The sequence below is a fragment of the Mercenaria mercenaria genome, chromosome 17, assembly GCF_021730395.1.
Source record: "Mercenaria mercenaria strain notata chromosome 17, MADL_Memer_1, whole genome shotgun sequence".
NCBI lineage: Eukaryota > Metazoa > Mollusca > Bivalvia > Venerida > Veneridae > Mercenaria > Mercenaria mercenaria.
The window spans coordinates 46956404-47088911 of NC_069377.1; the positions used below are offsets into that span (position 1 = coordinate 46956404).

General features: G+C 34.6%; 6 protein-coding genes and 1 long non-coding RNA gene across 9 annotated transcripts in view; 5 read left to right on the forward strand and 2 right to left on the reverse strand.

Annotated features, from left to right (window-relative positions):
* The window catches only part of LOC128545885 (neuronal acetylcholine receptor subunit alpha-10-like), a 5865-nt gene extending 4574 nt beyond the window's left edge, over nt 1-1291 (forward strand). Inside the window, exon 4 of the mRNA XM_053528070.1 lies at nt 336-1291. Within this exon, the coding sequence (XP_053384045.1) occupies nt 336-687 (352 nt within the window). The 3' untranslated portion in view covers nt 688-1291. The remainder of the gene's footprint in view (nt 1-335) is intronic.
* Nucleotides 1292-10345: 9054 nt separating this feature from the next.
* LOC128549999 (nuclear apoptosis-inducing factor 1-like) lies at nt 10346-21609 on the forward strand. The gene is made up of 7 exons (XM_053527819.1): nt 10346-10545; nt 12991-13057; nt 13769-13867; nt 14152-14230; nt 14825-14875; nt 19218-19286; nt 21530-21609. Exons 1-7 carry the CDS (start codon nt 10388-10390, stop codon nt 21607-21609), a joined length of 603 nt encoding a protein of 200 aa, XP_053383794.1. The 5' UTR covers nt 10346-10387.
* A 5691-nt stretch (nt 21610-27300) lies between these two features.
* Nucleotides 27301-33692, reverse strand: LOC128550000 (GA-binding protein subunit beta-1-like). The gene is made up of 6 exons (XM_053527820.1): nt 33536-33692; nt 31785-31921; nt 30950-31147; nt 30137-30310; nt 27883-28046; nt 27301-27523 (listed from the first exon to the last, which is right to left on the reverse strand). Exons 2-6 carry the CDS (start codon nt 31890-31892, stop codon nt 27301-27303), a joined length of 867 nt encoding a protein of 288 aa, XP_053383795.1. The 5' UTR covers nt 31893-31921; nt 33536-33692.
* Nucleotides 33693-39720: 6028 nt separating this feature from the next.
* LOC123536924 (BET1 homolog) lies at nt 39721-53644 on the forward strand. The gene is made up of 4 exons (XM_045320431.2): nt 39721-39878; nt 41437-41555; nt 42187-42243; nt 42872-53644. The coding sequence occupies exons 1-4, from the start codon at nt 39860-39862 to the stop codon at nt 43025-43027; spliced, it is 351 nt and encodes a 116-aa protein (XP_045176366.1). The 5' UTR covers nt 39721-39859; the 3' UTR covers nt 43028-53644.
* Nucleotides 53645-61437: 7793 nt separating this feature from the next.
* On the reverse strand, nt 61438-69682 carry LOC123535614 (neuronal acetylcholine receptor subunit alpha-10-like). The gene is made up of 4 exons (XM_045318330.2): nt 69526-69682; nt 65938-66092; nt 63566-63711; nt 61438-62199 (listed from the first exon to the last, which is right to left on the reverse strand). The coding sequence occupies exons 1-4, from the start codon at nt 69656-69658 to the stop codon at nt 61848-61850; spliced, it is 786 nt and encodes a 261-aa protein (XP_045174265.2). The 5' UTR covers nt 69659-69682; the 3' UTR covers nt 61438-61847.
* An 18495-nt stretch (nt 69683-88177) lies between these two features.
* LOC123556741 (nuclear apoptosis-inducing factor 1-like) lies at nt 88178-98706 on the forward strand. Of its 3 annotated transcripts, none has more exons than XM_053528073.1 (8): nt 88178-88390; nt 90835-90901; nt 91612-91710; nt 91995-92064; nt 92668-92718; nt 94749-94817; nt 97049-97126; nt 97535-98706. In XM_053528073.1, the coding sequence occupies exons 1-8, from the start codon at nt 88233-88235 to the stop codon at nt 97705-97707; spliced, it is 765 nt and encodes a 254-aa protein (XP_053384048.1). In that variant the 5' UTR covers nt 88178-88232; the 3' UTR covers nt 97708-98706. The 3 variants fall into 3 exon arrangements, with proteins under 3 accessions (XP_053384048.1, XP_053384049.1, XP_053384046.1); XM_053528071.1 differs by having other exon boundaries at nt 88186-88390; nt 91995-92073; XM_053528074.1 differs by lacking the exon at nt 94749-94817 and having other exon boundaries at nt 91995-92073.
* Nucleotides 98707-102048: 3342 nt separating this feature from the next.
* LOC123536934 (uncharacterized) lies at nt 102049-109784 on the forward strand. Its single transcript, XR_008368029.1, has 2 exons — nt 102049-102121; nt 108187-109784. It is a non-coding gene; the product is annotated as an uncharacterized LOC123536934 (long non-coding RNA).
* The last annotated feature ends 22724 nt before the right edge of the window (nt 109785-132508 follow it).

Here is a 132508-nt window from a genome sequence, read left to right on the forward strand (position 1 = left end):
CACGGCGTTTATCTTTTTGTGCTGTTAATAGTTAAGAATTTGACGTGTGTTTACTGGTAAAATTCAAAGAACATGAATATGTAATTGTAAATGTAAATCGTTGTAAATAAGGATTCATCGTTGAGATGTCGTCAATGATAAGTCGCAGAGATTTCATCGTTGAGATGTCGTTGTTAATGATGTCGCAGAGATTTTATCGTTGAGATGTCGTTGTTAATGATAAGTCGCAGAATCTCAAAGTGACATTTTGATAAAATTGACATTTTGACATGTAATTATGCGCTGTCACACTGGCCTAGAATAGATATGAAAAAAGCATTATTTTAAAATTTCAGTGCAGACCGATATACCGGCCACACTTTTGGAGATATGCTCGCTATCGTCAAGTCCGATGGGAACGTGCTAACCATACCGCCAAAAGTCACAAAGGCATTCTGTCAGTTTGATGAGAGTTCTGTGTTTGAGAAGAACGAAGTCATCTGTACCCTGACATACATGTCTTGGACGCATCACCTTCGAGACTTGGACATCCGTGTAGATAGGGAGCCCGAAGTGCTCCTCAATACAAACCCGTACTGGAAAGTTACAAAAATCAGCACAGCACGGAAAGTACACAAGTATTCCTTTGATCCGGACGAGAAATTTGTAGACATACACTATGTGATCCGGCTGAAGCGATTGAAATAAATATGGAGTCTGACAACATTTCTACCCTTTTGCTTTAAAGAATAAACTATGTACGTGTAAATATTATGTCTGTGTAAATGAAGTCATACTGCATGTGTTTGCTAAATGAAATTTAAAAATAGAATATAAAACTGAAAGAAACAGGATATGCCAGGACAATAACTACCTAAAATACCGAATGCATACAACGTTCATATAAACTTTATGAGTAAGGGGAGAGGGCAACTGAAAAAAAGATTTCTCATGGAAAAATGAAACAACATTATTTGTCGGTGCAAACATATTTCAGACATAGATCAAATCTGATGAAGAAATAAATCTGAACTAGTCAAAGCAAAAAAAAAAAAAAAAAAAAAATATATATATATAATATAAATAATAATTAAAAAACACTGAAAATAATAATAATATCACTAAGAAATTATCTTTTACTTTTAAGCATGTTATACAGTATCAGATGATGTGTGTAAAGACTAACTGCATTTCGCACTATACACTCGTGCATTTATATTTATGTTATAGCCATAAACCACTGTGTTTTTGTTATCTTTGTTAAAAAGATTATATCCTTTTCTGTTCTTTTCAATAAATATTCTAAAAAATGCGCCTTCATTTATATTTATGAGATAGTTATTATTTATTAGCGCCCCTCATCCCATATTAAACATAGCCTTACATAGGTAGTACAGCACAACCGTTATCTAATTGTGAGGTAACATGGTAACTAACAAACATTCTAATCAATAGTCCTGTCATGTGACCTAGTAGACTTCGGGTATGCGAGAATGCTAACAAGGGACCTGGTGGCACCAAAGGTTAAGTACCGTCTGATGTAGTGTAGGCTTCGCGGCTGTACATGTACTGCCCAACACAAAGAGTAGTCTAACACTGCCCCGTGATTCCTCACACTGTTGCTGTTACCTTCGTCAGTACATCAGCAAAGTGTTTGCTAAATTTGTATAATGAACTTGTCCTTCGTTCAGTTTGGACAGTGTTGGACAGTACCATTAACTGTTAAAAGGGGTGCTTACCAAAAAACAAAAAAAAAAAAAAAAGATACTGACTGAATGACAAATAGTGCAGACCATGATCAGACTGCACGGATGTGCAGGCTGGTCATGATCTACACTGGTCATAAAGGCAGATTCAATCGTGTCCAGAATGATAAGGGTTAATGCTAGCACCACTATTACAAAACATATCAATCCTATAACAAAGTGTATAAATTCAGATACTAAGTCGGGTTAGCGAGAAGTTTGTACAGGGTTACTTAAACCTTTAATATGGCTTTGTGCGTTTTCTGGCGTGAGAAAAAGTATGTCATGTTAAAGTATACTTTATTTACTGGACTAAACAGATTTTCATTCATATATTACATTAGGTCCTGAAGTTTCTTGCTTCTTGTTGCAAGGTGGCTCTTGTATATAAAACTTTATAGCAATATGCAATGAAAATCACACGCGCATTACATTAATTGAGGACTTTGTCTTGGGGCATTAATCGATAAATTTCGTAAAATATGTTTAGGATTTTCCTGTCGAAGACAGCATTAGTTGATGGCTGTTTTGTTCTGCATTTTACAATTTTCACGTTCTGTTATTGCCGGTATGTAAACATATTTAGTCTGGCAATAACTACAGGTGAAAAAAGTAAAATGCAGAACAAAGCGGTCATAGTGATAATTAGTTTAATTCATAATTGTATACTCGTATTTGCCTTTGCTGATATTCTCTTGTACAAGTGGTGACAATTCTGCGAGCCCTCTTTTAGGCATAGTGGCAGAAACCCAGATAGCAGACATGCGTTGGCCCAACGTTGGGCCAACGGCAGACTCTTCGTTGGGCCAACGAAGATTTCTAATGTTGGCCCAACGCCATTTTGCTAATTGGCGCAACGTTGGCCCAACGGTTGGTACACCGTTGGTCCAACGACTTGAATCCTTCACTTATCGTTTGGTATTCTGCACTTATCGTTGGCCCTCCATTTGGCCAACAGCATTTTTTCGACTACCATGGTTGGTTCAGCGTTGGGCCAACGCTATTCCAACGATTACAAAACTAAAAAAAGGACTAAAACTAGCATTATTTGGAACGTATTTTATTTTATAGTTGAGATTTTGTTAAAATTTGTTTGCAATTTTCCTGAAGAATTATAACAGAACATTTCATCACTACAACATATCAAATATTGATTCCAGCCTTTTACAAATCTAAATATTTTTCTTTTTTTTAGTCACTGATTAAATCCTACTAAAGTGAATTACTGTCTGTATATTAACTCATTATATATCTAAGTTTTGTTTGATTGTTTTCTTTTTCTCACTGAAGCTGCTGCTTTCTTTTTTCTTCTTGTTTTTTCTTGTGCACCACAGTGCTATGCACTCCATTATTACTCTCTTGAACAGCAACCTGTAAAAACAAAAATCATAATGTTGATTAAACCATCTACGTCAAATTGATAAAAATAACTAAAGAAATGCACATAAACCTCTGGACATGAACTTGCGTGAAATGTATGAAATTTGTTTTTGTCTGTATTTAACCGAGAAAAATATGTCAGAATTAACGAGATTTAATGAGACAGAATTCATACTTCAACATTGAAAAAATAGGGTCGAATGCTGTGTTTCTGTTTTGAATTTTGCTTACTCCATTTAAAAATAACCTTAGGGCAGACGTAAAACATACCTAAATTTCTTCCACAATATATAATCTAAGAGTGAAAGCAAAATAGAGAACTTTCACCGCATGTAACTCAATATTTTTAAAGATGTGTAACTCTACCCCTTCTGTTTAAGTAGTAAATTCACTTTGAACACCAAGAAATCGCTTATAAGATTCATCTTTTTCCACTTTTGTACAAGAAATCAATAATAAGTCTTGAAAGAGTAAAAACGGCTAGAACTTGGTGTAAGACCACACCAAATTTAAGCTTGCCCTATATATGTTTCATCCCCATCCCAACTATACATTTCAATTTATGTAAATATCTATAGTTAGTACATGAGATATTTTACAGTAGATATCCTAATCACTTATAAATAGATCCACTTAGGAGTATTTCTATATACCTTGCAATATAGGGTCCCCATGTCCCCAGGTCCCCAGATCTGATCATCTAAGTTCACTTTTAATTTCTATTTATTTAGTATCTATAGTTAGTATATAATTTACTTTTTGATATATTAGGTATCTTTTAATTCTCTCTATTACAAATATTTCTAGAACAAATTTTCTGTATACCTTGCAAATCAGGGTCCCCAGGTCCCCAGAAGCATGCTATTTATAACTCTGTCTGACTCTTTCTGACAGTTTTTCCTGTATTTCATGTAAATGGGGTCCCCATGTCCCCAGGTCCCCAGCAGCAGAAAACTATGAAGAACTGCAAGACTTTCAATTTTCCTTTAGTTCTCTGTGAAGTAGCATACAATTATATCTCCTGATTTTTGTCAGATGTATATATATATATATATATATATATATATATATATATATATATAAAGAAAAAATAAACAACATTACATGAGTAACATTATATTTGCCTACCGGTTTCGTTTATACTCATCAGGGCAAATAAAACAATAAACAATTTGTTTTATTTGCCCTGATGAGTATAAACGAAACCGGTAGGCAAATATAATGTTACTCATGTAATGTTGTTTATTTTTTCTTTATAATATACTTGATCCGGTACAAACTTTTACATTTTTTATATATATATATATATATATATATATATATATATATATATATATATATATATATATTCAATAAAGTGTACCGGTATTAAATTTCATTGAAAACGTATAAGTTCAATAATAAACTATACTGACTTGCATATTAATGTCCTGTCATTATTTTATCAACAATTATTTAATTTAGAATCTTTGAACGTTTTGTCTATATATGCAATAATACAAAGATAATGCACCAATATATTCTCCACAAGTATTGACCTAGCACTCATGAATACTCTGTATATATCGGTAAGTTAGTTTTCGGTGCCTGAACCTATTAAATAGGGATATATCTATCCAAAAACAATGCAAGATATACATTTGTTAATTATGCTGTGAGCTAAATGTAAATAAATAAATAAATCATCACCAAGTCGCATGTGCATAAGCAAAATAAATAAATCAATCATCACCAAGTCGCATGTGCATAGGCAAAAACATTCATCTACCTATCTCTGGGTTGTGGGTTTGAGACCTTTATCTGACAGTGTACTCATCCCTCATCTTATATGTTCTGAATCATGAATTGTATACTTCTTTTATCTCTAGAATACAGTCTCAGTATTTAATATGACAATTAAGGGGATTTAATGCAAGTATGCAATCATAGAGTTTGATTCGTCTAGAAACCATCATATTTCCTTTCTCCAGTACAACTCTGACAAAACACGGAAAAAATAGAAACAGTGGAGAGTATTAGGTCAAAATGTGTTATTATAAATGTCAAAAGAAAATGACAGAACAGAGGACAGAACAGAACATAACGTATATTTTCAAGCTTTCAAGTTCTTGATTTGAACAAATAAAATTGCCAACGGATAACAATTTCAAAGCAGCAAATAGCTGAACATTTGACTCTTATCAAATGATAAAATTATGGTTAATATGATTGTGTAATACCTGTATGTAAAATGTTTATAACTTTCATTACAACACGACTCCTTATATAAATCACTGGTCAAATTGTTTTTATATTACAGTTTGACAGTCACAATGTAAAACAAACTGTATGCGTCAGATTACTTTGACTGCTAACAGTTTTATAGTTTATTTAAGTCTCATTCATTTACAAACATATAAATTTACATACAGCATAAAACAATTGTTTTGTAAATGACCGTTCTTACTAGAACTACAAGAGACAATATACATATTCAAATGTGCTTTAATAAAACCAGTATGAATAAAATCTCTGTTCAAGGTGAAACTAGCTAAAAGCTGAGAGTTGCAAATCAAATGAGTAAGTTAAGAGAGTACATGAATGTATGAATGTGGTGCAACGGACTGAGCAAGTACATATATAACACATGTACTGCTATATTAACTGACCAAGTGAGTACATGAATACATGTATAAATGTTAAGTGAGTACATGAATGCACGAAGTTGAGTAACTGACCGATTAAGTACATGAATGTACGAAAATTGAGTAAGTGACCGAGTGGGAACAGGAGTCTACAGATGTTGAGTAATGAGTAAGTGACCGAGTAAGTACATAATATATGTACGGGTGTTAAGTGAGTACATGAATGCACGAATGTTGAGTAACTGAGCGAGTGAGTACATGGATACATGTACAGGGGTTGCGTGAGTACATGAATGTTGGGTAACTGACCGAGTGACTACGTGCATGTATGGATGTTGAGAAGTGGCCGAGTGAGTGCATGAGTGTGCGGCTGTTGAGTTAGTGACCGAGTAAGTACATAGTAAATGTACAGATGTTGAGTGAGTACATGAATGTATAAATGCTGAGTAACTGGCTAAGTGAGTACATGAATGTACGGCTGCTGAGTAAGTGACCGAATGAATGCATGAATGTATGGTGTTGAGTAAGTGACCTTGTAAGTGCATAACACATGTACAGATGTTGAGTGAGTGCATGATTATGTACGAATGTTGAGTAACTAACTGAGTGAGTACATGAGTGTACAAATGTTGAGTAACTGACCAAGTGAGTGCTTGAAAGTACCTATGTTGAGTAAGTGAATGAGTGAGTTTATGAGTATACAGATGCTGAGTAAGTGACGAAGTGAGTACAAAATACATGTATGGGTGTTAAGTAAGAGACTGTGTGATTACATGAATGTACGTATGTTAAGTAAGTGACCGAGTAAGTACATATGAGCCGTGCCATGAGAAATCCAACACAGTGGCTTTGCAACTAGCATGGATCCAGACCAGCATGCGCATCCCCGCAGTCTGGTCAGGTTCCACGCTGTTTGCTTTCAAAGCCTATTGGAATTAGAGTAACTGTTAGCGAACAACATGGATCCTGACCAGACTGCGGGGATGCGCAGGCTGGTCTGGATCCATGCTGGTCGCATACCCACTATGTTGATTTTCTCATGACACGGCTCATATATATACTCTGTTTACCTCTCATTTTTAAATACAATTCACACTTCCAATTTATAGGAACATAAAATCATATGCAAAACCATTCTATTAGAAAATTATAGGAGACTGAAACAGCTACAATATATACCACACACTATTAACTTATTATTACTATATATTAAGACATATATTTAAAAAATTGTATGTAAAAACATGTAACATGTTGATGGTGGCAACAGTTTAATTGCCATTGTTTTCAAAACACGGGTAATAATTTTCGAGTGATAGATCAGGGTAATGTTTCAAAAACGGGGAAAATGAAACTACTTAGGATATATTTCCGACTCCCGTCTCAATGGATCACCTGCATTCTTAGCTCAATAGGGAAAACACGAGTTGCAGGGTCATAAGTTCAGTCCTCAGGCGCGACATATGTTCTCCGTGATGAAAAAAAACAACAAAAAACATTGTGTCTCATTCATCCTGCACCTCTAATTCATGTGGGGAAGTTGACAGTTTAATACTTACGGAGAACAGATTTGTACTGATACATAATCTAAAAATACTGGTTAGGTTAACTGTCCATCGTTACAAATCTGAAATACGGTCAATATTGCCATCTTCCGGTGAATATCACATCATATCCAATGACTCAAGAGTCAATAATTGTATAATATATGACATAAAACAGTTCTTGTTCTTTTATTGACTATACGTATTCTAGATTTATTTGTAACAAAAGTACCCTTGAACACACATTTTTGTATTGTTTTAGAGCACATAGAGTTAGCATGCATTTTCTCTACCGTCCATGAACAGGCTCAATCAAATCAAGGCCTGCAACATTTTCGTTTTTGCTGTGTTGAGGGACCTGTGGAGTTTCCACTTGTAATAAGCAAAGCTTGTTGTTTATCTTTATTTAGTTCCGGCTATATAGTGGAAGTTGATTCCTGTTAGGAAATACCTGTTTACCACAGCTTTAAAAAATATAAATTAATATATCTTCCATAAAATTTCTATAAATCATCAAAATGAATTAATGATCAAAAGATCAACTTACGAAAAATTCATTTTGCCTACACTATCATGTTTATAGATATTTATAAGTGAAAATATAAAACATCTCAATATTTACCTTCTTTCTGCATGTGACCTAGGTTAATTCAGTATACATTTTCCATTACCATTGATGAATAATGATTATTGATTACAGTCTTACAGATCTGATACAAATATTGTACATATTTAGACATAATTTCATATTACAATTATAACACTAAAATTTGTATATCTCAAACTCTATTAGGCTTGCTACTGATTTGATATTTTGCACAATAATCTTAATAAGTCCTAACCCCGCTTAGACTTTTAATTGCATTTTTAAAAAAGAAAACTTTTTTTTTTTCACTTCTGAAAATGAAACATAAGCGTGCGTTAGTGCGTAGGCCCAGCTATGTGCCTTTTTGTAACCGTTATTTCTAAAAGAGAGAGAATAAATGACATTAATCTTACAAAAAAGTGCTGTTTAGTTTCTTATTCCTGGTATCATACCGCAATTAAGACCCAGACCCTGTTGCCTGTTCACAGGTTCTTTGAAATAATGTAAATTTTTAATTCAGAAAGTACAAGACTATCGATGATAAAGTTCTTGCATCTTTCACCTGTTTCTTACAAAATTTTAATGCGTGAATAAAAATGAACAGTATAAAAAATAGCATTTACATTTGTAATGTCATTTTCATTATTGATTGGTCTAAGTGTTGATCGGTGTTTTAGATTTTGCTTTAACACACTCATTAAAACTGCAGTCCAGAACAAAAGCTGTTTTGATGAAAATGAAAAAAAGAAAAACAACCAAACTTGCTTAGAAGGAAATGGCAGTGTACAAGAAGTAATTTGGGTAAATAGATTGTCCCTTTGGGACATGGGTGATTAAAGGTTTATATCACATCAGTTAGGTGTGATCTCTAATGGGCAGTTAACCATAGTTCTAAATGGCCATTTATCAAATGAGATCGCTAAATGTTTATACAAGAATTCTTAACGGATTCCTGGCAATTTCATACTAGGATGACATTACAACTTTCAATTTTCCAAGACCTGGATTGAATCAGATTTTCAAATTTTATTGCTGCAACATCAGTTTAACTTCTATATTAATTTATACTGTAAAAACACTAATATGTATATCATGTATTTAAAAATGCAATTTTGATTTAATAATATTTTGTTTATAGGTTATGCAGTAATTCGGTCAAAAATGTGCTTCCGTGGTGTATTGAAAGAAGAAGATTCTATTTTTATTCTATTTTTCGCGCATTTGCGCGTAAATCGGGGGCTAAATGGGGATATCTATTTCACTCGTGGAATGAATTGTACATAAAATAGGACACTTTTCATGCTAATATTTGTATGTTTTTGAGTTGTTTACTTGAAAAAGAAAGAAGGGTGTTTATTCTGCAGACCGCTTTCTGAAATGAGGGTACCTGACTTCAGTTTACTTGCATTTCACTGCATTCTATTCAACACTCCATTTTCTTTTCGTTTTCATGAAGCAAATGTATGGATGTCTTGTGGAAAATAGGTCTACGACGGAGTGAAAATCTAGAAACTGTAACAATACTGTGCTGAAGTAGCTGAATTTTATATGAAACAAAGAACAATTTCTTTTATTGGTATATAGCCTATATTGATAATTGGATTAGGCCAAGATTATTGTAACCAACATCAGTAAACAGTTCGCTCCGCACAGAATCGAGTACAGTTACGTACAATTACGAAAAATATGTAAAAAAATAACAGTTCATTCAGGGAATTGAACAAAACTGTACATACATACATATGTAGCTACACACATACATGCATACATACATACGAGATACATACATACATACATACATACATACAAACACACACAACAAAGAACACCATGACTAAAATTGTGCCAGCTTGTTATTCTGTTATAACCAGTTATCACAGTGTGTATTGAGTTTATTATCAGTGTAATACCAGATCTGGTAATATCATACAATAATCTGGCATTAAACTGACAACTAACTAAAAACACACTAATACCCAAAACACTTTTCTAACATGGCTCGATTTGATTTCCAGTTAAACAAAGACGGAAATCAAGCTCGGTATATTCTGTGATAAACAACGGTTGACGCGCGGACTGGTAAGAGAGCATTATGACGTCAATTATGACGTGATATTGCCACATGACGTCTGTTATATTACTCCTAAAGTAAATGAAGTCCAGCATTACATTTATTAAATTATGACAATGAGCATGTCGGAATGAAAACAATCAATGCCTTTTAATTCTTGTGATTTATCATCTAATTTACCACGGTTCATCGTTCAGATGCTTCAGTATGTAACCACTCATGCTAACGCCCTCGTTCAATCTCTACACATCTGGGGGCCGTTTTATCAACGTGTCGCAGGTAACGACAAAAATTGGTCGCAGACGTTATTCTGCGACTTTGTCTTACGACCGTTTTACTAAAGGTGTCGTAGGATCGATGTCGCTACAATGTCGCAGTCTTTGTCGTAGACAATATATCACGCGAGTCACAGTCTGTGTATACATTTCCGGTGACGTCAAATTGTTGTCTACCACAAAATGTCAGACGATAAGGTCACTAAAAAATCGAAGTGGAGCGAAGGGGAGGTTATTTTGTTGGTGGAGGAGGTTACCGGGAATGAGAAATTGGGGAGAAAGTTTAGCCCGGACAACACAGCAGTTGATAGGACCAGGTTTTGGTCTGAAACTACTAAAAAGTGAGTATCGGAAATGGTTGTTTAACCCCGCCCACCCAAGTGTTTATAAACAAACAAACGTGGTTGACCTATTTTGTTGAGGCGCTTTTAACTCCTTGATAATATAATCCTTTCATACGATTAAAAGATTTTTTACTTGAAAACATGGTCCGAATTGTCCCTAGTCAAAATAGTTCGACATTCAGATTGTTTATTCTAGGGCAATCTAAACATCAAAACCGTGAAGGACCAAAATAATGGAAGTTAAATCACAGTGCACAGTCGTGCAAACAGGTAAAGTTATTGGTTTTATATATGTAGTATAGGTAGTTTGTATAACACAACTATTTTGAGGTTTCTTCAATTTATTGGACAGTACCAGTATAGTATGTGTAGAGAAAAACCTACAACATAAAACAGTAAAATCATGAACATAGAAAATACGAATTACAATACAACAATAGCAAAATGTGAAAAATACAGATTTCACAAAATAGATCTCTCGCGGTAAATAAGTTATCATTGCATTTAAAAAGAACAAATACTAAAGAAAATATCTTACCAGAATTGACTAGCAAAGGTACACTTATGACATAGTAAATTGTCCAAAGGTAAGGACATTAAATTACTACAGTATAACAATAGTTCTAGAGTAACTTGCGTTCACTCGGACAATGATTCTCAAGAATGAAGAATAGAGGGCCGTGCAATTGTTAGTTCGCGCCAAAGTTGTTATTTGTGCATGAAGATAACTGACCAATGAAAACGTCTTCTATCTACAAAACAAGTTCAAATGCACGACTGAACATGATAATACAAACACGGAGTACGATACAATATGATACAACGAAACACAGAGTACAAACATGATACAACGGAATACGGAGTACTGATCATCGATATACGACCTGACTATAAATAAATGACTGTGAATCCATTTATCAGTTTAAATAAAGTGAAACTTGACTTTACTACATATATAGGTGTAAACACACAGGAAACGCTGATCGTGTACAGTACACACAAAGTTTAAATCACCAGAAAATGTGTAAGTTTGAATATTATTTGATAATGTTAACATATCAGTAGATTAATGAGGAATTGAATCCCCTGGTAAGCAGTCTAACATGTATATTATTAGTGTATCTATAGTATCAGTAGATCTATTAATTATTATTCAGATCAATATAAAAAATCTAAGCATTGTTCTAAACCTGCAGTATACTTTATACATGATTGAGTATTTTATGGGCTAGCCTAAAACATATAAATATTTTTATCATTGCTGGCTGACCACAAAGGCATCCAAATTTGTTAAGGTTCATGAAAATTGACACCTTTTAGTTTTAATTGGATTGCTTTCTTAACCAAAAAATCACAGTTTGGAGCCTGTATGGCCAAAATCATATCTGGCTATTATAATTCTATGTGAATGCAGCTGCTGCCAAGATGTGAAACTTAGTCTCCGGTGAAAACCTATTAGAAAGTTTTATTTTTTTTTAATTAATTACATTTTAAAGTAATTGACACCAGGTCTGTTAGAAACATGAATTTCTTTATATAATTACAACAATTATTTGTTGTCGTTATATAATTACAACAAGATTGGCAGGTGTATATATTATATTGAAACTAAGCCTTCAGCAGAGTAAAAAATCTAAAGTCCTTAATGACTTTAAAAATAGCTAAAGGAAATAGTCAGCTTACTTCTGAATTCTTGGACAGTTGCTTCTGACTAAGATTCTGACTAAGATTGGAAATTTTTGCAATATGAAAGAAACAAAGAAATACACCAAAGTCAGAAAAAAATGATTATACTGTAAATATGTAATAATTGTTGAATTTAAAAAAACACAGTGTAGTAAAATAATAAGCAGTGAGTGGAAGCTTATTTACTTCAGCTGTGGCAATTCAAGATCCATGCAGCCTGACCATAATCTGCACTGTCTGCATGCTGTTCAGTTTTTAATTATCCCAAAAGCTATAAATGGTACTGTCCTAATTGGAAGATAAAGCAGGCCATTTTATAAATACATAGCAGGGTAGAGAACAAAATAACCATCTCAAAGTTTAATTAATGTTTCTTTTCTTTTCTTTTTTCAATAGCTGTTAATTCTTATTTTAATTCAGAGTTTATATTTTCTAATTAATATGAATTAAAATGTAGTGCCTGAATAGAAGTGTTCATTTTGTATATAAACTTTGACTTTTAAATAAAAGATTTGTCACAAAATTTCAACTTGTGTAATCTTTCCTTTTTTATGTAATAGTGACAAATGCAAGTCTATTTTAGAGATATTCCTAGGGACATGGCTGTAAGATATTGGATGTAGGATATAGGCTGGCTGCATTCACAATCTTTAAGATAAAGAAATGTAATATCATAGTCTGTGAGCTTGTCTGATGACAATAATAATGAAACAATTTCTGTATTACTTTAAACAATAATCTGGTATTAACTTTCAGAATCAATGCTGTTGGAGGAAAGGAGAGGAATGTAAAGCAGGTAGAGAAGAAATGGAGAGATCTTAAGGTCAGTGGATCTGTTAGTATTCTAGTGTTTAGAAAATACACAGATTTTATTGTTGGTGATTATAGAATAAATATAATATTATTCCTGTAACTGAGATAAATCATTTAAAGCACGAGAGTCATCTTACACCCTTACACCTTTTCCAGCACCGTTAAAAATACCAGAAATCCCCGTCTGGTATGCAAGAAAACACTGTTTTATAAGACTGAAATGATTTTTTTTTCGACTGCCTTTATTTTGCCACAGTCTATGTACTGTGAAATGATTTTTTTTCGACTGCCTTTATTTTGCCACAGTCTATGTACTGTTCATTTGGAGAAAAAAATGAAGTGAAATAGATGAAATACTATTATTATGTCTGCCCTGATGATTATAATATGAAACTGGTAGGTAGACAAAAGTATTATATATACAGAGGAAACCCATTGGATGTTTTTTTCTTTTCTGTATACAAATAAATAATTCCAATTGCAATTTTTTCATAAATAATTTTTAAAATGTTTTTAATTTTCAGTTATGTAACAATGTGTCAATACTGGGTAATAGTATTATATATTTCTTTGTTTCAAATAGTATTAAATATTTTTGTTTCAATTAAGACAGTATAAACTTGTTTTAGTTTAAACATTACTCAGCTTGTAATTTAAAATTAACCTAGTTTTACTAAATTGTAATTAATTGTAATTATGTAGCTGTGCAATTTTCTTGTAGAGCCAAACAAAATCAAGGGAAGTGAAGAGGCGGACAGAGGCCAAGAAGACAGGTGGGGGAGTAAGCGAAGCGCCATGTCTGTCATCTTTGGAAGAGAAGGTAATTCATCAAAACAAAAAATTTCCTGAGTCTAAATACTTTTGTCAAGTTTTGCAATATATTGCTATATGTTTGTATTGTCTACAGGTCTGATCTATCAGTTCCATTGGTCAAACACACACACTTTTTATCAATAAACATAATATCTTGCTTCATTTTTTGAACCATTTATTTTCCCCAGTAGGTTTCAGAGTTGCAAAAATTTGTTAATTTCATTTCAATGTACTCCTTAGATATCTTTTTTTTTGTGTCATGATAATACAAATTTTATTATATATTTTCAGATACTTGGTACTCTACCATCTTGTTCTTTGGATGGAATTCCTGGTGGGAAAGATTCGAGTCTTGATTCCAGTATGCATGGTATTTGAATTACTAATAAGATTTTTTTGTACCCCCATAGTGGGCATTTAGAGTTGCTTTCTGTCCATATTGAAAAGTGACATGTGGCATGCATTAGCTACCCTTAACTTAAAACGTTCAAGAGTTGCCAAACCTCATACAAATGTTAAATGAGAATTAAGAGATGTTGTGCACATAGGTACAGAATTGTCCAGTGTGCCAAGTAGACTTGAAGTAGGGTCTACCAGTTTAAGTTTGAAACTCAAAAGAATTGGTCAGAATATTTGTCTTTATGACCTCTAGGTCGGGTATGAATCTAGGTAATGTGGGATCAAAAAGAAGGGTCAGTCATTCAGATCACAAAGGAAAAGCCTGTTTACACTCCAAAGGCCATATTAATTTTTATCTTAATACAGTACTGTTCAAAAGGGATGTATGCATTGTTTGTTAAAAAGGGATGCATGCACAATGTTTTTTCATAAAAAAACGTTTACTGAAAAAAATATGATTAAAGAAATTTGCATAAATCATTGAAGTTTTATTTTTTAAACTTAAAAGTTTTTTACATTGCACAATCATTAATTATGTTAATGCCCCTGTTCATGCCTATTTCAGATGACAGTAATTCCGAGACAAATTTGAATGAGATTTTACAGACAAGATCAGGTCAGTTTATAGGTATACTGTAAATCTAAAGTATTGGCATATGTCTATAAATCTACAGATATTGCAAATAATTAAATAATGTCAGGATTTATTGCAAATTCTATACTGTTCTAAAACTTGCACAAATGTCATAATTAAATTTAGTACAAAGGCCATACCAAATTGGTATGTCGTTCGTCGGAACTACCGCATCAATAATTTCATTCCCGAGAAAAAAAAAATAAAAATCACCCGCCCGCACGTACATAAAAATCTCCGAATTTTTTTTTTTCCCGATTACGCGGTCCGGAATAATAACGGCAAAGCAGGTTTTATCGCTGTTTTAATGCGTCAAAGTGATATTGATCGGATTTCATGCATCCGTAATACATGTTACTGATGACCAAAACTCAAAAAGTCAGGAATTATGGTGTTGTTCATCATTTGTTTTAAATCTGGAGTGTCTGTGCTAGTGCCACACATGGCCTTCGATGTGTCGGTAGGTAATGAAGTAGGCACGTTCTACTTTTGTTCAATACAGTGAAAGGAACGAAGCACGACTTGTAAGACGTGCACGGGGATGCAGTTAAACAGGCTGGTAACTTTGTCCGATCGGGCTTACGACATAAAAAGTAATATTTCTTGAAAACTAATGAAGTTATTTTTTTCAAACTTAGTCCATTTATTAAGCATAACAAATTATACAAATTAGAATAAAAATAACTTGGTTGCCTTCAGTTTTGGTAGAATTATTTCCCCTTTTCAGATTTTTATGACGCATAATCTTTGAAGTCCAAAAAAATATGTTCTAATGCTAAGTTTAAAACAAAAAAAAGGTTCAATGGCTTTCTAATGCTCTAAATTATTTCGCTAGTACATGAATGTTTACATTTTACTCTGCTTTCACTTACAACATCATAGAGAAATGTTAGTTTTAAAAAAAAATGCTCATACATCTGCACTAGAAACGAAGTATTAACCCTAATATTATAGAATAAGGTATTGGCGCACAAGTTTGGAGCAATAGAAAGCCATTGAACCTTTTCTGTTTTAAACATTGCATTAAAACATAACTATTTTGGACTTCAAAAATTATGCATCATAAAAATCTGAAAAAGGGAAGTAATTCTAACAAAACTGAAGGCAACAAAGTGACTTCTATCTTGATAAGCATCATATGTTATGCTTAATAAATGGACCAAGTTTGAAAGAAATATCTTTATTTTTTATTCAAGAAATATCACTTTTTATGCCTTAAGCCCGATCGGGCAATGTTACCAGCCTGTTAAAAATATTTGGAAATATTGTTCAGATATAGTTTTCAAACCATTTGTTATCAGTTGCTTAGTTCAGTATGTTATATCTAGAGCCCAAAGCTTAGGCCGACTACTATCTTAAAAAAATGTTTGTTCACAGATCCTGACCGACCTATCACATTGTCTAGGCCAAATCTTTTTGAACGTAACTTCTTTAGTACAGCAGTCAGATATTCTATCGAAACGCATTTAGTCAATTTAAAAATTGTTTAGCTTTTCAAATAAGTAGTGTAGATATAAAATCTGTCCTTTTGTAACCCCAATTTTGCCTGTTTGTCTATTACTTGGCTGTGAATTGATAGAACAAAAAAAAAAAAAAACTGGAAAAAAAACAGACCTCCCCAACTCTAAATTTCTAGTTCAGTCAAAGCAAAACAAACAACACTTTAAGGGTGGCCATATAACACTTTAAGGGTGGCCATATTGGGATCATTCTTTGTCAGGCTTGTTATCATTTTTGCCTGAAATGAATCTCCACCACAAAAACATAAGCTAGCCTGATCTGTTAAGAAATTATTCCAAAGGGATTCGAGCAATATCGAAGAATCTGTATGACCAACTCTGTTTGGTCTCACTGGTCAAGTGGTTTGTTACTTCCCTTCACCTCTATGGGTTGGAGTTCCACTAGGGGCACAAAGTTGTTCATGTGCCGAAGCCATCTAACTGTGCTTCAGAAGAAATATTATTCCACACATGTGCCTGTTTTGTCTTAAATATTCCTCATGCTGTGCCGTTAAATAGGCAGGCCTTCAGATTAATGTAGAAAAATCAAAATTAAAAATAAGACACTCATCCCTTAGAAATTATAACTAAAAAAAAACAAAGTGATTCAGTGAGGTTTGGCAAGAATTTATTTGCAAAATCATTCATGTAGTCTTTAAAACATAATAGAAAAGCTATATACTGTGTTACCCACACTGTAAATGTTTGATTTCTGTGTTATTTCTAAAGAAATGTTAACTTCATGTATAATCATAACCGCCTCCTCAAGGGTCCAAGCTGGGAAAAAAAATTAAAAAAAGCCCGCTCGCTCCATGTAAAATCTACCCGCCTCTGAAAAAATCAAAATTGAAAAAAAAAAAATAAAATAAAAATTTCGCTCGCCCGCTCCATTTTTTTTTGAAAATTTTCCGAAGAACTATTAATCAATTTGGTATGGCCAAAACAGTTCTACAGCTGACAGTACATGTAAGCAGTATTCTTAGGCATAAAAATATTTTGTTTCCCAGAGTATCCAGACCCTAAATGAATTTATGACACTGGAGATTTTGCTTTCAACTGTGTAATTATTTCCAAAAAAGTCAGATAGTCATGCACCTGATAAAAAAGTCAAATCTAACTTCCCTGTTTGTTTAGCATGTAAACAGAAACAAAGGATTTTTAGACCTTCAAAGTGGTTATATACAACAAGCATTTATAATTGCAGACAAGAGTATAAATTACTTTTAGCTCATTTGTCATATCTTGACAAGGTGAGGTTTGTGAAAGCTAGATGTTCGTCATCCATTGTGTGTCAACAATTTGTAAAGAAAATCTTCTTATTCTTCAGAACCTCTTGGCAGATTTACACCAAACTGCATAGGAATGATACTTGGATGGTTCCTTTTCAAAATTGCCTAACAAATTTAATTACATACAACACTTTAGTTGCCATGGCAACCAGAAGGAAATCTTCTAAAATCTTTTCAAAAGCTGTAAGCTGGATTTCAAAAACATTTTGTAGAAATAATTTCTGAATGACCCTCTACCAAACTTGCTAAAGCCATTCTGTCTCAGTGGAAAAAAAAGCTGGCTAAACCTATATAGTACATTTCAAAAATTTTCTCCAAAACCACTGGGCCGATTTACACTAAACTTCACAGAAATGATCCTTGGTTGCCCCCTATCAAAATTGCCAGAATAATTGATGGAAAAACTTTAAACACTGTTCTCGTCCAAAACCACAATAGCTAAGTGATTTGATATTTGGTTTGTTGTATCATCTAATGGTCATCTACCAAGCTAGTTCAGGTTATCACCCTAGGGTCAAATATGCTCCAGTCCTTGGGGGTTATATGGTTTAAATGGACTTATATACACTTGGAAAATCGTATTGTCCAAAACCACAGGGCTTAGGGGTTTGATCTTTTTTATGTAACATCATCCAGTGGTCCTCTACTGAGATTTTTCAGATTATCCCCTAGGGTTAGATAATGGCCCACCCCAGCGGTCACATAGTTTATTATAGACTTATACAGGGAAAATTTTTTAAGATGTTCCTGGCCAAAATTATAGGTCATTGGGCTTTGATATTTGGTATGTAGCACCATCAAATAGTCCTCTACCAAGTATGTTCAAAGTATCACCTAGGGTCTCAAGGGGTCATATGGTTAATATAGACTTATTATAGGGGAAAACTTGGAACATCTTGTCCAAAACCACAGGGTATTGAGCTTTGATAATTGGTATGTAGCATCAACTATTGGTCCTTTAGCAAGTTTTTCTTCAATTTATCCCCTAGGGTTAAATATTGCCAGGTTGGGTACCTTTGGTTTAATTAGAGTTGTTTAGAAAAAAATTTTCTTGCCTGAAACCACAAGACTTAGGCCTTAGATGTTTTGTATGTAGCATTGCTTAGTGGTCCTTCAACACTGAAATTATACAAATTATGCCCCTTAGTTGAAAAGAGGGCACCAACCAGGGAAACTCAAGTTTTACATAGACTTATAAAGAAAAAATAGAATAAAAAATATCGTGTCTGAAAGTTCAAGACCTAGACCTTTGGTTTTTGGGTATATATTATTGCAAAGTTGTTTTCTAGTAAGATTGTTTGAATTATCCCCATGGGTGAAAAGAAAGCCTAAACCCTAACCTTCTTCCTTTTTTTCTAAACACAGCCTTGAAATTTTGGTGACATGTACAGTTTTGCACACTGATTTAATGTGACTTTCAGTGACCATTTATTCAATGTATTGAACCTACTTTCTTACATTTGGTACATGTAGCTCATATTACCAAAGTGAGCGATTCATTATGACCCTCTTGTATTGTGTTAATGTATTTTGTAGATGGAGAAAGAATGTTCCACCAAAAGGTACAGGAAACTATTTCAGTGAAAGCTGCTGAAAAAGCTAAAGGTATGTTTATAAAAAATGCAGTGTTTAACTTTTTTCTTATGGTTATTTTTGGTTGACTCAAACTTGGAATGAAGCTAGTATCACTTGTGAGAACCTGATTCTACTGCTCAGTTATTTTGGTTTATCCTGCTCAGTAGTAACACACACTCAAATTGGGCTGAATTTATTTTTGTTTCGTCACTCTTGTTCAGCTTGAAATTAAATGTGTTCAATTTTTTGCATTTTTAATTTTTAGCTCACCTGTCACATAGTGACAAGGTGAGCTTTTTGTGATCACCCTTCGTCAGCCCGCCGTGTGTCCGTCCGTCAACAATTTCTTGTCTGCATGTTTAGTGGTTTAAATTTTTTTTGATTTTTTTTTAACCAAACTTGCACACAAACTTGTATCACCAAAGATCTCGGTTCCTTTGTTGAACTGGCCAGTTCCCATTTGGGTTCCAGAGTTATGGCCCCTGAAAGGGCAAAAATTAGCTATTTTGACCTTGTCTGCATAATAGCGGGCTTCTTTTTATGATTTGATTTTTCCCAAACTGGAAACACAACTTGTATCACCATAAGATCTTGGTTCCTTTCTTGAACTGGCCAGATTCCATTATGGGTTCCAGAGTTATGGCCCTGAAAGGGCCAGAATTAGCTATTTTGACCTTGTTGCACAATAGCAGCTTCATTTATGATTTGTTTTTTAACCAAACTTGAAACACAACTTGTTCACCACAAGATCTTGGTTCCTTTCTTGAACTGGCGAGATTCCATTACGGGTTCCAGAGTTAGGGCCCCCTGAAAGGGCCAAATTAGCAATTTTGACATTGTCTGCACAATAGCAGCTTATTTATGATTTAAATTTTTAATCAAACTTGCACAAAACTTGTGTCACCATAAGATCTGGATTCCTTAGTTAAAACCGGCCAGATCCCATAAGGGTTCCAGAGTATGGCCCCTAAAAGGGCCAAAATTAGCTATTTGACCTTGTCTGCACAATACAGTTTCTTTGATTCGATTTTAACCAAACTTGCACCAACTTGTATCACCACAAGATTTTGGGTTTCCCTTTATTGAACTGGCCAGATTTCTTCAGGGGTTCCAGAGTTATGGCCCCTTAAAGGTCCAAAATTGGCTATTTTGGCTTTTGCAGCCATATAGAGACTTCATTTATGGTTTTATTTGATACAAACTTCCAAAACAACTTCAACAACAATAATTTTTGGATTTCATGACAAATAATACCAAGCGTAGGTTCAGAGTTATTTTATATCTGATTACCTCCCCTGTTTTGTAATAAAAATGGATTTATATCAGTAAGTACTTATAAGGACTTATTTGAAATTTCATTATTGTCATTAGTTGGACTGAGCCAATCAGGGTTAGATAACTATGGACTGATTTTATGTCAAATTACCTCCCTTTATTTCAAATTAAAATGGGTATATCTCCTTAACTAATGAAGATACTGATCTGAAATTTCATTTATGTCAACAGTTTTATTTGGCAGATCCTTCTTTTGTTCACTTACAATAATTTTTTTTTGTTTTTAATTACTTTCCTTTTAGTTACTAAAAATAGCTTATATTTAGTAACTTTTTTTTTACCGGTATTGGGCCCGTAGGGAAAAACCGAGCCCACTTTTCTGTGGTACAGCATGGATGGTAGCTCCAATTTTTAGGTGATTTTGACATATCTGTACCTTGTAAGAATTTTTTTTTTTGGGTTTAAATTTCTTCCCTTTGTTGTTCCGGTCCTTTTTCTGAGGACCTTTTTGCCCTCAAGTGCAATGATAACAGGTGGGGCGATTTAGGGCCATCATGGCCCTCTTGTTTATGCTTTAATACAGGGATATCTAGATTATTTAAAAGTGCAATTGCTCTGAAACTTCATTACAGTCTTCAGGGACATGAAACAGTCATGTTGGATAATTAAGAAAAGAAATGCATAAAAGTCAATAGCTCAATGTAAACCCTTACCCAGCTAAATTCTTACAATGAACTTGTCCATATATCAATTTGGACAGTTTCCATTTGATGTTAGAAGGTGTGATTTTAAAGCCAAACTACACAGTTGTGCAGGTATGCTGATCGCAAAGGAGAATCATTTAACCCCAATTTGATACAGTTTATGGGATAAATGGTGTTGGGCCGTTTTATGTAGATTTATATGCCTGATACAGAATTACATAGCAGTTTATTTTGTTCGTAAACTGAAATTGAACTGGATACATACATCATGTTCCGGGTTTATATGCATTTCAGATTCATCACGTCAACCTGATTTAGCATTTTCGAAGAGTACGGCTACAGTAACTGGGAAAGTTTACAGAAGAGAGCAATAAGTAAATTCTCTTTTAAATAATATTGATATTTTGAGCTTAAACTTGAGCGTTTAATGCTAAAAACAATAGACTATCAACTCTAACTTTAACATCGATCAAGTAATTTTAAGTTACCAGTCATTAGACATGAAGATACTTTTTGCATTCTTTTTACAAGTCTATCGTAATTTTTCACGTCAGTTCTGTAACTAGTGTGTAAGCTGTAAGAACAGTGTAATCTATACCCTTGAAATGTATCTTGCTCAGCATTCTGGTCACTGCCACCGAGGTGGCATTTCGGGACTGCAGAACATTTTGTTATAGTGCTGAAGTATTCACAAAGAATTACTTATCAACACCAGTGACATGCCCATGGTCCTGTGTAATTGTTCTTTGCATTTCTTTTATTGCTTTTTAGGTGGAACTGAGGAATTTATTTACAAGATGGAGGAGAAGAAAGTGGCGGAGTTGCGTTAATTAACAAAACGCTCTCCAGCATTGACAGCAGTTTGAAAGAACTTGTTGCAATAAAAAAAAGAAATTAGAAACTGAGATTGAAGCAACTTTTTGCCCCAGTTTGAATTTTAAACATTGATAAATCTTTAAAAACTTTCAAATCAAAGGAAAAGCTGTTAACAAAAGGGTATCACAATTTTGGCCCAATCTTAATGAAACTTGCTTAGAATTTTACCCTTAATAACATTTTGGACGAGTATTATATTGGGTTATCTTGACTCAGAAACTAGGTCACCAGGTCAAATCAAAATGAAAGCTTGTTAACAATCAGAGGTCACACTTTTGGCCCAATCTTAATGAACTTGGTCAGAATGTTCCCCCAATAAATCTTGGATGGGTTCGATATTGGTTATTTGGGTCAAAACTAGGTCACCAGGTCAAATCAAAGGAAAAGCATCTTAAACACTGTAGAGGTCACTTTTTATGACGGGTATCTTCATGAAACTAAGTCAGAATGTTAATTTTGTGATTCTTTAGGTAAAGTTTGAATCTGAGTCATGTTGGGTAAAAAATTTTAGGTCATTGGGTCAAATCAAAGGAAGTAGTTAACACTTAGAGGCCACATTTATGACCATATCTTAATGAAACTTGGTCAGAATGTTAATCTTGATCTTTAGGTCAATAGGCCAGTTGAGCAATACAGGGCTGTAAACATTTAGCTTCTGTATTTTGATAGAGGCTGTATTTTTAACTTGATCTTCCTGAATTTAGGTCAGAATGATTGCCCTGATGCTATGTAGGTATATTTAATAAATATGGTAGTCTGGATCAAAAGCTAGGTCAAATCAAACAGGAACCTTTGTATGTGATAGAGGCTGTATTTTTAGCTCCTGTCACATAGTGACAAGGTGAGCTTTTGTGATCACGCAGCGTCGTCCGTCCATCCCTCCGTGCGTAAACTTTTGCTTGTGACCACTCTAAGGTCACATTTTTTGTGGATCTTTATGAAAGTTTGTCAGAATGTTCATCTTGATGATATCTAGGTCAAGTTCAAAAGTGGGTCATGTGCCTTCAAAAGTAGGTTAGTAGGTCAAAAAATGAAAAACGTTGTGCCCTCTCTAGAGGCCCTATTTTTCATGGGATCGTATGAACTTTGGTTGAATGTTTATCTTGATATATAGGTCAATTTTTTAACTGGGTCGACTGAGATCAAAAACTAGGTCAGTAGGTCTTGAAATAGAAAAACCTGTGACCTCTCTAGAGGCCATACCCTTGAATGGATCTTCATGAAAAATTTGGGCAGAATGTTTAACTTGATGATATCTAGTTCAGTTTGAAACGGGGCAAAATGGGGACAAAAACTAGGTCAGTAGGTCTAAAATTATTAAAATCTTTTGACCTCTCTAGAGGCCATATTTTTCAATGGATCTTCATGAAAACTGATCTGAATGTTCACCTTGATGATATCTAAATCAGTTTTGAAACTGGACCACGTGCGGTCAAAAAAGGCCAGTAATAAAAAAATAGAAAAACCTTGTTTACCTCTCTAGAGGCCATATTTTTCATGAGATCTTCATGAAAATTAGTGAGAATGTTCACCTTGATGAATATCTAGGTAAAGTTCAAAACAGGGTCACGTCCTTCGAAAACTAGGTCAACCAGGTAAAATAATAGAAAAAAACCTTGTGACCTCTGTAGAGACCATATTTTTCAATGGATCTTCATGAAAATTTGGGCAGAATTTTTATCTTGATAATATCTAGGTCAAGTTCAAAACTGGGGCACATGAGCTCAAAAACTAGGTCACTATGTCAAATATTAGAAAAAACGACGTCATACTCAAAACGGGTCATGGGAAGGGGGTGAGCAATTCAGGACCATCATGGTCCTCTTGTTAAATTTATTTTCATGTAATTTAGTCAGAATGATGGCCTTAAAATTCTAAGTCAAGTTCGATTATGGGTCAACTGGGGTCAAAAACTAGGTCATTAGGTCAATTTAAAGAAAATATTGTCTATACTCAGATTTTTGTTCGAACTGTAATGATAATTGCCAGAATATTTTACATGAAATCACTAGGTCAAACATGTTACACTGTTATGGTGGGTTTCCCAGATGAGCCATCTAGAGCCATCTTGGCCCTCTTATTACCCATTTCATTCCCATCCTGGGGTCAGTGTCACGATAAAGGGGAGTTTTTGCATGCAAGTTCAGTTGGCATCATTGGCATATAGCTTTTAAACTTTCTTTTATTTTCTAGGTCTATTATAAAACTGACTGGGTCAAGTTCCATAACTCTGACATGTATTTTGAGCAAATGTGGGCCCTTTTTGATTTTTTTACTTGCAAATTACTGTCCCAGAACTAATGCAGATACTGAAACTTTGCATGTGTTTTCAGGATCATAAAACTAGTCGGCAGCATGAAGTTCAATAGCTTTGTCAAGCATTTTGTATAAATCATGCCCTTTTTGGAATAGAAAATCCCGTTAAAGTTTTTGCAGCAAGTGCATACAGCTATAACCTTGAGGCATGCAGATTAGAAATTCATTTTTTCTTGCCAACCTCACTGGGTCGAGCCCCTTAGTCTAACATGTATTTTGGGGATATTATGTCCCCATTTTGGACTTAGAAAATTCTGGTTTTTGATTTTACATGCCAGTTACTACCCGCAAACAAATTTGGGGATATTATATTGAAACTTCACATGTTTTAAAAGTATTTGCCAGCATCAAATACCATAAATCTTTACATGCATCTTCATCAAATTGTGTCCCCTTTTAAATTTGGAAATTTGTGGTTAAAGTTTTGAAAATAAAGTTTAACATGCAGGTCACTACTACAAAAATAATGCAGATACTGTAGTGAAAAATCTAGAGATATTTTAACATTTAGAGTAATATTTTCCTGCTTCTTGGACAGTAATTCAAACAGTCAAGCATTCGCTGTCTAACAGACAGCTCTTGTTTATAAAAATTGTTAGTGTAGACCTTTTTCATTTTTTAGTCACCTGAGCACAAAGTGCTTTAAGATGAGCTTTGTAATGTGATCACCTGTGTCCCGTTGTCTGTCGTCATCAACAATTGGACTGTTAACACCTAGAGGTCACAGTTTTGGCCCAATCTAAATTAAACTTGGATAGAATGTTGCCCTCAAATAATCTTGGACAAATTCGATATTGGGTCATCGGGGTTTAAAAACTAGGTCACCTGGTCAAATCAAAGGAAAGTTTGTTAACACCCCCAAAGGTCACAATTTTGGCCCAAAATTTTTAAAGAAACTTGGTCACATGTTACGCTCATAAAATCTTGGATGAGTTTATATTGGGTTATCTGGACTCAGAAACTAGGTCACTAAATCAAATCAAAGGAAAAAGGGTTGTTTAACACTCTAGATGTCACAATTTGGGCCAAATCTTAATAAAACTTGTCAGAATGTTACCGTCAATAAAGTCTAGGACGAGTTTGATATTGGGTTATCCGGTTTTAAAAAATAGGTCACCAGGGCAGATCAAAGGAAAAACTTGTTTACACTGTAGAGGCCACATTTGCGACTGTATCATTATGAAACTTTTGGGCAGAATGTTAATCTTTCCTTATTATAGGTCAGGTTTTAAATCTGGGTCAGGTGGGGTCAAAAACTAGGTCACTAGGTCATTCAAGGAAAACCCGTTAACACTAGAGGCCACATTTATGATGTATCTTCGTGAAACTTAGTGGAATGTTAATCTTGATGACCTTTGGGGCAGGTTTGAATCTTAGTCATGTGGGGTCTAAAAATAGGTCACAGGGTCAAATAAAGGAAAGCTTTTTTTAAAACTTTAGAGGCCACATTTTTTGACTGTATCTTCTTGAAACTTAGTCAGAATGTTAATCTTGATGATCTTTAGGTCAAGTTAGAATCTTTGTCATGTGGGGTCAAAACTAGGTCTCGGGGTCAAATCAAAGTAAAAGCTTTTTAACACTATAGAGGGCCACATTTATAACTGGAGTGTAATAAAGCCATTAAATAAAAATGATAATACCCTAGTGTAATAAAGCTTTGACGTCGACGTCATTTATAGTATAGGCTATGTCGGTCAAATTGTCTTGTTTATATAGTAAAAGAAAGTCGATTTTTTGATGTTTCGACAAGAAAGGCTTACATGTGATAAAAAGAATATTACATTTGTGACTTTCCACATTTAATATATTAAACTCGTTTAATAAAATTGATAAAATGCTGGCATAGCCCCGCATTTTATCATTTTATTCAACTCGTTTAATTTAAATTCAATAGAAAAGACACTGTGTAATATTCTATATTAATTTTTATATGATTTGTGCATACACAAATCTAATATTAATTTCAGTGGAGTATATTGTCTTACAAGCTTTTTTTTGTCAAATACACCCTTAATGTGTATTATTTACATTTGAAATATCAGGACTTTTACACATTTCACTGTAATTTTCCCCGAGTTTTATTTTCTTTGTTGTTGTAGTAATATGAATAATTTATTGTATAATTTCATAATGAATTGCTTCAATAAATTTGTTAAAATTATCCTAACTGCTGTCAAATGTTAGTTTTATTATCAATAAACCATTATGAAAAGACACTTGTGTTAATATCCTCTATTTGTTCAATTATTCGAATTTTTCCGAGAACAAAACGGTATTTGGTCATATAGGAAACTGAGTCTGTATTGACAATAAGTTCTAACTTGGCTTTTATGAATCATTGTTTTGGGAAATTAAAACGTTTGCTTCATTGATAACTAGGGGGAAATCAAGTCTAGAGATTCTACAGATGACAGGTATAAACCATATACAGTACAAAATGTACCTCTTTTAAGTATGGCTGGCTTTTAAATACAAGAACTCGTCTAACAGGAATGCCCCCCCTTGGAACAGAAATTATTTTGCTCACTGTAAGCAAAACAAAAGCTTTACTGTTCTGGCTCAATGTGACCTTGACCTTTTGGACCTCTGCTGGTCATGATCAACTTCACATCAACTTTCATGATCCTAGGCCCAAGCGTTCTTGAATTTATCATCCGGAAACTGATTGGTCTACATACCAACAGACAGACTGACAGCCATCTGTAAAAAATATACCACTCCTTCGATGGGGGGGCACAAAAGTCAGCTGTTCTTCTTCAGGAAAAAATGTCATAAAAAAGCAACAATAAATTCCTTGGTCTACATTATTATTTCGGTAAATGCCAAAAATGATGTTAAAAAAACACATTTACAGCAAATCCAAATAAATGATTTCATTGAAATAATCGGACCAGCCGTGACCTTTTCTCCGAGCCAGACCTTGATGGTGGCAGCTGGCATACAGAAATGTCATCACTGGTGTCACGTTCTGCCAAATCTTCATTCAGTGGTATCTGTCTATCAATACAGAAGTTGTGAAGCCTCACACAAGCTTCTGCGACTTTGCAGCACTTGCTTGGTTTCAACATCAGACATCCCCCGGACTTGTGTAAACACCTGAAAAAGTTAACAATGATTTATTCATGGAATAGGGAGGTAGAAAATTTTGGAGAAAGTCATTCAAATGTTATACAGTACTAAGCTATAGTTTTACTGATTTTTTTTCAATCTCTGTGGCAAAACAAGTTCTCACCTAGAGATAGCTAACTTACAATGTAAAGTTATCACTCTCAACACTAACTCACAGTAGTGTTAATCAATGGGCTATAGATATATTTGTTTTACTTCTGTGTATTAATGAAACCAACATAGTTGTCAAGTTTGAATATAATCGATTCACAGGTTGTTTCAAAACTACAACATGTGTGAAATTAAAGCACAACCTTTGGAGGAAACATTTTTACAATCAAAACTGCCTTGCCAGTGTGAGTGTGTTGCTATCCTCATTGTCTGAGTGAAGATTAGGATGGCCTTCAATTGTTATTTGGTCCGAGCCATCTATTATAGTATCTGGTCCATCTACTTCTGAGGTTTCCACGGTAACTGTCTCTTGTGGTTCAAGATTTGTAATTGCTGTATGCTGTAATTACAAACAGGAGCTGTAGGAGGACAGCAACACTCAACTATTCAAAAGCCTTGTGACATAAGAAAGTTAAGTATAAAAGGGGCAACAATTTGACTAAAACATAAGGGTCATAGAACTTTCTCCCTTTATGATGCTACAAAAGATATAAGCTCACATACAAATCTTAAAACAAACAAGAGCTGTCACTAATGGTGACAAATGCCCCCAAAGCACCTTGACCTTTGACCTGGTGACCTCTAACCTGGTGACCCCAAAGTAAGTAGGGGTGGTGTACTCAATAAGTACTATCAGCATGTGAAGTTTGAAGGTCCTGGGTGAAGTGGTTCGCGAGTAAAGTGCCTTCATGCAAAAAGTTAACGTTGTGACGAACGAACTAACGAACAGATGGACAGTTGAAAACTAATATGCCTCCCATCGGGGGGCATCAAAACTGCTAAGTCTAAACAAGACCGCCGCCTTGCAGGTGAAGATGCTCGACGACTTTTTTCCTCTGTATAATGAAAGCTTGTTCCTACCCATGATTATCTAAGTCCAAAAGGGACCATAATTCTTGCAAAAAGCAATGTAGACAGTAGAGTTATGGTACTTGCTGTGCAGAGTAAGCTTTTAATGGCGAAAAACTGATCCAAGTTTTAAAGCAATAGCTTTGACCGTATAGGAGAAAAGTTATCCTTAACACAAAACTTAACCAAGAAATCTGATATTTTCTAAGTCCAAAAGGGGCCGTATTCTTGCAAAAAGCAGGATGGAGTTATGTCTCTTGCGTAAATAGTCACTTTTGACTGTGAACAAGTGTTTTAAAAGCATATTTTAGCTTGATAGTTTTTAAGAGAAAAAGATGACCTAAACACAAACCTTCACCAAGAAATCAATTTTCTAAGTTAAAACAAAAGGACCATAATCCGCAAAAAGCAGGATGGAGTTATGAATCTTGCTGTACAGAGTCAACTTATGACGGTGAACAAGTGTTGCAAGTTTCAAAGCAATGGCTTTAATAGTTTAGGAGAAAAGTTGACCTGACAAAAAACTTACCAAGAAATCTGATATTTTCTAAGTCAAAAGGGCCTTGATTGTTACAAAAAAGCAGATGAGTAAATAATGTACTGCTGTAGCAGAGTCACTTTGATGGTGAACAAGTGCTGCAAGTTTTAAATCAATACTGGTGGATAGTTAGGAAAAAGCTGACACGTAAACATAAAACTAAAAGACCAGGCAACACGACGACGTTCAAGTGATGACAAAACTCATCATTTTTTTCAAAAAATCAGATGAGCTAAAAAGGGCATAACATTGTACAAGCATAATCAGGTTTTGAAACATGTATTTGAGATCCTCACAGGGAACAAGTGTGTGACGTTTCAATCCATTATCACTGATGGGTACAAACATACAAAAACTTGAACCACTGGGGCATGGACAATGCCACAGGAAAAAGGGCGAGCACAATAGCTCTACATGTTCTTCGAATAAATCTGAACTTGTTCTGGAAAAGGACAGTCATTAGAGAGGTTGAAATTGCAGAAGTGTACAGGTACCAGTACATGTAGGATTTTAATGTCAAGAAATTTTCAACTATGGCCAAGATGTCAACATTCAGGATTTTTTATCCAAAATTATCTGTTAACATGGATACACCACTTGTAAAACCTAATATTGCAGTTCAAAACCATGTACATTTACATTCATTGAGTTACTCTGTTAAATTAATGTGTAATTTCTACCAGATGCCTATTACTAGGTGTTGTGATTTCCTACCAGTACATATTCTTGTACTGAAGTCTCATCCCTTATACTGTCGTAAAATTATTTGTAGTATTACACCACTTTTTTCCTTTAATTTTTAAATCTCGAAATGGATTATGTGTATAATTAGTAGCTTAGGGATTAAGGAAATTACTGTTTTGTAGTTTTCATTTGCATGTAAAATACAGTGGTATAATTGTTTGGAAGCAGAAGTTATATGAAATATACAGGAATGTTTGAACTACAATGTATATGGAGGCAGAAGTTACGAATGTTTATGACACAGTGAAACCATGATTCATCTGTTAAAAATATTTATGGTTTCTCAAATTTGTATATACCTGTGCCATTTGTATCGTTTGTACAATGTCTGGCCGTCCATTCATTATCGCTATATCCAGAGGGGTTTTCTCAAATTTATTCTCACATGTCATATCTGCCCCTGACTTTAACAGAACTTCTATAACATCAAGGTGTCCCTTTTCTGTAGCCCAGTGCAACGGTGTCATCTTCAGCTGGAAAATAGGAGCTACAATATTAAATGCTACAATGGGTGTTAATTCAATATTCTTCTTTTTTAGCTCACATCAGTTCTGCAGCTTGCTTGAACACTTCAACAGTTTTGGTAAAGGGTCATGCAAGAAAAATAGTTCTGAAATTATTATGAAATAAGGCCATTGTTTTCTAATAAAAACATTTTTAAATTTTCCACTGAATACAGGCAGGTAATGTGTGATCTATATTTGAAGGAATCTGTCTCTAAAAGGTGACCACCTAAGGAACATTCTTGTGAGGTTTAGTTGAAACTGGCTTCACGGTTTATGAAGAGGTGTACTTTAAAGAACCCTGGGGACGACCAACACTGGCGACAGATGACAGACAACCAACAATCCTAAAAGTTTTTGATTTTTGAACCTGTTTCTTTTAACTAAGAAGTTATGTGTTGTAAGTTTCCTATAATCATCCAATATAAACGACAGTTAAGAATCTCAAATGCAAGATGTACACTCACTAAAAGTACCCAACTCTTAAACTATTTTCTGTATAAAATTAGGACACTGACATATTTCAATACACAACAATAACCCTGTAAAAGTACAAACTACTTTTTTTAAAATATACTTTTGAAAAGTTATGTCTTTCAATAAATATACCATGTCTTTTGCATCTATATCTGCTGCATGTTGAAGCAAAATGTTCACTATATCTACATGTCCCTCTTGTGCTGCCACATGTAATGGTGTGCGATCTACCTTGGTTCGGGCATCACGACTTATTCCAGCTCGTAGAAGAACTTCAGCTGTACCTACATGGCCATATTGTGCTGAGAAATGTAAGGGTGATGTTCCCAACTGTAAAACATAATTCCATTAATTCATTCATTAAAATGTTGATATATACCAGTAATTACTAACATAAAATCTTCACAACATAGTTTAAATGTTACAAGTAAATAGCTCTATAAACTACAAAGTCTATATATCAGTCAGTGGGATCGACAGTCATGTTACTGGGTATGAAGGCATGAAGCTACTTTCAAACTTGTCTGTTAGGACCATCCTTGGGAAATGAAGTGGTACTTGTGGACAATGGTCTCTCAACATAGATAAATTTACAATACTTATGGCTTAATAAGAGAAAATATAGTAAAAATATATGACTTCATTGGCACAGCTATTTGGAGTATGGGCCAAAATGACTGTTTTAAATTTTTGTGGATTTCAAATTTTGACGAGAAAATAAATTTGGAAATTTTGTTTGTTAGAATTTTAAATTTTAATTTCTTGGACTGATGCAAGCATGAAATCTACTAAGAATAGTCCCCCCACCAATATTAATGAAGCAACCCACAATTTACAGAGATTAGTCCCCCTATACTATTAACGATTTCACAGCAGTGGTCTTTATGAGCAGGTTTTATAGTTATGACCTGTACTCAAGGGTGATATTAAACACAGGCTATCATCGTCAAATAAAAGAATCTAGTACCCAGTCAGTGGTGAAAGGTGCGCCATTTGACATCAGAGTTCTAACTTCATCTGTTTCACCACGTTTAGCTGCATCAAGAAGGCGTTTCCCTAAGTCTACCAGGGACATTATTCATCTGTTAAGGAGTTATTAACCACCTGAAAATATAGTATACTGAAAAGTTTCAACTAGAAGATCATCCTGCAATTTTAATAAGTATCACAATTTAGTTTTTCAGTTAAAGAAACAATTAATACACTCTTTTGAAATAGATCTACTTGACGAAAATACTTTGAAAATGAGAAAAGTTGAAATCTATTTCAAAATACCATGGCCTGAAAATATGATCTGTGTACAGGGGTTTTTCTAATTAAGTGCAAAAGGGGCTAGCTTCATTCCTTCACGGAAATCATTTACTGCCTATTTTGTCAAACAGGTTCATTCCTACACAAATATGACTCGCTCATGTTCAAGCACAAATACCATTTACTGTGTCTTTTACAGATATATCATATGTCAGGGGCTTTATTTTCCTTCTATAATAGGGGCCGTTAATTAGGCCCCCTTCCCCGCAGAAAATTTCATCTTTTAACTCATGCAGTTTTTCCCCAAAAATTGACTACATCATTATTTTTCCCCTTTGCCCAAATACGAGCGAGCTTTTCCTGACCCATGCCCCAACCCCCAAAATTCACAGGCCTGTGCCCCCTTCCCCTTCTGGTAAAACTAGATGTGTGTCCATGGGACATAGATGCCCCCCTCCTGCCGCTGTAACATAGTTTTATGACTAAGGTTAAATAATTTTTAAGATGTTTGCAACACAAACTTAAGGTTTAGGAGTATATCACCAACACACAGAAGTTTTTGATAAACGAACAACATCGTTTACCAATATTTTAACTGACCATTACATGTCTCCGTACTGTCCCCCATACTTAAAATATTCTGAAAAAGTTGTCCCCCTTAGAAAATGCATTGCCATTTGTATAGAAATAAAAATAAACAATTGCTGAAAACTGTGTTCCACCTAGTTATGTGAAAATTTCAACACTCGCACGCTATTGCACCTGCATCAAAACAAACTTGTGTAATCAGTTCTTTGAAAATGTGAGTTTTTTTTTAAGTTGCCAATCCTGGGACGTACTCGCCCTGTTAGCGGGTTTGAGCCCTGGACTGACTGCACATTTTTCTCACGCTGTGACAAATCCTTTACTTTACCAGGCACCTAGCCATGTGCTTCCAATTCTAGAGTTACAGTTTCGTAACCTAGACACTTCAAAAATCATTCTCTTGGAATAACTGGTAAAATTTTACTATTTGGGCATACTGTTACATTTTTTTCTGATCAATCTTATCTCACTGAGGTACTGTATTTATTGTAAAAATTGGCGCATGTTTACCACTGTTCCAAATTTATGAAAATGTAATACAATTTCGCGATCAAGTTTAATTTCATTCTCACCAATAATCGGACCTGCGACAGCAAAAAGGAAGAAAGCATATTTTCGACACTCTTATATGCTACAGGATTTAAGATGATTTTGTTGGAATAAACAATCGCAACAAATAAAAACAGACATAATCTAATTTGGACACTTTTGTTTACATTTTGGAGGAAGCGGAAGTTAAAAATTCCACCGGAAAACGGATGTTGGACAAGGAAATCCAAATTCAAGATGCAAATATAAAAGAAAGCTACGATTTAAGAAACCTATTTGCCATTCTAAACATATTTCAGTTCTCATTTCTCAGATAAAAATTACAAAATTTACCTAAATCTCATCCAAAATGCACACCGGAAGTTATTTTAAGAACCCGGATCATCACATTCGGCGGACTTCTTTTTCACCCTGTTGGTCATTATATTTCGCAGAATATCAGCTTCAACTATAAAATAACTATATGTATTCACTATTTTTAGTATCAAACGACGATCACGACTATCAATTTTATTGTAATATATTCTGTCTTTGTTTTGCTTATACTAATCGGAGAACTATTTATTTACTGGGCGTAAGAATTTGGTTAAAACCATGGCTAATATCTGCAACATAAACTGGCCGTAACTCGTGCCGCAGATACAAGAAATTTATTTTTCACCAGATTTTGCAAAGCACAAAGCAGAAGTCCAAGAGCTATTTTAAGACAAACAAATGCAAACATGCACCTGTCCTAAACTCCACAATAGTACTTAAGATATATTTCAGCTTTTACAAATAACATTGAAAGAAGATGGACATTTTTTGCTCCAGATAAAATATTTAAAAGATTGTAAAGGAAGTTGTTTAATCGACGGAAAAGGTATATACAAAGATGTTATGAAACAAACTCAGTAGTTTAAAACAGGAATTACAAGTAACCGGGATCCGCAGGTAATACTATGATAAAATATAGACAGTATGGTTTTCATAGTTCTCAAGACTTTCTACAAAAAAAAGTATATGCTCGGATGAGTTTTTTATCGGCTATATAAATCACAAGTGCATGACATCGAATTGTAAGAATTGACCAATTACAGCATAAATTGTTTTAGGAACATGCTGATCCCTAAAGAATTGAAGGTCACGTTGGACCTAGATTATATCTCAAATAGGTAAATAGTTTTGCCATTAAAGGCATGCAAGAAATATTTAACGAATTACTTTCAAAGTTGGCCTGCATATTCCGAGAAGATTTAGAGTCATATAGGTAAAGCTAGCACACCCAGCAACCATTTCGTGCAAGTGGAGTAGACATGAACTGTTTTAGAATTTTTTGTTTTGTTTTGTTTTGTTTTGGTGCATATCGTAATAAGTTGAACAATCCTTCTAAAGGATTACCCTATAGATAACGTATATTTGCGTGAAATATCATAAAATTTGATGGACAGCAGTGCCCTACAAGAAGATTTTTCACGTTTCCAACATAAAAGTAATGTAGAAAAAGTTACCTCCACCCTCTCTCCCCCGGGGCTTCGATTTTTATTGACGAATCCGTTTAATCTGAGGGTCATTGATTGTTTATTTGAACAATCTTGGTGGATGGTAATTTAAGGAGCAAATCTGAGATTTTGTTTTTTGAAATATGGCCAGTTGCTTCTGAAAATAAGATTTTTTTAAAAAAAATTTCCTTTTCATTACGTTGACAACAAGAGCTCTGTGTGAAATGAATTTCTTTAATTTTGTGCTTGTAAGTCAAGTTTCATTGGCTTGCAACGCATGGTATAAGAGGAGACTTTGATTTTTTTTTAAATAACACGTTGACAGGCAGACAGACCGGCGGACTGATTTGTGCTCTGATGAGCTAAAACGACTGTACGATGTGACTAGGAAAATAGAAAAAAGTTGCCACAGCTAAATATCGTAAAAATCAAAATATTACTCAGATCCGATTTGAAATGACAAGATAAGCATATTTAAAGAGGGTAATTAAGGCAATTAGTTGAAAACAATATGTTAAAATTTAACTTTAGGAATAACACATATAAATCACAATTTATACAGGCACTACATAGTACCCAAATAGGCACTTAAAGCAAAATTATAAAGTAGTAAAATTTATTTACATTTAATAAGACCTATAAGCCAACACCACATACATGCAATGTATCATGTTATATCTACTTGTTTAAAACATCACTTCTCCAGAGGTATCAAATAATGAATTTAGCATTAAATGATAACATTTCATATTATACCAGAACATTTCATATTATATCACAATGAACTACATCAATGAACTACATCAAGATTTAACATATAAAAGTAAATTAAATACGGTGTTGAATAGAATCATCATCCAACTATAGTGACTATACAACCAGAAAAATCAAAATACTAGATACAGCAAACTGAACATCATCTCGCGAACTTACATTGCATATTTATCAACAGAATAAAGTCTATACAAGTTTAGAAGTACGCAAATGTCCCAAATAACAATGGTACACGTCACTTACCTTTATTCTGTAGCCGTGGTGTAAATCTCTACCAGGAGCAGGAGGAAGTTTAGAAGAATTAGACTTCAATCCGGAGATAGATGGCACGGACGGTTGCATACATTTCAATCGTATAACGCAACCAAGGAAATTAATAACAGACTTTGTTTTACTGAGTTTGTTCTTGAGAGATAATGAAATATGCAATACTCCTCATGCCACCTAGCACCAGCTCGTGATACCAAAAGGACCAGAAAATACGTACGGGGAGACTTTTTACAGTCGCCACATGGTACATAAAGACTCCTGTTGTGATAGTTAATAAAATCTGTGAAAAGATCCTTTTGAAGCATAGACCAGTGGTTTTTCCGCTATTTCTATTGCCCTGATTCCAAGTTGGAGTGAGCTATGCCTAATGTATCCAGAGAGTCCCAATAATTTAAATATAAACAAAACTGTTTAATATTGCGCGGTAAAGCTCTCGTCTCTGCGTACGACACATTCATATTCGGAAATTTAGTTGCTTGACTGTGTGACAAATACACAGACCGAACTGGTATAAATCTGATCTCAAGAAACGCACGAAGAGTTGTATTCCATTCACATATAATAAAATATGTGAAAATATCCTTTTGAAGAATAGAATGCAATCAAGCAGCATAATAATAGACGTGTATGACTGAGTATGTTCATGAAAGGTTAAAAGTTACTCTTTGGTATAACAAAGAATCAGATGCTAATTATTAAAGCTAGTTAGAGCACAAATCTTCGGCGTTCTGTATTCATATCTTCATAATGACATGGCAACAATGATACGACATATAGATCTATCAAATAGCAATAATGACAAAAAGAAGTCCATGTACGGGTCGACCGAAACACGGCATACGAACAAGTCAGACACTGATAAATTATTAGAGGTTCTTTTAAAGTGGGACTTCTTTCATAGGACGCGGCTATTCCTATATTGCATCCGTGTGCTTGTTTAGTCGTTTAAACTTAGATAGGATCTCTTCAAATATTGATCATAACATTTTATGATCTTCAACAAATCATACTTATAATTGTGGTATAGAAGTATCTTTGATAGAGGCAAAAATACTAGTACTGTTGTAAATATCTTCAAGTACATTTGTAACTTTATGCCGGTGCTAGGGGGGCGTGAGAGGCGTTGTACATTTCATTACCTCTCATGAACAGATTCATTCAAACCGAGTCTGCTATTATTCTTCTTGGTTGCATTCTTTGCTTCCAAAGGATCTTTTTACAGATTTACAGATTTTTTTATAAGCATGAACATATATTACTGAAGTAATCTATTTCATCCACACTTGTTATCAGTGTACATTTAAAGTTGTAGTATTAAGCATGAGTATATTGTGACTTTCTCAAGTAGCTACATTCTGATTTCTTGTTCTTATATTTTGACTTTTTGTTCTTGTGTAAATACCTATTAGTCTAAAATACATTCTCAGATTCTTATCAAATTTAAAAAGAAAAAGAACATTAAACTGCTGGTCCTGATAATACCTTAAAGAACTCTTTTTTTTCAAATAGCTCCTGTCCTGATTGTTTATATAAAAATCTCTTTATACTCTGATATCCTGCCCTCAGATTGGACCAAAGGATACGTTGCCCCTATGTACAAGAAAGGACTTCAGAGTGATCCATCTAACTATCGTCACTACCGTCCTATCACACTAACCTGTATTCTTTGTCAGCTCACTGAACATACTGCATCCAACATTTCCTTTTCATTTTATTAGATACACTATTCTGTATGATCTACCGAGACTAAGAGTGCTAATCTATGAAACATAATTATTCACATGATAGATGACCAAGTAGAACATTTTGTCGCAGGCCAGCATCTGATCTATTCTCCATCGATTTCAGCAAGGCGTTTGGTGATTAAATGCAAAAAACTGGATCAAAGATCGGTTTTTGTGAAGTATGTTCAGTGTTGCTACTAGCACCATTGATTTGCCCAGTGGTAGAAAGGAAAGAAATTTCTGGTTGATACATATTTCCATAAACGACTTTTAAACTGTGTCGCCTTGGGAAAGGTTTTTTTCCTTAATGTAGTAACATGTTTAAATTTTTTGCAAATTAAATTGTCATTTTTATTCTTACATCTATCTATACATGCCACTAGCACAAATGTATTGCTTTATAAGTACACATGTACTTGTACCCCATAATTATTTCAACTCTTTTTTTTTATTTTCTTTGCCAGTGGTTAGTAGCTAGTATATTGTTAATTTTTATTATTTACCACACATGACCTGATTAGTTGTCATTGTTGTAAATTAAATATGTAATTAGTTGCATTAGGAAGACCCGTTACTAATGTTGCGAGAACTTGTGGGTCGACCCCTTTGCCTATTATATGTACAATTGACGTAGTTACCTGTTTATATATGTATATATTGGCAATAAAATATGTTTAAACTACGACTTTTGTCTTAGAAAACGAGTATTGATAATCGTGAATGGTTGAAAAAACAAACTAGAAGGACATTGGATACTAATGGCGTGATTTTCTTGTTATGGTGATGTCATAATCTTCAGTGGGTATTGCAAAAAAGATTATTTGAAATTTTATGCATAAGAGAAAGTCTGGAATTTATACGCTGGAGATATAACCTGTGCTTTAAAAGATTGTGCAGCATTTCAGTGACAACTGATATGTGGCTACAGTCGGACAGTCCAACGCACTATCCGTTTTGGAACCGCTTCTTTTTGTCCATTTGAGTTTGTGCATATGGGACCAAACCAAACTTCATAGCAAATTTCATAGCTATACACCAGCTGTGGTCTGACCAGGGTATTGTATACCATCTCGGTGGAAGTCAACTAAAGTTGTCCCTGTCTGCAAAAAAAGGTGAAAGGTCAAACCCCCGAAAACTACTGGCCTATTTCTCATACATGTATTCTGTGCAAAGTACTGGAACACATTGTTAAATTTCCTCCTCAGTTGTAAAACATTTCACAAGCCACATCATTCTCTACGACCTACAACATGGGTTTCGTAAAAAAAGATTATGTGTCACTCAACTAGTAATGTAAGTAAATGACCTGGTTAATGCAGTCTATAATAAGAAACAAGTAGATCTCATAATACTAGATTTCAGTAAGGCTTTCGATAAAGTCAGCCATGAGAAAGTTTTACTGAAAATGCACAATTATACCTGGTGCGTTATAGTCTGTTACACTGATCTGTCTTATCGAATACAGAATCAGTTACAAACCGATTAAAACGTCAGATTTCTGTACGAATACCATAATCCCCCGCGCAATGCTAATCTGAAATAGCCAGGCCTTTCCCAAAAGAAATGTGTAGCTCGGGTTTAAACCTTGGTATTGAATGCATATAGTACATGAAACATTGTCTTATTAATCTGAAAGATTGTTCAATCACCAAACATAGAACAAATAACCTACAAACTAATGAAGGTTTAAACATACACAACTGATAACGCGTTCCAGTCAGCTATATTGTCCCATGTTGTAGAATAGGTAATAGAAATCTAGATCTACAGTAACTTAACTATAAATCATTCTCTTCTACGCAGGTATCTAGTAATTGATAATAAATTGTAATTAGGTATAACAAAATTGCAATCTTCTGCAAAACTTCATAAATAATGACTTTCCATATACCACTGTATCCAGTGGGTCAAATTACTATGTAACGCCATAATTTATTTTTTCTAACACATTCAAGCTTTTTGGTTAAGGATACTGAATGGCGTGTTTAACTTTCTTTTATTTTATTTTTCTCTCTTTTATTTATTTTTATACAGAATATCTAATGTTTTTTTGTAAATTCCATCTAGCAGCCACAAAAAAAAAAGATCTAAAATAAAGAGGGACCTCTGCGTGACGTATACATATACACTCAGCCAATCAGCGATTGCTATCTTTCACTAATTTTATACCTGGCGCGTCATAGTTCTTGGGTTGTAACAGTCGTTAATATGTAGCATTTAAAGCGTGGAAGAGTCTATATTCGATAAGACAGATCAGTGTAACAGACTGATATCTGAGCTCCGGATCCCAGGCTTTAGCCCTCGCCCTCGACAACTTTTGATGACGTCATTAAAAATTTACGCAGGAAGTGCCAGCTTGCAAGTCTTAATTTGTTGGCTTTTGTTGTAAAACGCTTTATTTTCTAAAAATGAGACGTTCGCATATGGGTAAGCATTAAGATTATTAATTAATAAGTGTTTCTCTTCGCGGAACACCTATTTGAACTGAATGATTCCGATCATGGGAATAATAAACTTAAGAAAATGAGTGAAAAGTTGGCAACGATCAGTCTCGCAAGGACTTGCGCATATAAGGATTCATTTGCAACATTGCTGATCAGTAGTATCAATGAAACATTTGTGTATTAGTGTGTTTGAAACGTCGGTAAGGTTAACATACAGCAGAATGGAAGAAAACGAGAATCAGAGCAGCCAGTTTATTATTGATATAATCAATGGACAATGAAACAGGAGGTCTCAAATGAAGATAGATTTTAAGGCAAACTTTTCAATCACAGCTGTGAAGCCAAACAGAAACAGAATCAAGCGCAAAAGTGCATGACTTGCTTGAAAACAAATTTGACTGCCCTGTGTGTGAAAAACACTTCAATGACCATGGAAGATTTATTAGGCATCTGACTTGCTTCCATAAAGAATATACCTATGATAAAAAAGTTAAGTGTCCAATATGTCATGGAACTTTCCGTGACTATGGTAAATTTAATCGTCATCTTGCTATACATACAGGAAACAAGGATTTTGAGTGTGATATATGTCATAGGAAATTTAGTCGTAAAGACCATCTTACAAAACACAAAACAGTCCATGCACCAAGCAGTGAAAGGAGATATAAGTGCCCTCATTGCAACAAAGGCTTTGTAGAGAACAACATTTTACAGCGTCACCTTAATTCACACACCGGCCATAAGCCTTACAAATGTGGAATATGTGGAAAGGGATTTTTTGCTGATAATACATTAAAGCAGCATTTGGCCACTCATTCAAATGAAAGGCCATTTCTGTGTCCTGAGTGTGGCAGATCATTTCGGAGAAATGGAACACTGAAGCATCATATGAGGACACATACGCAAGAGAAACCATATGAATGTCATGTCTGTCAGACAAAGTTCACTACAAAACAGACTCTTGTATGCCATGCTCGTATACACACAGGCGAAATGCCGTATCAATGTTCAAAGTGCAAACGTGAGTTCATGAGAAGAGATGTGTATAAATATCATATTAATAGGAAAACAGACTGCAGGCTTGATGTTGAAAAGGGAAAAACTAAGAAAATCAAAAGTGAAAGTGAAGATCAGGAAAAGGAAACAACTGTTGACTTAATGGATATTCCATTAATGGATTTAAAAGAAATTCTTAAAAATGAAAACGTGGAATTTTAGTATCAATGTTTTTGACATTCCTTTTTACTTGCTTATTAGTGGATGAATATTACATAATCATGAATTTTCCTAGTGTGAACTTGGCATCTGTGATATCCATGTACAACTTGGATTTTAAATTTTAAGACTGATATACATAGGTTAACAGTGTTCTACCTTTTACACAGAACTTTACATGTTTTTTTCCCCCAAATTTTAAGTCTTTTTGTTAAGTTTATAATTTGAACATCACAAGTAGTATTTTAAGTGTGAACTTGTAAAAATAAAGTTGTCAGAACAACTTGTTGTGTAAAGGACTGAAAGACTATTATGTCTTGTTTCAGCCCAGGATATGGGCTACCCACCACAACCACAGGGTTATCAGCACTCTCAGGACATGGTTGAACACGAAAATGATAGAGCAGAAAATATGTTATCAACAAAAGTGCGGGCACTCAAATCTGTAAGTCAAATTATGTACATTTTAGGGTTTTTTTAAAACAATATTGTATTACTCAAACTTGTTTCTGTTTAAATACATGTACAAAGCACAAATTTATGCAAGAGTTTGATTTTCGCTAAATATGCCAGGTAAGTCACCTCACAAGCATTAATCCTTGTGTAATTCTTCCCATCATCATATTACAAATGTTTATCGTTACAACATACAATGTTCATACTTTCAGGAGATGGAATTTTAAATGGCCATATGACTGCAAATGTTGTACTTACTGAGTTACTCAGTTTAGTTAAGGTTTACAATGTAGTTCATTTTCATGATGCATCAGGGGTTTGACATAGTCCAGTCAGAAACTTCAAACAGGAACCTCAGTAGACCTCTGGTTAAGGCTTTGGCATTCAAACTTCTCCCAACATTTAGGGACCTTTCATTAATGATTTGATACTCATTTTACTAGTTCACAGTCACTAGATTAGTAGATCTAAGTAGATCTTAAACATCAGTTGAATTATCCTGTATTTATTCAAATTTTATTGTAAAATATTCCTTGAGACCTTAACGGATATATATTTTCTTAATTAGTTGCTTTAAAAAATGTTTGGTAATATTCCTGTTTTATTTTTATTTTTTTCAGTTAACAATAGATATTGGAAATGAAGTCAGGGACCAAAATAAAATGCTGAAAGGAATGGTATGTAACTATTTGAATAAATATCTGGCATGTCACATGCTGCAGCTGAAATACTAGACATTTATAGTCAGATTCTAGAACAGTAACAATAGTACGGTAATTATAGTTGTTGTATAACTTGACATATTAAATATATGACTGTCACTGTGCTGTATGCATGTATTAAAGTATGGGCATCTGTTACATAAGTAAATTTAACTGCTCAGTAGAGTTTATGATATTTGACCATTTTCCACAGTATTTCTTTTACACAATGTGCTGACAATCAGTATTCCTGAATTGTGTACTGGTCAGTACTCACTACTTGCTTGTAAATCAAGAGGCTATGGGTAAATGACATTATGTCAAATCATGGCACCATTCGAGTCAGAACATGCCCTTTGTTTGGGGATCTCTCAAACTTGTGTTTCATAGTTTTGTGCTCTAGTGATAATGAACAGTCCATTAAGTCTTGGCAAGACTTGTAAAATCTAATGATGTTGAGCAGTTCATTAAGTCTAATCTTAAAGAATTTGATAATTTCAAACAAAGTACTTCTAGTATTGCTTTAGTAGTATATGTCGCAACATGTAAATTCTTTATCATATCACAGGAAATTAATGCTGCATTAACTTCTTTTTTTTTGAAGGATGATGATTTTGACTCCTCAGGAGGTCTTCTACAAGCCAGTATGAATAGACTTAAAGCTATTACACGTATGGGTGGTTACAAACAAATGTGGTACTTACTTCTCTTCTGCCTATTTGTGTTCTTTGTATGCTGGCTGATAATCCGATCTAGATGATACTAAATATAGAATACATGTACACAGACAGTGCGATGTTCAGCATTTGGGATTGCGCAATACATGGAAGCCGATACGGTGATACTTGATTGGGAGCAGGGACTTAACATAGCTTTACAAGAAAGTGTTTAATGTCTTATTCAACTGGCTTAATTATGTTGAAATTAGATGTTTATCTGAACGCTAATTTTTATTTTACAGAATTTACCAAGCTGTCTCTACTTATTATATAATGTTTAATATGGTGTGCAATATGTTTAAAATGCAGACAACAGTATGCATCAAGAAAATTTTAAGGAAGTTTTCGTAATATTTTTTGATTTGGTTTAATAGATAGTTGTATGAATGCATTCCAGGGATTTTACAAACTGAATATAATTAATAAAGTGCTGAGCTTCTGTGTGCCATTGTACACCTGTCAGTAGTCACATGCCTGAAATAAAAACATTGTATTTTCAATAAGAGTATGAGTTTCAAAATCATATTTTGGTTAAAAGGGGCATTCCTCCAGATTTACAGTTTAATATCCAAATTTTCAAACTGAATATGAACATGATGATTTATAATAATCATATGAGCCGCACCATGACAAAACCAACATAGTGCGTTTGCAACTAGCATGGATCCAGACCTGTTCGCTTTCAAAGCCTGTTGCAATTAGAGAAACTGTTAGCGAACAGCATGGATACTGATCAGACTGCGCGGATGCGCAGGCTGGTCTGGATCCATGCTGGTCGCAAATGCACTGTGTTGGTTTTCTCATGTTGCAGCTCATATAAGTTTTTTGCCTCATGAATAACAGTAGTTAGAGTTGCCCTTGTCCGACTTTCCGTTCATGCATCCAAAATTTGTGCATGCAGTGACAGTAATAGGGGTACAGTGTTCTGTGGACACACTTCTAGTTTACAGCTTTTTGATTATTGAATAAATACTGAAACATTCTTCAATTTTATTTATATTCACAGGAAATTATTTACTTGAAAAAAAATCTGGAGGCATGTCCCTTTACTGACCAGTCTTAATTTATTGTTGATATATATTTGGAGTTTAGTAAGAATGTATTGTAATTTATGTATATACAGTAGGTAAATTACACGTATCTTTGTTTACTTTGACATTTTCTTGTAACAAGAAGTCCGATGGGATTTTAAAAACAATGTTAAGTGTTAAACTTACTTTGATTAACAAAGTTTCTTTTTTTCTGATTTGTTAAAGTTTTTCTTTTGTTATTAAAGTTATTAAAATACTGTTTCCAGGTTTATTATTGTAAATTACATTTTAATGTATTTAATTTTGTTTCTATAATACTTAAAATGGTGTAGGTTTTATTATTTGTAAATATCTTCTTTAAACATTTAGAAAGTTTTTCTGCATATAGTTGAAAGTTTCTTTTATAACTTCTGTCAGCAATCAAAATACCTAACTAATATTTTTGCCAAAAAGAGCATGTTGTAATTGTTTTTATAATATATTTACTATAATAATTTAGCTCTCAGTTTATTCTTATTTGAATCAGGAGGATTCTTTTATTTACATTGATCTACAGTTAACCGCTACCATGCTGGACACGATTGGTTCTGCCTTTGTGCCCAGTGTAGATCATCATCATGATCTGCACTGTTCGCTATTAAGTCGGTATATTTTTGGTAAGCAGTCCAGTGTTCCCACTGGCATTTAAAGTTGGGGGTGAAAACTGAGTTTTTCTTGCACTTTTGCACCCCCTCACTTAGAGATATATAACAGATGTCTCCAAAACTGGGGGTGCAAAGTACCATTCTGGGGGTGAAAACACCCCATTTGGGAGTTTCTGGGAACACTGAGCACCCCTTTCAATAGTTAATGGTACTGTCCAAAATGGAAGATGGACAGGTACATTATAGAAGTTTAGCAGGGTAATGGTTAAGATATCTGAAAAAAGGATATTTTTATTGTAGCAAGTGACCAAATTGTTTTTAGCTCACCTGTCACAAAGTGACAAGGTGAGCTTTTGTGATCGTACGGTGTCCGTCGTCCGTCCGTGCGTCCGTCCGTAAACTTTTGCTTGTGACCACTCTAGAGGTCACATTTTTCATGGGATCTTTATGAAAGTTGGTCAGAATGTTCATCTTGATGATATCTAGGTCAAGTTCGAAACTGGGTCACGTGCCATCAAAAACCAGGTCAGTAGGTCTAAAAATAGAAAAACCTTGTGACCTCTCTAGAGGCCATATATTTCACAAGATCTTCATGAAAATTGGTCAGAATGTTTACCTTGATGATATCTAGGTCAAGTTCGAAACTGGGTCATGTGCCATCAAAAACTAGGTCAGTAGGTCAAATAATAGAAAAACCTTGTGACCTCTCTAAAGGCCATATTTTTCATGGGATCTGTATGAAAGTTGGTCTGAATGTTCATCTTGATGATATCTAGGTCAAGTTCGAAACAGGGTCACGTGTGGTCAAAAACTAGGTCAGTAGGGCTAAAAATAGAAAAACCTTGTGACCTCTCTAGAGGCCATATATTTCACGAGATCTTCATGAAAATTGGTCAGAATGTTCATCTTGATGATATCTAGGTCAAGTTCGAAAGTGGGTCACGTGCCATCAAAAACTAGGTCAGTAGGTCAAATAATAGAAAAACCTTGTGACCTCTCTAGAGGCCATATTTTTCATGGGATCTGTATGAAAGTTGGTCAGAATGTTCATCTTGATGATATCTAGGTCAAGTTCGAAAGTGGGTCACGTGCCATCAAAAACTAGGTCAGTAGGTCAAATAATAGAAAAACCTTGTGACCTCTCTAAAGGCCATATTTTTCATGGGATCTGTATGAAAATTGGTCTGAATGTTCATCTTGATGATATCTAGGTCAACTTCGAAACAGGGTCATTTGCGGTCAAAAACTAGGTCAGTAGGTCTAAAAGTAGAGAAACCTTGTGACCTCTCTAGAAGCCATACTTGTGAATGGATCTCCATAAAAATTGGTCAGAATGTTCACCTTGATGATATCTAGGTCAAGTTTGAAACTGGGTCATGTGCCTTAAAAAACTAGGTCAGTAGGTCAAATAATAAAAAAACCTTGTGACCTCTCTAGAGGCCATACTTTTCATGGGATCTGTATGAAAGTTGGTCTGAATGTTCATCTTGATGATATCTAGGTCAAGTTTGAAACTGGGTCAATTGCTATCAAAAACTAGGTCAGTAGGTCTAAAATTATTTAAATCTTTTGACCTCTCTAGAGGCCATATTTTTCAATGGATCTTCATGAAAATTGATCTGAATATTCACCTTGATGATATCTAGGTCAGTTTCGAAACTGGGTCACGTGCGGTCAAAAACTAGGCCAGTAGGTATAAAAATAGAAAAACCTTGTGACCTCTCTAGAGGCCATATTTTTCATGAGATCTTCATGAAAATTAGTGAGAATGTTCACCTTGATGATATCTATGTAAAGTTCAAAACAGGGTCACGTACCTTCGAAAACTAGGTCAATAGGTCAAATAATAGAAAAACCTTGTGACCTCTCTAGAGACCATATTTTTCAATGGATCTTCATGAAAATTGGTCAGAATTTTTATCTTGATAATATCTAGGTCAAGTTCAAAACTGGGTCACATGAGCTCAAAAACTAGGTCACTATGTCAAATAATAGAAAAAAAGAAGTCATACTCAAAACTGGGTCATGTGGGAAGAGGTGAGCGATTCAGGACCATCATGGTCCTCTTGTTTGTTTTTGTTGGGTGTAACACCACCTCAGATCCCACTCTGCACAGTATTTCATCACTGGCGGGCACTTTGGGTAGTACCACTAACCTTAACATAAGCCCGGCTACATGGCTTCCTCAAATAAAAAATACAATGCCCCTCTCGAGGCTTTAACCAACAATGTTGAGGGGCAGGTGATTCAAAGTCAGTGGCCTTAACCACTCAGCCATGGAGGCCTCTGCAACTGACTTAGGGTAAAGATGTGAAGTAAAAGGTGTCGAGGCAGTATTTGAGGAGGGGATGGGGGCAAAGTTTGGCCCCAAATTGCTGTACATTTGTACAATTCCAATTTTAATTAGTATGTGTTTTCCCAATTTCAAAACTAAAATTCCCAAAGGTTTTGTTTTATTTTGATATTTTTCAAGCCACAAATGAATCTGTGAAACAAACATTTGAAGTAAAAAGCAGTATTCTAATTTAACATGTCACTGAACAATTTATTCCAAAACAAAATATTAATAAAAAATAACTCTTTTTTGACAGTTCCCAATTAGGGCGTTTTACGACACATTTTTTAGCTCACCTGTCACAAAGTGACAAGGTGAGCTTTTGTGATCGCGCAGCGTCCGTCGTCCGTCCGTCCGTCAGTCCGTAAACTTTTGCTTGTGACCACTCTAGAGGTCACATTTTTCATGGGATCTTTATGAAAATTGGTCAGAATGTTCACCTTGATGATATCTAGGTCAAGTTCGAATCTGGGTCACGTGCGGTCAAAAACTAGGTCAGTAGGTCTAAAAATAGAAAAACCTTGTGACCTCTCTAGAGGCCATATATTTCATAAGATCTTCATGAAAATTGGTCAGAATGTTCACCTTGATGATATCTAGGTCAAGTTCGAAACTGGGTCACGTGCGGTCAAAAACTAGGTCAGTAGGTCAAATAATAGAAAAACCTTGTGACCTCTCTAGAGGCCATATTTTTCATGGGATCTGTATGAAAGTTGGTCTGAATGTTCATCTTGATGATATCTAGGCCAAGTTCGAAACTGGGTCACATGCGGTCAAAAACTAGGTCAGTAGGTCTAAAAATAGAAAAACCTTGTGACCTCTCTAGAGGCCATACTTATGAATGGATCTTCATAAAAGTTGGTCAGAATGTTCATCTTGATGATATCTAGATCAAGTTCGAAACTGGGTCACGTGCAGTCTAAAAGTAGGTCAGTAGGTCAAATAATGAAAAAACCTTGTGACCTCTCTATAGGCCATATTTTTCATTTGATCTGTATGAAAGTTGGTCTGAATGTTTATCTTGATGATATATAGGTCAAGTTTGAAACTGGGTCACGTGCGGTCAAAAACTAGGTCAGTAGGTCTAAAAATAGAAAAACCTTGTGACCTCTCTAGAGGCCATATATTTCACAAGATGTTCATGAAAATTGGTCAGAATGTTCACCTTGATGATATCTAGGTCAAGTTTGAAACTGGGTCATGTGCTTTCAAAAACTAGGTCAGTAGGTCAGATAATAGAAAAACCTTGTGACCTCTCTAAAGGCCATATTTTTCATGGGATCTGTATGAAAGTTGGTCTGAATGTTCATCTTGATTATATCTAGGGCAAGTTCGAAAGTGGGTCACATGCGGTCAAAAACTAGGTCAGTAGGTCTAAAAATAGAAAAACCTTGTGACCTCTATAGAGGCCATACTTATGAATGGATCTTCATAAAAGTTGGTCAGAATGTTCATCTTGATGATATCTAGATCAAGTTCGAAACTGGGTCACGTGCCATCTAAAAGTAGGTCAGTAGGTCAAATAATGAAAAAACCTTGTGACCTCTCTAGAGGCCATATTTTTCATTTGATCTGTATGAAAGTTGGTCTGAATGTTTATCTTGATGATATATAGGTCAAGTTTGAAACTGGGTCAACTGCGATCAAAAACTAGGTCAGTAGGTCTTAAAATAGAAAAACCTTGTGACCTCTCTAGAGGCCATGCCCTTGAATGGATCTTCATGAAAATTGGTCAGAATGTTCACCTTGATGATATCTAGTTAAATTTTGAAACTGGGTCACGTGCCATCTAAAACTAGGTCAGTAGGTCAAATAATAAAAAAACCTTGTGACCTCTCTGGAGGCCATACTTTTCATGGGATCTGTATGAAAGTTTGTCTGAATGTTCATCTTGATGATTTCTAGGTCAGGTTCGAAACTGGGTCAACTGCGGTCAAAAGCTAGGTCAGTAGGTCTAAAATTAGAAAAATCTTTTGACCTCTCTAGAGGCCATATTTTTCAATGGATCTTCATGAAAATTGGTTTGAATGTTCATCTTGATGATATCTAGGTCAGTTTCGAAACTGGGTCACGTGCGGTCAAAAACTAGGCCAGTAGGAATAAAAACAGAAAAACCTTGTGACCTCTCTAGAGGCCATATTTTTCATGAGATCTTTATGAAAATTAGTGAGAATGTTCACCTTGATGATATCTAGGTCAAGTTCAAAACAGGGTCATGTATCTTCGAAAACTAGGTCAATAGGTCAAATAATAGAAAAACTTTGTGACCTCTCTAGAGGTCATATTTTTCAATGGATCTTCATGAAAATTGGTCAGAATTATCTAGGTCAAGTTCAAAACTGGGTCACATGAGCTCAAAAACTAGATCAGTATGTCAAATAATAGAAAAAACGACGTCATACTCAAAACTGGGTCATGTGGGAACAGGTGAGCGATTCAGGACCATCATGGTCCTCTTGTATTATTATGTGAACGCGTGGCGGGTGAGCAGGTGGGCGGCAGTCGGTGTCCAAAAGCATTTCCGCTCTCTTAAGTCCAACAGTTTTTTTTCCGATCTTCACCAAACTTGCTGACAATGTTTGTGGGCGTTATATCTTGGCCAAGTTCGATAACCATCCAAATCGCCCCAGGCACTCTTGGATTATGGCCCTTGAATTACTCGAAATCTGCGAAATTAGCCTTGTCCATTCAGTCTTGATCCGATTGTCAATTTCATCCCACATGGAACCTCACAAATACCTTGATTCCTTCTTACTTTTTTGGGGGGTTAACTAGGTATACAACATCAACATTATTACCTTTATGAAATGTTACTGAATATTTAGACAGGCGTATTTTGTGACAGTCTGGCACTCTTGTTCTCAATTGTAAAGGCCCCAGCCACATACCCAAATCAGTGGAAAAAAAGCACTGCAATATTAGACATGAAGCAATTGAAAAATATCAGTCTTTAAACTTATTTCAGTAGATTCATCTGTTAAATCTATATCTGGAAAAAAAATAGGAAATTATTGAAAAATGTAATAAAATTGACATCTGTTTGCCTAAATTTACCTATATAACTTGTATAAGTTTTTTTTTTTCAAAATTAGCTGAATTTGAAAGCTACTTATATACATAGTTAAGGAAATACTGTGTTTAAGTAGTGCCCCTGACTATTACCGGTATATAAACATTCTTTTCAACTTATGTAAAAAAAAAAAAAATTGTTCCTATCAAATTGTGTTGGTGCGCCGTAAAACCCAGATAAATAAATAAATAAATTTAATAATACCTTCCATGAATATTTGACAGTGTATCAAGTGCTCAGAGAATATTCCTCTAAATAATCAGTCCTAGAATTTTGGTTTGGAATAATTCCATAACATAACCTGAATCAAAGTGACCACCTTTAAGTGACCAAGAAGTATTAGGATATTCAGTGTATTCAAGGTAGTACTTGGATATTACATAAATATGTATGCATGCCATTTTGTGTTACCACATTTTTTTTATGTAATATATAAAAAGCAATATTTTGAATCCTTAAAAACTATATACATTTTGAAAGCACATTTATTACATACTCATTTTAAAACTCCGTTAAGTTTCAATGGAACCTGAAACGTCAATATTTTTCCATATTGACGTTCAAATTTCCTATCTCGGGTGTGTGACGTCATTTGTGATGCCAGTTTCATGTATTGCGTCGTGTTTAAAAATTCTTTAACGGCAATATTTTTAACTTCACTAAGGCTTAATAACAAATTTGAATCATTTATATGATTTTAAGTGTAGATGCCTATGTAATAAAAAATTATTAGATTTGCATCGAGAAATATGCACTTGTTCTTTCGCAGAATAATATTGCTCTCCTAAAGTCACACAGTATTTCCGCTGCAGAACTCAGGCATATTTCTTGGTACAGATCTAATATTTTGGCCCCCCCCCCCCCCCAAAAAGGGAGGCATATTAGTTTCCAACTGTCCGTCCATTCGTTCGTTAGTTAGTTAGTTAGTCACAATATTAACTTTTTGCATGAAGGCACTTTACTCGCGAACCACTGCACCCAGGACCTTCAAACTTCACAAGCTGATAGTACTTATTGAGTATACCACCCCTACTGACTGGGGTCACCAGGTCAAAGGTCAAGGTCACAGGGGCCAACGTTAACTTTTTGCATGAAGGCACTTACTCGCGAACCATTGCACCCAGGACCTTCAAACTTCACATACTGATAGTACTTATTGAGTACACCACCCCTACTGACTTTGGGGTCACCAACTGAAAGGTCAAGGTCACAGGGGCCAACGTTAACTTTTTGCATGAAGGCAAATTAGTCGCGGACCACTGCACCCAGGACCTTCAGACTTCATGTGGTGATAGTACTTATTGAGTACACCACCCCTACTGACTTTGGGGTCACCAGGTCAAAGGTCAAGGTCACAGGGGCCAACGTTAACTTTTTGCATGAAGGCACTTTACTCGCGAACCACTGCACCCAGGACCTTCAAACTTCATATGCTGATAGTACTTATTGAGTACACCACTCCTACTGACTTTGGGGTCAAAGGTCAAGGTCACAGGGGCCAACATTAACTTTTTGCATGAAGGCACTTTACTCGTGAATCACTTCACCTAGGACCTTCAAACTTTACATGCTGATAGTACTTTATGAGTACACAAACCCTACTGACTTTGGGGTCACCAGGTCAAAGGTCAAGGTCACGGGGGCCAACGTTAACTTTTTGCATGAAGGCACTTTACATGCAAACCACTTCACCCAGGACCTTCAAACTTCACATGCTGATAGTACTAATTGAGTACACCACCTACTGACTTTGGGGTCACCAGGTAAAAGGTCAAGGTGCTGCGGGGGCATTTGTCACCATTAGTGACAGCTCTTGTTTTTATTACATAATTATGCATCTACATGATGGCGTGTGCATCCGTCGGTCCGTCCATCATAATTCGTGTCCGGAGCATAGCTTTAAATTCATTTTAGTTATTGACTTCAAAGATATAGGTAGATGGGGATGAGATGATGTACAGAGTGCTTAAATCAAAGTCACCAATTGAGCTAAAAGGTCAAAATTGGCCATCATATTTCTTGTCCGGGGCATATGTTGATGTGTAGAGCTTTTGAACCAGCTCTTTAGGTCAAAGGTCAAGGTCACAAATTGAGCTCAAAGGTCAAATGTTTCTGTCATATTTAGTGTCCAGAGCATAACTGGATAACCATTCAAGGTATTAACTACAAATTTTGGATGTAGTTAGGTTGTGATGAGACCATGTGCAGAGTGCATGAACCAGGGTCGTAGGTCAAAGGTCAAGTTAACACAGCAAGGTCAAATCTGCCCATCATATTTCTTGTCCAGAGCGCAACTTAAAAAGTCATTAAACTTATTGATAGAATTCAGAAAAAGGGCTTTATTATTGAACAATCAGATAAAATTCAATAAAAGAGAGAACTTGTTGGCTATAGGGGAGGAGGCCGAAAATTACGTTTACTTAGTATATATCAGCGAAAATCAGAATTTATCAGGAATAGTCAGGGAATTTTTTTTCCTCTTCTTGTCTAACCCTGAAAAAAATAACAGGTAACACTGTTTTGTCATGGAAAATAATGAAACCATTTTCCATTTGATCTTTATAAAAAAAAATATCAGTATATGTTTATGTCTGAAATATGTGTCAAATTAAAACTAAGTTATCTGAGCTCTTTAAGTGGTAAAAATGTTTCTCTTCATAGTTCTTTTGTCGAATGAATTTTAATACAGGATATTACACAAGTATGACTTTCATATTGAATTTATTAAACAAGTTGAATGAGGTAATGAAATTAGAGGCTCTGGCGAGTATTTATGTCTCCCATCACACAGTGGTGTGGGAGACATATTGATTTACTCCAGTCTGTCTGTGTGTCTGTTACAAAGATTGTCCTCACTCAAGTCAAACATTTCTCATCCGATTTTCACCAAACTTAAACTAAATGTGTTTGACAATGAGACCTCGGCCAAGTTCGACCCTTGAATTACCGAAAAATCAGCCTTTTTACTCTTGTCCGCTCTCTAAGTTGAACATTTCTCATCTGATCTTCACCAAACTTGAACAAAATGTGTTTGACCATAAGACCTCCGCCAAGTTCGATAACTAGCCAAATCCGCCCAGGCACTTTTGAATTATGGTCCTTGAATTACTGATTGGATCGACTCATCCAGACCATCTAATTGGATCCACTCGTCAAAACCATCTAGAGAAACTAAACATTTTTCATAGGGGCAGTTGTGGGAGACATGCGCTTTTCTCAAAAGCATCTCTAGTTTATCAATATTATTCAACGAGTTTAATAAATTCATTGTGGAAAGACACAAGTGTAATATTCTTTTTATCACAATGACATGTAACTTTTCCTGCATAAAGATCAAAATTCCTTCTTTCTTTACCTTTTATAGACCAAGTTACATTGACAGAAGTCTCCTATACTTAAAACGGGGTCAACATCAAAGCTTTATTACACTAGTATACTACCAAATTTATGAAATGGCCTTATATCACTCCCGCAAAGTCAAACATGTGATAAAAAATATTAGATCTATTTTGTGCTTTTTGAAGAATGATGGTGCATATTATTGTTTGAAATGTAAAGAATAAATTCATTAAGATAAATTATTTGTGTTTTTTATTGTTTTATGTCAAATAAACCAACATTTGAATATTACTTACCATTTGAGCTTCTAGCATAATATTTTTTTGAATAAAACAAGAGCTGTCTCCATAGGATGACACATGCCCCCGATGGCACTTTAAATGAATAGTTATGGCCGATGTTGGAGTTTAGGACCTTTGACCTACGGAGCTGGGTCTTGCGCGCGACACGTAGTCTTACTGTGTCAGACATTCATGCGTAGTTATTTTAAAATCCATGCATGAATGACAAAAATATGGACCGGACATGCCCATCAATGCACTATCATGAAAAATGACCTTTAACGTCTAAGTGTGACCTTGACCTTTGAGCTACAGACCTGGGTCTTGAGCGCGACACATCGTCTTACTGTGGTACACATTCATGCCAAGTTATTTGAAAATCCATCCATCGATGACAAAGATGTGGACCGGACACGCCCATCATTGCACTATCCTTTAATGTCTAAGTGTGACCTTGACCTTTGAGCTACGGACCTGGGTCTTGCGCACGACACGTCGTCTTACTGTGGTACACAATCATGCCAAATTATTTGAAAATCCATCCATTGGTGACAAAGATATGGACCGGACACGCCCATCAATGCACTATCCTTTAATGTTTAAGTGTGACCTTGACCTTTGAGCTACGGACCTGGGTCTTGCGCACGACACGTCGTCTTACTGTGGTTCACATTTATATCAAGTTATTTAAAAATCCATCCATCGATGACAAAGATATGGACCCGACACGCCCATCAATGCACTATCCTTTAATGTCTAAGTGTGACCTTGACCTTTGAGCTACGGACCTGGGTCTTGCGCACGACACGTCGTCTTACTGTGGTACACATTCATGCCAAGTTATTTGAAAATTCATCCATCGATGACAAAGATATGGACCGGACACGAAAAATGCGGACAGACCGACAGACAGACAGACGGTTCAAAAACTATATGCCTTCCTTCGGGGGCATAAAAGGAAGATTATTTATACAGTATTTCAATCTCATATGGTGTAAGGCTACCAAAAATGTGCTGCTTGATTTTTGACTGTTATATATCTTCAGACTGAATTGACACTTGATCCTTAAAAAAAATTTTAGGTAAAACTTACTGGGGGCTCTGTAATAATCGTTTTCATGCAGTTCATAGTTAGTTATTGCAACTGAAAAGTTTTTCTAAAACCTTAGTAATCAAATTGTTGTACATGACTAGACACTTGTTCCTTGCCTACCTTTAGCGGAGAAAGTATACATTTGTCCAAGCATGTGCCAGGGATTTTCCTAGGGAAACCTTGACTTAAATAGCGTTCACTTAGGTGACGTGTTAAACTATATTCATAATGCCAGGAAATACCCAGATCTTTTTGTCACCACGATTTTTATATGCCCAAAGGGACATATTATGTTATGACGCCAGCGTCCGTCTGTCCATCAGTCCATTAGCAATTTCATGTCAGCTCTGTAACTCTTGAACTCCTGGAAGGAGTTCGAAGAAACTTAAAACAAATGTTCACCACATTGAGATGATGTGCAGAGCGCATGTTTCGGATGGATCCCTTCAAGGTCAAGGTCACACTTAGAGGTCAAAGGTCATATGACTTTGTTTCATGTCTGCTCTGAAACTCTTGAACTGCTTGAAGGATTTAAAAAAACTTAGCACAAATGTTCACCATATCGAGACGACATGCAGAGTGCATGTTTCGGATGGCTCGCTTCAAGATCAAGGTCACACTTAGGGGTCAAAGGTCATACCTTCGGGCATATTTTGCTCCGCATTGTGGTGCGTGATAGGCAAGAAAAATGATCTAATATGTCTGTCTGTGTAAGACAGCTTTTTCCCCAACCCACGGGACAGCTTAGATAAAAAAAACCTGGCTGACGCAAAGAAAATGTTAGGTGTGCCAAAACCATCTTAATCCTTTTTAGCTCACCTGAGCCAAAGGCTCAAGGTGAGCTTTTGTGTCTTCTTGATGTCTGTTGTGCGACGTCCATCGGTCAACAATTTCTAAAAAATCTTCTTCAGAACTACTTTGCAGATTTGCACCAAATATTCACAGGAATGATCCTTGGATGGTCCTCTTTCAAAATTGCCAATTTAGAACTGTGGTTGCCATGGCAACTGAATGGAAAATCTTTAAAAATCTTCTTCTCAGAAACTGTTACCCGGATTTCATAAATCTCTGCCAAAACTGCTTACGCTGTTCAATTTCGGTAAAAAACATGGCCGCCAGGGGGCGTGGGGTGCGTTTTCCCTATATGACAATATTGTAAATTTCAAAAATCTTCTCAAAAACCTGAGAACCTAGAGCTTAGATATTTGGTATGTGGTATAGACTAGAGGACTTTTACCAAGAGTGTTCAAGTTATGATCCCAGGGTCAATATTGGTCCCGCCCCATGGTCCCTTGAATTTACATAGAGTTCTATAGGAAAAACATAAAAAAATGTTCTTCTCTGTAGCCGAGAGGCACAGAACTTAAATATTTACATGTGGCATTGTTTAGTGGTCCTTCACTAAGATTGTTCAAATCATGACCCAGGGTCCATTTAAAGCCCCGCGCCGGGGTCACTTAGTTTTTATATGAGTTATATAGGAAAAAATACTTCAACAATTATCTGATCATTTTCATAGACTGTTCTATTATAAATACCTGATGACCCCATGTAATTAAAGTAATTAGGGGTCACTTGACCTACTGACCTACTTTCTTGTTTTTTAAGTTACAGCCTTGAAATTTGGATGACATATACAGTTTTGCACAACACTCTTTAAACTGAATTTCAGTGACCATGAGTGGGACCTACTGACCTACTTTCTTAATATTTTAGCTCACAACTAGGAAAATATTTCAATGCTTGCTTATATTTGATTTTCTTACCTGATCTCTTATACTTGTCTATGTAGCTCATATTACTCAGATGAGCGATCCAGGGTGATCATGACCCTTTTGTTTATTTTTTGGCTGATTAAGAATACACTCAAATAGATCTATTTCTTTTTCTGTAACTTCTTTATGCGCATGTACAGATGAAAATTCGCACCTTTTGTTTAATGTCAAATAATGACTTTTGTGTTTGTTTGTTTGTTTGTTTTTAGCTCACCTGAGCACGAAGTGCTCAATGTGAGCTTTTGTGATCGCCCTGTATCCGTCGTCGTCCATCCGTCTGTCCGTAGTCAACAATTTGACTGTTAACACTCTAGAGGTCACAATTTTGACCTAATCTTAATAAAACTTGGTCAGAATGTTGGACGAGTTCAATATTGGGTCATCTGGGGTTCAAAACTAGGTCACCAGGTCAAATCAAAGGAAGAGCTTGTTAACACTGTGGAGGTCACATTTATGACTATATCTTCATGAAACTTAGTCAGAATGGTAATCTTGATGATCTCAAGGTCCAGTTTGAATCTGGGTCATGTAGGGTCAAAAACTAGGTCATTAGGTCAAATCAAAGGAAAAGCTAGCTAACACTCTAGAAGCCACATTTATGACCATATCTAAATGAAACTTGGTCAGAATGTTAATCTTGATGATCCATAGGTCAAGTTCAAATCTGGGTTAGGTGGGCTCAAAAACTAGGTCACCAGGATAAATCAAAGGAAAAGCTTGTTAACACTTTAGAGGTCACAATTTTGGCCTTGACATTGACCTAGTGACCTACTTTCACATTTTTGAAGGTACAGGCTTCAAATTTGGACCACATGCATAGTTTTGTGTTTCGAAATGAAATTTGACCTTGATTTTGACCTAGTGACCTACTTTCACATTTCTCAAGCTACAGCCTTCAAATTTGGACCACATGCATAGTTTTGTGTACCGAAAAAAACTTTGACCTTGACATTGACCTAGTGACCTACTTTCACATTTCTCAAGCTTCAGGCTTCAAATTTGGACCACATGCATAGTTTTGTGTTTCAAAATGAAATTTGACCTTGATTTTGACCTAGTGACCTACTTTCACATTTCTGTAGCTACAGCCTTCAAATTTGGATCACATGCATAGTTTTGTGTACCGAAAAAAACTTTGACCTTGACATTGACCTAGTGACCTACTTTCACATTTCTGAAGCTTCAGGCTTCAAATTTGGACCACATGCATAATTTTGTGTTTCAAAATGAAATTTGACCTTGATTTTGACCTAGTGACCTACTTACACATTTCTCAAGCTACAGCCTTCAAATTTGGATCACATGCATAGTTTTGTGTACCGAAAAAAACTTTGACCTTGACATTGACCTAGTGACCTACTTTCACATTTCTCAAGCTACAGGCTTCAAATTTGGACCACATGCATAGTTTTGTGTTTCGAAATGAAATTTGACCTTGATTTCGACCTAGTGACCTACTTTCACATTTCTCAAGCTACAGCCTTCAAATTTGGACCGCATGCATAGTTTTGTGTACCGAAAAAAACTTTGACCTTGACATTGACCTAGTGACCTACTTCCACATTTCTAGAGGCTTCAAATTTGGACCACATGCATATTTTTGTGTTCTGAATTGAAATTTGACATTGATTTTTACCAAGTACATACTTTCACATTTCTCAAGCTGCAGCCTGCAGATTTGAAGCACATGCATAGTTTTGTATACTGAAATAAACTTTGACTTGAAATTGATCTTTTGACCTACTTTCACATTTCTCAAGCTACAGCTTTCAAATTTGGACCACATGCATGGACCACATGCACAGTGTTGTGTACCGAAATGAAATTTGACCTTGATTTTGACCTTAAATGGCTCAATGGTGAGTGCCAAGATCACTCTGTGATCTCTTGTTTTCATGTTAAATTTTTTCAAAAGCTTCGTTTATAGACATATCTTTGGTACTTTAAAAGATAATTACTTGAAATAAAAACTATTTCTTTATAATCATCATCTGCCTGTGTGGTTACAAACCTCATAACTAATTGTATTTTTGACAGAATTATGCCCCTTTTGTACTTAAAGTTTTTTTGCAATCTTCGCTTTCTGGATATAACTTTAATGTAACATAAGATAAAGACTTGAAACTTTAAATGTATCTTTATCATCATCACCTGCATGTGTGGTAACAATCCCCATAACTCTTGATTAGTATTTTTGACCAAATTATGCCCCTTTCATACTTAGATTTTTTAGCAAACTTCGTTTTCTGGAGATAACTTTGGTACTGTACAAGATAATGACTTGAAACGCAAAATATATCTTTACCATCATCATCTGCATGTGTGCTAACAATCCCAATAGCTCTAACTTGTGTTCTTGACAGAATTATGCCCCTTGGTGAATCTTCCTTTTAAGGTAGAGGTCTCTTAATTTATTGAGACATATATTCATTTTACTGTCAAATCGCCGAATAGTGGAGCGCGCTATCTTCTGGACAGCTCTTGTTTCAACAGTATAAGAAATCTATTTCGATTTTATTTGACACAAGTATTGCTGTATTTCGTAGATAGCTTAATATGTCCTGATTGAATTGATATTGATCCTTAATTAACATACAACTTAATTACCAGAGATTCTAATCAACACTTACACGCACTTCACACTGTAAAGCGTTTTCTCAGATATCTTTTAAATTAATAATCAGCTTGCTGCTCATGATTGACCATATCCTTCTAAGTAGGCGACCTCTTGACTAACTGTTAAAGATAACTGTTATCTAATGTCTCGAGCTTTCGAGCACTAATCTGAAGGACATTGTGACTATGTCAGCACGTAGGCAAGAAAACATATTTAGAACTTAGATTTTGATGAATATTGGGAGTAAAAACCCTATGAGGTTATGATCATAGTTCGCGTTTGAAATGGTTAACCTTTAGCCTGCTGGCAGCAAGTGATTCTGCCTTTGCGACCAGTACAGACCAAGATCAGCCTGCACATCCTTGCAGGCTGATCATGGTCTGCACTGTTTGCTATTCAGTCAGTAAATTTTCAGTGAACACCCCTTCGAAAAATAAATGGTGTTGCCCAAATTGAACGATGGACCAGTCCATTTTAGAAATTTAGCAGGGTAAGGGTTAATTAACATTTTATATGTGTTACACAAATCGGACATTTTCTTTGACAAAACTGTAAATGAAGGCATTCAAAACTTTCTTTCCATGCAGTAAGACTTGAAGCTAACACTAGTTTAGAATAAATGCGATGTCCAGCTGACATGTGGAATTGACTCCTGGAACAAAAGGAGAGGTAAAAGATTGAAATATGGGACCAAATACTGTGGCTTTGACCCTATACCGAGGTGGACTTTTGTGACCTATCACTGCCCTTCGTCCGTTCGTTATATATTTTTCTTCAAACGACATCTAATTTTGTTGGAATTTGATGAAATTTAGTCGTAGAAGTAATTATGCAATGTGAAAGAAATTTCATTGCGGTTTTCTGTCACTATGCCTAAATTCTTTCCAGAAAAAGGGCTCACAGAATTTTCATCAGTTGTACTAGAGAACATCAGCAATACGAGTATTAAATGATAAAATGTGAAAAAACTTGAAGTTCGTTAGTATTTGAACCCACAAGTATCTTGAATATGTAAGTTACAGAAACATAAAATGTAAAGTTCTAATATTTTTGTTGTTCTGCATTTTACTATTTTCACCTGTAGTGATTGCCAGTCTAAACATGTTTACACACTGTCATTAATAAAACGTGAAAATTGCAAAATGCAGAACAAAACGGCCATCAACTAATGCTGTCTTCATTTGTTGTAAAGTGACAGAAAAATTCTAAACATATTTTACAAAATTTATCGATTAATGCCCCAACTCCAATGACAAAGTCCTCAATTAATGTAATGCGTGTGTAATTTTTTTTACATATTCCTGTAAATTTTTATAACAAGAGTCTACTGGACAAGAAGCAAGAAACTTAGGACCTAATATATATGAGTGAAAATCTGTTTAGTCCAGTAAATAAAGTATACTTCAACATGACAGACTTTTTCTCACGCCAGAAAACGCACAAAGTCATATTAAAGGTTTAAGTAACCCTGCACAAACTTCTCGCTAACCCGATTTGTTATAGGATTGTTATGTTTTGTAATAGTGTTGCTAGCATTAACCCCTTATCATTCTGGACACGATTGAATCTGCCTTTACGACCAGTGTAGATCATGACCAGCCTGCACTTCCGTGCAGTCCGATCATGGTCTGCACTATTCGCCATTCAGTCAGTATCTTTTGGTTTGGTAAGCACCCCATTGAACAGTTAATGGTACTGTCCAAATTGAACAACGGACAAGTTCATTATACAAATTTAACAAACACTGCTGATGTACTTACGAAGGTAAGAGCAACAGTGTGAGGATCACGGGACATTGTTCGGCTACATTATGGATATGGTTCAATATGTAAACTCTGTGTGTTGGGCAGGGCATGTACAGCCGCGAAGCTTACACTACATCAGACGGTACTTAACCTCTGGTGCCACCAAGTCCCCTGTTAGCATTCTCGCATACCCGAAGTCTATTATGGTCACATGACATGACTATTGATGTTACCATGTTACCTCACAATTAGAAAAATATTGTGCTGTACTACCTGTTTAACATGGGATGAGGGGCGCTGATAAATAATAACTATCTTATATATATAAATAAAGACGCATTTTTTTTAGAATATTTATTGAAAATAACAGAAAAGGACAGATTTTTTTAACAAGATAACACAAACACAATGGTTCATGGGTATAACATAAATATAAATGCATGAGTGTATAGTACGAAATGCAGTTAGTCTTTACACATGAAACATCTGATACTGTTGTTTTTATTTTATTTATTTATTTATTTATTTATTTATTTATTTATTTATTTACTTATTTTTTGCTTTGACTAGTCCAGATTTATTTCTTCATCAGATTTGATATTTGTCTGAAATATGCTTGCACCAATAAATAATTTTGTTTCATTTTTCCATGAGAAGCATTTCAGAGCCAAGAAAATGTTCAAGTTTTTTTTAAGTTGCCCTCTCCCCTTTCTCATATTTATGAACGTTGTAAATATATTTAAATGCATCCGGTACCTTGGTAGTTATAGTCCTAAAATATTCTGTTTCTTTTTTGTATGCTATTCTTAAGGATCATTTAGCAACCCATGCAGTGTGACTACATTTACAAAGACATAATTACACGAACAAAGAGTATTCGTTAAAGCAGAAGGGTAGAAATGTTGTCAGGATCCAAGTGAAATTGTCATATTTATTTCAATCGCTTCAGCTGGATCATATAGTGTACGTCTACAAATTTCTCGTCTGGATCAAAGGAATACTTGTGTACTTTCCGTGCTGTGCTGATTTGTGTAATTTTCCAGTATGGGTTTGTATTGAGGAGCACTTTGGGCTCCCTATCTACACGGATGTCCAGGTCTCGAAGGTGATGCGTCCAGGACATGTATGTCAGGGTACAGATGACTTCGTTTTTCTCAAACACAGAATTCTCATCAAACTGACAAAATGCCTTTGTGACTTTTGGCGGTACGAATGTCACGTTCCCATCGGACGTGACGATAGCGTGAATATCGCCAGAAGTATCGCCGTTATATCGGTCTGCCCTGAAATTTTAAAATAATGCTTTTTATGGCTTTCTGGTCGCGGACAGAGCATGATAACAATCCACCCACTGGAGCAGCTTGTTTGTAAAAAAAAAAAAAAAAAAACATTTAAAAAAACCCAGACAGATTGCGTGATGGGTATTTATTATAAAAATACCATAAAACCAAAGAGCCACAGTTTATCATAAAAATACCAAAAACTAAAAGAGCAACATGTTTTTTTTTTTACAAAACAAGGCAAAGAAAAAACGCCACTGAGGGATCCACAAAAAGGAGCTACCGACCGCCCAGTTTGCAACAGTAGGTGAATTAGAATCTGATTATTAAGGCGGGGGCAAAAGACGTGACTAGGAACGTTAGAAATTGACTAGACAATCTAATTTTAAATGGCTTACAAGACATAAAAATATATACATAATGTATTACAGCATGTAGTGTATTTAAAGAACAACTAGAAGCATTATGCGTGACACAGTTTTTTCTTCTCTATTCTAGGCCAATGCGATAGCGCATAATTATATTGTCAGTTTTATCAAAATGCCACTTTGTGATTCTGCGACTTATCATTTACAATGACATCTCAACGATGAAATCTCATTTACAACGATTTATATTTACAATAACATTTTCAGGTTCTTTCAATTTTGCCAGTAAAACACATCAAATTCTTAACTTTTAACAGCACAAAAGGATAAGATTTTGCTGACTACTTAATTTTCTTGTAACCATGTTTTATTAAATACGGAATGTCACGAAAGCATTACATCATTAGATTTCTAGGTAAGTTACAGAAACATGTTGGCAGTCCGATGGAAAGTACAATTTTGGTGGTTGATTATCATCGTAATGACCAGACCCGATGTTGATCTTGCAATTTATTCTATATAGGCAGAAAAAAATCCGTATTGTACCTTTTGTATTTGATGTTACCGAACTACTCTCATTTAATATGCATGACCTGACATAGTTCTATAAATAGCGCACATAAAAAACTTCACTCAGTTCTATTTTATCATCGGCAAACATGCAGATTTCGTTCGATAACAAAACTAAAAGGTGGAGGTATATAATAAAAGGGTCATTATAACAGGAGCTAAATCTGGGATTTGTATTCGACTCTCGTGGATTTGCAAGGTTGGATCATACTCGGCGCTCGCGCGTCTCGTGAGATCAAATCTTGCAAAATACACTCGAGCCGAATACAGCACCCCAGATCGCACTACTATTATAATAACCCTATTATATGACGTAGAGAGAACGAGGTTTATTCACATGAAATCAAAATCTCAAAGCACTATCAAACTGACTGAAGAACAAAAACATTATGTTACTACTAGCTGTGAGAACTAATATACCATTTACCAACCTGTTAACAAGCATGACATCCGGCTGCCAAATTAACCTGCTTGGCAGATTAAACATGTTAATATTATACTTCTTACTGTCCCACTTCAGTCTAGGATCATTCCACCTCACATCCTCCCAGGTTTCCAGGGTTAACACTCCGTTTTCCTGTAATTGAAGTCCTAAGATAAACTAAAATAGTCCATTGTATGCCTGCAAACTGTCATATGTATATAGCATGCTATTGTTTGATTGTTTTGTTCGGCCGACTAATTTTAGGTCATACAGCGACTTCCTCAGCTTTGGGTGATGGAGAAGCGGACCTCTGGTCCCAATTTCACGAAAAAACTTAAGTAATTACTTAGTTAAGTCTGTTATTTTAAAATCATATGGTATTGCCTAAGTTATAATTATTTAGTGTTGATTTTTTCTATAACATTGTATTTATAACTAAAATTTACTGTGGTTAGAAGTACTTGTCTGCAGTACTTATTTTAGTCTCACAAATATGATATTTCTATGTAAGCACGATTTAAGGAACTTAAGTATTTGTTTAACTATGTTTCTTATTTCTATGCCTCGTTTTCTGTAAAAATAGAATTGTTGTGTTTTGATCTATGAAATAGTCTAACAGGGTTCTGATATAGATAAAAAAGCCAACATGGAAGACGCATAAAGAACAGAAACAAGCATTTGAAATAACATACTTAGCTAAGCAATTACTTAAGTTTTTTCGTGATATTGGAGCCAGAGGCGCCCCTCTGGTATTTTTTTCAGGCATAGGCGGGCCCCTCGGCAGAACCTCCGACCTTCCGTAAGCCATCTGGATGGCTTCCTCGTATTAAGATATTCACAAGCGAGGTTTAGGACACACATTGGTGAGGAGTATGTGTTTTAGAGTCCACGACCTTAGCTATTTGACCATAGATGCCCCAACGCATTACGGAGGTTTTAAAGGGACTAATCCATACATTTTAGACGAGGAATAATTTCTTTCAAAACTCCATAAAAAGTGAGTACTCTTAAAGTGACTGGTGGTACAAACTTATTGACATGGGAATTTTGTAATATGAGCCGTGCCATGGGAAAACCAACATAGTGGGTATGCGACCAGCAAGGATCCAGACCAGCCTGCGCATCCGCGCAGTCTGGTCAGGATCAATGCTGTTCGCTAACAGTTTCTCCAATTCCAATAGGCTTTAAAAGCGAACAGCATGGAGCCTGACCAGACTGCGCGGATGCGCAGGCTGGTCTGGATCCATGCTGGTCGCACACCCACTATGTTGGTTTTCCCATGGCACGGCTCATATATTCTTATAAATAACCTAAAATATTGTGCAGAACGTAGTAAACCGTTGCAACGCTTTTCAAATAATGCAGAAATTTTACATTATTCTTGCATTTTTAACAATATCAAAATTTTATTTTCACCCACTTTACATACTATGCCAAACTTGGTTGAAATGAACATGTTGAAAATTTTCTCCCAAACTGTGGGCGAGTAGCTTGAAACTCTGCATGTGTTTTATAAGCTCTATTTATGTTTCACGGCATTCTTGCAATAAACGAAAGTAAAGAAAGTAATGAATGAAAAGGTATAGAAACACCAGGTAAGTTCATTTAAAAACTTTTCCCCGATTTAAATTTTGTTGGCATTTCTACACTGTAGAATGTTTTTTATACAGAACTTATTAATATGAATGGTCGTGCTACCAGAGCGGCAACCTTCGTTATGAAGTAAAGTAGATAAACAATAAAGGCTAGCATCTCCTCGTGTGTAAAGGGAAGTGAAGTACATTAAATGCCAGTTACACCTGAGCGGAAATCTATCTGTATGTAGAGGAAGTGAAGTACGATGAATGCCGGTTATACCAGAGCGTAGAAGAAGTGAATTTCGAAGTGCGATACATGTCGGTTAAACAAGAGTGGCAACTCTCTGTATGTAGAGGAAGTGAAGTACGATGAACCCCGTTTATACAAAAGCTGTAATTCTCTGAATGCCGGTTACACAAGAGCGACATATCTCTGTATGTAGAGGAAGTGATGTTGGATGAAAGCCGGTTATATAAGAGCGACAGCTTTCTGTATTTAGAGGAAGTGAAGTATGATGAAAGCCGGTTATACCAAAGAGACACCACTCTGTATGTAGAATAAGTGTAGTACGATAAATGTCGGTTATACCAGAACCGGGCAACTCTCAGTATGTACAGGAAGTGAACTACGATAAATGCTAGTAATACCAGAATGGCAACTCTCCGTATTTAGAAGAGTGAAGTATGATAAATGCTTGTTATATCGCAGTTGCAATCTGTATGTTTATAAAAATGTTAGTAATACCAGAGCGGCAACTCTCTATATGTAGAGGAAATGAAGTATCACAAAAGCCAGTTTTACCAGAGCGGCAACTCTCCGTATGAAGAGGTGGTGAGATACGACAATAGGTCCACCGTTGGGCCCATCTGGGATCAGGTCTTTCTGATAGTCGGCTGCAAGTGCCTTATACAATGAAGTTCTGTCCTTTAATGTCCCCGTTCTTCCGGTTTCCAGTCCTGTATTTAAATTATCAAAGTATTTAGCGAAATCATTAGGAAGCGAAAGGAGTTAAACACCATTCAGTTGAATTCTTATAAGACATGCAAAGCAAAGCGAGGTTCTTAATAGTTCCCTGTAAACATGAAGTCATTGGGCCAACGACGAAAAACCGTCAAAGGATAATCGTTGTTGGGCCACTGTTGGCCCAACAATGATTAATAAGTATTGTAAATACAGCTGTTGGGCCAACGTTGAACCAACTTTAAATTTCAGTCACAGATATCTCTGCATTGGCCCGATATTGATTTTCAGGGAAAGACTTATACAGAGAAAACATCGTTGGCCCAACGTTGGGCCAACGTTGGTCCATTAGAAGTAATAATATAATAATTGTATATTTTACAGGTCACTGTTTTATCACAAGCCCCCACAGGTATACACAGGTTGTGTAGCTGTAACATGCAATATTTAATTAATTATTAAACACTTTTCTGCACCAATTCGTAATCAGTTAAATTTGGGCTAATTAAACTAAAAACTTATCTGCAGCCGTAATGATATTTTGAACTATTTCAAATCTACTACCTTGAAAAAATTGTGAAAAAAAGTATTGAAAGAACCCTTACTAACTCTATAACAAATATCTAATTTTATACAATCATAAAATGTTTACAATAAATCTGTTGAATATTCCAGAACATGAACTCTCGTTAACCCGAGTTATGTAAGAAATCTCAGAAAATGTGGTTAATTTTACTCTCTAGGCCAGATTTCTAGCTTTATAGACATGTGAAGTAAAGGAAACTATTATACATGTGATAGGTCTAGATTTAACAAAAACCCGGTCTTCCAGCTACAAACTGTAAGTAGAAGTGTTTTTTTTAAATATTTTTTGTTAAAGTTATGGAAACTTATACAAAATTTCTTTTTATGTCCTGTTTACATGTTATATCCTTATGACTTGAACATACGTTAAATACTAATATCTAAAGCTGGCGGATGGCACTTGTGTTGAGTATTAAATTCTGTAAATAGAATAACTCATTTTCTTGTTAAATCTAGCATATTTGTCTCGGTTAAATGCAGACAAAAATTAATTTCTTACATTAGTTATTGTTATCAATTTGACGTAGATGGTTTAATCAACATTATGATTTTTGTTTTTTACAGGGTGCTGTTCAAAGGAGTAATAATGGAGTGCCTAGCACTGTGGTGCACAGGAAAAAATAAAAATATAAAAAGCTGCAACTTCAGTGAGAAAAGAAAACAAACAAACAGAACTTGGATATATAATGAGTTAATATACAGACAGTAATTCACTTTAGTAGGATTTAATTAGTGACTGAAATAAGAAAAATATTTAGATTTATAAAAGACTGGAATCAATATTTTACATGTTGTAGTGATGAAATATTCTGTTACATTTCTTCAGGAAAATTGCAAACAAACTTTAAATAAATGTTAGATTTCTTTTTGTTAAATGTTAACAAAATCACAACTATTTGAAAATAAAACATCTTTTAAACAATGCTAGTTTTAGTCTTTTTTCAATTTCGTAATCGTTGGGATAGCGTTGGCATCCATCTTTGGCCAACAAAGAAACAGAGTTGGCCCAACGTTGGACCAACCGTGATAGACGAAAAAATGCTGTTGGCCCAATGGAGGACCAACGATGAGTGTAGGATATCAGTTGTTGGCCCAATGTAGGGCCAACGATGAGTGTAGGATATCAGTTGTTGGCCCAATGGAGGGCCAACGATGAGTGTAGGATTCCAGTCGTTGGGCCAACGGTGTACCAACCGTTGGGCCAACGTTGCGCCAATTAGCAAAATGGCGTTGGGCCAACGTCGGAAATCTTCGTTGGGCCAACGAAGAGTCTGCCGTTGGCCCAACGTTGGGCCAACTCATGTCTGCTATCTGGGTTCTTTGAAATGAATAACTCAGAAAATATGGTAAAGAATATTGTTTGTTAATTTCAACTGACTGCAAACAGACATTTGCATAAAATCATGTTTTTCTTGGTTTCCGAATTTCTTTTAATTTTCACATGGAAACGAATAATTTTACTTTAATAAAATGCTTGTCTCCTTGTTCAAATGCGTGATTTTTTCCGTCCTATATGTTCAAGTTATGTGTCCTTAAGACGTACACTATATAGCTTTAATTCTTTATTTTTTTTTTATAAAAAAACAGACAAACTTCAATCGACCGCAGCACACACCAAGGCCTTTTGTAAATGCCTGTACCATATATTTTCTTGAAGAACAGTGCCAAAAAAAAAAAAAAAAAAAAGCAGGGGTCGTGTTAGATACAAAAAAGTTGTATTTTTTCAGTACACTACATATTCCATCAAGAATGAAACCTAAAATTGTAGTTAATTTAAGGTGAGTCTTAAGGATGTACTAGCGTTTTTTTTTCAGGATATCCGCCATTTTGAAAAATGTTCCTTCGAATATTGCTTTCTAACAAAAGTTTTGCCAAAAATTAATAGTAAATAATTAAAATATGGCTAATAATGTACCACAAACATATTATGCTTTTTACGAAAAAAAAAAAAATTCACCCTTATTTTTGGCTGTCATTTGCCTAAAATTGACGTAATATTTACAATGGGGTAGGGATAGGTAATTTCAAATATCTATTAAAGTAGATCAGATTTGGTTTTGATATTTTATTGACTGATACATATAATGTTAAGCTATATATAAAATAAAAGTTTTCAAGATGCACTTTATATTATCTAGAAAATATAAATTAAAACAAAAAGAACAAAAAATACCAAAATTCACTACTTTTTAACAGTTTTTTCTTAATAAATCTCTTAGATGCACGGTGACCCCAACTTTTTTTCTTTCCATTATGAAGCATTTTTTTTGCGTCATTAACGCTGCAAAATATTTTGAAAATCTTAACGTCAGAATTTATTTTGTACATCTAAATACGTTTTTTCCATTGAAAATAATGTGGGTGGGGTAATTATGTCAACATGTAAAAATTAAAGAGATTTGTTAGTGACATTTATGCTTATATAATACTGACATCACCATATATTCATATTAACCTGTAAGACCTGAAATCCCTATAAGATTAAGTAGGATAGTATATGTTTTATAAAGTACCAATTTTTTTTCAATTTTACAAAATTTCAGAAATGCGTAAACAGTGGGTGAAGAAAATACCCTATAAAATTAAAACGAGTTCGGTGACCTATGTTTTTCTGCTCTTGTTTGTCTTAGAAACTAATGTTCTTCAAGCTCACAGGGTATGAAAAAATTCTTAACGTTAGAAAAAATTCGCTCGTATATCCTTAAGTTCAAAATTCTAAGAAATACATCAATCTGCTTAATTTATTTAACATTAGGCAATTACCCGCATAATAATATGTACTGAAACAAATATTCCTTGAGTAAATTTGATTAAAATATTTGATAAAAATTAGAAAAGATTTACCTGCACTTTGGCGTAAAAGAACAGTCAGGAGCACTCCGACACAAATATAAATGGACCACATGATTCCTCTTATGCTGAGATACGCGGTATGACACACACGATCTTCATCCAACGAACTATATAGAAATATCATTTAGGCCGAACCAGTTTAATATTTGGGAACATTCGAAGTAAGGATCAGCGTTAATTTAATTATGTTTTAACGCAATTGTTTAATGATGATGCTTTGTTGAAACGGCATTTGCATATACTATTTTTTCTAACAAAATAGGAAATAATAACCACCATTTATTGACAATCTGTTACAGTAGTGATTATATTACAGAACAGAACAGAATGTTTTATTCCAGACTTATACATAAGTACATCGTCTTGTCTACATACAATATAAATAGTAATCATAATCACGTGAATATGTACAGGGCAAATGAATATATACAACAAAACACAAAGAACACAAACATTGAACTGTTACTGAGGCTGAACAATTATCTATGTATACTCTATTGGGAATTAAAAATTGCGTTTCTTAATGACATAGCTTCTTTAATATATTTGGATATATTTATCAAGACCGTTCTGTTTTGACTCTTAAGTAATTCGATAAATTTATACATAGACGGTTTAACATAATAATATTTTTTCAAGTATTTTTACGTATATCTTGAAATCATGGACATACACATACGAAATTATATTCATCCCCTAAATCTAAAAGGTTACAACATTGACAAATCTCTGTTCGTGTGGAATGTTATTACTTGCATATCTTCCAGTTTGTATTCTAAGGGGATGCGCAGAGACTCTCAATCGACAAAAATAAACTCTATAATTTCGTTGTAATATATCAAGATAGTTCTCATAGCAAAGAACAGATTTAAAAAATGATCTAACAAAATAGGTTTGGTTAACTTTCACACCTTCGTATGTACTGTGTGGCGGTAGTAGAAACACTTTATGCTTTGACTCAGGGTTGTTACCTGGTATTTTGGGATCTTCAAATTCATTCAATATAACCTAAGGCGAATATCACATTTCATTTCCTCACACGGACAGACAAGTTAGATTCTGCTGCTGATTTCTCAGTTAAGTTTAATGCTTTCAAATGATCTTACAGCTGTAGTTGCCAGTAGGATACGAGTGACTGTTGCGTATTGTTTCACGCCAAATTAAGGGAATAATAGACGCAGAAATCGATTTTTTTCACAATGTTCACAAGGTTCTGATTCTGTTAAGGTATAAAATATAACACTACCTCAGGCATCTACCAGGCTACTTTACTTGATTTTTTTTTTTTTGGTGTGAAAGGCCGGTAATCGATATTTTATCATACAAAATGCATTTGGTATTTCGTAGAAGTTGAGTCTAGACCTACACAACTCACGGACTGTTTCTAAATTAATCTAAATTCAAGTTGTTAGACTGGGTATTATTCTTCAAACTACTGAAAATTGGACAATACAAAATACAATAACAAGAGAATGCCGTAGATTTTCAAGCGGAAGTGGTAACAGTTTTCACTTTGCAAACGTGCTTGCAAATACTTCACGACAGTGTTAATTATGCATATTGGTGAGAAACACAAGAAAAATACGTATTTTACATAAGGAGACCATTACTCATATCTCAGTAAACACTCCTACGAAGTGTTTGTTTCGGTTTATCTGTGCAAATGCTTCCTGTTTGAAGTGAATGATAAAGACCTGTAAGGACTTGAATTGTACATACTTTACATACAGATATATTGATTTTATATAATATTATATCATTTCAAAATATTAGATGAAAATAATCCGAAATAATTTATAAAATTTCTAGAATAGGATTCGTCACTTTAGACGAAACGGCTGTCGTTCTGAAAATGAGTTGTGCAGACATTTTTATAGCAGCTTATTAATAGCATCAAAACTGCTCCGAATATTTCAAAAATAGAATCTGACTTTTAAAACCTCAATTTCAAGTCGTTGCCTGGATAAAACCCACATAGTATACTGCCTTTAACTTAAAAATATGACAGAACAATGTTGTAACATAATGTGTTATATAACAATGTTTTAAGATATTCAATCACTTCGATCAGTGATATTGTATGGAACAATATTAAGGCAACAATTGCATATTGCCGTGTTGCGTACGCATGTCTCTGTCTGACAAGTTGACTGTTTGATTTTGCCATTCGTAAAACCATCTTGCATTCTTACATGTACATGCTTCTATTTGGTATTCAGTTTGGTTTGATTGTGCTTGATTCATATATTCGTCTCGCTTTCGGACATGCTGTAATCTGATAAACTACTTCATAATATTGACTAGTGGTTTACTACATCGTGCCTTCTTGGGCCGTCGATTGTGTATACTTACTGATGAAAATAACATCTAGCTTTCGGACATGCTGAAATCTGGCATACTACTTCATCATACTTAACTAGTGGTTTCTTACATCGTGCCTTCTTGGAGGGTCAATTGTGTCCTTAACTGAGTGATTGCAAGGAGCTGGGTTATGATGAGTTTGGACACCTTAACTTAATTTCAATGCCTTCCCAAATTCTTATTCAGGTGGAGATAACCCTTTTGTACTGAAACACGGAAACACACGCATTGTACCAAGAGTGTTAAGACTACACACCCGGTAACCTGACTAACACCATATATTCCTATTTGAATCCAAGTGAAATGAGTATATTTTTCGAGAATCTACCTTTAATCAGATATAAATAGCCTACAGAACCTCGGGAATGTGAGATGTTACTTATTTAAAAGTGACATGATACTGGACATTTTGAGAAATGTGAGTACACTTTTCTCTGTTATAATTCCGTTAATTTCAAATGTAAACAAACGTTATTGACCCCACCCAACCTATTGTCATATGGGGCTGAGTAAACACAAATATTAATTCCATTTTCTAGAGAGTTTATGTTGGGGAGGTTTGGGATGGGGGGGGGGGGGGGGAGAGAGTGAGGTGGGTTGGAGGGGGTAGACCCGATCCAGTGCTAGATGACCCGTGTCCCACCCCCTTAGTAATTTAAAACATGTTTTGCATTAGAATCATTTCATCCCATTCTGAGGTTCTTTGGAGAATCAAAATTCGTAAAAAGTAAATTAATCGACATAGTGAATTTACCTATATGAATTTTTATGAATGGAAATATAAAAATCTGCTTGTAAAAAAATCGAAATAGTTTCTTTTAGTTAAGAGTGGTCAAATTATTCCTATTCGTTAAAAATATTGCTTCACGCTTTCTCTATTTAGTGGGTGTTTTTTTAAATCCTATCAGAAACTGTTGGCTTTATCAAAATAATTTCATATAATTTTTCTCTCGTGACCTTTTACAAACATGGCGCTATCATGTTTTTGTTTTGATTTTTGTTTGTTTTCTTTTCAATTTTATTTGCTTGTCAGAAAGGGAAGTGTCCGCAGGCTTGTTAATATGACTGATAATTTATGCATTTAATTAAGTTTCGGGGTGTGCGTGCGTGCGTGCGTGTGTGTGTTTGATTAAGTTTCGGTGTCTGGGGGTGGGGGTGGGGTGGGGTTGGGGACGCAGAGGTTCAAGTGAAGATAAAGTCCTATTCATAGAAGTAATTATGCATGTGAAAGAAATTCCACTGGGGTTTCCCTATAAACATGAAGTCATTGGGCCAACGACGGAAAACCGTCAAAGGATAATCGTTGTTGGGCCAATGTTGGCCCAACAATGATTAATAAGTATTGTAAATACAGCCGTTGGGCCAACGTTGAACCAACTTTGAATTTCAGTCACAGATATCTCTGCATTGGCCCAATATTGATTTTCAGACAAAGACTTATACAGAGAAAACATCGTTGGCCTAACGTTGACCTATTAGAAGTCCATGTTATGATATAATAATTATATATTTTACAGGTGACTGTTTTATCATAAGCCCCTACAGGTATACACGCTGTGTATGTGTAACATGCAATATTTGATAAATAATTAAATACTTTTCTGCACCAATTCATAATCAGTTAAATTTGGGCTAATTAAACTTAACTGCAGCCGTAATGACATTTTCAAATCTACTACCTTGAAAAAAAATGTGAAAAAAAAAAATGAAAAAGAACCCACTCTAACTCTATAACAAATATCTACTTTTCTACAGTCATAAAATGTTTACAATAAATCTGTTGAGTATTCCAGAACGGCATGTTCTAATCTCTGGCCTGGCCTGGCCTGGCCTGGCCCGATGAGCCCAATTTTCGACTGGGCCGGGCCAGGCCAGGCCAGATTTTATTGTACATAGAGAAATGAATGGCATAAAATCTAAATATACAATTACAGTAGCAGGCAGTATTAACCTGTATTGTTTACTTGCTGCAGGTCAAACAAATGAGAAACCAGTCCTCTGGAGAATCATTAATTAGCTGTCATTCATCTTATTTGAAATACAGATTTGCACTGAAGAAAATGGTGTAACTAAATGATAACTACCTATTTTTTCTGTGATCAAATTATTTAAAGTCAATTTTGACACTTGGTTTTAAAACTAATGGCTAATTTTATTGATAAGTTTACCTGCTGCAATATAACTGAATATTTGCATGCAGTGAATGCATCTCTTTGGGAATTGTAATTACAGGTTGTGTCCCTACTATCCTTAGCTGACCTATTAACTGTTCAGTTGAACTTTTAATGTGTGTTTGGTTTAATTAAGCTGATGTTCAATTTATGGAAGAGTAATGAAAATAATATTCATTGTGGGACCTCTAACTCATTGTCAGGGTGTTGGCATTTTAGATTATTGATATTTTTCTTGCACAAAAAAAAAAATGGTGCATTGTGTTTATGTTATTTCTAATAGATATATAACGCTAAAAGATGCTCCTGAGCCTGTTTCACAAAACTTTGTAGGATTTCTTTTCACATACTTAGATCAATATAAAAACAGTCTTACAAAAATATTCAGTATTTTTATAACCTAAACTACAAAATTTATTTATCGCTTCCCCGCATCATACTATCCCAGATCCTAGAACGGAGATAGCATTATTTTAGAAATTGAAAGTTGTTGTCCGTTAGTACTGACAGGTGCCACTCATTAATCTTCGCCAATATTTTCGGGCGTTTTCTTTATTTTACACCATATTTGTAACCTGAAATATCTAAATTGACCAAAATAACATGCAAAGTTTACCAGTGGCACAGTGGCGTAGTGATAAGTTCTCCTACTTTCACGCATGTTACCTTGGGTTCTATTTCAATTCAGATTGTTTTCATTAAATCAGTATGTCATTTTATCGATAGTTTTTATTCTTACAACATTTTATGGTAATAACTTGTATGTAGAAGAATGTCAAATATTTGTGTATTTCTTTCAATAAATAAACAATAAATCACGATAAGTGACAATTTTCCTGCATTCTAAGTTTACAGATGAAATTTTTAAAAAAATGATAACGAAAATGGTCAAACAGGTGTCTCGAACTCACAGTCCCGAGATTGGTAGCTGAACGTTTTGTCAGCACAACTATATCTGCATGTACGACCTGGCGGTAAAGAAATATTTATATGAGCCGTGCCATGAAAAAACCAACAGTGGCTTTGCGACCAGCATGAATCCAGACCAGCCTGCGCATCCGCGAAGTCTGGTCAGGATCCTCGCTGTTCGCTTTCAAAGCCTATTGGAATTAGAGATACTGTTAGCGAACAGCATGGATCCTGACCAGACTGCGCGGATGCGGGTCGCAAAGCCACTACGTTGGTTTTCTCATGGCACGGCTCAAATTTTATTTGGTTTACAATATTTTTATTTTTATTTATGTTTGGGCACCGAAAATTTATTTACGGAAGCATACGGGGAATATTCTTGAGTGCTAGTTCAATAATTTCGGACAGTACTAAATAATCCTCAATAGACAAAATAACAATAATTAGTTAGGTTATTCAGTTGGGGGAAAACCAGTCAAGAGTCAATTGAGGTGGAGATCCCCTGATAATAGTCATAACAATTAATCAGGCATCACCTTTAAATTAGACTTAATAGTTATGTTAGCTACAGGCTTAATTATTCCCAGGTGTATAATTTTACAGAGTGGGAATACAAAATGTATTTATATAATGTCTGAAATATCAAAACTTATTCCTCAATTAATAAGTTCCAAAAGTCAGATTTTAAAGATGCTATAGAAATCACTTTCACCTTTTAAAAAGGTCAAGTCGAAAATTGGACTCATCGGGCCGGGCCAGGCCAGGTCGGGCCAGGCCAGAGATTAGAACATGCCTTCCAGAACATGAACTCTCGTTAACCCGGGTTATGCAAGAAATCCCAGAAAATGTGGTTAATTTTACTCTCTTGGCCAGATTTCTAGCTGCATATATGTGAAGTAAAGGAAACTATTATACATGTGATAGATCTAAAGTTAACAAAAACCCGGTCTACCAGCTATACACTGTAAGTAGAAGTTTTTGAATATTTTTTGATAAAGTTGCGGAATCTTACAGAGAATTTTTTAATTTTATCCTGTATGCAAGTAATATCCATGTGACTTGAACATATGTTCTTAAGGTATTAGATCACTAATAGAGAACCTCCTTTTTGAAGAGTATTCAATTCCTACGATAAACCTACTTTTACTGCAATTCTTAGGGGGGCGTAGGTTCAAGCCCTACTGGGACCAAACTTTTTTTTCCTTATTTTCCTTTTTTTCTAGTATGTTTTTACGGCTAGAACTTCGTGTAAGACTACACCAAATTTAAGCTTACCCTATATATGTTTCATCCCCATCCCAACCACTATGTAGATATTTAAATTATCTGGACTTAAATAATATATTTATATATTCCTTTCACTATGAATTATTTCAATGTTTAACATTGTAATATTGTTTAAATTATATGGTGTATTATACATACATATTTTACATGAATACTGCCAGTATCTTTGTATCTCCTGGATTGAGGTCCCCAGGTCTCCAGTCCCCAGATCTTCAATTTAGGCTAAACATGAGTGAACTTTATATTTAATTTTATTTTTAGTAACAGTTCCTGTGTTTCTGTATTTGAGGTCCCCAGGTCCCCATGTCCCCATCAAAGTAAAACAGTTACTGGAACAGACCCGGAGAGAGAGTAGAAACTACTCGCACCCTAGGAGGCTCCAATTACATGGTAATTGAAGTGATGGCCAGTTTACCAGCATGCAGCCAATAAAAAGCAATAAATCACATGTAACAGTGTTGATAAGCTTAGGCCAGATTTTCCTTGATGTAGGAATAAACGAATAACATGTATAAAATTATAGTGTGCTGTTTATAGTGCATGCATGTGCATTTAACTGCATGTCTTTTAAATTTGCCCATTTTTTTTTTCAGAAAACTTGATAAGTGGATATTAGACAAAATTAATCAACATCCACTTTAATCAATTTTGTGCAAAATATTTAAAACCTATGAAATATAATGGGTCCTATCATTAGTATATAATAGCTTCCATCAGGAAATTTGATAGTAAGAAGACTTTATTGAAAATACCTATATATGCTATTCAAATTTCTACATTTGTATGCCTGTTTGCCTGTCTATCAATCAAATAAGGTAGATCTTGCTGCGACTTTATAAAAACAACATGTTTTATAAATAGATGTCAGTCTGAAGAATATGCTTATCGTTATATTTCATCCATATACATGTATTAAGTATGTCTGTCTGTCTGTCATTTATTGAAGATATAATCTATAATTGGATAAAAGAAACCATTTTCAGACTGGACCAGATGTTGTTTATTATGTATGCCGATGTACCACGTACAGGTTTTCTAAATTCTATTCTGCTCTGTTTTATTATAAAACTCTGTTAAACAGTGGTTTCACCTTACACAAAAACAAATAATGTAGATATGCACTGCATTTATTCCCTAATAAAGATCGTATACTAAAATGCTCATGTTGAAAGCATCTTAAAAAACATTTTCCTTGTAAATTATAGAGAAAGTTCAAAAAGAAAAAAGAAAAGAAATAAAGTCAACGCCTTAAATTATCTATACTCTATTCTTGAAACACGTAATAGAAATTTCGGAACAAAAACATGTCGTACACTGGTTCATGTAAATTGATAAATTACCTCTACTGACATGAATTTGCATTATGTAACAATTATTTTGTTAAAATAACAAAACGAATACACATGTTTGTGGATTCAATTTCGGTAGTTCTGCACACTGAAGTTAAAGTATAATCCACAATGTAGAATTTGATAAAAACACTCCGTTTTAGAATTTCAGGACATACTAAGAAAAAGTCACAAAATATATATAATTCTCATTCTTGCATTTTTTACTAGACTGATTTGAATGAATCTGGACCTTAAGCAAGATTTTGTAATTGGAGTTACAGGAAAATCGCATTTTTTGCACTACATTGCAGATTTTATTAAAAATTCTCACAGTTTGTGAAGACATTATTGGAATTGTTTCATTGTAAACATTGTAACAATTGAATTTCATTTTAGAAAGATTGTGACATTGCCATTTAGTAAACACATGAACATCAGTAACGCATACATAGGCTTTATTCTATGTTATCAAGAACAATGAAGTTACTTCATTACTTTCGGTTTATAAAATTGTGAAGAACTAAGATATGAAAAACCATGCTTAAAATTGTTCATTTACATATTCAGATGTAATATAAATTTCATTCAAACATCACAACAAGAGGGTGATGATGACCCTATATCGCTCACCTGTAAAATTTGGACTTGACCCCACATAAACCAGTTTCGAACTTGGCCTAGAAATAATCAAGATAAACATTCTTACCAAATTTCATGAAGATAAGGTCATAAATATGGCCTCTTGGAGTGTTAACAAGCTTTTCTTTTGATTTGAGCACATGACCTAGTTTTTGACCATACATGGCCAGTGTCACACTTGGTCTAGGAATCATCAAGATAAACATTCTTACCAAATTTCATGAAGATAGGGACATAAAAGTGGCCTCGAGAGACAAGCTTTTCCTTTGATTTAACTGGATGGCCTAGTTTTTGACCCCATATGACCCAGTTTTAAATTTGGTTCAAGAATGAAGATAACCATTCTGACCAAGTGTCATGGAGATAGGATGAGGCCTTTAGCTTTTGATCTGGTCAGTTTTCGAAAGGAACCGAGATATTATGCACATACAAGCTGTGTGCAAGTTTGATTAAAGTTTATTGCAAAATGTGGTCCCTATCGTGTTCACAAGCCAAAATACCATATATTTGGCCTTTTAAGGGGCAATAACCCTTGAACCCATGATGGGATCTGGCCAAGTTTCGAAAGGAATCGAGATATTATGCCAATACAAGTTGTGTGCAAGTTTGATTAAAATTGATTGCAAAGTGCGGTCTCTATCGTGTTCACAAGAAATTGTGAACAGACAATGAACGAAGGGTGATCACAAAAGCTCATCCACAGGTGAGCTAAAAACAAAATGCCTCTTTGCTGAGCTTACGATTGATTAGCAATGGATGGAACTAGCTATGGCTACACAGTGCTGTGTACATGCTAACAAATTAAAACGATAAAAAAAATCAATGTTATGAATTATATACATCTTAAAATTACGTTCACATTCATTCTGTTCATATTTTTCGAAAAGGCCAGGAAGAAGAATACCTTTTTTAAATAAAACAGGAAGAGTAAAACAATTAATCCTATATACTTAATTAACAGGTGATTTACACTTTAAAAGTAATCACATAGAATATACAAAATATGCAGGCTTTTACCAATCTTGTTAGGTCATTCGGATACTCTCTGATAATAGACATAGCAACACAGTTGAAATTGCAAGTTTTTTAACTTTCTTATAATTATATATCATGGAACATTGTTGGTCCAAATATTTAATAATAACAGAACAGAACAGAATAGAATTTTATTAAAGACCTGTACATGGTACATCGGCATGCATAATAAACAACATCTGGTCCAATCTGAAAATGGTTCTTTTAGCTCTTGCTTGTCGTCACAGGATAATTTTCCATTTCAAGGAGATGTTATTGCATATTCCATCTTTAGTGACAGACAGACAGACAGACAGACATGTATTATAATGATAAGCATATTCTTCAGACTGCCATCTTCTTATAAAACAGGTTTTAATATGTAAAAACAGATTTATAAAGTCGCAGCAAGATCTACCTTATTGACTGATAGACAGGCAGACAGTCATACACAGCTAGAAAATTAAATAACATAGATATTTTCAATATTGTCTTCTAATTAGAAAATTTTGTGATGAAATATATTCTGTGCTTTGAATTATATTCTAATAATAAGACCCATTTTACTGGCATAGTTTTTAACTATTTTTGCACAAAATTGATGTTGATTAATTTTGTCTTATATCCATATATCAAGTTTCCTGAAAAAAAATGGGCAAATTTAAAAGACATGCAGTTAAATGCACATGCCTTCACTATAAACAGCACACTATCATTTTATATATTTTATTCATTAATTCCTGCATCAAGGCTTATCAACACTGCTACATGTGATTTATTGCTTTTTATTGACTGCATGCTGGTAAACTGGCCATCACTTCAATTACCATGTAATTGGAGCCACCTAGGGTGCGAGTAGTTTCTACTCTCTCTCCGGGTCTGTTCCAGTAACTGAAAATGTTTCTGTCTGTTTTCTCAGCTGCTCTACACACCACTTTGATACTTTGACATTATGACTGTCTTTGTTGTTACATGTTGTTGTATGTAAATTAATGTATTCTTTAAGAATGTATATATATATACTATATATATATAGTCATGTACTTGAATATCAGCAACATTTACTACAAAGGTTATTATAAGGAAAAATAGTTAGATAAGCAAAATCAAAATTTATATCAACAAAAATATTAATATAATGAAAATTTATAAATCATAATATATGTAACATATTACATAATTATATTTGTTTTTACTTCACTGCAAAGGAAAAACAATGCATTATTACCAGTTTTTTTATCAAATTGTTCTAGAAATAGAATAGTAATAACTGTTCTGGATTTTACTGAAACATATTAAAAGCAACACACACACACACACACAAAAGATTGAAAAAATAGGTAGATAGAAAAATAACACAAATAGTTTTGTTTGTAAAAACTTTCACATTAAAAATGATATACAATGTAAATTCAGTAGTAATGTTTTAACGCATATATATAACACATGATGACTTGACCTAAAATATTTTCTTAAAGTTATTTTTTGATTGTATAGGTACTATTAGGTAGATGTATGAGATACAGAAGATTGTGGTAAGGTTGATTGATCTATAAAGATATAAATAAAATGATGCCCTAAAACTATAAAAATAATTATAGAACAGCCAGCAAAGTCCATTTAACTAGAATTGTTTTGACATTCTGATTTATTACTAAGCCAATAGTCTCTAAGCGGTTGTACATCACAATTATTTGCTAATTTCATTTCAAGCTGGAGGACTCATGGGATTAGATTGCATGATATCTTTCTTTCATATGTAGGGTTTTGTAAAATGGTCATCAGTTCTAGTCCACTTAAAAAAACGAAAATTTAAAGAAAACATTCAAAAGAAGTAAAAAAACATTCATTTAAAAAAATATTGTACATTTGTGTAGAAAAGTATAAATTCACCTTTTTCATAACAGAATTTTAGTGTACAATTTGCTTTGTGTGTTTGATGACTAAGCTTTTGTTGTCTTATGATTATCATTTTATCAGAGTCACCAGTGTTCCTGGAATGTGTATGACTGCTTATTAAATTTTGCTCCCCACAAGTAACTGACAACTTCCCAAAATCAATCAACAGTGTAGAATGAAGTCAAACCAAAAATGCATCCCCTTGAATCATAGCTCTGCTCTCTACCTACTGGTAGTGCAAGACTGAAGATTATATGACTAACTTGATTTAATATACATTTGTGTTACGTATGAAGGGTTTCTACCATATTTTAGTGCTAGTTTTAAAGATATCCTTTACTTATGAAATAGTTGACTTTACTCACTGAAATAGTTCAAACGAATTTAACTTGGCTAAATATATAAACTAAGAGTGTTTGTAGAGCTACATTTACATTTAAATGTCATGTGTAGCAGTCATTTCTTATATGCTTTTGTTATTTCATAGAAAGAAACTGCAACACCTTCTTTCAACGTGTCTTTACGGTCTGTTTTAACATGACAGATACAGTATTAGTGATATGCAAACATTTGTGGTACTGTAATATACAGAAATGTTTTTATATTCTGGCTATTCTATATTTTTCAAAAAGCAGAATACATGCAATAATTATCTATCCGTCTTCTTTATAGAAAGTATCAAAAAAAGAAAATTTATCAAATCTTAAAATTCATCTTGCAATTTGTTATAAGAAATAGTGTAGAAAAACACTAACTGAACAGGACTGCATGATTCTAATAATATTATTGTAAAAACTGAGATGATTTTAAACTGAAGTGTATGTATAATGCAAAAAAGTGTGACAGATAGCCATCAGATAAAACTTTAAATGTACAAATTTAGGTATAAAACACAGACATTTTTTGTTACTAAGCTCTGTACCTTCACCTACACCCCTGCGGGCCCCATGTCATTATTGGACGATCTGTGTATGAAAAGAATTACTTTAATCATGAGAGGCGACTAATAGGTTCAGAACACTTGATTTTGCTTTAACTCTGTGATTCCATATCTTTTGATTTTATTTTGGTGTAAATAGATGTGAAGCAAAAATTTTCAGTCAGTCCTCTATGACGCGATGTGTTGGTGTGCAGTAAAATCCAAATCAGATCATATCAAAATTCGCCTCGATAGCCTTAAGTGGTAGAGCGTCCACTTAGAGTGCGGGAGGTTGTAGGTTCGATCCCTGGCTGCGTAATACCACAGACGTGAAAAATGGTACCAGTAGCTCCCTTCCTTCAGGCGCTCAGCATTAAAAGGGAAATGGCCTCTTCTCTCATACCCTTGTGGCGATGGATTCCATCAGGAATGAGGTGTTGAGAGTGATTAATATAAGTTGTAGAACTTCCTTCACAATCAACCTAAAATAATGTATTAACTAAAATTCACCCATGCTCATTGTGAATTGGATAGGGTAGACGGATAGGGTGGATGGATAGCTCAGTGGTTTGCAAACTGGCCTTCCAATCCTGAGGTTGGGGTTCGATCCCCGGCAGCTACTCGGGAATTTTCAGAAACGCTTTTCAGTGTTTCCCACTCAACTAGAGGTGTACTGGTCAGGAACCCAGGCAATCCTTGCGTGTACATGCAGTATGAGTCCATGAGCTATATACACTTATATATTTACCAATTGTTATGTTTTTTCTAAGGAAAGAAATGCCAAAAAGTCATTTTGAAATTTTCCCCCTGTGACAATGAGCAATGAGAAAGGTAGATATGAACATTTTGACATGTGCATTGCTTCCAGGTCTGTATTTTTTTTTCAAAAGACTTTTTTACAAATGGTTGGCCGTCTTTTGGGCAAATGAATACTCTTTCAGAAAAGTCTTACTTCAAAGCCAAGTTTCAAACTGTTTACGCACAGTGAGCGAGCAAAGGCATAAAAACGGTAGTGTTTTCTCTATCCGAATAAATCCCACATATTTTTAGTACCAAAGTTTTCCCCCTAAAACACACCAAGAACACCTTGCCAGTTTAAAATAACGTTATAACTCTTCAGAATAGGCTAAATGCAAATTAACACATGACCAAAAATCAAATTGTTTCTCAAAATGACTTTTTGTCATTTTTTTTCTTAGACTAGAATGTGTCTGTAGGACACAGGGTGTGTCCCCCACTTGTACATTTGTCACAAACAAGGGGCAATAATTCAAGTGTTTGCAGTCTTAATGGGGTATTATCCTCAACAAACATTTTATGAAAAGGATTCATTATTCTAGGCCCTATACTTTTTGAGCTATGAGCATCACAAACAAAAAATCCACTATTTTGGCTATTTCAAGGGCCATAACTCTGTAATAAGAGCTAAGATTCTCAAGAAGAATGCCAAGTGTACAAGGTCACATCACGTTAAAAACTCCAGCAAGGTTTCCTGAATTTACATATAATACTTTTTGAGCTAGGCACATAATTAGGTGAAAAAATGCATTTTTTTACTATTTCAGGGCCATAACTTTAAAAATAGGGGATGGAGCCAGCCAAAAAATTAAAGGTGTGCAAATCTATATCAAGATAAAGACTTATGCAAGTTTTCAACCATTTATATTAAATTCTTTTTGAGCTAGGTGCATCACAAGGTGAAAATGTACATTTTTGACTATTTCAGGGGCCATAACTCTAAAAATTGGGGCCTACCCAACTGAAAAATAAGAGGTGCGCAAGTTCATATCATGATTAAGACTCCTGCAAGGTTTCATGAATCTATATCAAATACTTTTGAGCTGTCACAAGGTGAAAATGTGCATTTTTAACTATTCCAGGGGCCAATACTGTGAAAATAGGGGGCGGACCCAAATAAAAAATAGAAGATGTGCAAGTTCATATCATGATTAAGACTCGTGCTAGGCACGTCACAAGGTGGAAAATTTTCATGTTTTACTATTTTAGGGGCCATAACTCTGGAAATAGGGGTCGGAGCCAGACGTAAAGTAGGAGATGAGCAAATTCATATCATGATAAAGACTCATGCAATCTTTCATTAATTTATATCAAATATTTTTCGAGCTAGGCGCGTCACGAACTTTGGACGGACGGACAAACGCACAGATAAGACCAAATCTATATGTCCCCATCACTCATTGGGGGAGTGGAGGCAGAAAACCAGGGTAACAAACTGACAATACCTTGGTTACTTCCATTGTATTGTCAGTGTATTAACCTATGACATTTAGATTAGTACCAGAATTGTTCAATTATTGCCAGATATATCTGACATCACTCTGGAAATACAATGACAAAATTTACTGTATTGGTCGTTTATTATCAGCTGTTCCGTGTTGTCAGTGTATTACCATACTTTCCTCAGTTAAATGCCAGTTTTGCAGTCTGTCTATTGTCATATGTGTCTTAAATTGTTAAAATATTCTAGTAGACAAGGTTTGCGTATATTCCTAGCAGACAAGGTTTGAGGTCGTCTGAAAATTCTGAATGTCATTATGTTTTTCCATACAAGTGCAAAACATTCAATGATAGAAGTTTCTGTACTTTTGGTCCAAAACTTTGGAATGAAATGCCCTTAGAACTACGCAAATATAAATCACTTGACACATTAAAAAAAATCTTAAGACCCTGTATTTCAGAGATTCCGCGGCATTGTTTTAAATTTTTGATAACTGTTTATTATGCGAGGTGATTATAAGTCCTTAGATTTTTGTAAAAGGTTTTACATTTCAACATTTATATTTCCAAGGTTTGTTCAATTAAACGCACGTTGGTAAGGCTCTATGGGTAGTGTAGAATTTCTTAAGTATATGATGGCACCATTAACCTGGGGGTGTGATCCTCTCTTTGCAGCTCGTCTGGGCGTAGCATGTGACGATATTCGCAATAGGGGTAAAATGACCTCAAGGGAAGGGGTGCGGTCATGACTGTTTGTTACAATAAGGCTGTTATTGTTATTATTGTCATTATTAATATTGTTATAATTATAATTATTATTATTATGTAGAACGCCATTGAATATATCAGTGTATAAAAATAGGCGTTTAATCAAATTATTCAGTTTCAGTTTTAATAATTAAAGTGTACTTAAATTCAAAATATTTCCTTCATTCGTGATTTAATTAACAAATAATCGAGGCCTTTGAGTGATTTATCATGTAATTTATTACGGCTCAGAGTTCAGATGTGTAGGAATTGAACCATGAGGGCGTTAGCCCGAGTGGTTAGATACCGAAGCATCTGAATGACGACCAGTGGTTAATTAGATGATGAATCACAACGAGGCCTTGACTGTTTTCATTCTGACATGCTCAGTGAAATATTTTAATAAACATTATGCTAGACTTCATTTACCCGAGGAGTAATGAACCGGACGTCATGCATCAATATGACGTCATAATTGACTTCATAATGCTTTTGCTCTTACCGGTCCGCGTGCCAACCGTTGTTTATCACAGAGCTTTCCAGACGAAATGTTGACCATGGCTGACCATGGTCACCACGTTTCTTGATGGTTGACCATGTACTAACGTGGTCAACTATCAAATACCATGGTTAAGCATGGTCAGGACCACGGTCATCCATGGTCAACCATGGTGAGATAAGATTGGCCATGGTTGACCATGGTCAGAAAAGTCGATCAGTAGTTTGACCATGGTCTACCATGGTCATATTTTTCTTCATTTTTTTTCAACCATGGTTGACCATTGACTACCATGGTCATGTTAGTGATTTTCACACTTGGCAAGTTTTACAATGCACCAAAGACGCCTCACTGCATTTTGGCTCCAAAGGTTTTCCTAACTATAGAATAGTTTTTCCTGCATTTATAGATAGATTCAAAGGTAAACTTTCATAATCTGATTAATATGAAAAAGGCAAAGCCTCTGAGCGAGCGTAGCGGCAAAGAAACTATTCACTGCTTAAAACAATTCCGAGAACCTATTCACTTGATGAAAAGAAACAAAAAATTAGTGTCATTATACCTGTAACAGCGAATATCATACGTTGCAAAATTTATGGAAAGCCGGTGTCACGGTGACGTCATTACCTGTTTGTGGCGTTCTTATGGCTTTATGCTTATTTATGATATTTTATCCCATTTTCTGGCCAATGCTTGATCTTTTAAAAGAAAATCATATTTTTTCTACCAACTGGAAATCTTTCTTGCATTATTTTTGAGTGATGGATAATATTCAGCAATCAAATGAAGTTCTGTATTCACTGCCAACAAAGCATTTCCTGTGAGCACCTGTCCTCTAGGGACACGCACTTTGTAAAATAAAAGCAAAATTGAAATTATTTCCATAACATAACTTTTTTAAAAATAAAGACACCTAATGAACATAGAGATTGTAACTCAAATATAAAATTTTAAAAAAAACAACAATTCTCCCGACTTTAACGGAAGTAGAACAAAATGGCGGCACCCAAAATGGCGGCGCCCAGACGAGAGGAAAATTTTTCAGCTACATCACTTTGGCCCATTCGGCACACCTTTGTTATATTCGCCTACACATTGCCGTAAGGCGAGCTACGCGCTCGCAATTGCGCTTCGCGCAATTGCTCGCGAGCTACGCTCGCTATAATTTGTTGTCAGCTCTTTCATGACATATAAATGACTGACTTGCAAAAATAGATATAGAATAGACTGCAATTGTCATGTATTTTCATAACCCTTTCAAATTCATATTTATACAACTTTTGATAGTCAATAATCACCACGGTTGACCATGGTCGTGGACCTTGGTCAACAACGGTTGTCTGTGGTCCATAACCATGGTCGACCATGGTCTGATACCATGTTCTATAACCGTGGTGCCAATTACCACAGCCATGCTCCCATGACCATGAACTACCATGGCACACAAACCTTCGATTACCATGGTCAACCACGGTTTGTGACCATGGTCTGATACCATGTTCTATTACTGCGGTGCCAGTTACCGCACATGGTCAATCAGGGCTAACCACTACCCCATTACCATGAACTACCATGGTAATAAACTATCAATTTCGTATTGGACCCGTAATAGAGTACCTCCTTTTTGAAGAGTATTCATTTCCTACCATAACCTACTTTGACTGCTATTTTCAGGTGGGTGTAGGTTTAAGCCCCACTCAGAGACCAATTTTTTTTCTCCATATTTTCCTTTTTTCTAGTAAGGTATTACTTCTTTCAAGACTTATTATTGTTGTATTGTACAAAAGTGGAAAATTTTCATTTTATAAGCGATTTCTTGCCGTTCAGAGTGAATTTACCTCTGAATCAGGAGGCCTCCAGGGTAGAGTTAGACATCATTAAAATTACCGAGTTGCATGCGGTAAATGTTCTCTATTTTGCCTTCATTCTTTAGAATACATATTGTGGAAGAAATGCAGGTAGGTTTTACTTCTGCCCCAGGGTTAGTTTTGAATGAAGGGAGCAAAATTCAAAACAGACCCACAGGATTCGACCTTAATTTTTCAATGGTGGAGTTAGAATTCTGTGTCATTAAATCTGTTTACTTGAGGCACCCTAGAAAAAAATGATATTTACAGTTTTATTTTGTGTTTTATAATTGTTTAACAATAGTTTGATGTTTCTTTTAGCAAAATTAATGCTGTAATGAATTATCTGCAAACGTTTTAGATAGTGGCCATCACATTGAAAATTGTCTCTATTTGAGCTTGAGGAAATACCATAAATTATACAAAATTTCCAAAACTGACACAGTAAAAGTTGTTTAAAATTTGCAACACAATGCGAAACATGGGCAACTTTAAGAATATACCAAACAATTGCCATTTTTTAAACATTACTATTAGGGGTCCAATAATCAAATCGACTCATGTTAGAATTAACAAAATTTAATTTAATAGTCAAGGCATTCGAGTGGTTTATCGTTTAGTTCAAAGTTCAGGGGGCCGTTTTATCAACGTGTCGCAGGTAACGACAAAAATTGGTCGCAGACGTTATTCTGCGACTTTGTCTTACGACCGTTTTACTAAAGGTGTCGTAGGATCGATGTCGCTACAATGTCGCAGTCTCTGTCGTAGACAATATATCACGCGAGTCACAGTCTGTGTATACATTTCCGGTGACGTCAAATTGTTGTCTACCACAAAATGTCAGACGATAAGGTCACTAAAAAATCGAAGTGGAGCGAAGGGGAGGTTATTTTGTTGGTGGAGGAGGTTACCGGGAATGAGAAATTGGGGAGAAAGTTTAGCCCGGACAACACAGCAGTTGATAGGACCAGGTTTTGGTCTGAAACTACTAAAAAGTGAGTATCGGAAATGGTTGTTTAACCCCGCCCACCCAAGTGTTTATAAACAAACAAACGTGGTTGACCTACTTTGTTGAGGCGCTTTAACTCCTTGATAATATAATCCTTTCATACGATTAAAAGATTTTTTACTTGAAAACATGGTCCGAATTGTCCCTAGTCAAAATAGTTCGACATTCAGATTGTTATTCTAGGGCAATCTAAACATCAAAACCGTGAAGGACCAAAATAATGGAAGTTAAATCACAGTGCACAGTCGTGCAAACAGGTAAAGTTATTGGTTTTATATATGTAGTATAGGTAGTTTGTATAACACAACTATTTTGAGGTTTCTTCAATTTATTGGACAGTACCAGTATAGTATGTGTAGAGAAAAACCTACAACATAAAACAGTAAAATCATGAACATAGAAAATACGAATTAAATACAACAATAGCAAAATGTGAAAAATACAGATTTCACAAAATAGATCTCTCGCGGTAAATAAGTTATCATTGCATTTAAAAAGAACAAATACTAAAGAAAATATCTTACCAGAATTGACTAGCAAAGGTACACTTATGACATAGTAAATTGTCCAAAGGTAAGGACATTAAATTACTACAGTATAACAATAGTTTCTAGAGTAACTTGCGTTCACTCGGACAATGATTCTCAAGAATGAAGAATAGAGGGCCGTGCAATTGTTAGTTCGCGCCAAAAGTTGTTATTTGTGCATGAAGATAACTGACCAATGAAAACGTCTTCTATCTACAAAACAAGTTCAAATGCACGACTGAACATGATAATACAAACACGGAGTACGATACAATATGATACAACGAAACACAGAGTACAAACATGATACAACGGAATACGGAGTACTGATCATCGATATACGACCTGACTATAAATAAATGACTGTGAATCCATTTATCAGTTTAAATAAAGTGAAACTTGACTTTACTACATATATAGGTGTAAACACACAGGAAACGCTGATCGTGTACAGTACACACAAAGTTAAATCACCAGAAAATGTGTAAGTTTGAATATTATTTGATAATGTTAACATATCAGTAGATTAATGAGGAATTGAATCCCCTGGTAAGCAGTCTAACATGTATATTATTAGTGTATCTATAGTATCAGTAGATCTATTAATTATTATTCAGATCAATATAAAAAATCTAAGCATTGTTTCTAAACCTGCAGTATACTTTATACATGATTGAGTATTTTATGGGCTAGCCTAAAACATATAAATATTTTTATCATTGCTGGCTGACCACAAAGGCATCCAAATTTGTTAAGGTTCATGAAAATTGACACCTTTTAGTTTTAATTGGATTGCTTTCTTAACCAAAAAATCACAGTTTGGAGCCTGTATGGCCAAAATCATATCTGGCTAGTATAATTCTATGTGAATGCAGCTGCTGCCAAGATGTGAAACTTAGTCTCCAGTGAAAACCTATTAGAAAGTTTTATTTTTTTTTAATTAATTACATTTTAAAGTAATTGACACCAGGTCTGTTAGAAACACGAATTTCTTTATATAATTACAACAATTATTTGTTGTCGTTATATAATTACAACAAGATTGGCAGGTGTATATATTATATTGAAACTAAGCCTTCAGCAGAGTAAAAAATCTAAAGTCCTTAATGACTTTAAAAATAGCTAAAGGAAATAGTCAGCTTACTTCTGAATTCTTGGACAGTTGCTTCTGACTAAGATTCTGACTAAGATTGGAAATTTTTGCAATATGAAAGAAACAAAGAAATACACCAAAGTCAGAAAAAAAATGATTATACTGTAAATATGTAATAATTGTTAAATTTAAAAAACACAGTGTAGTAAAATAATAAGCAGTGAGTGGAAGCTTATTTACTTCAGCTGTGGCAGTTCAAGATCCATGCAGCCTGACCATAATCTGCACTGTCTGCATTCTGTTCAGTTTTTAATTATCCCAAAAACTATAAATGGTACTGTCCTAATTGGAAGATAAAGCAGGCCATTTTATAAATACATAGCAGGGTAGAGAACAAAATAACCATCTCAAAGTTTAATTAATGTTTCTTTTCTTTTCTTTTTTCAATAGCTGTTAATTCTTATTTTAATTCAGAGTTTATATTTTCTAATTAATATGAATTAAAATGTAGTGCCTGAATAGAAGTGTTCATTTTGTATATAAACTTTGACTTTTAAATAAAAGATTTGTCACAAAATTTCAACTTGTGTAATCTTTCCTTTTTTATGTAATAGTGACAAATGCAAGTCTATTTTAGAGATATTCCTAGGGACATGGCTGTAAGATATTGGATGTAGGATATAGGCTGGCTGCATTCACAATCTTTAAGATAAAGAAATGTAATATCATAGTCTGTGAGCTTGTCTGATGACAATAATAATGAAACAATTTCTGTATTACTTTAAACAATAATCTGGTATTAACTTTCAGAATCAATGCTGTTGGAGGAAAGGAGAGGAATGTAAAGCAGGTAGAGAAGAAATGGAGAGATCTTAAGGTCAGTGGATCTGTTAGTATTCTAGTGTTTAGAAAATACACAGATTTTATTGTTGGTGATTATAGAATAAATATAATATTATTCCTGTAACTGAGATAAATCATTTAAAGCACGAGAGTCATCTTACACCCTTACACCTTTTCCAGCACCGTTAAAAATACCAGAAATCCCCGTCTGGTATGCAAGAAAACACTGTTTTATAAGACTGAAATGATTTTTTTTCGACTGCCTTTATTTTGCCACAGTCTATGTACTGTGAAATGATTTTTTTTCGACTGCCTTTATTTTGCCACAGTCTATGTACTGTTCATTTGGAGAAAAAAATGAAGTGAAATAGATGAAATACTATTATTATGTCTGCCCTGATGATTATAATATGAAACTGGTAGGTAGACAAAAGTATATATATACAGAGGAAACCCATTGGATGTTTTTTTTCTTTTCTGTATACAAATAAATAATTCCAATTGCAATTTTTTCATAAATAATTTTTAAAATGTTTTTAATTTTCAGTTATGTAACAATGTGTCAATACTGGGTAATAGTATTATATATTTCTTTGTTTCAAATAGTATTAAATATTTTTGTTTCAATTAAGACAGTATAAACTTGTTTTAGTTTAAACATTACTCAGCTTGTAATTTAAAATTAACCTAGTTTTACTAAATTGTAATTAATTGTAATTATGTAGCTGTGCAATTTTCTTGTAGAGCCAAACAAAATCAAGGGAAGTGAAGAGGCGGACAGAGGCCAAGAAGACAGGTGGGGGAGTAAGCGAAGCGCCATGTCTGTCATCTTTGGAAGAGAAGGTAATTCATCAAAACAAAAAATTTCCTGAGTCTAAATACTTTTGTCAAGTTTTGCAATATATTGCTATATGTTTGTATTGTCTACAGGTCTGATCTATCAGTTCCATTGGTCAAACACACACACTTTTTATCAATAAACATAATATCTTGCTTCATTTTTTGAACCATTTATTTTCCCCAGTAGGTTTCAGAGTTGCAAAAATTTGTTAATTTCATTTCAATGTACTCCTTAGATATCTTTTTTTTTGTGTCATGATAATACAAATTTTATTATATATTTTCAGATACTTGGTACTCTACCATCTTGTTCTTTGGATGGAATTCCTGGTGGGAAAGATTCGAGTCTTGATTCCAGTATGCATGGTATTTGAATTACTAATAAGATTTATTTTGTACCCCCATAGTGGGCATTTAGAGTTGCTTTCTGTCCATATTGAAAAGTGACATGTGGCATGCATTAGCTACCCTTAACTTAAAACGTTCAAGAGTTGCCAAACCTCATACAAATGTTAAATGAGAATTAAGAGATGTTGTGCACATAGGTACAGAATTGTCCAGTGTGCCAAGTAGACTTGAAGTAGGGTCTACCAGTTTAAGTTTGAAACTCAAAAGAATTGGTCAGAATATTTGTCTTTATGACCTCTAGGTCGGGTATGAATCTAGGTAATGTGGGATTAAAAAGAAGGGTCAGTCATTCAGATCACAAAGGAAAAGCCTGTTTACACTCCAAAGGCCATATTAATTTTTATCTTAATACAGTACTGTTCAAAAGGGATGTATGCATTGTTTGTTAAAAAGGGATGCATGCACAATGTTTTTTCATAAAAAACGTTTACTTAAAAAAATATGATTAAAGAAATTTGCATAAATCATTGAAGTTTTATTTTTTAAACTTAAAAGTTTTTTACATTGCACAATCATTAATTATGTTAATGCCCCTGTTCATGCCTATTTCAGATGACAGTAATTCCGAGACAAATTTGAATGAGATTTTACAGACAAGATCAGGTCAGTTTATAGGTATACTGTAAATCTAAAGTATTGGCATATGTCTATAAATCTACAGATATTGCAAATAATTAAATAATGTCAGGATTTATTGCAAATTCTATACTGTTCTAAAACTTGCACAAATGTCATAATTAAATTTAGTACAAAACAGTTCTACAGCTGACAGTACATGTAAGCAGTATTCTTAGGCATAAAAATATTTTGTTTCCCAGAGTATCCAGACCCTAAATGAATTTATGACACTGGAGATTTTGCTTTCAACTGTGTAATTATTTCCAAAAAAGTCAGATAGTCATGCACCTGATAAAAAAGTCAAATCTAACTTCCCTGTTTGTTTAGCATGTAAACAGAAACAAAGGATTTTTAGACCTTCAAAGTGGTTATATACAACAAGCATTTATAATTGCAGACAAGAGTATAAATTACTTTTAGCTCATTTGTCATATCTTGACAAGGTGAGGTTTGTGAAAGCTAGATGTTCGTCATCCATTGTGTGTCAACAATTTGTAAAGAAAACCTTCTTATTCTTCAGAACCTCTTGGCAGATTTACACCAAACTGCATAGGAATGATACTTGGATGGTTCCTTTTCAAAATTGCCTAACAAATTTAATTACATACAACACTTTAGTTGCCATGGCAACCAGAAGGAAATCTTCTAAAATCTTTTCAAAAGCTGTAAGCTGGATTTCAAAAACATTTTGTAGAAATAATTTCTGAATGACCCTCTACCAAACTTGCTAAAGCCATTCTGTCTCAGTGGAAAAAAAAGCTGGCTAAACCTATATAGTACATTTCAAAACTTTTCTCCAAAACCACTGGGCCGATTTACACTAAACTTCACGGAAATGATCCTTGGTTGCCCCCTATCAAAATTGCCAGAATAATTGATGGAAAAACTTTAAACACTGTTCTCGTCCAAAACCACAATAGCTAAGTGATTTGATATTTGGTTTGTTGTATCATCTAATGGTCATCTACCAAGCTAGTTCAGGTTATCACCCTAGGGTCAAATATGCTCCAGTCCTTGGGGGTTATATGGTTTAAATGGACTTATATACACTTGGAAAATCGTATTGTCCAAAACCACAGGGCTTAGGGGTTTGATCTTTTTTATGTAACATCATCCAGTGGTCCTCTACTGAGATTTTTCAGATTATCCCCTAGGGTTAGATAATGGCCCACCCCAGCGGTCACATAGTTTATTATAGACTTATACAGGGAAAATTTTTTAAGATGTTCCTGGCCAAAATTATAGGTCATTGGGCTTTGATATTTGGTATGTAGCACCATCAAATAGTCCTCTACCAAGTATGTTCAAAGTATCACCTAGGGTCTCAAGGGGTCATATGGTTAATATAGACTTATTATAGGGGAAAACTTGGAACATCTTGTCCAAAACCACAGGGTATTGAGCTTTGATAATTGGTATGTAGCATCAACTATTGGTCCTTTAGCAAGTTTTTCTTCAATTTATCCCCCTAGGGTTAAATATTGCCAGGTTGGGTACCATGGTTTAATTAGAGTTGTTTAGAAAAAAATTTTCTTGCCTGAAACCACAAGACTTAGGCCTTAGATGTTTTGTATGTAGCATTGCCTAGTGGTCCTCTACACTGAAATTATACAAATTATGCCCCTTAGTTAAAAAGAGGCACCAACCAGGGTAACTCAAGTTTTACATAGACTTATAAAGAAAAAATAGAATAAAAAATATCGTGTCTGAAAGTTCAAGACCTAGACCTTTGGTATTTGGTATATATTATTGCAAAGTTGATTTCTAGTAAGATTGTTTGAATTATGCCCATGGGTTGAAAAGAAGCCTCAACCTAACCTTCTTCCTTGTTTTTAAAACACAGCCTTGAAATTTTGGTGACATGTACAGTTTTGCACACTGATTTTAATGTGACTTTCAGTGACCATTTATTCAATGTATTGACCTACTTTCTTACATTTGGTACATGTAGCTCATATTACCAAAGTGAGCGATTCATTATGACCCTCTTGTATTGTGTTTAATGTATTTTGTAGATGGAGAAAGAATGTTCCACCAAAAGGTACAGGAAACTATTTCAGTGAAAGCTGCTGAAAAAGCTAAAGGTATGTTATATAAATGCAGTGTTTAACTCTTACTTTATGGTTATTTTTGGTTGACTCAACTTGGAATGAAGCTAGTATCACTTGTGAGAACCTGATTCTACTGCTCAGTTAGTTTGGTTTATCCTGCTCAGTAGTAACACACACTCAAATTGCTGAATTTATTTTTGATCGTCACTCTTGTTCAGCTTGAAATTAAATGTGTTCAATTTTTGCATTTTTACATTTTTAGCTCACCTGTCACATAGTGACAAGGTGAGCTTTTGTGATCACCCTTCGTCAGTCCGTCCGTGTGTCCGTCCGTCAACAATTTCTTGTCTGCATGATAGTGGTTTCATTTATGATTTTATTTTAACCAAACTTGCACACAACTTGTATCACCATAAGATCTCGGTTCCTTTCTTGAACTGGCCAGATCCCATTATGGGTTCCAGAGTTATGGCCCCTGAAAGGGCAAAAATTAGCTATTTTGACCTTGTCTGCATAATAGCAGCTTCATTTATGATTTGATTTTTACCAAACTGGCACACAACTTGTATCACCATAAGATCTTGGTTCCTTTCTTGAACTGGCCAGATTCCATTATGGGTTCCAGAGTTATGGCCCCTGAAAGGGCCAGAATTAGCTATTTTGACCTTGTCTGCACAATAGCAGCTTCATTTATGATTTGATTTTAACCAAACTTGCACACAACTTGTATCACCACAAGATCTTGGTTCCTTTCTTGAACTGGCGAGATTCCATTACGGGTTCCAGAGTTATGGCCCCTGAAAGGGCCAGAATTAGCAATTTTGACATTGTCTGCACAATAGCAGCTTCATTTATGATTTGAATTTAATCAAACTTGCACAAAACTTGTGTCACCATAAGATCTGGATTCCTTAGTTGAACCGGCCAGATCCCATAATGGGTTCCAGAGTTATGGCCCCTGAAAGGGCCAAAATTAGCTATTTTGACCTTGTCTGCACAATAGCAGTTTCATTTATGATTCGATTTTAACCAAACTTGCACACAACTTGTATCACCACAAGATCTTGGTTCCTTTATTGAACTGGCCAGATTTCTTCATGGGTTCCAGAGTTATGGCCCCTTAAAGGTCCAAAATTGGCTATTTTGGCTTTTGCAGCCATATAGAGACTTCATTTATGGTTTTATTTGATACAAACTTCCAAAACAACTTCAACAACAATAATTCTTGGATTTCATGACAAATCATATCCAAGCGTAGGTTCAGAGTTATTTTATATCTGATTACCTCCCCTGATTGTAATCAAAATGGATTTATATCAGTAAGTACTTATAGGACTTATTTGAAATTTCATTATTGTCATTAGTTGGACTGAGCCAATCAGGGTAGATAACTATGGACTGATTTTATGTCAAATTACCTCCCTTTATTTCAAATTAAAATGGGTATATCTCCATAACTAATGAAGATACTGATCTGAAATTTCATTTATGTCAACAGATTTATTTGGCAGATCCTTCTTTTGTTCACTTACAATAATTTTTTTTGTTTTTAATTACTTTCCTTTTACGTTACTATAAATAGCTTATATTTAGTAACTTTTTTATTACCGGTATTGGCCGTAGGGAAAAACCGAGACCACTTTTCTGTGGTACAGCATGGATGGTAGCTCCAATTTTTAGGTGTATTTTGACATATCTGTACCTTGTAAGAATTTTTTTTTTTGGGTTAAATTTCTTCCCTTTGTTGTTCCGGTCCTTTTTCTGAGGACCTTTTTGTCCTCAAGTGCAATGATAACAGGTGAGCGATATAGGGCCATCATGGCCCTCTTGTTTATGCTTTAATACAGGGATATCTAGATATTTAAAAGTGCAATTGCTCTGAAACTTCATTACAGTCTTCAGGGACATGAAACAGTCATGTTGGATAATTAAGAAAGAGAATGCATAAAAGTCAATAGCTCAATGTAAAACCCTTACCCAGCTAAATTCTTACAATGAACTTGTCCATATATCAATTTGGACAGTTCCATTTGATGTTAGAAGGTGTGATTTTAAAGCACAAACTACACAGTTGTGCAGGTATGCTGATCGCAAAGGCAGAATCAATTTAACCCCAATTTGATACAGTTTATGGGATAAATGGTGTTGCCGTTTTATGTAGATTTATATGCCTGATACAGAATTACATAGCAGTTATATTTTGTTCTGTAAACTGAAATTGAACTGGATACATACATCATGTTCCTGTTTTATATGCATTTCAGATTCATCACGTCAACCTGATTTAGCATTTTCGAAGAGTACGGCAGTAACTGGGAAGAGTTTACAGAAGAGAGCAATAAGTAAATTCTCTTTTAAATAATATTTGATATTTTAGAGCTTAAACTTGAGCGATAATGCTAAAAACAATAGACTATCAACTCTAAATTTAACATCTGATCAAGTAAATTTTAAGTCCACTAGTTACCAGTCATAGACATGGAAGATACTTTTTGCATTCCTTTTTACAAGTCTATCGATAATTTCACGTCAGTTCTGTAACTAGTGTGGTAATCTGTAAGAACAGTGTAATCTATATCCTTGTAATGTATCTTGCTCAGCATTCTGGTCACTGCCACTGAGGTGGCATTTCTGACTGCAGAACATTTTGTTATAGTGCTGAAGTATTCACAAAGAATTACTTATCAACACCAGTGACATGCCCATGATCCTGTGTAATTGTTCTTTGCATTTCTTTTATTGCTTTTTAGGTGGAACTGAGGAATTTATTTACAAGATGGAGGAGAAGAAAGTGGCGGAGTTACAGTTAATTAACAAAACGCTCTCCAGTATTGACAGCAGTTTGAAAGAACTTGTTGCAATAAAAAAAAAGAAATTAGAAACTGAGATTGAGAGCAACTTTTTGCACCAGTTTGAATTTTAAACATTGATAAATCTTTAATACTTTGAAATCAAAGGAAAAGCTTGTTAACACTAGATATCACAATTTTGGCCCAATCTTAATGAAACTTGCTTAGAATTTTACCCTTAATAACATCTTGGACGAGTATTATATTGGGTTATCTTGACTCAGAAACTAGGTCACCAGGTCAAATCAAAATGAAAGCTTGTTAACAATCAAGAGGTCACACTTTTGGCCCAATCTTAATGAAACTTGGTCAGAATGTTACCCTCAATAAAATCTTGGATGAGTTCGATATTGGGTTATTTGGGGTCGAAAACTAGGTCACCAGGTCAAATCAAAGGAAAAGCATCTTAAAACACTGTAGAGGTCACATTTATGACTGTATCTTCATGAAACTAAGTCAGAATGTTAATCTTGATGATCTTTAGGTCAAGTTTGAATCTGAGTCATGTTGGGTAAAAAATTAGGTCATTGTGTCAAATCAAAGGAAAAGCTAGTTAACACTTTAGAGGCCACATTTATGACCATATCTTAATGAAACTTGGTCAGAATGTTAATCTTGATCTTTAGGTCAATAGGCCAGTTGAGCGATACAGGGCTGTAAACATTTAGCTTCTGTATGTGATAGAGGCTGTATTTTTAACTTGATCTTCCTGAAATTAGGTCAGAATGATTGCCTTGATGCTATGTAGGTAGTATTTAATAAATATGGTAGTCTGGGATCAAAAGCTAGGTCAAATCAAACAGGAACCTTTTGTATGTGATAGAGGCTGTATTTTTAGCTCACCTGTCACATAGTGACAAGGTGAGCTTTTGTGATCACGCAGCGTCCATCGTCCATCCATCCGTGCGTAAACTTTTGCTTGTGACCACTCTAGAGGTCACATTTTTTGTGGGATCTTTATGAAAGTTGGTCAGAATGTTCATCTTGATGATATCAAGGTCAAGTTCAAAAGTGGGTCATGTGCCTTCAAAAAGTAGGTTAGTAGGTCAAATAATGAAAAAAACGTTGTGACCTCTCTAGAGGGCCCTATTTTCATGGATCTGTATGAACTTTGGTCTGAATGTTTATCTTGATGATATATAGGTCAAATTTGAAACTGGGTCAACTGCATCAAAAAATACAGTATTGTGTTTTATTAAGAGATTAAGATTTCAGTGGTAAGACCTAGTATTGGTGGTTAGTAAAGTTTTGTATAATATTTCAGTGGTCAGGCCCCAGTATTGTTGTTTTTGAAGTTATATATATTTCAGGGTCCGAACCAGTATTGGTGTTAAGTAAGTTATATAATATTTAGGTGGACAGACCCTGTATTGGTGTTTAGTAAGTTATATAATATTTCAGTGGTCAAACCCAGTATTAGAGTTTTATAAGTTATTAATATTTCAGTTCTTGTTTAGTAAGTTATTATAATATATTCAATGTCAGACATAATTATTGTTGTTTTATTAACATATATAAATATTTCAGTGGTCAGACAGTATTGTTGTTTAGTAAGGTATTTCATATTTCAGTGTGCAGACCCACCCATTATTGGTGTTTTATATGTTATATAATATTTCAGTGGTCAGACCAGTAATGTTGTTTATTACGTTTTATTAATATTTCAGTGGAGTCAGGACCGGTATTAGTGTTTTATAAGTTATTTAATATTTCATAAAATTTCAGGTGGTAGACGCAGTATTGTTTTTTATAAGTTATATAATATTTCAGTGTGTCAGACCCGGTATTGTTGTTTAGTAAGTTATATAATATTTCAGTGGTCAGACTCGTATCTTGTTTAGTTTGCTATAATTTATTTTCGATTTGGTCAGACCCAGTTTGGTGTTTAGTAAGTTTTATTTGTATTTCAGTGGTCAGACCAGTATTGGTGTTTGGTTAGTTATATAATATTTCCAGGGGTCAGACCTTAGTATTGTTGTTTTTTTATGTTATATAATATTTCAGTGGTCCGACCCAGTATGGTGTTAAGTAAGTTATTTTATATTTCAGGACCTGTATTGTATGTTTAGTAAGTTAATATTAATATTTTTTTCCCCCCAGGGTGTTCAGGCCAATGTTGTTATTTTATAAAGTTATATAATATTTCAGTTGTCAGACCCAATGTTGTTTTCTTTTATAAGTTATATAATTATTTCAGTGGTCTAGACCCAGTATTGTTGTTTTTTAAGTTAGATTAATATTTCGTGGTCCGACCCAGTATTGGTGTTAAGTAAGTTATATTATATTTCAGACCCTGTATTGTTGTTTAGTAAGTTATATAATATTTCAGTGTTCAGGCCCAGTATTGTTGTTTTATAAGTTATATAATATTTCAGTTGTTGTTTAGTAAGTTATATAATATTTCAGTGGTCAGACCCAATATTGTTGTTTAGTAAGTTATATAATATTTCATTGTTCAGACCCAGTATTGTTGTTTTATAAGTTCTGTAATTTTCAGTCGTTGTTTAGTAAGTTATATTATATTATTCAGTGATCAGAACCAGTATTGTTGTTAGTAAGCTTATATAATATTTCATTGGTCAGACCCCGTAATTGTTGTTTATAAGTTAATAATTATTTCAGTGGTCAGACTAGTATTGTTTGTTCTATAAGTTATATAACCATTTCAATGGTCAGACCAGTATTGGATGATTTAGAAAGTTATATATTATTTCAGTGGTCAGGACCAGTATTGGTTGTTTATATGTTATATAATATTTCAATAATGGTCAGACCCAGTATTCGTGTTTTATCAGTTATATAATATTTCAGTGGTCAGGCCAGTATTGTTAGTTTTAGTAGTTATATAATATTTCAGTGGTCAGGGCCCAGTATTGGTGTTTAATGTTATACCTATAATATTTCATAATATTTCGTGGTCAGGACCAGTAGTGTTGTTTTATAAGTTATATTAATATTTCAGTGTTCAGACCAGTATTGTTGTTTAGTAAGTTATTATAATATTTCAGTGGTCAGGACCAGTATTGGTGGTTAGTATGTTATATAAATTATTTCAGTGGGCAGACCCAGTATTGTTGTTAGTAACTTATACTAAGATTTCATGGTCAGACCAGAATTGGTGTTTTATAAAGTTATATAATTTTCACTGTTCAGGACGTCGTATTGGTGTTTTATAAGTTATATATATGTCAGTGGTCCGGACCCAGTATTGTTGTTTAGTAAGTATATTATTTTTCTGTGGTCAGACCAGTATTGGTGTTTTATAAGGTATATAAATATTCCATTGTTCAGACCCAGTATTGTTGTTTTATTAATGTTATATTATATTTCAGTTGTTGGTTTAGTAAGTTATATTATATTTCAGTGGTCAGACCCAGTATTTGTTGTTTAGTATCTTATATATTATTTCAGTGGTCAGACCAGTATTGTATTTAGTTAGCATATATATTTCAGTGGGTCAGGACCCAGTATTGTTGTTTAGTACGTTATTTAATATTTCAGTGGTCAGACCCAATATTATTGTTTAGTAAGTTATATGATATTTCAGTGGTCAGACCCAGTATTGGTGTTTATAGTTTTTAATATTTCATAAATATTTCACGTGGTAGGACCTAGTATTGTTGTTTTATAAGTTATATAATCTTTCAGTTGGTCAGACTCAGTATTGTTGGTTTGTAAGTTAAATATTATTTCGAGTGGTCAGACCAGTATTGGTGTTTAGGAAGTTATAATAATATTTCATTGTTCAGACCCAGTATTGTTGTTTTATAAGTTCTGTAATATTTCAGTTGTTGTTTTGTAAGTTATATTATATTTCAGTGATCAGACCCAGTATTGTTGTTTAGTAAGTTATATAATATTTCAGTGGTCAGACCCAGTATTGTTATTTATAAGTTATATAATATTTCAGTGGTCAGACCTAGTATTGGTTTTTTATAAGATATATAATATTTCAGTGGTCAGACCCGGTATTGGTGTTTAGTAAGTTATATATTATTTTAGTTTAATAATATTTTATTGCAACTATTACAGACATGAATGAAAACAATACATATGTATACATATATATATATTTAGTGCAAATGGGTCGGGCTATAAGTTTTAACAACATTAGCGACAGCCCTCCCCAAAACGTCACAATTTCATATATATATCTGTTCCGATACTTGTCTTGCAATTATTGTATGGTAGATTTATTACAGCGTAGAAAATGTATAACTACGTAATGACAAGATAAATTAATTTTGAAAAAGAGAATAGGAAAAGAAAGAAAAAAAGAGGATTTGTCAAATGCCCCCTTAATACTGCCGAACCCTGGTTAAGTGTTTATTGGTGACAGAGTTCAATACTCGAGACGATAACGATAATTCTAAGGTACGTACATTCGTACTCTTTTAACGACATAAACTGGTTTACGGTAACACGTGTACATGTAACTTCCTTGTTTTCTTGTTTGGATTACATTAATTATTTCGAAAGGTTTCGAAGGTAAGCGGGGAATTTTCAGTTAATTTACTTATATACAAGCTCAAGTCATCTGGTTTTAGACTTTCAGGACATAGAAAAGTGCCGTCAAGCTAAGTATACATCAAAAATGATAACTTTCATATTCGAGGTTGTTTTTAGATCTGTGTATAAAAACAATATATTTAATTTAAGCAGACATTGCATTTATTTTTATAAATTATCTAGTGCTGTAGACAGTGTGTTCTAAGTAGCTTACTCTTTTACTCTTTTTGTTATGATAAATGAAAAAGTAGAATTATAGGCATGGGTCTGTTGTAGACATACATCAGCTAACATGTAATTATTGTAATTTGTTAACAAGGATAGCTAAGAAATTGAGTTTGTAATTTATCAGCTGATAGCTGCAACTTAGCCAGGTAGCTCAGATGGAAGAGCAGCCTAGACTTTGTCACATCAAAGTTATAGGAAGGTCTCAGGTTCGAGTCCTGGTCTGGCTACAACTTGATGATTGATATCTGTTAAGTTTAATAGCTTTAGAATTTGAATCTTTCGGTATGTTTGATGAATTTTTGGGTCTCTTTAAAAATGAATTCATTTTCAGCATCAGTTAATTGTTCGTTTCCAAACAGTAGCTTATCTGAGCTCAAAGGATGAAAGATTCTAGTTGCTAGGAATAAATTACGCCTCTGTAATGTAAATTGTTTACACTTGAAAAAATAATGTTCAGCATCTTCAACACCACTACCGCAGTCACATGTAGGGTTTTGTCTTAAGTGATTTTTAAACAAGTCTGCATTTAAATTGCTGCATTGGTTTCTGATTCGAGCATGGTAAACTGAAGAGATTCTTTCACCACTTAAAAAATATTTTGGTACATCCGGTGATTTAAAATGGTCCCTTAATGATGATTTGAAGTTTGAAAGTGTAGGTGAATCTCTAGTATTTTGGTCTAGTTCATTCCATAGTTTAATAGAAGAGGGTATCACTGATTTGGAGTAAATTTCTGTCCGTCTTTGAATTGATGAAAAGTTTGAATTGTTTCTCAGGTTATAAGGATTAGTTTCATTAACCATAGGCGGAAATAAGTCAGAAAGATATATTGGTAATAGACCATGTTTTTCTTTGTATACTAATATAAGTTTTTGCATTTTACGTCTGTCTGAAAGAGACACCCAGCCAATTTCATTTAACAATCTATTGATTGAAACAGAACGTGTAAGACCAGTTACTACCCTTGCAGCTTCATATTGCATTTTTTCTAAGGATTCTTTTTCAAAAATAGTGCAGCTATCCCAAACCACGGATGCGTATTCTAAAATAGGTCTTAGATAGGAAATGTATATTTGATTAAGTGTAGCACGTTTTAATTTGAATTTTAACATTTGCATTGAACCTAGAACTTTCGATGCTGAAGACGTTATGTTAGATATATGTTCATGCCAAGAGCCATCATTACTTAATGTTACCCCTAGGTGCTTATGGTGCTGGACAGGAGACAGATTATTGTTATTAAAGACTAATTTTGGGAGTGATCTGTCAGCCAAGGAAAACGTAACAACCTCTGTTTTTAGCGGATTAAAATTTACCAACCATTGTTTTGACCATTCATTAATTTTTTGAAGGTCTGAATTAAGCGTTTCTTCAATTGTGTTTGTATCGAAAGGTGATACTGCAAGGCTGCTGTCATCAGCAAAAAGTCGTGCAGTACTTACTAAAGAATCAGCTATGTCATTAAGATATATTAGAAATAAGAGAGGGCCAAGCACAGAGCCTTGAGGAACGCCGGCATTTATATATTTTGTTTCAGAAAAAGAAGATCCTACAAATACTCTTTGCATTCTGTCACTAAGATAATTTTCAATCCATTTGTTAAGTTTGCCTGTAACACCATCTTGTCTAAATTTGTGTAAAAGACCAGAATGCCAAACACTGTCAAATGCTTTTGATATATCACAAAAGACAATACAAGTAATTTTCTTTTCATCAAATGCTTTACAAATTTGATGATATATATCAATTAGTTGATACACAGTTGAGTGACCAGGAAGAAAACCTGACTGATTTTTGTAAATGAGGTTATTTGAATGAAAATAATTGTATAAGTGTTTGAAGATTACTCTTTCCATGGTCTTACCAAGACAACTGATTAATGAAATTGGTCTGTAGTTGGATGGAATATCTTTGTCACCCTTTTTAAACAACGGCATTACATTAGCTAGTTTAAGACTACTTGGATATGAGGTTTTCTTGCATTGACCTGTTGAAAATAATGCAAAGAGGCTTACATAATGTTTTAGCAGTTTCTTTCAGCATACGATGGCTTATTTCATCAGGTCCACTTGCCTTTTTAATTACTAAGTTGGAGAGAACATCAGAAATTTCTTGTTCTGTGATATTTATATTGTTAATAGAGGCATCAGTTTTTGAAACAAAATCTGGAAGTTCAGACTGAGAGTCATCTATTGTAGATATTGAAAAAAAATAATTGTTTAAGGTATTGGATATTTCGTCATCAGAAACAGAATAAGAGGTATCTTCATTCTTAAGTGGTGGTATTTTGTCGCATTTGGTCGAATTTTCTTTAATAAGCAATTTTACCAGTTTCCAATACTGTGAAGGATTTGTTTTATTTAAATCATGTAGTGAAAACTCAATGTTATTAAAAAATATTTCTTGGGCATGCTTTTTCATATTATTTACTTTATTTCTAACTCGTTTGAAGTTATTCCAATCTGAAATATTATTTGATTGCACAGCCTTTTGTTTAAGTCTATCGCGTTTTCTTGATGTTCTGCGTATTTCGGAGTTGTACCATGGCTTATCACAGGGACGTACGGTTACAAAGAGGTTGGAATACATGATTTAGCCATGTCAAGAAATTTACTGACAAAAGATGAGAAAGCTTCATCAATTGAACCATTTAAAAGAAATGAACAGTCTGTTAATCTTATAGTATGGTTTAGTTTATAAAAATCTGCATTTTTATAGTTCCAAACACGCCGCTTAAAAGGAGCACTAAATTTATAATTAATTTTTATATGAGCATATGTGGCATAGTGATCACTTATAAGTCGGTCTGTTTCAAAAATACCAGATTCATATGTGATAATGTTGTTTGAAATGGCAATTGGGTCAATTAATGAACTTGAATAGTCACTTACACGAGTTGGTTCTTCTATAATATTTCTCATATTATTCAGATTAAGAGTATCTTTAAATTTTCTATTAAGTGAATTAAGTTGGTCCTCATTTATATCTCCGACTAATATTATGTTATTTATTTTCTCTGAAGCCTTTTCAATACAAATATTTAGTTTGTCCCAGAAGTCTACAGTATAGTGTGGTGGTCTATAGACTGTACATATCAAAAAAGATTTACTTTTAATTTTAATTTCAATCCATACAGATTCTGGGAGGAAATTCTCTAAGTCTAATAATCTTTGGGGTCTCAAATGAGATGAAGAATAAACAAGAAATCAACCTGAATGTGCTGTGTTATCCTTCCTGAATAAATAATTAAAACCATCCAGAGACAATATACTATTATTTACTTCAGTAGTTAAGTGTGTTTCAGTGAAACATAGAATGTCATAATCCATAAAATTTTCTTTGATGTAGTTAATTTTGTTTCTTATACTGCGGATATTTTGATGTAATATTGAAAGGCAATGATCCGTATCATTTACAGGGCCTGGATTAAGCTCAATATCACCTGACAACAGTATTAATTTGATTAAAACCATGTAACAAAAACAACTAGGTAATAAGTCAATATGTGAATTGTGTACAGGTGATTGAACATTCATAAATTTGCTGTTTTGGTAAAAAATTTCATGAAGATTTATGGAGCTATACAGAACAATAGCTAAAATCAAATCACACTGAATTTGATTGACAATCTCAGAAGTAAAGTTAATAACATATTTAACCAGCTTATTTTTCATCCACATGAAATAACTGGTCACAATAAGGACTGGATATGAAACAAAACAATAAGATTTAGAAACTCTCTGTCTACCATTGTAATAAAGCCCTATTGTCACTCTCCATGAAGCTTTGTCATTACCTATTAGGTAAAAGTTTTAAGTCAATAATTATGGAGAATGAACAACAGGCTTTTGTATTAAGTGGGATGGGTAATAATCCAGGGAACCGGCAGAAAAGGGAACTATTTGGCAGTTGGAGACAAACAATGAACAAACTAAACAGTAAGAAAACAAAGCATAAAGAAATGCTAAGTATGAACATTTTCGAAGAAAAAATAAAAAATTGAAAGATCATTTCCTGGATAGTCTGAATAGGAATTATAGCAATTAACTATATTTAAAAAATATGCTACTTCATAATAGAAATGATAGACTTAAGTTATGGCAAAAACATTATAAATTTTGCAATTGTAGTACAGTGAGAAAGAAAACAAAAAAAGAAAAACAACAACACACAAAATAAAAAAAAAGCACAATGCAGTAGACTGACTACCCGTTAGATGCAAATCATAAATCTTGAAATCTGCAACAGATTACAAACACGGAAACGTAATTATGGTAAACACACTTTAAACTATATACTTATTTTAAGAAAATTAATATAATAAATGCATCATACCTGGTAATCACACTTCAGACTATATACTTGTTTATAGTAAATAATAAGTGCATCATATTAAATATCTACAGTGAAAAACTTAATTTCAATTGAATTTATTTGTAGTATAATTTTAAGCAGTTGCTTAGTGAACTATTTTCATAAGTTTTGTAATTTCATTACTAAAATAAGTAAGGCTAGAATTTTGAGACTCTATTATTTCAGTGGTCAGACCCAGTATTAGTGTTTTATAAGTTATATAATATTTCAGTGGTCAGACCCAGTATTGGTGTTTTATCAGTTATATAATATTTCAGTGGTCAGACCCAGTATTGTTGTTTAGTAAGTTATATAATATTTCAGTGGTCAGACCCAGTATTGGTGTTTTATAAGTTATATAATATTTCATAATATTTCAGTGGTCAGACCCAGTATTGGTGTTTTATAAGTTATATAATATTTCAGTGGTCAGACCCAGTATTGTTGTTTAGTAAGTTATATAATATTTCAGTGGTCAGACCCAGTATTGGTGTTTAGTAAGTTATATAATATTTCAGTGGTCAGACCCAGTATTTGTTTAGTAAGTTATATATAATATTTCAGTGGTCAGACCCAGTATTGGTGTTTTATAAGTTATATAATATTTCAGTGGTCAGACCCAGTATTGTTTTTTTATAAGTTATATAATATTTCAGTGGTCAGACCCAGTATTGGTGTTTTATAAGTTATATAATATTTCATTGTTCAGACCCAGTATTGTTGTTTTATAAGTTATATAATATTTCAGTTGTTGTTTAGTAAGTTATATTATATTTCAGTGGTCAGACCCAGTATTGTTGTTTAGTAAGTTATATAATATTTCAGTGGTCAGACCCAGTATTGGTGTTTAGTAAGTTATATAATATTTCAGTGGTCAGACCCAGTATTGGTGTTTAGTAAGTTATATAATATTTCAGTGGTCAGACCCAGTATTGTTGTTTAGTAAGTTATATAATATTTCAGCGCCCGCCCGCTTAGCTCAGTAGGTAAGAGCGTTGGTCTACGGACCGCTGGGTCGCGAGTTCGATCCTCGGGCGGGGCGTATGTTCTCCGTGACTTTTTGATAAACGACATTGTGTCTGAAATCATTAGTCCTCCACCTTTGATAATTCATGTGGGTAAGTTGGCAGTTACTTGCGGAGAACAGGTTTGTACTGGGACATGGGTATGTCCCCACAAAAATTTATGTCCCCGCAATGTTGGTCTGTAACGGACAAATGTCAACACAATTACGGAATTACAAGTTCTCCAGAGAGAGAGAGAGAGAGAGAGAGAGATTACAAGTTCTCCAGAGAGAGAGAGAGAGAGCAGTTTAACTTTTGCGGCAAAAAGTTCCTGGAGGTGTTGTTAGTATACCCGCCTTTTGAAAGATAAAAAGTAGACATGTAAGGGCGTCAGAAGCAGTTTTATGATAGATGGGTAGCACAATGGTTACCTATGTTTTATTTGTCATAATTATACAGTTGCAGGTGGATGTTGCACACAACCTGGCACTCCAGTATAAAAAGCACCAGAAGTGCTTTTGTCAGCCTCAAAAGCTACAGATGTATGGAGTTTATCTGCTACTGTGGTGGATCTTCTTTCCGACGAAGTGATCTGGAAAAGAATCAAATGACGCAAAAAAAAAAACGGAAGTACTTTGGAAAAATACATCTATGAGTCGATGCAAACTAAGAAACAGCCAGACGCACTTAAAAGTCTTGAAAGTAAAGATCTACCTGTAGAACGAAGGAAGTGTTTCGAATGGTTTGAACTACAAACAATCTGCAAAACCATCTGCAACAAATATCTGTCGAATTTCAGAGAAAGCTTAGAAGACTAGGAGGTTTCTTTGCAGAACTGCTTTTTCAAAGCTAAAGAATGTTTAACCGAGCGATCCGACTTTTCTCTTTCCGACAAATATCGTTCCGAGAGACTAGCAATATTCAGCTTTTAGAATATGTCCAAACTGTAGTGAATTTGGTCTTTTCAATTCTTATTATTGACATAGTAATGTTTTGACATTTTTGGCATAGGAAGTGACCCTTTACACACCTGTTTCAGGCTTTATGGTTGATCACTAAATGATGCTATATGTGCACAACTATGTTATGAAACGCAACTTATTTTCTGATTTTTCTAAGTTTCGTGATGATTTGAAATTTACATATTTTAGTTAAAATGAAGCTCAAGTACAGCTTTGTATTTGCCTGTCGATTGTTGTGTGTTATAAAACGCAATATATTTGATGTTTCTTGGTAAAAGTTATATATTTTAGCTAACCAAATTAAAGCTTAATTGCAGCTTTTTAACTGCCCATGGTTACTGTTATAAAACGCAAATGATGTTTCTTGATAAAAGTTATATATTTTAATTAACCAAAATGAAGCTCAATTGCAGCTTTTTATGTGTCTGTCGATTGGTGTCTGGTTATAAAAAAGCAACTTATTTGATGTTTCTTGATAAAAGTTACATATGTGCCAACTCAAGGGAAAGGGGATCTTAGAGTATTTTCTGGAATTTCAAAAAAAAATGTATTTGTTTAATAGATCGACATCTTGTGAATATATCCTGAAAATTTTATGAAGTTATCTCAAAGTTTAAAAAAAAAATACCAGTAATTTAGGTTAACAAGGATGAGCCAACTTTGGCCTTGCGTTATGAATGTTTCTATAGTGGGTTATTTAAACAATCAAAGTCATTATTAAGTTGTTCTGGTATCACTATGTTCCTCAATAATATCATATTCCCATATTGAATTTTTCTTCACCTGGAAATTGGTATTCATTCTAGGAGAATCATCACCATTTTTTAATTTCTGAAGGATTTCAAAAACTGGTTACCATGACAACAAAAAATATTTTTTACACTAAATTGTATCTTTATAATGCAGTTGAATTATACACCTACACGAATATGTACAGATACACTGCTTACAGTTATATGTTTGCAATATTAATTTTCTGCAATTTTATTTTCCTTATTGCCAATTAAACCCAAGTAACGCTGATTTCCTTTAGGCTTGAGGCGGCTCGTATCTTAGTTAACCAAAATAAAGCACAGTTGCAGCTTTTTAAATGTCTGTCGTTTGTTGTCTGTTTTAGAAAGCATCTTTTTGGATGTTTCTTGATAAGAACCTGAAAGTGAAATGCAGATTATTTCCATTTCTCTCAGCGTAAATAACAATTCACAAGTGAAAAGTCATAAGTGACAAGTCATAAGTCAAAAGTCATAAGTCAAAAGTAAAAAGTTATAAATGAAAAGTCATTAGGCATAAGTCAAAAGTTATAAGTAAAACGTTATAAGTGAAAAGTCATTAGGCACCAGTCTTAAGTCAAAATTCATAAGTAAAATGTTATAAGTGAAAAGTCATAAGACACAAGTCATAAGGCAAACGTCGTAAATTAAAAGTCATAAGCGCAAAGTCAGAAAGGTAACAGAAGGTTGGTTTCCAAGAAAGGAAACATGTCTCCTCCAGTGACCTAGCAACGGAATAGAATCTCCGAAGTTGGCAGAATTCCAATCTTTTAAAAAGCTGCATATATATAAGAAACAGGCAAAATACATTGTCCTGAGTCGCTCGCCCGCACCTAGTAATAGATCAAATTATTAATTCTAGAGTGTTCACAAGTAAAAAGCAATAATTTGACTTAGTGACCTACTTTTAGATGTCACGTGATCCAGTTTCTAATTTGGTCTAGATATTATTGAGTTAATTATTCTGACCAAGTTTGATGAAGATCATCGAACCACAATTACAACCGCTGGAGTGTTCATAAGCTTTTTTTCACAAAAATGACTTAGTGATCTAGTTTTTGAGTTCACGTGACCAGGGTTCGAACTTGACCATCACCAAGATAAACATATTGACCAAGTCTGATGAAGACAAGACCAAAATTTACGACCTCGAAAGTGGTAACAAGGTTTTATATGTTTTGACCTCCTGCCCTAGTTTTTGACCCAAAAAAATTCATTTTCCATATTGACATAGATATTCGTAAGATAATCATTGTGACCAAGTTTAATGAACATCGGACCAAAAATATGACATCTTGCGAAGAAACATGTTTTTGTCCATAATTTCACCTCTTGACCTAGTTTGTAATCAAACATAACCCAATTTCAAAGTTGACATAGATATAATCAAGATAAACATTGTGACCAAGCTTGATGAAGATACGACCAAAAATATTACATTTAGCGTGGTAACAAGGTTTTATCATTAATTGAACTTGTAAACTAGGTTTGACCCAACTTGACCCAGTTTCGAACTTGACCTAGATATCACCAAAATATTTATTGTGATGAAGATCTGATCAAAAATGTTACTACTAGAGTGGTAACAAGCAAATGTTGACGCACACACGGACAGACGGATGCTCAAACGGACGACGGACGAAAGGAGATCACAAACACTGACCTTGTCACTCTCTTACAGTTGAGCTTAAAAGCTCGTCTGAACATGACCCCCTACGGTCGGTCATCATACGCGCGGAAAGTTGGGAGATGACTTCAGTGAGACTAGGTATTTGCGTTCACCCACGTGGCTGTAGGCTAAGATGCACATCATTTACCTCGGCAATAAAACTTTAGCTTGCAAGTGGCCTAAATCCGAGAGCCATCGGTGCTCTTAATTGTGCATTGGCAAAACTCGTTAAGTTGCGTAAGTTTTCATTCATTGTACAAGGATCGGCATTAACACTTAAATAACCACCAAGAATTATAAAAACGACTATCATTGAGGGATTCTCCGTAAGCATTTTAGAAAACCAAACTTAATAAAACTACCATATATGGACGTACAGTTTGACTTCAAACTCATATGTCATAATATTTGTGTATAGGTTGAAGCGTTGTATTTTCAGCTGTGATCTACTCATGGGTTTGGCTGTTAAATAGTTTTGACTTCTCTGACTTTGTTTGATTTCATACCAAACAAAAATGCCTACTGATGTCCTTAAGGTAGCTATCGATAAGTTTGTTTTACCAACTTACAAAAATGTTTATATCTTTAAAACTACTTGCAATAAGTGTATATGAGTATACATTTTCTGTAAGGTCTTGAAAAGCCCTTTTACATGGTGTTATTGAGAATATACCTAAATTATTGAACGAAAAATGTTGGTCAACGAGTTATTTTTGAACGGGCCTTGAAATTTCATCATACCCCTATAATGTAAATTCTTTTTGCTATTTGTAGCAATTAAATAGCTTGAGGGAATCTTGTTACATTTTTTGCATCTGCAATGTAACAAAATGTACAGGCTATTGAGTACAGAAATCTTGAAAAGTACTCTACTCTGTATAGTCTGCCTATATATCCAGAAAAGTGGCCTAGAAATTGCCTTTGATGGCATTTTTTGTTAATGCCCGACAGCCATGTTCATTGTTAACTTTATAAAAATTGGAAAAGTTTCAGGGGGGCTGTCGCCTTCTAAGTGTCATAGTATGGTCACAGCACAAGGTCAAAGGTCAATGGGTGCATTTTTGTTATAAACGTCAGATTTTCGCCATTTTTGCTGCCTTTTAATAAAAACTTGTAATTTTTCGGTGATAATTATGAATTTGAGAAGTAAATAAATTACTTCGTGTAGATTTATTGCATTTGAAACTGGCAAAATTCAAAACGACTAGAGTTATTTCTATAGAATGACTGAGCTTAATTTTTCGTATGCTCTGATATTTTGTTCATTTATAAAAGCTATCTTTTTCATGTTTGATATTTAAAACTTCCATTTTCAGGCTAACACTTTTTAAAAAGGCTATTTGATTGCTTGTATGATTGTCTGTATGAACAGTACAGGTAGAAAAGTTCTATGGCGCGTATTATAAAACTGGTATAGTTAAACTTCGTTTGCTCAAATTAGGATTATTCGCCTACTACTCTTGGCTCGAAATCATTGTCAGGTCAATATTACGTTAACTTCACGTTGGCTTGTACTACTGATATCTCGAATACATTTTGCTTGTCCCGTCGAGCACTAGCGAACATAGTTTGACTGTAATAACTATTGACAGATCTAAAGATTCTTTCGGAAGCATAGAACTGAAGGAAGTAAAATAGTAAACTCGGTTTGATTAAGTCTGTATGATAGTATGAAATGTGCAAATTCTCTGAAGCATTACCTAAAATGGACTATGCTGTCAATTAAAAATCTATTCCAGTGGTTTACGCATGTGCTGTAGTAATTTCAGGAATGCGTGGGCGTTTAGAAATACCATCTATGTACAAAAAGTAAGCGATAGCAAAGTTTGAATATAGATATTAGATAACCGCAAATGTTATGTTGTTTTTATTTTCATTTCATGAGCATGAAAATGGTACTCAACATATTTTTGAGCTAAAAAATATTTCTTTGCACATTAACATTAGACTATAATAAAGACTGGTAACCGCACTTCAAGTGTTTTCAATATCTACAATTTTGTAACTACCAGTGTTTGTTTATGTTGGTTCTATTAATGTCACACTCAAAAAGGCTGAATGATTGTCAGTGAATTTGAAAGTATATCGAATATTATTAGTATTATCTTTATGACTGTGAATATAGGGGTAAGCATGTTTGTTTGCCTGTTACAACGCCTTTAGATTTCCGAGTATTTGGTTGGTGATAGAACCGGGCAATTTATCAATGTATCACAAAGGAATCTATGTTATAAAATGAAACAAATGTGAGTACAAGCTACAGACGTCTTAGCCTGACATATTCAATCGACAGTATTTGTTTATTATAAATTCATCGTTTTGAATTTCAAATCTCTTCTTCATGTTCAGACTTCTCATCATGAAGAAAGTTATTTTTACACATTGTATATCTCTAAGTTACTATCGAACCGCCATAATTCATCATTTTGATTAGCTGAACCATCATCTGTCAGTAAACATGAAGATATCGAAAGGTATATTTTCAATATTTCACTGAATCTACCTTAATTTTGCTATTATGACCAATCTAAAGCAACCTTTCTGATGTTTTTATATCTTTATTTTTACATTTTAATTTGTAAAACAAATGAATGACTAATGTTTCAGTGTCAAGATACTAGCTTTCTTTTCACAATGTAATCAAAGACATCCTGTCTGAAACCAAGTGTCACAAATGTAAATTGTTATGATCTGATTCGTTTTCAACTGTTGTTTCGAACAGGAAGTGAGAGTGTGGAAGCAAAGCCAAAAATTATAAGATTCGAAAAAGAAATAGCGTGCTGAATTTTCAGAACAAAATAACGCAAATATCGCATTAAGAGCTTCGTCAATAGTTCTTGAAATGTTCTACTTTATTAAATTACAAATACATAAAATATGATGATAAATGTCTGACCGTTAGTAAAAAAGGAAACAAATTACAGCAAATCAAAGATATGAAGTATAGAGTAACTAGTTGAATTCCCACATACCTGTTCTGTTTTGTTTATTACCGTGCATGTTCTGTGTACACCTATATTGTGACCTATGTTTCAGTTATTCCCCAAAATGGTCCCATTTAACAATCACCGCGTGGACAAATTAACATAAATATATATCATATAATGAATTATCACCAGTATTGAAGTGATTACTTTAGGAGCTGGAGAAGCATTCCATATATGTAAATGTTACTTTCAACAGTATCTCAGTCATGTAACGGCGGTCAATTAACCTAATCAGTGTTTCTGGAGTCTCTACAAGTATTAGCCTTTTCCCCGCAAGTAACTGCCAACTTCTCAATACGATTCAGAATTGGAGGACGAAATTACTCCTTACAATGTCTATTATCAAATTATCATGGAGAACATACACCTCTTTTGGGGATCAAACTTACGACCCCGCGATCCTTAGATCTGCCCTCTCCTTATTTAGCTAAAATACTTGGTTTTACTTTCATGACAGTAAAGTGATTTTAACTGTTTATGTGAGAATTTTTATATATTTATATGTAATTCATTTTCGTTGTAGTCTTCCTCAACAAAACCAACCATATTTTCCCTTTCGCACACATTTATCAAAAGGTGTACAATATGTAAATAATCTTTTGATGGTCAGATCAAAGCTTAAATTCAAATTTTATTGCTACCTGACTCTTGTTTTTATCTTTGCCAAATTTTGACAGATTTGAATGAAAATTAGACACATTGTTTAATGAGTAGTTCAGTTAAATAAACATAACAGCGATATCAACTGTGTGTACATTCATTGAGCCATATGACAGTTCAAATAAGGTAACCTAAAAATAAAACGTCACAGAATGGATGCAACTTGGTGTTGGTTTCTATGTGGAAAGTACTCCCATCTGCAGTATTAAACAATTTTGTCTTTAATTGGTGTCATAATTGACATCACAAACCTGATATAGAATTAACATGTTCATACTGAAAATATTGACGGATGTTTTATTTCATCTAAACATAGCTGAACATTCAGAATATGATACTTTGAATTTCTGCTGTGACGAATTTACTAATTATGTGACTTTTAATTCAAAGGTTACCTTATTGTTACCATTACGGTTAAATGAATATAATTCAGGCTATGGTCATTTTTATGGGGTTTTTTTAAATAAAATAATCATTAAACATTGTGTAGAACATCATTCAAATCTGTCACAATTTGGCGATAAAAGAAAAAAAAAACAGGTGTGGAGTTAGAAAAGTTGTTGAGATTATTATTAATAAATGCACTATTTTGCTTTGTTTTGGTACCTTAGAAGTCATTTTCAAAAGTTCATATTTAACTTTGACATGTCTGTGACCTTGAAATTACATTAAAATAACCCTTGGAAACGACAGTACCAGAAATATTTTTGCAATTGATCCACATATATAAATTGGCAAACATGTCAAGTATAACACACTTTGGCATCGTATGCCACTTTTCCTAGATATATATTATTCTATATAACATATACATGTATATATTATTTATATATTTTTAATATTATCATCAGTTTTATTTATAAAATACAAAAGGGCGTTGAAAAACAATATTTAAACCAATTTAGATGTTTATATGAAAATAAAACGAGTGAACAACGGTATAGTTTATTTGTAAATGCACTCATTTTACCTTTGACCCCATTATACTGTAATGAGGAACCCCACAAGGCGACAGCCCCTTTTAAATTTAATGTTTGATCCTAAGGAACACTTTTATAATAATATCTGAGCATTAACAAAAAATGCCATCATAAGTCACATTTTCCTGAGATATTGGCAGACTAGTAACAAAACTGTGTTTATAATTGAATGTATCATTTTATCGAATAACTGTGTAACGATTCCCTAAAGCTATCTTTATGCAAAGATTTTTTTTAAATATGGAATAAGATGGACTTGTAAGCTATAAAGGAAGACACGTCAATTGATATTTTGCAAATAGTTATTGCTCAATATTAGTTTACCACTGCCTTAAAATAACTATATAAGCATGCCAAATGATAGAACTTTCAAAGACCTTTCCAACTATATACTTCTTATACTTGTTTAAAATACTTTTAAAGATTAGAACAATTTTCTGATTTCCAGTTGCCACTTTTCAAAACTTATCTGTATTACCCTTTTCAGTAGTTTTATTACCAAAGTACGCATATGAAGTATACATTAGTACAAAGACAGTTTTTGGTCTATTTATGTTTAATCAATTCTCGAAATTAAATTGTTCAACTCAGAATATGTGTTGTCGTAGTGCTGATTCATCGTCCAATGGCATCTGTAGGTATGGCTTCAAAAGATGTGCTAATTCTTTGAATTCCTCACAGTGCCTATTTGGATATGAATACAAACTTTGCAAACTTTTACGTCACTCAAGTCTTTTGCAGTGCCGATGTCGTTAATTTCAAACAGATCTGGTATAAAGAACAGCGTATCAGGTTTTCCACCAATAACCTGAGAACTGGTTTGTTCCCTTATCTCGTGAACGTTCCATTACTGTGCAATCCGGTCTAACTCGGTTTGTATGAGATCCATAAAACAAATTTTAAGTTCTCACATTGTATTGCGTCCAATTCATTGAATGTCCCTTTATCGCGTAAGTCTTTCCAGATTTTATTTGAAAAAAGGTTAATCCACCAATGGACTATATTTTGTCATAATGTACCCCACCACTTCACAATGCACTGGTTAGATGTGCTTTTTCCAACTACAACGCAAACGGATCAGCAGCATCATATCGGACGTATTGCTGCAAAAGTAAAGCAATGGAGTTTTCGGTGCCACCATCAGAACTTGGTATTCGAGTATTCGAGGGACTTTTTATGCTCATTCAATGCATCTATATTGCAAACAAGTGTGGGTCATTATTTAAGTCCAAAATCTCTAACCATATTATTTTTCTACTAAACCCATCCACCGCACCATGAATACAAAATCCATATGGTTTAGTTAGTCGTAACCGTCTATATGCCATATAAAATTGGGTCCTTTGGCACAGTTGACGCACCGGTGGAGACGATGTGCTTTCTGCAGCTCAACACCAACTGGATCCAGCGCTGTCATTATTTCCATGACGTCGTCCCTTTTGACGCACAGATGTTAAAGCCTTCCGTAAAGTACTCTACAATGAACATAGTTTTGTCGGTTATAGATATTGATGGTAACTACCTGGGCTCAGTAGCTTGATAATACCGAGCAGTATTATGAAGCAGACACAAAACACCATCCAATTTTTCATCTTCATATTTTTCAGTCTAGTAGATGAGTCTGAAATACATGTTTATCTATGATATTAATCTCTGCATGGTACAAAATAGGTACAATTATTAAGTCAAAAGTATTCCAGATCACTGACACTTGGGGTTCGGACCCCCACATTACCCTATTCACCTCCGCTCCCGGTTAAATTTAGCCAATATTTTTTAGCAGTTTACCATGTATTGAGCATAGGTGACGATCATAAAACGCATTTTGTAACATTTCAGCGTGTAATTTCTTTTAAATTTATTTTTACCATCAATGCTCTCAATATGACAAAATTTGAAACATTGCACGAACAATGGGAACACTTGCTTGCGCTGGACCCTCGCTTTGTATAGCGCATGTCATAAACCTGATACCAAAATTGATTCTCGTACGGCTGTGTTAAACCAGATCATCACTTTTTAGCTCACCTGTCACAAAGTGACAAGGTGAGCTTTTGTGATCGCGCGGTGTCCGTCGTCCGTCCGTGCGTCCGTGCGTGCGTCCGTAAACTTTTGCTTGTGACCACTCTAGAGGTCACATTTTTCATAGGATCTTTATGAAAGTTGGTCAGAATGTTCATCTTGATGATATCTAGGTCAAGTTTAAAACTGGGTCACGTGCCGTCAAATACTAGGTCAGTAGGTCTTAAAATAGAAAAACTTTGTGACCTCTCTAGAGGCCATATATTTCACAAGATCTTCATGAAAATTGGTCAGAATATTCTCCTTGATGATATTTAGGTCAAGTTCGAAACTGGGTCACGTGCCATCAAGAACGAAGTCAGTAGGTCTAAAAATAGAAAAACCATGTGACCTCACTAGAGGCCATATATTTCATAAGATCTTCATGAAAATTAGTCAAAATGTTCACCTTGATGATATCTAGGTCAAGTTTGAAACTGGGTCACGTGTCGTCAAAAACCAGGTCAGTAGGTTAAATAATAGAAAAACCTTGTGACCTCTCTAAAGGCCATATTTTTCATGGGATCTGTATGAAAACTGGTCTGAATGTTCATCTTGACGATATCTAGGTCAAGTTCGAAACTGGGTTACGTGCAGTTAAAAACTAGGTCAGTAGGTCTAAAAATAGAAAAACCTTGTGACCTCTCTAGAGGCCATATATTTCATGAGATCTTCATGAAAATTAGGCCGCATGTCCATCTTGATGATATCTAGATGAAGTTCGAAACTGGGTCACGTGCCTTGAAAAACTAGATCAGTAGGTCAAATAATAGAAAAACATTGTGACCTTTCTAAAGGCCATATTTTTCATGGGATCTGTATGAAAGTTGGTCTGAATATTTACCTTGTTGATATCTAGGTCAAGTTTGAAACTGGGTCATGTGCGGTCAAAAACCAGGTCAGTAGGTCTAAAAATAGAAAAACCTTGTGACCTCTCTAGAGGCCATATATTTCATGAGATCTTCATGAAAATTGGTGAAAATGTTCACCTTGATGATATCTAGGTCAAGTTTGAAAGTGGGTTACGTGCCTTTAAAAACTAGGTCAGTAGGTCAAATAATAGAAAAAACTTGTGACCTCTCTGGAGGCCTTATTTTTCAATGGATCTTCATGAAAGTTAGTCTGAATGTTCACCTTGATGATATCTAGTTCAAGTTCGAAAGTGGGTCACGTGCCTTGAAAAACTAGATCAGTAGGTCAAATAATAGAAAAACATTGTGACCTTTCTAAAGGCCATATTTTTCATGGGATCTGTATGAAAGTTGGTCTGAATATTTACCTTGTTGATATCTAGGTCAAGTTTGAAACTGGGTCACGTGCGGTCAAAAACCAGGTCAGTAGGTCTAAAAATAGAAAAACCTTGTGACCTCTCTAGAGGCCATATATTTCATGAGATCTTCATGAAAATTGGTGAAAATGTTCACCTTGTTGATACCTAGGTCAAGTTTGAAAGTGGGTTACGTGCCTTTAAAAACTAGGTCAGTAGGTCAAATAATAGAAAAAACTTGTGACCTCTCTGGAGGCCTTATTTTTCAATGGATCTTCATGAAAGTTAGTCTGAATGTTCACCTTGATGATATCTAGTTCAAGTTCGAAAGTGGGTCACGTGCCATCAAAAACTAGGTCAGTAGGTCAAATAATAGAAAAACCTTGTGACCTCTCTAAAAGCCATTTTTTCATGGGATCTGTATGAAAATTTGTCTGAATGTTCATCTTGATGATATCTAGTCAAGTTCGAAACTGGGTCATGTGCAGTCAAACACTAGGTCAGTAGGTCAAAAAATAGAAAAACATTGTGACCTCTCTAGAGGCCATACTTGTGAATGGATCTCCATAAAAATTGGTCAGAATGTTCACCTTGATGATATCTAGGTCAAGTTTGAAAGTGGGTTACGTGCCCTAAAAAACTAGGTCAGTAGGTCAAATAATAAAAAAACTTTGTGACCTCTCTAGAGGCCATACTTTTTATGTGATCTGTATGAAAGTTGGTCTGAATGTTTATCTTGATGATATCTAGGTCAAGTTTGAAACTGGGTCAACTGCGGTCAAAAAATAGGTCAGTAGGTCTAAAATTATTAAAATCTTTTGACCCCTCTAGAGGCCATATTTTTCAATGGATCTTCATGAAAATTGATCTGAATTTTCACCTTGATGATATCTATGTCAGTTTCGAAACTGGGTCACGTGCGGTTAAAAACTAGGCCAGTAGGTATAAAAATAGAAAAACCTTGTGACCTCTCTAGAGGCCATATTTTTCATGAGATCTTCGTGAAAATTAGTGAGAATGTTCACCTTGATGATATCTAGGTAAATTTCAAAACAGGGTCACGTATCTTCGAAAACTAGCTCAATAGGTCAAATAATAGGAAAACCTTGTGACCTCTCTAGAGACCATATTTTTCAATGGATCTTCATGAAAATTGGTCAGAATTTTTATCTTGATAATATTAAGGTTAAGTTCAAAACTGGGTCACATGAGCTCAAAAACTAGGTCACTATGTCAAATAATAGAAAAAACGACGTCATACTCAAAACTGGGTCATGTGGGAAGAGGTGAGCGATTGAGGACCATCATGGTCCTCTTGTTTATGTAAACAAACCTCGTGTAACACGTGCTGAAGCGATAATCCGGTATAATGTACACATGTAGTCGAAACGGTATCAGTTTTAGTATCCGGCAACCATATGCGCAGTTCAAAGCTGGGATCAATTCACAAGGAAGTGTTCCATAGAATTTAGATTGATTAATTTATATTATTTATTGATTTCTTGTCGGAATACAAATGACAGTTGTCGGGACCGGTGTCATTTGACAGAATGGTAAGAGACCAGACGATTGATACCAGTGATTCATTCAGCTGGCATTGGTAGGGGTTCATTTAAAAGTTTTACTAGCTATTGTTGCCCTAGTGTCTGTGCATTGTTTCAAATCTATATAAGCATGTCAAATGATAGAACTTTCAAAGACCTTTCCAACTATTTATACTTCGTATACTTGTTTAAAATACTTTTAAAGATTAGAACAATTTTCTGATTTCCAGTTGCCACTTTTCAAAACTTATCTGTATTACCCTTTTCAGTAGTTTTATTTCCAAAGTACGCACATGAAGTATACATTAGTACAAAGACAGTTTTTGGTCTATTTATGTTTAATCAATTCTCGAAATTAAATTGTTCAACTCAGAATATGTGTAGTCGTAGTGCTGATTCATCGTCCAATGGCATCTGTAGGTCTGGCTTCGAAAGATGTGCTAATTCTTTGAATTCCTCACAGTGCCTATTTGGATATGAATACAAACTTTGCAAACTTTTACGTCACTCAAGTCTTTTGCAGTGCCGATGTCGTTAATTTCAAACAGATCTGGTATAAAGAACAGTGTATCAGGTTTTCCACCAATAACCTGAGAACTGGTTTGTTCCCTTATCTCGTGAACGTTCCATTACTGTGCAATCCGGTCTAACTCGGTTTGTATGAGATCCATAAAACAAATTTTAAGTTCTCACATTGTATTGCGTCCAGTTCATTTAATGTCCCTGTATCGCGTAAGTCTTTCCAGATTTTATTTGAAAAGGTTTATCCACCAATGGACTCCATTTTGTTATAATGTACCCCACCACTTCACAATGCGCTGGTTAGATGTGCTTTTTCCAACTACAACGCAAACGGATCAGCAGCATCATATCGGACGTATTGCTGCAAAAGTAAAGCAATGGAGTTTTCGGTGCCACCATCAGAACTTGGTATTCGAGGGACTTTTATGCTCATTCAATGCATCTATATTGCAAACAAGTGTGGGTCATTATTTAAGTCCAAAATCTCTAACCATATTATTTTTCTACTAAACCCATCCACCGCACCATCAATACAAAATCCATATGGTTTAGTTAGTCGTAACCGTCTATATGCCATATAAAATTGGGTCCTTTGGCACAGTTGACGCACCGGTGGAGACGATGTGCTTTCTGCAGCTCAACACCAACTGGATCCAGCGCTGTCATTATTTCCATGACGTCGTCCCTTTTGACGCACAGATCTTAAAGCCTTCCGTAAAGCACTCTACAATGAACATAGTTTTGTCGGTTATAGATATTGATGGTAGGTACCTGGGCTCAGTAGCTTGATAATACCGAGCAGTATTATGAAGCAGACACAAAACACCATCCAAGTTTTCATCTTCATATTTTTCAGTCTAGTAGATGAGTCTGAAATACATGTTTTTATCTATGATATTAATCTCTGCATGGTACAAAATAGGTACAATTATTAAGTCAAAAGTATTCCAGATCATTGACACTTGGGGTTCGGACCCCCGCATACCCTATTCACCTCCGCTCCCGGTTAAATTTAGCCAATATTTTTTAGCATTTTACCATGTATTGAGCATAGGTGACGATCATAAAACGCATTTTGTAACATTTCAGCGTGTAATTTTTTTTAAATTTATTTTTACCATCAATGCTCTCAATATAACAAAATTTGAAACATCGCACGAACAATGGGAACACTTGCTTGCGCTGGACCCTCGCTTTGTATAGCGCATGTCATAAACCGGATACCAAAATTGATTCTCGTACGGCTGTGTTAAACCGGATCATCACTTTTTAGCTCACCTGTCACAAAGTCCGTCCGTGCGTCCGTGCGTGCTTCCGTAAACTTTTGCTTGTGACCACTCTAGAGGTCACATTTTTCATGGGATCTTTATTAAAGTTGGTCAGAATGTTCATCTTGATGATATCTAGGTCAAGTTTAAAACTGGGTCACGTGCCATCAAAAACTAGGTCAGTAGGTCTAAAAATAGAAAAACTTTGTGACCTCTCTAGAGGCCATATATTTCACAAGATCTTCATGAAAATTGGTCAGAACATTTTCCTTGATGATATCTAGGTCAAGTTCGAAACTGGGTCACGTGCCATCAAGAACGAAGTCAGCAGGTCTAAAAATAGAAAAACCTTGTGACCTCTCTAGAGGCCATATATTTCACAACATCTTCATAAAAATTAGTCAAAATGTTCTCCTTGATGATATCTAGGTCAAGTTCGAAACTGGGTCACGTGCCGTCAAAAACCAGGTCAGTAGGTCAAATAATAGAAAAACCTTGTGACCTCTCTAAAGGCCATATTTTTCTTGGGATCTGTATGAAAGTTGGTCTGAATGTTCATCTTGATGATATCTAGGTCAAGTTCGAAACTGGGTTACGTGCTGTCAAAAACTAGGTCAGTAGGTCTAAAAATAGAAAAACCTTGTGACCTCTCTAGAGGCCATATATTTCATGAGATCTTCATGAAAATTAGTCCGCATGTCCATCTTAATGATATCTAGATCAAGTTCGAAATGGGTCACGTGCTCAAAAACTAAGTCAGTAGGTCAAATAATAGAAAAAACTTGGACCTCTCTAGAGGCCATTATTTTCAAGATCTTCATGAAAATTGGTCTGAATTTTATCTTGATGATATCTAGGTCAAGTTCGAAAGTGGGTCACGTGCGGTCAAAAACTAGGTCAGCAAGTCAAAAATAGAAAAACCATTGTGACCTCTCTAAGGCCATATTTTTCATGGGATCTTCATGAAAATTGGTCTGAATGATCATCTTGATGATATCTAGGTCAAGTTCGAAACAGGGTCATGTGCAGTCAAAAACTAGGTCAGTAGATCTAAAAATAGAAAAACCTTGTGACCTTTCTAGAGGCCATGTATTTCAAAAGATCTGTATGAAAATTGGTCAGAATGTTCATCTTGATGATATCTAGGTCAAGTTTGAAACTGGGTCACGTGCGGTCAAAAACCAGGTCAGTAGGTCTAAAAATAGAGAAACCTTTTGACCTCACTAGAGGCCATATATTTCATGAGATCTTCATGAAAATTGGTGAAAATGTTCATCTTGATGATATCTAGGTCAAGTTTGAAAGTGGGTCACGTGCCTTTAAAAACTAGGTCAGTAGGTCAAATAATAGAAAAACATTGTGACCTCTCTGGAGGCCTTATTTTTCAATGGATGTTCATGAAAGTTGGTCTGAATGTTCACCTTGATGATATCTAGTTCAAGTTTGAAAGTGGGTCACGTGCCATCAAAAACTAGGTCAGTAGGTCAAATAATAGAAAAACCTTGTGGCCTCTCTAAAGGCCATATTTTTCATGGGATCTGTATGAAAATTTGTCTGAATGTTCATCTTGATGATATCTAGTCAAGTTCGAAACAGGGTCATGTGCAGTCAAAAACTAGGTCAGTAGGTCGAAAAATAGAAAAACCTTGTGACCTCTCTAGAGGCCATACTTGTGAATGGATCTCCATAAAAATTGGTCAGAATGTTCACCTTGATGATATCTAGGTCAAGTTTGAAAGTGGGTCACGTGCCCTAAAAAACTAGGTCAGTAGGTCAAATAATAAAAAAACTTTGTGACCTCTCTAGAGGCCATACTTTTTATGGGATCTGTATGAAAGTTGGTCTGAATGTTTATCTTGATGATATCTAGGTCAAGTTTGAAACTGGGTCAACTGCGGTCAAAAACTAGGTCAGTAGGTCTAAAATTATTAAAATCTTTTGACCTCTCTAGAGGCCATATTTTTCAATGGATCTTCATGAAAATTGATCTGAATTTTCACCTTGATGATATCTATGTCAGTTTCGAAACTGGGTCACGTGCGGTCAAAAACTAAGCCAGTAGGTATAAAAATAGAAAAACCTTGTGACCTCTCTAGAGGCCATATTTTTCATGAGATCTTCGTGAAAATTAGTGAGAATGCTCACCTTGATGATATCTAGGTAAATTTCAAAACAGGGTCACGTATCTTCGAAAACTAGCTCAATAGGTCAAATAATAGAAAAACCTTGTGACCTCTCTAGAGACCATATTTTTCAATGGATCTTCATGAAAATTGGTCAGAATTTTTATCTTGATAATATTTAGGTCAAGTTCAAAACTGGGTCACATGAGCTCAAAATCTAGGTCACTATGACAAATAATAGAAAAAACGACGTCATACTCAAAACTGGGTCATGTGGGAAGAGGTGAGCGATTGAGGACCATCATGGTCCTCTTGTTTATGTAAACAAACCTCGTGTAACACGTGCTGAAGCGATAATCCGGTATAATGTACACATGTAGTCGAAACGGTATCAGTTTTAGTATCCGGCAACCATATGCGCAGTTCAAAGCTGGGATCAATTCACAAGGAAGTGTTCCATAGAATTTAGATTGATTAATTTATATTATTTATTGATTTCTTGTCGGAATACAAATGACAGTTGTCGGGACCGGTGTCATTTGACAGAATGGTAAGAGACCAGTCGTTGATACCAGTGATTCATTCAGCTGGCATTGGTAGGGGTTCATTTAAAAGTTTTACTAGCTATTGTTGCCCTAGTGTCTGTGCATTGTTTCAAATCTTGTTTCAAATATTGAGAGCATTGATGGTAAAATACATTTTTTTTAAAAACACGCTAAAATGTTACAAAATGCGTTTTATGATCGTCACCTGTACATGGTAAAATGATAAAAAATATTGGCTATATTTAACCAGGGGCGGAGGAGAATGGGGTTTATGGCGAATATCTAAAGCCAATCCACTGGAATGTAAGGCTTTAGCTTGGGATAATGATCGTGGAAAACCTGAAATATATGTACACACTTTATACATGTTTTAGGATTTTTGGTCAACATTGTCATTCAAGTCAAATTATATTGACACAAATTCCTTCCCACATCCTATCCTCCGTCACAAACCACTTAAATATGCGCGATATTGAGTATTTGAGCAAAATAATGGAAATCATTTCAATTCACAGCGTATGTGTTTGAAGAAAAAGTTTAAAATATGGATTACATACCTGAAATCAACGAAGTTGCCTTCAGCTTCTAGAACACGTGTATAATGCTTAGCCTAAGCCAAAAGTCTTAAGTCAAAAGTCATAGGTCAAAAGTCGAAAGTCATAACTCAAAAGTAAAAAGCACCCGTAAGTCAAAACTCAAAATTGGCCCTCCACGGCTTCCATAGTTTAAGGTCTATTCTTTAACGAATGAATTCTGTATTATCTATAAGATACGTTAGATTTTCTATGAAGCGTATGTCATTCAACTACAGGGCCGATAGGGGACATCTGCCTAAGCTCGCTTAACTTATCACAATTAAATGCATGTATTCTGTGAATTACTGGGAAAATATAGCAATAAAACTGCAATTAATTAGCAATCTTATTTTTCAAATTTACAGAACTGAAAGTTAAAACAACTGAAACGACATGAAACAAAAATAGTTTTATCTGTATGTAAGATCAAAATATCATTCATTACAGAACACTGGATCTTGACTACAGAAATATTGCATCTTGTGTTTATTCGATAAAAGATCTTACACTAAAACCAACAAATCCTAAACGATAATACTTTGTAAGGGTTGGTCCTCGCTTTAGATGTGATAGGTCCAGTGTTCAAATGCTACGTTATTCCAAGTGAGCAGATATTTCAAAGTACGATGCCATTACTTTACATTTGATATACTCGTCTTTGCAATAATCATGTAATTCAGATAATGAATGAACTGTGCACAGACTGTTATGACATTTCAAAAATCAGCCAAAAAATGAACAGGCTCGTCCGGGCAAAGCTATCTCTCGGGATAAAGGATGTCGGGATATTCTCATCAAACGACGTTAATTTAAAGCTTCTGTAGATGATACTTTATCTTATTATACCTCTCTTTTGTCTGCAATGATAAAATCCCATTACCCGAGAAAGAGATATTTTGACCATCAAAAACATTTTCAACCTTTCTGACACGTGACCAAGCGAAAGTGACTGTCAGGTCATTCTTATGTACTAAATTTTGTTCGGTATAATAAAATGAATATCATATGGCAGCGGGTGTGACATTGATATTGTTAACCCTCGAAAAAAAATGTCACCACTAGGCTTTCGCCTCGGGTGACATTCTGCCCTCGGGTTGACAATATCAATGTCACACACGCTGTCCAAAACGCACAAAAAACCTGACCAGAAGTGTTTAAGTACTATACTTATACGAATAAGCTGTTTCGCAAAGCACAAACACAAAAACTTGACCAGAAGTATTTAATTACTTATATAATCTATTGAATTTGAATGCAGCTTCGAAGTAGTCCTTTAGAACTGACCACACGTCCTGTCGTCCTCTTCGACAGTTTTCAATGAAAAGGACAATTACAATGGAAACAGTTTCAAAACTCGTATTCATCATCGTTCAGGCTCCATGTTAAAGTTAATTCAATACTCCCGCCTGTCAACAAATGTCTTGGTTTATTACGGTATTGTACGGTTGTGGTGTTTGGAGAGGTGTCCATCAGTTCGGCAGTTTGTAATTATTATTTAGAAGGAATTAAAAACGACGAATAGTTCATCACTTCTTTTCATACATTTTCGCAGACATTTGAGTCAGACGTATGGTCTAATTAGGTACCACAATCATTGCATCAGCGCATAAGATCGAAAAATTGCTTGTCTCGGTTGTAGATCGTTAGCCTACCAGTTCCGGATCTTTCAAGTTTTATGTGCATCATTTATAAACGAGTCGTAGACAACGAACCAATACTGCGTTTAATTAAGAAATCAATTTATTTTTCAGAGTTCATGAGAAATAAACGACTGAATATGATCGGCAAATCCACGAACTGTGCTGGCGATTCATGGTTAATTTATATTTTTTTACATTTACACAATACATGTATTTCCTTTCCATTTTGTCAACAAGTTTTAGTTATTATAAGTTGCACACAAATGTCATATTGTATTTTATATTAGAATCTGCTTCCCAGTCATTCTGTTCGTTAGATAGAACATCTGCGATCGTTAGTTTCGCGTCTTTCCTTTTGCGGTTCATGCAAAACAAACTTCATATTTTCAATAGAAAAAACAGGGAGAATGAAAATATTGGCTCATGCGATGAGACTATTAAATAAAAAGAAGAACAACGATGTCCAATGGCCAAAACGCTAATGAAAAAAGCTTTTAAGACTGTTCGGATTAATAAACACATACCTTGGTGCAATTCATCAGCATAAAACTGGATTTTTCATTTGTTGTTTTACATGGTATGATTCGTAAAATGTTAACCATTGTTATGTTAGCGGGATCATTTAGTAATACCAGTACCCGTACTTCTGTCGTTCTGTCCATTAATTATTATGTCTTTGCCGAACAACCTCTTTTTGCTTTCGTAATTGTGGAAGGTCGACGGTTCTGCGCTTGGTTCCTCCTGTGCGCAACGTATTTTCACACTATGTACAAATTTCTAGTAGATGATTAAGTAACTTTAACTTTTATAATATAGCAAATCATTTCCTCATTCACATTTTAGTTCACGATTTTTACAATTACATATAAAATCTATTTGTTTGGTTTAATAATGTTATGTAATCTAATGTAAAATTAAAGTGATTGTGATTTAATTTTTATTTTTATTTTTACATGAAAACATTAAAAAGTTTGTTTTCAGTCTTCTAGAATCTCGAATCAAGAGGAAACAGTTTGTCCATAAACATTCTTACAAGGACTTAAAGCAAATGTCATTTATAAATTTACATATAATTAGTTATTACATGAGTACCTATAAATAGTAACAAATTTATGCTGAAAATTCTCCCATTATCGCTTTGCGTCATGCATTATCACATTATCATAATAAGCCCCGGGGCCATTATCGATAATGGCCCTGGCGTTAGCGCGGGAAATTAACGTCCGTAAACAGAAATGACGTCATGGCGTTTCATGGAGGTAAAACAGCGAATATTTCCGTTTTATTTTATCATCTTGAGCGTAACATCGTGTATTCTTCGTGAAATAACGTATTTTTATCCCTAAATTATGCAATAAGCAAGAAAGTACAACTATCCAGGTATTTGATTTCATACAGTAAATAGACTCTTATACAAATAATATAGAAACTGAAAAGCTGAAATGTATTGTGCCAGAAGATGCAAGTACCCATAAAAATGACACAAAAAACATTTCTTACTATATTATAGGTAAACATGTAATACACAGGTAAATACATGGGAGAGCGGTGCCTTTGAGTGATAATGGCCCTGGAAGAAGATAATAGCCCTCGGGCTAAAGCCCTCGGGCTATTATCACCTTGCCAGGGCCATTATCACTCAAAGGCACCGCTCTCCCATATATTAACCTATACTTAAAAAACGTACTGGTATTTGGACTAGTCATTTCACAAAAGACCATTTTTACACAAAGTTGAATTTTGTAACATTTGACAAAAGGGCATTTCAGTCTCAGAAATAAAGAAAATAAAACTTAGTTAATCAAAACAACAATTTTCAGCGCACCAGGAATTTCCTTGAAACCGTTACAAAACGTACAAAACCGAGACAACCATACTTTCATCTGTGTCCAACCTTTCCTCGCGTTACCGCCCCTGTGATAACTAAAACATATCCAAATAGTCTTGTTCTGTTCTGATTATTTTCTTATATGATAACAACAACTCGTTGGTCTAGAGGTATGATTCTAGCTTACGGTGTGGGAGGTTCCGTATACGAATCCTGAACAAACCCTACTTTTTTAGAATTAGGAAATGATTTTCATATTTTTTATCCCAACTTGACTATTTGTCAGCCTTCTGTGCCAGGTATGCAGTAAACTCTTCGTTCAAAATCATCGACAGTGGTTATGTTACATTAAACATAGAACGAGGAATGGAGACTTGTTCAAAGAAAGTAAAAGGCAAAGAAAGTCGGGTCTTTGGGATATATATGTGTACGGTGTAATGTATTTATGGTTTGAAAAGGCAACGTTTACAGTATCTAGAGAACTAGGAAAATTCTAGCTTGGTAGCGTCTCTTGTAACTCTTTCTTTCTAGAAATACAACTATATCAGTCAACGAAATACTGCTCAACCTAGATACCCTGCTGCTTCAACTAAAATTGTACAAAACAATTTGACCACCTAGATGCTTTGTATTATGTTTCTTTGACAACCAACTAAAACACCTAAAATGGCCGACATCTTTTTGTGGCAAACGATGACAAATGAAATATACTTAGGTATGTACACCGTGTCAATGAAAAGACAACATCGGCACCAATAATGTCTAACACTGCGAGAATGTAAATGAAAACAACTGCATACACTTGTCGAAAAGCATCAGAACTGTTCAGGCGTTCAATACACAATCATTTTGATGCGTTGCATAAGCAGGAAAATGGATTTTTCATATGTTCTTTTACATGGTATGATATAAAAATGTTAAACACTGGTATGAAGCGGGAACATTTAAAAACACCAGTACCCGTATTTCAGTCTGTTCATCCATTATGTCTTTGCTGAAAGACCTCGTTTTACTTTCGTCATATGTGGAAGCCATCCATCCTGCTTAAGGTCAGTGGTTCTACCTTTATGTCATTCCTGTGTCCAGCGTCAATTCACACTGTCCACATATTTCTAGTGAGTGATTTAGTAAAATGCATTTTATAACATAACAAAAACAATTAACATGTTAAAGGTCCATTACTAAGGGAAAGTGAGTTGGCAATTTTTTTCATAGCCAGTGCATAGACTTCTGCAAGACACTAAATAATGAAGATTGGCAGGTCAAAATTTACAGAAGGTCTTTGGAACTCAAAGAAATGTATGTGTATTATGTTGAAATTTCAATGAATCGACAGAATGACCCCCCAGGTCTTTTTAACTTTCTTCATACTTCATAGAAAAATAATTGTACATATACTGCGATTTATTTCGAATTTCTACATACCAACTTTCATTTTCCAATAAAATGAAATAGTTTCTGTGCTTTTTAAAAGAAATTAAAATGTTCACTTTCCTTAGTATTGGACCTTTAATACTTGATCTTCACAATTACATATAAAATGTATTTGTTTTGTTTGATTATGTTACGTTCTTGAGTGTATAAGTTAAATGATTGCGATCTAAATTTTTACGATTAAACATTACAAATTGTGTCTTTAGTCTTGGTCTAAAATCTGGAGTAAAGTGGAAAGATGTTGTTAAAGGCTTAAATAAATTGATTTTATAAGCTTCCTTGTCATTTTAGTTAGTTTCTATCGTTTTAAAAACTGTCTATTGAAATGATAAAGTATTCTTTAGCAGTTTCTTCTATGCGTGGAGACAATTCAGATGTTTCCCAAAGTCTGACAGGAAGTACAATGAAGCCACTCATCAGATATTTATGTGATGAAATTGCATCCACAAAGATATTCTACTACTGGTAGGTGATTTAGAACAGAGACAAACCGAAGGCCGAAGCTTCACAAAAACTGATATCAACATCAAAACTGTATAATACTTGTCAACTCAAAAGGTTTTTATGCTCATTTATGACAAAATATTGTCAACTGATGCTTTAACGCCTTTAAAGATTATTAAGGAAAGACTGCAGTCAATTTTAATCTGATGGAATTCATATAATTAGTCAAACATTTGCTGGTATTTGTACTTGGCAACTTCATAAAAGACCTTTTCTGTACAAACGACGTTGAATTTTCTCAGACAAAGAAGTAGACAAGTGTCACAAATAAAGAAAAAACATAGTCAATCGAAATTAATTATTTCCGGTGCCTAAGAAAGCTACATTAGGAACTTCATTCCAACCGTTTCAAAACCGAGACTGTTCCTGTTATTAAACCGATACTTTTACATTCCTCGTATTACCTAGTACAGCTCCTGTGATGAATAAAAATATGTCAGAATCCTCTTGTCCTATTCTCATTATTTTCTTATATACATGTAATTAACGGCTCGTTGGTCTAGGAGTATGACTCTCGCTAAGGATTCTGGAAGTCCTAGGTTCAAATCTAGAACAAGCCCTACTTTTTCAGATTTTGAAACTTAATCCCATCTTGACTATCACCGTAATGCAATTTGATCTATTTGCCAGTCTTCTGTGCCAGTTTTGCAGTTTACATGGTTTTTCAAAATTTTAAACGGTGATTTTGTTACGTTAAGCAAGAATTTTTTTCGGAACTTCAATAAAGGAACAAGGCCCATTCAAATAAGTAAAAGGCAATGAAGCAGAGTCTTTGGGATATATTTGTACAATGTAAAGTATTTATTGATTGAAAGGGTGAACTGTTGAATAAGGAGGAGAGTCCCGTGTATTGGCGTTTTACACTAGACACGCTAACAGACCATTGCAGCGACTTCTGTTTCTAGAAGTATAACTAAATTAGTTTTAATGTTAGAAATGAACATGAAGTTTTGTCCGTTTCGTTCGGTATCCCCCACCGAATGGGTTTGTGGCGAGGAATGGCAAAGAAATATATCCGGCAAAAGTTAAGGATGTTACTAAGAAGCAAATTACTTCATTACATTTGAACTTAAAAGAACAGATGTCCTTAAGAGAACACAATAAAGTAAGAAATCTGGAACGTGGGTGGTGACGGGGGTGGAGGTTGGGGGGTTCTGAGTTACAACTTCACATGTTGATAAAAATTCATGGAAGGTTTGAAAAATAAAAAATAAAAGATGGAAAAAAAAAGATTTTTTTTTTGGTGGGGGTGGGGGAGTAGTGGGAACCAATTCACATGTTGAAGATAAATATTGAAGGAAAATAAAAAATGAAAGAAAAAAAATGCTGGGGGAGTGCATGATCCAATTGATGATCGGGATGATGGGAGTGACTCGTTGGAGGAGCGAGGTGGCGCAGGTTACAACTTTGCATGTTGATAAATAATCATGGAAGGTTTAAGG

What these genes read in the sequence shown, in the direction of transcription:
- LOC128549999 (XM_053527819.1), top strand. Translation starts at nt 10,388, where the DNA reads ATGTCAGACGATAAGGTCACTAAAAAATCGAAGTGGAGCGAAGGGGAG. An exon ending in TGGTCTGAAACTACTAAAAA is followed by an intron (nt 10,546 to 12,990) that starts GTGAGTATCGGA and finishes ATTAACTTTCAG; the next exon opens with AATCAATGCTGTTGGAGGAA. An exon ending in TCTTGATTCCAGTATGCATG is followed by an intron (nt 14,231 to 14,824) that starts GTATTTGAATTA and finishes TGCCTATTTCAG; the next exon opens with ATGACAGTAATTCCGAGACA.
- LOC128550000 (XM_053527820.1), bottom strand. Translation starts at nt 31,892, where the DNA reads ATGTCCCTGGTAGACTTAGGGAAACGCCTTCTTGATGCAGCTAAACGT. An exon ending in ATATAGATGCAAAAGACATG is followed by an intron (nt 30,311 to 30,949) that starts GTATATTTATTG and finishes CCTATTTTCCAG; the next exon opens with CTGAAGATGACACCGTTGCA. An exon ending in AAACGATACAAATGGCACAG is followed by an intron (nt 28,047 to 30,136) that starts GTATATACAAAT and finishes TTGTAATTACAG; the next exon opens with CATACAGCAATTACAAATCT.
- LOC123536924 (XM_045320431.2), top strand. An exon ending in AAGTGCGGGCACTCAAATCT is followed by an intron (nt 41,556 to 42,186) that starts GTAAGTCAAATT and finishes TATTTTTTTCAG; the next exon opens with TTAACAATAGATATTGGAAA. An exon ending in ATAAAATGCTGAAAGGAATG is followed by an intron (nt 42,244 to 42,871) that starts GTATGTAACTAT and finishes TTTTTTTTGAAG; the next exon opens with GATGATGATTTTGACTCCTC.
- LOC123535614 (XM_045318330.2), bottom strand. Translation starts at nt 69,658, where the DNA reads ATGATATTTCTATATAGTTCGTTGGATGAAGATCGTGTGTGTCATACC. An exon ending in TCTTTTACGCCAAAGTGCAG is followed by an intron (nt 66,093 to 69,525) that starts GTAAATCTTTTC and finishes ATTTAAATACAG; the next exon opens with GACTGGAAACCGGAAGAACG. An exon ending in GATGTCATGCTTGTTAACAG is followed by an intron (nt 62,200 to 63,565) that starts GTTGGTAAATGG and finishes TTAAAATTTCAG; the next exon opens with GGCAGACCGATATAACGGCG.
- LOC123556741 (XM_053528071.1), top strand. Translation starts at nt 88,233, where the DNA reads ATGTCAGACGATAAGGTCACTAAAAAATCGAAGTGGAGCGAAGGGGAG. An exon ending in AGAAATGGAGAGATCTTAAG is followed by an intron (nt 90,902 to 91,611) that starts GTCAGTGGATCT and finishes ATTTTCTTGTAG; the next exon opens with AGCCAAACAAAATCAAGGGA. An exon ending in TGTCATCTTTGGAAGAGAAG is followed by an intron (nt 91,711 to 91,994) that starts GTAATTCATCAA and finishes ATATATTTTCAG; the next exon opens with ATACTTGGTACTCTACCATC.